Genomic DNA, 127,321 nt, shown 5'->3' with positions numbered 1-127,321 from the left:
TGCCCTATTTTCACAGGCAAACAATTTCTGCCACCAAAAAACACTTGAAAGTTTAGAAATCACAAGAGTCCCTGTGGTGCTGTGAGTTGTTTTTACTTTTATTGTTTTTGGTGCTTTAGTTTCTCTAAACTGATGCAGGCATAAATCCCTTTTTTTCCTAAACAGAGATTCCATTCTGTGAGAGGAATTTGTTTGAATTTCAGCATGATCACAGTGACGAAGTTGTTACCTGCTCCCAGTTTCAGTTTTTCAAAGGTACAGCCCATCTAAGGGGGTTAAGGAGATTCTTCATCCTTTGCTGATGCAGAGAGAAGCATAGTGGCAGAGGACGAGGGAAAGGCTGAGATACTTAGATTTCTATGTGTAAATGTAGCTTTGTAGCTTTAATATAAGAATTGATAAATCTCACAAAGAAGTAGTATAATGTAAGGCCAGGTATAAAATACATAAATTTCATACCTTCTTATTACAAGGTTTCTCGCTTCTGGAAAATACCACAAGGATTAGCAGGGTAAATAAAATTGAAGTTTCAGCCACTGATACTGTGGGGTTTTTTCTCCTAGTCACTACAATAAATCTAGTTGCCAAAAGCTCATCACATGTGGCACTGAACACATTCCAAGGCTCATGTGCCAAAGACCAGAGTGCAATCTCGCTCGTGGATCTGCAGAGATCTGTGTACACAGTACAACTAAGTTTATGGGAAAATTTATAGCAGCTTTAAAGTAAGTGCCTCCTTAACAAGTGCTCTGGAGTCCCATTACTTGTTTTGAATATGCAGTCAGTAATCTGTCAGGTGTCCAAGGCCTGGGGTGTGGGTCTGGTATAGTCAGTAGCACAGCAGTTTTTCTAAGGTTTTTTCCTTTTTTTCCAAGGTTTTCCCAAGTGCTGGACAACCGCATGATAAGTCTTCAATAATTGAAAATCCCTCTCTTCTACAGCTTCACCCCTTGAAGTAGAACCATAAGAAAATTTTGGGAATGGAAGTGAGCTCAGTAACATCTGTTGTCATCCACAGAAATGTCTTTACAACTAAGCAGTCACTCCTTCATTGCTGACAAACTCATTTGCTATTTTATCTTTGACTTAAAAGCAAATTATGATTTCTTAATTTTAATTTTAGTGGTTGTTGTGGGCTCTGTACTCCTAGTGCTAATAGATGTTGGCTTGTGACTGGGGCAATTTAATCCCTACATGTGTCCCTTTAGTTCTTGTCTTTGCCTGAAGGCAAAGATTTCATTATGGTCTATGTCCATGCTGAACTGGATGTTAACCCAGCTTCTCATGTACAGTGTATTCCATAAATAAGGTAAGACTTAAATTCTCCCAAATCCTTTATCAGCTGGTAGCACAATTCTTTGAAAAATCCTTTTCTAGCTTGTGGTTATGTGTAATGTTTTATGATGAACCCAGTCAGGACTTTGCCAATAGCTTTGAGGGGAAGGACGAGGTATGAATATAGAAAGACTGGAAATTTTGTGGGGGCACAGATTAGATGGGCCTTTGGAGGGAGTCAGTGAAAGGCTGAGAGCTATGGTCATTATGTGCAGGGTGAACTACGTGGCAGAACTTCTTTCTGGGATAAAACGTATCCCACCTCTCCTGTCAGGGCAAAACAGCCCAGAGACTGTAAATCAGCTGAAGTCAATACAGTTGTGTCAAGTACCACACCTGAAGGTTTTTGTCTATACTAAAATAAAGTCTGCTTTTAAGGTCTGCATCATTAGTCTTCCCAAATCTATTAATAAGTTACTAATGGGGAAAAGTATTTGTTTAGAAAGGAACCTTCCCCATAGAAGTTCAAAACATTTGTAAGAAGGTCGCGTTATCAAAATCAGGTTTTCATGTTCTAACCAAGACTTGGCTCAGCTTCACCTAGCTGGGTGGGGTTTTTTGTTGTTGTTGTTGTTGCCTGGTGACTGACAACCCCTTAAAAATGTAGTAAATAAATTACATAGTAAGGAGTCCAGAAGGAGCGAGGTTCACACTACCTTTCCCTAGTAATGAAAATCTTGCTACTAAAATATGATGCACTGATATTCTGCTGCATTTTTATCTGGTTTTTCTTTGGCAGGCCTTTATTAGTTAGCAGCTAAGTACTCACTGCACAGTAATAGGGCTTGAGACAGATATATAGAAATAGAAGAAAACTGTGTGTGTTTGTATATGCCTTAAATGAGCCTAAAAATCCCTCTATCACCCTGCTATCCTTTATATCATCCTGCTAGTGCACAGCTATGCAGATGGGCCTCAGCACTCAAATTCCTGTGTCACAGAAGAATTTGACTTTAGAATGAGAAAAACCCTACACATGTATGCAAATCATCTGCTGTTACAGTGGAGAGACCTAGCCAGATTATCTTCATACATCATCCCAAAGCTTCACCTTTAAACAGTTTTCTTGAGTCAGAGATGGAAGGGAGAAAAGGAGATTAGCAACCATCCATGAGGATGATTGGTTATCCTTCCTGATGTTTAGACAGTTCTGTTCTTCATGCCTGACTAAGTGGCACCATTCCCTGCCTGGGTGGCCAACTGTACCTTGTTAACCAGCTTGTATGACTAGCTGATGATGAACTCCTTGGTAATTTGCTGTAAGGTCAGCTTTCTCCTGTGCCCTGTTGGTGGGAATGTGTAGTTTCCTTAGTACACTCTCCCAGCTACCTCTGAAATGAATGTAAAAATTATCCATTTCCTTCCCACCTTACTACAAGCACATAAATAAAAACAGTATTAGGCAGTTCATTAATAAGTTTTACTCTTTGCTGTGTACAGTGATACCCAACTGCTCTAGTGGTACAGAAGGAGCAACTTTTGGGACATTCTTTCCGGGGATATGTGGCGGGGAGATTGTGGGGTGTAGAACTTTTTGTAACTATTTTCAGCAGAAAAGCAATACTTTTTCCATAAATATTGCATTGCACTGAAAATATTCTACAAATAGCCTTGCCTGATTAATTTTTTTTTTTTTTTTTTTTAAGCTTAGAAAGGGGTTTAGGGCATAGGATGGGAGGAACTTTAAATTTTTTAGAGGTATGTCCCAAAGAGATTTTGATATGTTATTTGATCTGTGGACATTTTTCTTTCTTTATTGGTCACTACCACTGACATAGTTGATCAATAAAACTGGAACTGCAGAAATAGTAAGAACTGATACCAATAGTGCTGTGCACCCAAGTCCATTGCAAACATAAAGTTTATCTTTTACCCATGAAATGGTTCCTTTTCTCAGATAAGCACAACTAATCTAATGACTTGCTAGATCACACAGTGAATCAGAGGTAGAGCTGTGGAAACAAGTTTAAGGGCATGAAGCTACAAATACCTATGACTATGAGTAACTTTACTCTTGGGAGTATTTCAATTAACTTCAGGAGGGATTATGTAGGGTAATAAGCTCTGAACTTCATGGAGAGTCTTCGCAGGACTGGTCCCCAAGCATATTCAATTGCAGTCTTCACATAAAATCACATAAATCTGTAGTCAGGGACTTTTAATAAACATATTTTATGCCATAAATTACTTTCTGAGGAGGATTTTTAGAGGTATAATTTTACAGCATTGACCTCCAATAGACTCATAAAATTCTATCATGTTAAATGTATATTTAATAGCTTCAAACCTTTTATATTAGTGGTCCAATGGGCCTGAAGGGCTTAAGACTGCAACAACCTATTGCGTCAATGGATATTTAGAGAGGTTTAAAAAATGCAGATTATTGACTTTATTATTGATGCAGAGGAGCCATTATATCTTATCAGGCAATTAAATGCCCTTTCATAAAGAGCTCATTGCATGGAGACTGAATTTATGGAAATGATGAAACTTAATGGCTCCATAGGAATCATTACATCCGGTCTAAAACACTTTTTGGGATATTAATATTTATTTTCACATTCATACTTGTAGTAATGAGAAATTAAGGAATTTTGTAGTAAATTAAAAATATAAATATGTAGAATATAGAGGTTGCTATATTAATTTAAGCAAATCCTTTAGAGAAATGTACTTGCATCATTTCTTCCTGTCTTTAAAGGCACAAAATTAAACCAGCCCAATGAAAAGAGATGGCTGTATTTTGATAGTTTTTGTAAATCCAGAATGTGGCAGGTTAAAATTTACAATTTTAATTTTCATTTCTGTATCTGATTTATGAACACTTACCCACACTTCATCCCTCTCTACAAGAGCCATAATTTTGCACAGGTTATTCTGACATATATTTTATAGCTAATGAAGGATTTTGAATGTATCCACATACATTATGGCATTGAACCTGGAAATTGCTCTGCTGTCTTCACTCAAGTCCCTTTGTAAATTTAGTTCTAAATTCAGCTTTCCATTGAGGTCCCTCTAGTTGGCAGCTTTTTCCAGTTCCAAGTGTATGTACTACCCAGAGAGGCTCTGAGAGACTTCTTTTTAAAAAAAAAAAACCAACAACAACAACAAAAAACTAGATATTCAAAGTCATTTGATGTTAGACATAAAGGAGTAGAAAACATGAGAAGTGCACCTTAAGAATGCTAAATTTTTGCAGGGTTTTGTTTCCTGCTTAGGATAACCCATCACACTTCTGGAAGTGAAGCTGCACCTGTGTCAGAAATAGCCACATTGTTAAGGACCCTTAGTTGGCCCTTTCAGGTGCTGAACCCATCCAAGGAGCTGTCTCTCAGTCATGTATGTGAGTGTGGCCTGTCAGCTCATCCTTTTGAAGGGTCTAGGCAATTGGGATCTCACACTGCACGTGGCAGGTGTGTGCATTTGTGTTTTGGGACTGTAAAGCTGCAGCAGAACCCGTCACGTATCTGCCCATACGCTCCGTTCTCTTTGTGGGCACCTGTAACAAAGGGGCTGCACTGAAGCTCATGGATAAGGCACACAATCTTTGTGGACACTCACATTATATTCAGTCCATAAAACCAACAGCAGAAGTGACTGCAGGGCCAAGGAGTCTGATTCTCTGTTCACAGAGCCCACAGTACAAAACTCTTTCTGTATTGTGAGGCAATTGTCTGCTGCTTTACCAGAATTTTTTTTTACTGTAACTTCATTCAGTCTTTGCTCTCTCATCTCTTCTCATTTGGCAAAAGAGGAAAATTCAAGGAAGGTCACATTGCTACAGCCTGTGCTGCATATCCACTGAATAGAGAAAATGTTCAAATTGACTACATAGATTTAGAATTAAAATAAAACCATTTGCTGATTTTCTTGGATTTATCATCTCAAATGCTGGCTTTTGCTTTTGTCTGAGATTGGCAAAATTCAAGCCCACGATTTCATTGTGCTGCCAATATCACAATTTTGCCTCTATTTGGCTAAAGTTTTCTTAAAAATCCTCACATTATAAAGCCAACTTTACCTACATTTGAGGTTTGCCTGTGTTATCCAATTGCCCTGATTTTTTGGTAAGCTTTTAGAATGTTCCCATCTGTGTTCTGGCTAATATATATGCTGAATCATTTGGTATTATAATATACATTATACAAAATGTATAATACACATTTTGGTAGATTTGGAGAAAAAATATCACTGAACAGAGACAGTGCTTCATAAACCACTAATTTAAGGGAGAGCTTAAGATCACAGTACCTTTCAGGAATCTTTTTAGTTTCCACTCAAGTCAATGTTGAGACTTATTCTTAACCTGAAGAATCTTTTCTACTTAAAGGTTGGTCTGAATAAGGTCTTTTGTAGAATATTACTAAACCAGAAATTTTAAAAAAGGCCTTTTTCATCTTTGACTCACTTTCTTACTGCAGGGCTATATGTAAGATAGCAATAATGTTATAGTTTAATAGAGGTGATTTCTCTGTTGTTACTGTGAAGAAGCTTTATAGACTAGTACAAAATGATTTAAGGTCCTTGAAATGTTTGTTTTCAACTCTTCCATTTTCATGTTTTTTCTTTTTAATAAAAAATTTGCCACTGCTGTAAAATAACTTCTTTTGTAAAAGGAGGCTGTAGAAAAGTCCCTGAAGTGCTTCACTTTGAGGAGCTTTGTTCATCAAGGTAGAGTGCTTTGTAAGCCACAAGCATTATAATTACCTGATTTTGCTCTTGCTGAAATCAGTGGCAAAACTCTTATAGGTTGCAGTGGCAGCAAGAGTGAAAGGAGCTGCTGTGCTTGGGTTTATTGTTCCATTTTCTGATTAACATCTTAAAACTGCATTTTGATAATGTAGCTTCTCCCTTCAGAGAATGCCTGATGGTCTTTTGTTGATCTTCTGAGAGAAGAACAGCTCATCTTCATGCCCAGCCAAGGCATCTATCATTTAACTGTCCCTTGCTGTTCCCGTGTTGAGAATGCAGCACAGCCCTGGCTCGGGGTGTCTCCACTCCAGCTGGTGACCTGTCACAAGAGCTCTTAGACCTCTTTCCTTCCAGCAATGAATTTTTTTTTTTTCCTGCACAAAATGTGGTTTTAACGTTTGGTATTGAATAGATTTAACAGGTCAGGCTCCAGGTAAGGTTACTATGATTCAAAAAGTTACTCTGCACCACTTTAGCCACAGTAATTGTCCAGAAGATGCTTTCTTAGCCTGCAGAAAGTATCATGTCATTCAACTGTCCCAGAGGTCAATGTTAGAAAATAAAAAAATGCATCCTGTTACCTAATGTTTGCTGCAATGAGGAGTATGGACAAGTGCTGAAATCTAACTAACATATATCATTTTGACTATGGAATTGAGCCATTTTGGCATTTATTTCTTTTCATTTTCCTAAACAGATGGTTTTATACCCACCATGCATTTTTTTTCTCACCACTGTTTTTTTTTGAGCAGTCTCATCTAGCTTTCATTAGCTTTTGTTCTCCACACAGTATTCAGGCAAGTGTGCTGCACATAATCTAGGGTTGCAATTAAACAGAAATGGGAGCAGGGTAAACGAATGGCAGATTTGTACTAAAGCTTCTGCCAGAGATAATGGTAGAGAGGTGCAGGGGTCCACCCTTTCCGTTACATCGTATGACTCTATTGTGTGTAGGTATTAAACATCTTTCTCCCTGAGTTTCCTTTCCCTTTCACCTCTGCCTCGTGTCATACGACATCCATCAGTTGTACAAAGGCAGTGTCACATGCTTAGTTATTGCTGCCAGTAGTAATACAAAATCAGACCTGTCTGACATGTAAAAAGCAGAGCCTTCTTTATTGCAGGCCAGTAAAAGTCACCAACAAAAAAGGCTGTGGATTTTTAATGGAAAGAAAGCACTAATGAATAGGCATTAATTGAAAATTAGAGCATGAAAGACAGAGAAGAGCTAAGACAAATCAATTGCTATACCTATAAACCTGAGCTGACAATAAATCAACAGCAATAGCAGCAAAATGCACTGGACCAAAAGAATCACAGATGCAAACAGTTGGATGTTAGGTGGGAATAAATTAGTTTAACAAAGGTTTAACATGCTAAATAATTCCACAACTGAACATAAGTGGAGTAACTATACAAAGAGACTGGATCAACTATACAAAAATAATTTAAGATACGTGTCCTGCCTCTGGTCAGGAGGTATGGTGATTTACTGTGGGATCATAAAGAAGTAAAAAACATGATGGCTCTTTCCTTGGTCATAGTAGGGTCTGTCCCCATGTTAAGTTGATAAGCCTCTGGAATACGTTTGAGTCTTAATTCCCTCTTGTGCTAAGCTCAGATGGTGCACATGCCAGCACCAGGTTTAACAGATGGGCACATGGGCATGAAAGGGGATGCAGAGGAGAAAGCTGGGTCTCAGTACTCTGGCTGTCAGGTGATTTCACTTGTGATGTAAGTGGGGAGTCACCAAGCAACTCTGTGCTTCAGTTCTCCTTGTAAACAATGATAAATTATTTTCCTTTGTTTTGAAAACCAAATTCAGTAAGTGAGCTTCAGTGTTCTCTTGCATGAATTTCATGAGCGGCCCTAAAAAATTTGTTGGCTATTCCCAAGCTTTGAGGCAGATGTTGGGCAGCTCAGGCTGAACATGAAAGAGGATATTTAGGAATAGGTTACAAGGTCATTTACAAAATCTTTTTTTTCTGTTATTCTGTTTTCTGACATGTAAAAACTGGCTTGTATTTTCCAAATGAGTCACTTGTACTGTTCTTGCTTTAAAAACTACTCCTTATTTAACCTACGTTGTTTTGTGCCCAAGCGTGCATGCACTAGGACACCTTGGAGTGAGGGATGTTATGCCTTTGTGATTGCTTCAAAGCAGCCAGCATTCATTTCAGTCCTGAATTCTTCAACATTAAATTACAATAATATTCCTGCTCTCCTCTGGCATTGCTGACATCAACAAAAAAGATTAACTCTAATAACAGGACTAATTTTGTTCCTATTAGGCATTTATTAAGAGCTAAATATCTTGATAAAGCAGAATATGCTGCAACTTGACAGCAGAAGTGAAGCATTCTGGAGACTGCTCCTACCATCCATCCTCCTTCCCTGGTGGTGATGAATGTGCACCATGAAGAAATTAGATAATTTGCTTCACTCAAGTAATAAAATGTTCTGTGCACTTTCTCAGTAGTCAGCTTGTGCATTCTGATCAAGTGGGGAACTTGGCTGATCTTGGGATTCAGCTGATAAGAAAATGGAAATATTTGCAACTTGGAATTGACTGTCAACCACATTGCTTCATAGATTCAGCTGTAATGGTTAAAATGTTGCATATTCCTAAATCTAGTGCTGCTCTTCCCAATAATTTAGTTCCTAAATCTGGTGCTGCTCTTTCAGCTCTACCTGAATTTAAATAGTTATATTGATTTTTTATTCTAAATTTCCTAAGGCTTAGGATCTCTTCCATTATAGTAACTAGTACTGTCTCATACTGGAGGCTGAGGCACATGTTTGGGACAAGGAAGTGCCATATGCTGAGCACATGCCTTTCTGCTGCTGTGAAACCTACAGGTTCCAGGTGATGTATCTGGACAGAATTAACTGATGGAAAAATTACAACTTCAAATTTCAGGTGCATATAAGCAAATATTTTTCTAGAATAGATAATATGGGTTTTGTCTGATCTGAAGCTATTTGAGAATTCAAGTCGAATCCTGTTTAATTAAAATCTATCCAATTAATGCTGCTTGTTTTGTAGGATGGAATTTACACTCCCATTTCCCAGAAGAACTTCCAAAGTACTAAATGACTCTGCAATGTCATATTCTAGGTGCAGTTTTTTCTCCTTCAGTTGAACCTGTCCTACTTTGTGTAATAGCGTGAGCTGGTGCATCAGAAACGAGGAGTCTAATTTTCTTCCTTTGTAGTGAGTAGTCTTTATACTTATTCAGTCTTCACTATTCTTTGTGACTGTCATGTAGTGGAATAGCTTCTACAGGAAGAATGGAGACTAATCCCAGTATTTCTGCAGTAACTGAGACACATAACAGCATAATGGTTAGGGGCATGTAGCTACAAAAGGCCTTGTGAGTTTGTCCTCTTAGGAAAAGGAATGCTCTCAATGACTTTTCTGGAATCTATTGTGTAGTTTAGCAAAAATACCCAACATATCCTTAAATGTCTCAATCAGTTTCAGGTAAAATACAGATAAAACCGTAATTTTTACTTGTTGTAATGCCCATTTACTTCAGACACAAACTAACATCTTTGGGTTTTTTCTCCTTTTGTTCTGTGTGGTTTTGGTCTTAATGTAGGAAGCATCTGGTTGCCCAAAGTAGAAAGGATTAAGCATTTGATTCTGTGCACTTTGCTCACACATGCTTCCTCATTCAGGGCTGTTACTTTAGCATTTTCCTCTACTAGGTATTTGCTGTATTCTAAAATAAGCAAAGTCCAAAAGTAAAAGGCTGTCCTTTATGCATTGCACAGAAGGACACAGAGTAATCAATGTAAAGATTAAACAACGCTGTCAATTAATCATTAAGTTTGGAATGACTTGGCAAAGATTTTCAGTATAATTTGAGAAAGAATATGGGACCCTGCCATTTTCTTAAAGGAATTCTATAAATTTCAAAAATGCCTGCAGCATTTTGTTAATCCATGTCCTTGCTCTGCTGTAAATACCTGAAAACTACATTTCTGAGTTATGCTCAGGTGACCCGGATATGATCAGATGGTGCCAAAGATGCCAGGTCAGCAATCGTTGGTGTCCAGTTAATTCAACAGGATACTTGTCTCAATACATTTTAATTAGCAGTGGGAAACAAGTACACATTAAGTATAGTGGATTGGTAAGATTGGTGTTATACAAGTTCATTGTTATAGGATGAACAGAATGTCTATGATTCTATGATTCTTCCTTGATTCTGAAATCTATTCCATAAGACAGTTGGCATGAGCACCAGTGGTTTAAAATTGCTTTAAAAGCCCCACAGGCTATATTATTCTTAAACCATTGTTTGTGCTTTTTCTGCACATTTTTGTGGATAATTCACATCTGACCAATTGTGCCACAACACTGTTGGGGCTAAAAGTAAGCACTGCTGATCAGGGTGTAGCAGCATGAGGTGTTTTCCTCTGTCTACGCTGTGTTTGTTCTCTCTGGTCAGCAGCATATCAAACCCATGGCTCAGCTGCTTGTTTAGGTTTACAGGGTGGGGTGGAGCTCTGGGGGGAAATCCAACATAATATGTCAGGAAAACAGCTGGCACCATTTGTCTCTCTTAGCAATGAGACAGGGTGGTGAGATTTACACTTAGGGATGAACAACTCCTTTCAAAACTTTTCTTTACAATACTGCAGTTTGGGAAATACATAACAATGGAAGCATGTTTACTTTGTGTGGAATTCATGTCATGATGAGGATAATAAGACCCTCCAAGGCAATAATTGCTTCACTGTAGGGTGCTTCTGCATCTCAAATTGCTCAGCATCTGGGTTTTAAATCATTTGTGTTCCTGGTGGGTAAAACTGCCAGCTAAACAGGCAGGCAGACAAGTAGCATTTTTAAACTTACACAGCATGATCATGGCATGTGTGCATTTAAGGCTGAGCTTATTATCGCCAGAAACTGTTATCTAAACCATAGAGACAGAGACCAAATAGATTCTGTATGATACAATCTTAATAAATTCTTTTCATTGAAAAGCAAACCATTCAGCTTATGTTATAGATGTGGTTTGGGTATTTGGCAGACTGTCCAGCAGGGAAGCTTCGTCTGCTGAGCTCAGAAAATGTGAAATAAATTTCACAGTTTATCTGTGCTGTGGTGAGCACGTGGCTGTCTCTAAATGCCACGCTGAAGATCATGTTATAAGCAGGAAGAGACTTTGCTGTATTCACAGTGAATTATGTTATTAACATGTAAATAGAAGGTAGACCTCAATTTGGTAAGAAGTGAGGCCATTCTGCATGCAGGAATCATTGAAACTGAATCTGTGTTTCATTTTTCTGGGGTTAGACTCTGATGATGAATATTCTGCCTTTGACTTGTCCTTCTCTATTGTATTTTCTGAGTGCTTAGTAGGTAATTGCTCACGTAGACCATGTCTTCCACTGCCTGTCCTAAAGTAAAGAATATACCATGGTGCATATGGAGAGTAGTGTTTTGGTTTTGATGTTTGAAAATTCTCCTTCTGAAGAGCTCCCTGGGTTGGCTGTTTGGTGATGGCTGGAAGTCCAGCTTGAAACAGCAGCTCTGCACCTTAACTCTGAATTACTGAAATGTGGCCAGCAATGAGAAGACTCGTTCTGTCCACCTCAGGTTATGGTTTAACACCTTGTGTTCATATGGTTATATCCCCAAGCCTCAAAATTTGTATTTTGGGCAGGTTTTCAAACCTGCTCTTGCCTATGTCCATCATGTCCCTGTGACAGGAGAGAGGCTTGTGTGGCACTGTCTCTCTAGGCTGTAGCTCTCGAACACCACGCCAATCTAACCACCCTGAAACTGTTGGCTCTGGAGAGACCCTGGTGAGGCTGTGACGTGCATGACATTTCTTTTTGGCACTAGTGGCAGCTGCTTTGAGTTTTTCTTTCTCTTTTCTTTTCTCCCACTCCTCCCCCCACCCACTCCTCCCCCAGGGGTTATTTTTAACTTGGATCAATTCCCTGATCTGATTCACTTTGCAGTCACACAAATAGTTGTACTGGCACAAGAGAGGGAACAGCAACAATTAGCTGAAGGAGCAGTGACTGCACACAGCAGCCCTCGTACAAGAAGAAAAACACCTTGAAGTCCTCTGTACTGTGTCCATTTGAAGTGCCCTCATTCTCTCACCCTTACAGGCTTTTTTTCTTGTTGTGGATTTTCCTCACTTTGTTACTACACAGGTTTTTTTTCCCCTGTACAACATGTTGTTTCAACTCTGCCAGTGCTCATCTGCCATCTCGTTAGTTGTCTGCTGACTACTGAAGCACTTAAGGAAAGAAGAAGAAGAAGAAAGAAAAGAAGAAAAAAGTCTCTGTAGACTTCCCAGCTATGTTAGCTGGTCTTCAAAAGGCTAAAAGAACAATCACTTTCTTGCTAAGCAAGCAATTCTGCATAGAAATATTGCTGATAGAGTCACACATACAGAGTAATGGTACCCACTCCGTGAGGGGCTTTTCCCCTCTGCAGCCAAACAAGCCAGCTGTGCCAGTGCTTGCTGCTTTCATGTTTCTGTGTTATCTACAAGGTAATGTGAATCAGCATTACTTGATGATCTTGAAGGTGTCAATTATGATTGTGGTCTGTGGTTTGGCTCTTTGCTCACAAGTTGTTTTGTTTTCCCCTCTTTCTACGAAGGGATTTTGAATCACTTGGAAGGCTCTTCTACTCTTTAGTGTCATAGTTCCCCATGTCAGTAGTCATTCTCGATATGATCTTTTTAGTTTACCTGCAGTCATGCTTTTTTAATTTTCATCCTCAAGTTTGGGAAAGAGGAGAAGTTATTCATAGGAAATGAAAATAGATGTTTTACTTCTTTGTTTGCTAGATTTCAGAAAAGATTCTGAAAGTTAGATCTTGACTCTTCTTGAACCAACAGCACCTTGAGTCATCCTTTATACCACTGCAAAGTGAACATGATCCTGCCTTCTTCTTCTGTCATTTTAGAGATCAATATAATGAAGTAGAAGGTTTAGATGTACCAAAACTTCTCCTGACAAAATACTAAAACACAGTTTTTCTGGAAACTTCAGCATTCCTGTTGCTTTTTGTTGCCTTCTGCTTTGGCAATATTTGGTTTCAGGGCAGAATGGAGCTTGCTTGGTAGCTGTAGGGGGGAAAAAATCAGTTATGGGGTTTATAGCATAAATTGTGGACCAAACCTGGGCTCCATCTTCCATGGTTTAATCTCAGCCAGCAGCTGAGTACCATGCAGCTTCTTGGAGGAGAATTGAAGAAAAATAAGTAAACTTCATTGATAGAGTTAAGAAAAAAATAATTATAATGATAATAATAATGATAGTAATAATTTTAATGAAAAGGAGAGAGGGAAATAACAGCTGAGAGAAAAAAGTGATGCCCAGTAGAGTTGCTCACCACCCTCTGACCAATACCCAGCCCCATCCCAAAGCAACTGGTGGCTTCTGGTCAACTCCCTCCAGTTTCTACACTGAGCATGATGTTCTATAGTGTGGAATATCCCTTTGGCCAGTCTCAGTTAGTTGTCCTGGCCTTGCTCCCTAAAGGCTTCATGTCCACCTGCTCACTGGCAGAGCATGGGAAACTTTTTCTTCTCCTTTTTTTACCCTGACTTAGGGTAAGCACTACTCAGCAACAACTAAAACATCAGTGTGTTATCAACATAATTCTCATCCTGAATCCAAAACACAGCACTGTACCAGCTACTAAGAAGAAAATTAACTCTATCCCAACCGAAACTAGGGTGCATCTGAACTATGCAATTGAATAGGGAGCTTGAAAATAGTGTTAAGAGAGGGGTAAGTGCTCAGTTCCTCACTCTGTGCCAGCATAGAGTAGGGAAGCTATTGTTTGTTTCTGGGGCATGGAGAAGCCTTGCTGTTACTTAATGTCCATTAATGTGTTCACCAGGAAACCAGAACTCAGTGCTGTAGGAGCTATTTTACTTCCCCTTGGTCACAAAATGGTAATTTTCAGCGAAGGGAACTGTTATTCAGCCAGATCCAGTAGATTAGATGTGTACCTGAAGGCAGAGGAGGTTGAGTTCTGTAAGGTGTGTTTTACACAAAAGAGTGATAAAGTTTCCAGCAGTTTAAGGAAGTGTCCAGAGACTTACCTTTGGAGGAACTTGTTTCTACGTTTACTCATATAGGTCTAAGGCAATTAATCAATAAGCAAGGACAGAGGGTGAAAACATATGGTCTTTGATATTTAATAAATGGATTGACAAAGTCCACCGCTTAATATTCAGCCTCCACCTTAGGAGTATAAATTAATAAGCATTAGGTTCTTTTTAATGAGGAATTTTCCCTTTTAAAACCTGAATGAATTATCAAAAAGAGCTCTGGCAGAATTTCAAAGACATTTTCTGACCTTCTAGTATTCTGGCCTGCATGAATTTTTAACAAGATGCTATATATCTGGGAGGCCTATTAGAATTTGTCTGCATGAAATCTATCTGCCCTCTAGCCCCTCACCCTCTTTTTACTTTTTTCCCTTTTTTTTTTTTTTAACCCCCCCCTTTTTTTTTTTTTAATAATCAGACAACTGAAGCAGAAAAAGGAAAAGTATCTATAATAGCAAGGGAATGTTTAATTTATGCAAATTAAGTTTTAAAAAAGAGTCCTTATTCAAGTTAATAAAACTCCACACATGGTTTTTAAATATTAATAGTGGCTGGCAAAAATCCTTTATTTATAGTGACATTTTCATTTATATTCATTTTTGAATAGTATCAACAATGTAAAGTGTTCCAAGATCTTTTTGAAAATGCATATTTTAAAGTGCATAGCATGCATAACTTACAATTAAATGCACATGGCTATGCTTTTCTTTTTTTGTTAGTTTCTATTCCAAAAAACCTTTAAGAACTCATTCTGGTATCTAAATCTGTTTGGAAAAAAAAATGTAATAGACCAAAGCAGATGTTTTAAGTATTTGTAGACTAATTTTCAGCATAATGAAGAATACTTATTGTCATTATTACTTGCTTTATTTTTCTATTTTTTGAATAGTTGTTCTCTGACCTTTTGAAAATTCAGGGCATCACGCTTCATAAAAGGTTGTAGTTATCTATGCAAATTTTTACTGATGATGTTTTGTATTGTAAATGCCACTCCAGAAAAATACTGTATATGCTAATGAAAACTGAACTGTTTCACTTCTTGACATTACACCATCCGTTGGTGCTACAGACAGAGTAGTCTATCGGCAGGTTATTGCTCTGAATTGTTGTAGCAGTTTCCATGCTTCAGTACCTCACTTTTAACTTCTACTCAGTGCCATGAATTAGAGACCTCCTCCAGCAACTAACTGGGGGTTTTGATCTTGCCCACCTGGAATCTGCTGAATAGAAAGCACTTGGGAAAAACTCTTGCTCCTGGATGTGATTAATGTGCTGCTTGTTCATCACATGGATCAGTGCCCATGTGCACTGGGAGAGAAGCAACCGTTAGGGTATAGTAAACAGATTATTAGAAAGTGGTTGTCTTTAGCCTATTAATAATGGCAGGAACCACTAATAGGATTTCCATGTCACGATTTCTTTTATTCCACTCGTTTCGGGGGAAAGTTCCCTTCTGAGTTAATCCTTTTGCGCAAAATACTTCCTCAGGGTAAATCCACAGGAGCTGTTGCAGTCAGCAGAATGGCACATCAGTTGGAGCTGAGCCACTGAGAGTCACTGAACGTAAAATTGGGAAATTCAGAGTCTGCTTCACCCATTCAAGTGCTAGCTGGTCTCTTGAGCCTGGAGTTCACTGACATTCCCCGCCCTGACTCTTGATTAGGACCACACAAGAGTGGAAAATGATGCTAAAACACATGGTTTAATAAAAGCTGGTTAATTATTTGCTTGTGTTACTTTGTCAGGAAACACTCTCTGGAACAACTCCTCTGTGGCTTGATTTTCAATAGGTAGCATTATGCAGACAGAGCATTGTCTGTCTTTGATAGGGCAAAGTGTAATGGTTTTAAACCGAAGGAGAGTTGGTTTAGATTAGGTATAAGAAAGAAGTCTTTTACAATGAGGGTGGTGAAACATAGGTTGCCCAGAGAGGTGGTAGATGTCCCATTCCTGGAAACATTCAAGGTCAGGTTGGATGGGGCTCTGAGATGTCCCTGCTCCCCCTGTTGGACGAGATGACTTTTAAAAGATCCCTTCCAACCCTAACTATTTTATCATTCTAATTTTCCTTTGCTAGGATGAGGGAGATACAGTTTTAAGGGCATATTGATTTAGTTGTTGAGACTGAGGGCTTCAATAGCTCATACTAGTACTTGCCTACCCATGCCAGATCCTTCCAAGGACACAAAGCAAATCTGGATACATCACTGTTATCAGAGGGCAGTAGGGGACTGTATCCCTGTTGTACCTTTCACCTTGTCATCATTGGTTCTGTGTCTTTCATCTAACTCTTCTCATGCAGCAGAGCTCATTACCTCCAGGCAGGCAACCTGACAATTCCCTCCCAATACCCTGGTGGAGGGATGACAGGAAAGCGGGATGGCACTCTCTACAAAGTGTTTTCCACTAGAGCGAGAGGTGATTCCTGGTATGAGAAAGTGACTCCCATGAGGGTTGTTTATGCTATTTTTTTTAAGGGGAACTCATGGGTGCAAAAAGAAACAGAAAATTGGACTGACAGGTGAGAGCTGCACAAGAACAGTAAGCCCGAAAACCAAGGTAGGGAAACTACAGAGGATCAGAACAAAGTCTGAGGCTGGTAGGTGGCAGGAGCCCTAAGGGTTTCTAGTAGTGCAAAGGGAAGACCTGTGTCTTACACTTCTTTAGCTGAACCTGTGGGCTTTGTTTTTTAAAAAATGTATCACTTGTTCTTTCTTTGCTAAGGCTCAAGGCATACCAAGTTTGAGGCCACTTAGTAACATAGAAGTGCTTTGGCACAAGCTCCTCATTCAACACCAAAAGGTGTACCAAAAGGGTACACCAAAGTTGATTAATGCTTGTACCCCAAACACTGCCCTGAGAGACTGGCCAGCAAACCTCTGCAATCTCATGCTAGGACTGGTATATGGATTGGAGGGGAAACGAGTTTGATGACAGAGAAACAAAGGAACAGGATTTGTTTGGTACACTGGAGATCAGGCTACTCAAAACAGTACTCCTTGGAGTGCTGGTAACCACGAACAGTAAATTCTAGTAACAAGTGTTCCCATAGGTCTGTGTTTTTTACTTTTTTATTTCATATTCAAATGTCTTCATGCTCCATAATGAAAGGACCAGGGTGCACAGGGAGATGAGCATGGTAATAGCAGAACTGAAGGCAGGATCCATAACTCCTGATTTTATCCCAGTGAAGTCTGTTGGATTAAGCCATGTAGAGAAAATAATGACATGATTTTGAAAGACACACAGAGATGTTAATCACCCAAATGCCCTCAACAGTAGTTGAAAATTACTTCTACATGCTTCAATTCAAATAAAGGGACCGTCAATACCTACTCAATTAAGCTGGGTCTCTGTGACAGTGCTATTGACCACAAGGGAGGGGATTGTGCTCTGTGGGTGATAAATGGTGAAATAATCAAGGAACTGTTGTCTTCAGACAAAATACTGTATTCCCCCACAGGGAAAGAAATGTGGGACCTTTTGTTATGGAAGTACTTTCTGAGTATTGTATCAGTGGGTAAGAAACTAGAAAAAAAGGATAATTCTGTGAACCACCTTGCTTATCTTTAAGAACACTAAAATAAAAATATACTGTGCCTTACATCTGCAGGCTGCATAGGACTATGTTTTCAAATTAGATTTTTCTTCTGAATAAGGCAGTACACTTGCAAGGACTAATTTGCATTCAGCGGATTAAATGAACAGGTATCTGCTTGTTTAGGAGAGCATACACCAAAAGGAATTGAGGAGTGGAGAGCACTGACATTTGAATACTGAGCCAACACTTCTCAGAGGTAGCCAAGTCTATGGCTGAACAGAAACAAAATTAAAAGGATGTTTTCAGGTCGCCAGCACAGCTGCTACCTTTGAGTTTGCCTCTGCCTTTGTCCTGTCTGTTGATTTCATAGCATTGCTTTATAAGGCATGACTTCTGATTTGTGCCATGTGACAGAGGGCCTAATTGCTTTTTCTGAAGTTTGGCTATTGGCTTTGAAAGACCAAATAAAGCTGGGTGGCACAAAGGAAGCTGCCTGGCAGTCTGTTTTCTCGGCTGCCCTTTCTGCAGAGCAGTGGGAAGGAGCTTTTCCCAAGAGCAATTTCTCATGCCCTGCTGGGGTCTGAGGTTGGGCTGTTCAGGCAGGGCACACGGTGGGCAGCAGCACCATCAGGGACTGGACTGACCTGGGAAAGTGAGACTGCAGGAAAAGGAGTCAGTGCTGCGTGGCAGAATTTGTCAGTGGTCTCAGTCTTCTGTATTGAAAGCTCTCTTCATGAGAGAGAAAGGAGCTTCAGCTGCTTGTTTGGGGGTTCACGCAGCACTGCCTCAAATATGCCAGGAGGGAAGGGAAGGTGTGTCAGGTTTTCTGGGGAGTGCTCAGTGGTTTAACACCACCACCTTTGCCCTTCTTCGAATTATAGTTTCACCATCTGTGTTGAAAGGCTGATAGGGTCATATAATCTCCCAGTGCTCTCCAGGACGTTTCAGTAGTTTGATACTGGCAGAATGTTTCACATTCTCTGATCTTGTTCAGAATAGTGAGCTGATTGCTACTTGGGTAAATGCTACTAGCAGAAACTCTCTAGACTCTGATTTTCTAGTGTTCATTTAGGCTGTTAGATGAGTGCAGCTATCAGTTGATTTAGATTTCTGGAGTAGGAAAATGAAATATTTCTGGAGGGTATATCAATAACTATATATTAGAAGAATAAACAGTGATTAAAGGAGATGTATTAGCTTTTAAATGCAGCCATTAAATCCAAATATTTTGGTTAGCTATTCTGTTTTCCAGTTTGTTCTGAAATGCTGCAGGAAAACAGTGCAGAGAGTTCTGCCTCTAATACATAGCACAGAAGTGTTCAGTAGGTGCATTCAAAGAGCTGAACTGTCCTTTCCCAATGCAGGGAGAGAGATTCCAGTTATCCACTCCTACAGACAGCAAAGGCAGTGGATAAAAGGGGCAGGTGCAAGTGAAATTGTGTGAGAATTTGTTGTAAATCCAGCATCACCTTTGGCCTCCACACCGATGACTTAAGACCTATTGTCAAAATCACATCAAATCACAAAACTGTGCATCACCTTTGCATTGTGTGCTGGTCCCTTTGTAGAGTCTTGCACATACTTATCAAATACTAATTTATTGTGTGAAGACTTAGATGTGTGTTCATGCAAAGCACTCAATGGAATAGAAGTGGAGTTTTGTGTTGTAGTTTATCGTAGTTTATTTCTGTGGCACATTTTAGGCTGTAGCTTGGCATCTGGAGGTATTTAAGGAAAAAGTAGACTTGGTACTTAGTGCCATGGTCTAGTTGACATGGTAGGGTTTAGTTAGAACTTGATGATCTCTGAGGTCTTTTCCAACCTAATTGATTCTGTGGTTTTTTTAATCTCTGCTTATTTTTTACTGCCTGCATATTTCTCTGATGTGTTTTGGCTGATGCATCTGTCCACACAGTCCTAGACATCCATAATGGAGTTATCGTGGTGGAAAAGAGCCAATGCATATTTAAATGTTTACTGAAACATAATATTTGGGAGTTTTTTACTTTTCATCAGCTAGGCTGACTCTGAGGATGTTTGCAATGCGTTTTATAGATTTTAAATTAATGATATGTAATATGAATGCTACAGAAAAATTAGATATACCTGAAGGGAGTTGGTTGCCCTATATAAATAAGTTTTCATTAACAATGCATGAAAAACCAAAGCTAATTAGCAATAATTGGATATCTGTGTTCTTCATGCATGTAGTGGGAAGAAATAGCAATTTTGTGTTGTTAGGAGAGAGACTGAGAATGAAGAAGGTACTTCTAATTGTGACTCAATATGTGTCAACTCCCTCAGACAGTGCAAGCCACCATCCTTTCTGCCTTTTTCCTTCTCTCTGTCTGTAGGGTAGTTGAGTACTGCATTGTATTTTTTTTTTCTCTCTCCACAAGTAATGATCTGAATTTCAGAAGGTTTTGCTTTGAAACTGCTATCACCCTCTTTGTTTTCGCTTTTTGCATATGTTCCATGATTTTGCTGGCAGGGAAATTCATAAGCAGCAAGTTTTAAATAATTAGAGAATATTAATAGAGAGTGAATTTCAAATTAGTATATATGGCATTTCACATAATCTATTCTAAGTCATACACTCTTCCACTCATGAAGTAGTAATGTACTGTGTAATTTATGAGGTATGTCAAATGGGCTACTTCACAGATTTTAAATATCAGCTCATAAATTGTGAATAATCATATTCACAAATATTATTTCTAGACATTAATTAAAATTAATAATAGATCTGTATACTAATTTTTGACCTCTGGTGGCAAAGACTGTGCATATGGAAGAGGAAACAGTTTTTCTCAATGATTTGCTGCACAATTGCTCTAATAGACAATCTGACTACAGAGTGGAATATCAAGGCTTATATTAGGTATTGAGTATCAAGCACTGGGAGGGTAAGAAGCTGCATTATTTGTTATGCACTGTGGTGACAAGCATCCCACTTCTATAAATTTAGTTCCAGCAGTCAACTGCATTGAAGAAACACTAAATTTTCGATGAAAACATAACTGCTTTCTGGAATGCAGTAGTAGAATAGCTCCATGCTAATTAAACAAATGCAGAAATTCACATATAAATGACTGCACATGGTCTTTCATTTATGTGCATTGATATGTGATTATGTAAACCCTTGAGATTTTTGAAAATTCTGGTCTTGACCAAAAGAAAAAGGAGAAACAGTACATGTTTTTTCCATCTGGAAACTCAGATATCATTTAAAGATTGGTCTTATAAATCAGAAAACAAATTTCTTCAGGAAATTGGTTTGCTGCTTCACTAAAACTTAGTTGAGGCTGCCTTGCCAGGAGGAGCCCTGCTTTGCAGTTTTGTGCCAGTAGTGCCATTTGCGTCAAGAGAAACGATTCACTTGGCTAAGAATTACCTCTGAGATAGGAATCAATGGAGCAGGGTTTTTATAACTTTGTTTATATCCAGAACAGGACATGACTGAAAATCTGGACTGGGCTCTTCTTGTCTAAAGCATCTTATTGTTAAGGGGGTTAAATACGTGGGCAACATAAAGAATGTTTGTGGGTTCTTTGAGTTGGCTTCAGTCTGCCCGTGCATTGTTTCCTTATCTGTAAAATGGGAGGAAAATAGATATTGAGCTGTTTAAAGGAGTGCAAGCAAATGGTTCTGAATTGTTATTTGTGAGTTGTTTGGAGATGCTTTGGTGACTGGAGGTTGAGAAGTACAAAGCTCTGCAGAGTTGGGTTCCTTTCCCTCCATGCTCGTGAAGTGACTGTGGATGGTTTCCAGGCTCAGGTCTGTCTCTCTGTTAATTTCTCTATTTATCTTCCTCTTAGCTGTCTTTCATAGCTTTTTTTCCCCACTATCTGCATGTTTTCTGCCCCTAAGATATGTCCTGGCAGGTGTTTTTTGCGCTCTGCATGGTCTGTAAGCTTCATCTATGCTTGCACACCTTTCCTTATGAATTCCATTTCATCCGATGTAAATCCAGCCCTTAATTACCCTTGTGTCAGAGATGATTTTCTAGTGGTTTCAGGAATGTGTCTGAGTTTCCCTTACAGCCTGCAGTGCAGGTTTCAGGAGACAGCAGTAGTTGATATCTATATTACAATCTTCAAAAAGAGATCAAATGTGCAGTGTGAGGGAATAGAGGGTTCCTGCCTGTTTGCTTTCACTCAGGCTGTGCTACAGCTGTAGCCACTCTCCAAAATGGGACATGGCAAAATTAAAGCAACTAAAGCACTTCCATGAAACAGAAGCAGATCAGGAATTCAGTCCACAGTCTCTTGCAGGAGCAGCAGGATTTTTGTATGTGGAAGGTGTGATTGTAAGGAGAAAAAAAAAAAAAAGAATCAGAAGGCAAACCATAGACATTTTAAGATGGATACAGAGCACCAAAGGGAGAAAAAATGTTAACCTGCTCTCTTGGTTTAGTCTCTCTGTCTGTAAGGAGATTTTGTTGTTCCTCTGCACTCGAGAGGAGTTCTTAGCACACCTAATTGAGTTGAACTGGCCTTTAACAACATAAATTCATCAAAGATTTCCTTGATAGTGGCCATTAATATCTTCCAGCAATAGCAAAAAAATCTTTAGTATTTTTCAGACTAAACCGGAGGCTGCACCTTGGCTTGTCTATTATTATGAACATATGCATTGGCTTCCCAGCTATTTGGATTTAGGTTTCTTTAAGGATCATTTAGGTCAGCTGGTAAGTGCATTTTGTTAATTTTAGCAACTGAACATGTAGGTCAGTATTTTTTTCTTTATTTGGTTACAAAAGAAATGGGGCTTTGCTTGTTTATTTTGTCTTTTGTCTTGTTTTCTTTTTCTTTTTAAGGTCTGGGGACCCAGAGAACAAATACATCATATATTTTTTCTGGTACAGCATAGTTTTATTGTGTTTATAATTTGTTAGTCATTCTGTTTCTTACCAGAAGTAGCTTTTGTTTCACGATTACACAAAATCTACTGGGGATAGAGAAATGAGATATTTACAGAAGAAGACATCTTTCTTCTGTTTCTTTACTAGATTAAAGATGAAAAATTGTAGAATGAAAAGGAAAATTAAAAGAAATGCTTATTTGTTCTTGAGATAATATGTTAACACTATTCCATTATGTGTATTTATCTCCAATCTGTATGACTCAGAAGATTTGAATATAATAAAACTCTGCTACACCAAAACCAAGAGGTGATAAAAAAAACATTGTTCTGATTTAATGTATTTGACAAATTACCTCAAAAACAAAATATTACTTCTTTTATTGTTTTTCTTTCCAATGCAGAAAGAGCCCATAACCTTATCAGATCACAATTCCTTAGCATTGCAAACTTTGTTCATAATTAAAACAGTCTGTATATCATTTAGAGGGTTTTTTTGTTCAGAATACAATTCAACCTGATTTCTGGTACATCAGGGCTAAACATACATACATACAGACTTTATTTTTCAAGACTTTATAACTGGATTCAAATGGGGCTTTCCCTAAGAAAAGCCAGACTGGTATCCTGCCCATTTCTACTAATACACTGATATGATTTTACTCCGTTTGGTGTAGGTTCTACAGTATTTTATTTGGAAAAAAATCAGTGAAAATATTAGTCCCCTCATAGCTAGGGAGAGTTTATTCACTTCCTAACAAATGATTCCTCAAGGTTAGGTTTAAAGAAAGTAACTGCAACTAAAATGGGCGTACTAAGGAAAAAAAAGTAAACTAAAAACCCTGTAACAGTAATAAAAAAATTTTTAGTGAGATTATGTGACACCTCCATTATCTGCAGAGAATCTATATCAAACCTGTCCTTGGCCTTCATTTTTTGTTTGATTAAAAACAAACAAATAAACAAACAAAAACATCGAAAAAGATGTTAGCTTTTAAAATTATTTTTAAAATTATTCCATTAAATTTAAAAATACTTGGTACATAAAAGGACACATATTAGACATAAGAGATAACTACAGTACACACATTATATAGAATAAGACCAGTGTAGCAAATGCAATCACCACTGAAATGGCTGAAATTTGGTGAGTGCAATTTGCACAAACAGGATTAAAAAACAGCTGGCAAAATTTGAGTACCCCGAATAGCCTTGTGTATTCTGACACAGGATTGCAACACAATTTGGCCTTTATTAAATCTGATACATCAGATGCCTCAATGAATTAAGAAAACAGGTTTCTAACCCAAATAGAGATGTAAGAGCATCTAAAAATGTCCCTATTGAATGAACTGTCAAACTAAAAAATCAAGATCACATCAAGTCAATCAGCAGGTTACCTTTTTAATTAAAAAGCCTAGTTTAGTGGCTTCACGTATATCTTGCTTATTTGTCCGGTTTTGATTTTTTTCTCTTGTATGTTGGCTGTTAGGCTGCACAAATTGAAAGACTTTTCAGCCTATGCAGGTCACATGCAGGGTGGTGGTCAAAATAAATCTTTTGACTAGTCCACTGTCTTGGGATGTTCAAAGTAGCTATTCATACCAAGGTAATTGGGAGAACCACGTTTCTTCATAGTCCTTAGATTTGGGCATGGGTGGAAGTCATTTATCAGTAAAAAGTAAGTAGGGAAAGAAAAATAATTCAAAATAACCACTTTAAACCAGGTTGAATAAAGTATCAGTTGCCTAAAATAGACATGTTCCTAGTGTGATCCAGGACAAAACACAGTAATAATAAAACCCTCTGAAAATAGTTCTTATCTGAGCTATTTAGACACAGGCAGTGCTCGTGACAGAGGATCCTGTGTGACTGTGGTCACTTCACATCCTAATACAACAGTCCTTGATCCTCTGTTTCTCCTAAAGCATGTGACAAGCCTGCCTTGCAATGTGCTTACTGAAAAAGGAGGCAAGAAAAGGATAAACCACACATACAGTGGTTGCTTCCTTTCTTTCTGGTATGGTTATATCTCAACCTGTGACTCCAGAAGAAAGAAGATGAGAAGGGCAGTGCAGAAGAGCAGTACTGCAATGTACAATCTTTTGACTTTATGTTTTTGTTCTCCAGGGTTACCAAAACTCTCTTGAAGAGTTACAGTTGAAGAAAATTCAAAAAACTATAATTTCTTTGTCCTACCTTGTTGCCTGTAGGATGACTTCTTAGTTTGGTTAAGTTTCTGGAAGTTAAAAGTCACTTAGATAGACAATTTCTGTCAAGGACATGCTTAATCAGCTGCACTTGGGTAGGAGGTAACAGCAGCTCTCTCTTGGGCTTTGTAGTAAGTCTTCATGTAGATAAGCAACATGGTCCACTGGCAGCTTAAAAGTGTCTATTCTGTTTGAAGCAAACTCCATGGACTCTAAGCTATGTTCAGAGTTACTTTGATAAATGCATATCTTAAATATTCCCAGCCAGAGAAAAGTTTTTAAAACTGGTAGACCACCTTCCCCAAGCTAGTGAAAGTTTCGTGTCATTCGCCTCTCCTAGTTCCATTTTTTTTTCCCACATTCAAGGCTAAAGGAATAAAGCCCATTATACTTCAAGAAGTGTATTTTGATTCCTTTTATGTTGTCTTCTTTAAATATGATGTTATATGACAGTATTATTGTAAATCTGAGAGTGATTCTCTTCCCTTTGAAGCTCAGACCTATTCTTCATTTTAATGTGTCTACCAGCTTCACATTGCCTGCTCTGCCAGATTCCTGTGAAGATGCAGTGCATCTGCTTCTGTGAACTCTGTCATCTCCTCCTCAAATGTGGAGCTGAATTCAACTTTGATATGAGAGGGGCTTAGAGAAAAAAAAATTACTCTCTGTCACTGGAAGTCCTTATAGTTTTTGTTAGAATCCTATTTATAGTCTGTTCTTTAGTGTTACTGCATTCTGTTTGACTCCTGAGTTTTTCTCCAGATGCAGTGAAGGTCTTTGAACGGTGCTTGCACTTAAAAAGTTACTGCATCTTTATAAACATACCTGGGTAATGTAGACAGTAAAATCAATCTCCTTCCTTTCTTTGGCTTTGACTAGGAAATATCATAGTATCATTACTGTATAACTGGGTATAGATCATATTTTAGAAAGAAACTTTTGTGGGCTCTTCAATTTGGTAAACCTATATCCCTTAGACAGAATTTATTTCATGATTTGATTATTTAGGTTTCAGAGATTCGTGTCACAGGGGAGAGAATGATTCTATAGTGGAACATCCATCAACCACTTGAGAGGGTATTTGTCTATACAAGGAACTGTTCTAGAATATCTTTTCCTCTGAAATAACTGTGTTTATGAATGGTCTTTTTCCTTTAACTATTCCTTAATCTGAAGTGTGTTCTCCTGTAAGTAGGCCATAAGCAATAATATAGATGAATGATTTTCTTGAATTTCATTGAATAAGATCGGATTTGCTACAAATTCCTATGGTAAAATTATTTTTAAGGGTTATTATAATACCTGCTTTTCTCTGTGCAAAAACTTTTGCTGCATGAATTTATACCAGCCTGAAGGCTTGGCCCATGCATTGAAGCCAACATTTGACTTTCCTTTCCTTATGTATAATTCATTTGGTGTGTCTAGTCTTTGATGTTGACTAGGTGGTGGGGTTTTTTTGTTTCTAGCAGGATGTGGATTTTAACCTTCACGGATATTTTCAAGAATTTATCTTTCAGAATTCATATTCACAAAGTGAAGCTCACAGGAACTGCCTAGTATGTGAAAACAATTTATTTTTCTGCTAACATAGTATTTAAATTGATTGCATAGTGCTTATTAGCCAGTAACTTCTATATTTTGCATATTGGCAACAAGTCAGTGTCTGAAATTCAGTATGCAGACTTTTTTGTCAGGTGGGCCTTTGGCTGTGGTGCCTCTTGGGTAGTTCTCATGGGTGCTGTATTTAACTACAGTGATTTAGAGGGGTGGTGCCTGCTGCCAACATCAGGTTTATCCTGAATGATGTTGATTCTGCTCTTGTGAAGTTCCCTACCAGATACGCCAGTAACTTTCTATGCTTTTCAAGGATTTTGCACAAACGTTTTCTACCACAAAGAGATTAAACCACTGACTTCAAACCACCTAATTCTCTGAATAAAGAATTTCCAGGCAGGCTTTTGAAGGAATTGGAGACCTCTTTGATTTCCTCAAACTTTCATGAAGTCTTAATTTGTAATTAGTATCGGTTAAAGTTCCGTGCCTGAATTTCTGTCAGGCATTGCAGGATGTAAATGCAGATGCTCTGGTGTTGGCTACCACTTTGATATATTGTTTATTAATTTGTGGTGTTTTGATACCTGTCAGCATTGGCCCCAAGCAGTGGGGATGGCAGCTGAGAGTTTCTCCAGTCTGAGTTTTGTTACAGGTTATTTGAGGCTGGTTTGCAAAAAGGGGTTTGATCCTTCAGTTTTCTGTGTGCGTTACTTTAGTGTTGCTGGAGAAAGAAAAAGGTTATAGTAATATATTTTTATTAAATCTTAATTGAGTTTGGCTTCCTGAGACATACAGTAGATACAGATAGTTAGGTAGTATAAGAAGAGTAAAAATATGTATGAATTCCTTTGTCTGTCCCTTTTTAATGAGTTATTTATTACGCTTTTCATTATGTAGGCATTTCAAGCTTGATTTCATTTATGGCAAGCTTTTATGATATCAGAAACTGATAAAAACTAAGTAATACCATTAAAATGATGGTGCTTTTTTAAATCTTTGAACCTTTTAAATGCAGCTTGACATCCTATGAAAAGAATTGAAGGATACCAATTAATTCATAAAGATATTTTATATTTTATTTTCAAAATAGATTAGGACCTGAATGCTATAAAGTTGTTTCTGCTCCTTTCCATTACTCTTGGTTTATGCCTGTAGCTTTTACAGCAGTGCCCCTTGTGAGCATTTTATGTCTGGTTTCATGGGTTTGATCCCAGGATTTCAGCCTGTGTATATCCCTTGGAACATCCTACTGTCCAGATAAACCAGTTTCGAGTTCTTTTCCTACTGTCCATCACCACACCAATACAGATCAAGCATTTATAAACCACATTTGTCGCATATTGGTAAAAGAAACAGAGGGTATTCTATGTGTGTTTATTCCATGTAAGATATGGATACAATATGTGTATACATTTGATTTATTTGGGTGTTTACCTGACAAAACCATGGAGTTGCCAGCAGTCAGACTGCAAGTGGAAATCATTACCTCCCACGATTTGTCCCAGAAAGGCACTTCAGTCTGGCCAAGAGAGGACAGTGACCTGCTAGTTGGCACAATTCTAGTCCCAGAGTCCAATCAAGTTAGGAAACTTGTTTTTTTTTCCTATAAGGTCTGTGCTGGAAGTTACCAGATCAAAGGAATTAAAGATTATTAAAAAGATTGTGTAGAAGAGAGGCAGGTGTACTGAGTAGCCATTTGTGGCCTCCTTGCATTTCATTAGAGGTTGCTGTCCTTAAGGTAAGGGATGTATGAATATTGATGATTTAAAATCATCTTTTTTTTTTTTTTCCTTGTTGTTTAAAACTATTCCCTGCTTAGACTTTTAAATAAGGCATCTGGTAACCCCACTGAGTTGTCTGTAACCCTGAGATGAATGACTGGTTAAAAATTTCCAGGTTTATTTTGTGAAATTTGACTTTGAGAATTTCCATAAATCAGTTAAATTATTTCTGTTAGTGAACAGGCTTTTTGTCCTTGTTTTAAAATACTTGAGGTTACTGTAAGCATACACACGTGTAAGCATATCACTCCCTTGCTGCTTCTGAAGTTGCCATTTGGTATCATGAAGGGTAGGGTTTTGTGCAAAAGTAATAAAGGCTTCTCATTATTTTTAGGAAATTTAACTAAAAAATAATGTTTCAACTAAAATGTTTTCTAAACCATGTGGTTCATGTTCTTCTATAAACAATTGTGCCTTTAAAGCAAAATATCTCCACAAAATCTTTTGATAAAAGTCACTGTAGGTTATCTGTACAAGGAAACCATAATAAATATATAAAATAATGATAATAAATACATTAAAAAATGAAGCCACAAAGGAAAACGTCATAGCAACTTTTCAATCATTAAGTGGATGTAAACATTAATAGCTTTTTTTTTTACTTTTTTTTTCCATGCAGAGTAAAATACTCCCTATTCTTGGACTCAGAGTTCCATCCACAAATTTGTACTGTGGGATTTTTTAGGTTCATTTTAATTTATTCATTAAATTTATATTATTTATTATTTAATTTATTAATTAAATTTAATTTCGATTTTTTAATATTATTTTTCTATGCTATAGGGTCTAGAAGGCAATAGTTACAAGTGTTACAGAGTAAATTTCACGTGCAAATAATGGCCTTTCAAAGATAAGTGTTTCAATTGCCAGTACACACACAGACACTTCCTTATACCCTTATACCATGCCATTTATTGTTCTGTATTAGCATCTGTGAAGTGTTATTTAATGCTCTTCAGTGTTGCACATGTGGCTCAGCAGCACAATGAGCCAGATCAGAGCCGCAGACCTCGCTGCCCTTTCAGCTGAAAAGCCAACACTTGATGCGATATCCCTGAAAGAAGCAATCAACAGATTTACAGAACAACACAGCGCACTAACTTTTACTGCCTGTCCCCAAATCATGATATTAAATTATGTGTTAAAAGGATATTGGGAGCACAGTCTTCTGAGGAATCCAGCTTGCCTCCCGTTCGAATTAGCATATAAATGAGCTGAAGTCTCGGCTTCAGTCTCAGCTGAAGCACAGCCTAGATGAGTTCTCCTGCGTTATGGGTCTGTGTATGTTAGCTCTGTGTGTTAGCTCGGTCAAAATACAGCTTTGTGGACAGACATACACACATTTTGGAGATGCTGCATAGGCAGCAAGCAAAACAGAGCAGCAGACACAAGGGACAGCGTTCACCTCCACTCCCATGTTTCCTGTCACTTATCAAAATAGACCTGGTACACAGGTATGCAACTCTGCGTCATACAAAGTGCTTCCCAAGGAGGACAGATCTGTAAACTTAAATTGCTCTTGTTGTCCCATGGAACAGCACTTGGTTATTCCTAACACAGAAGCTGTTAGGTACAACATAATTTTGAAAGCTTCAGTAGAATTGTAAGTGTCCTTCTACATGTTCAGCTAGAACATTATTCTATATGTGAGTAATCCAGGGCCTGCACACTACCTGGAAAATATTGTATAAACCTCTTCAAATTAAATGTAAATGATACCTAAGGACTTATTAATGAAAACAATAGTGTTGTGTTTTGAGAATAAAAAAAATAGCACATTTTGGAATTAGGAAGGCTTGCATTACTGACAGAGCCTAGAAATGGGTTTGTTGGCAAAAACAAAGGGTGGATTGTCCTTTAGAGATTTTAAGCCTGAGCTGTACCTGGCAAAGCATGTAAATAATGGTGCATGACCTCTTTGCTTTATTGCTAGTTACTACCAGTCTTGATTGTGCAGTTTGAGAAGTACATGTGAAATGTGTCCATCTCTATGAATTTTTGACATAGCATTAAAACCAATGGGGCAAAGGTGGCTCTTCAGTGTAGCTGGCAACAGTGCAGAGAGTTCCTACTCTAATGAAGCATTTATGTCCCAATTTATTTTGTAGCTGCAAAGAACAGAACATTTTGGACTCCAGTGGGATCAAGTATTCAAGTACAGGAAAGGGCCTTTCTTAGAAAGGTCTTCTCCTGCTTGACTGTTGCATGATCTCTTCCAGGCCAGGCATAAGCAAAAATACATGGATTTCTCCCCAGGTGGAATACTGAAGCCAGTACTTGGGTACTATCCAGAAAGGAGATTTTATTCCAGGAAGGAGTAATTATTTTTTTGAGTACTGTTGACAGGAAGAAAGCTTTTATTACTAGCTTCACATCTTCACAGTAAGAGTTGGAAAAGAATTTTTCACGTCACTGAGGATAGTGTAATGAATTATTAATACCAAGCAGTTTATTAAAAAGAATGTTTACTTATATTTGAAGTTCTCCTCTTCAAGAATGTGGGTAAATCACAAAATATCTTTGCTGATTCAAGACTAAACCTGAGGGATCTGTAAAGGTCTTAGAGCAGACCATTAGTTTTGTTTGCAATAGCCTTACTGAAGTCAGAACACAGTATCAGTCTGTCTATTGGTAGAGGAGAACCTTTTTACTTGCATTTACTTTATTTTGTTTACACCAGGGAAGTAAATAAAACTTTGAAACCATCATTTGCATCCTTAAAACATATATGATCAGATCAGGAAAAATTATAATGTTTTCCACTTTTTGCTTTTACTTAAAAGTTAAAAATGAACAAACAAAAAATAACAACAAAACAGCTTTTTTTTGCACTTCTTAAAAAAATATTTATTTATCACACCTTTCATCAAAGAATCCAAATATATCTGTGAATGGATTAATTATCATGAAGCTGTATGCTACTGTCACATATTTCTTCACAAAGAGTCCAGGCACATACTTGAACATCTGTCAAGAGAGGTGGGATTTTCTGTGTGGGAATTGCCATTGGAGGGGAGTTACTGTTTGTTTGAGACACACATCAGGTTTTCAATCATTGTGAGTGTTGATGGAATGAGAACAATGGACATATTTTTATTCTGTGTTGTGTTTTCTAAAATAGTCAGTTTGTTTGGTCCTTGACCCTTGAAGGTATTTAAGTGGCTAACAAGTAGGTCAGAGCAATATATTTCACTTATTTGCAAACTTACTTTGACATGTTGTAGTGCAAGTGTAAGTAGAATGAAGGTGAGAAAATAAGTGTTACCCATACAAATGTGGACAAAGAGCAAACCTATCTTGTATATCTCTTTGAAAAGGTAACTCTTAAAAGAATTTAAGTTATTGTAATTTTCAGCTATTTCTTTTCCAGAAGCTCATGGCTGAATTCTGTGTCTGTAGAAAATATGTCTCTGATTAAATAGATGTTCTCAAAAATACTAGGGGCATGAAGAAGAAAATAGGAGAAATTAGCTGAAATTTGTGTAAATTGTATTGAGGTTGGGTGGATGAGATGCTCTGACCAATGCCCTGGACATCTACTGTACTGACACATTTTGTCTGAATTTTATCAGGAAGCCTTTTGTACACTTTTCCATATATAGCTTGCCCTGTAGATATGAGAAGGTGTTTGTTCCACAAGAAAAAAGAAGTGGAAATTACTGCCAGCTCATCAGATGCAATCGAATAATAATGAAAGCTAATGCAAGACAACATTCAAGGTTATTTTTAAATCTTTGTAAAGGTCAATGTATTCAATGGTATTCAATTTCAACTGCTGAAAAAGTTGCTGTGTTTAAATATGATGCCCTTGTTGTTTAGGAAATAAGAGATCTTACTAGGAAGGGTAAATGGGACAAAGCTCTATCTGTGTCTTATCATCGCATAATTTAGGAAAACAATTTCAGAAGTATTATTCTGATGATTAGTTTCAGTCTCAGAAACCTGTTTGTACTTCTTCCTCCATCTCCAAGTTGAAGTTCATTGCCAGAGAAAGAGCAAGGTGCCTCCCTTGTGGACCTTTTCTACCCCAGGTGGCGAAAGAAAGCAAAAACTGTCTCATGACCCTGACTAGCTTAACCTCTGGCAGCTCTGGAGATGTCATTAGGTAGTCATTTGGCCACTGTAAAAATGTCACCATGTAAATGTTGTAATGTTTATGGTCTTTTGTGGTCATGACTTCTGTCCTCATCACTTCTTGTTATTGTGCTGGTAGCAGGAGAAAAAAACCCTGCACATTCAGAATTGGAGAAGTGAAAAATAAAAGGAAGGGAAAACCAAAGAAACCCAAAAAAACATAATGGAGGTATTGAGTTTAGCTAACTAGAGGTGTCTGCATCATGTCCTTTGTGTTGCTAATTGTGGAAGAGTATCAAAAGTGTGCTCTACAGTATCATATCCAAAATGTTGCCAGTGTATTTTAAAGAGAAAAATGCTAATATGGAGCCTGGTGCAAATGCAGAGTCCCTTCCCTGTACACGAGATGCCACAGTGTGTCACAGCATCTTTATTGATGGCAGTAACTGTAGTACAGCACAAAAAATTAGATACTTGCTAGATGGGTGATCATACAGCCAAAAAACAGAAAAGCAGAAGGTTCAGGAGCATAGACATGGTCTCCACAGATTGTTTCTTTAGAAATACTTGTTCTCAAGTTCATGATTTTTTTTTTAATTTATTTTTTTAAAGTAAGATAATAGTGGGGTCATGATTTATATGTTTGATGAGACAGAAGAATTCTCCTGGAGGGAATCTTGAACTTCTCTATTACTCAGATGTTCATATTCTCTGTCAATACATCTTGGGCTACTCATGCAGCATTTCACGTAGTTATTTGTAACTCTATTTGTTAAAGGCTAAGAAAAGTAATTGCAAAGGTAACAACAATGTTAAACTCAGAGCAGATAATTCTCTAGTAGTATAGGTTTAACTAAGCTCCTGAATAGGAAAAATGTTTTTACATAAAGATTTAATATGTCTTTGTAATGTAACACAGACAAAGCAGTTTAACACATAATGCCTAGAGACAACTTTGCATAAATATTTTTACCACACTCTTTTTTTCCCAATGATAGGCATTGAAATGATTTTGAAGTTGTGGACTTTAAGACCATCTAAGAAGGTCTAGTCATACAAACCTGCTGCTCTCTAACATTCAAATAAACCATCTGGATAAAGGTTAAGGGCAAAGGAAGGGACCATTCAAGGACAGTGAACAGCTGGATGGCAATGGCCATATTAGGTCTGTCATTTTTTCCCAGCCCTATCAGTGGAATTGTGCAAAGGGTTCATCTTGAAAGGAAAGAGGAATTAAAGGAAGAGGGTTCAGAAAAATAGGCAGAAACAGCAGGCAGCACAGAGGAGACCATTCATGGATCAGATTTACTTCAGTGATGTCGTTAATGTGGTTAACGTGTGCATTGGACTTTGCTCTGCCTTCCTTTAACTTCTCTGGGTCTGGTGTAAAAAGACCTTTTTTTTTTTTTTAATTTAATTTATTACTGACAATTTTTAAATCTTCAAATTAATAGTTATATGGAGGCATGCAGTTTCAGCAGTAGTGCACAGATACCAGGGTGCATTTACTCCAGGAGATTTAGAGTCGTAATAATGGGTGTCTCTGGTAACTAATGCTGGAAGGGGATGCTGAGTGTGCCACCTTCTGCCCTGTAGAGCTCCACAGAAATGGAGAAAAGAATGCTAGAGACTGTTTGAAAGCTGATATGATTTCATTGGTTGCAAGAATGTAATTATCACCAATTAACTCGGTTCCAAAGAGAATTTTGTGCTGCATTTTTTATGTATTTCTCTGCAGGTTTCTTCCTGTATCGAGTACAGCAGTGTGAAAAAAAAACATCATGTCCTTAGAACTTCCCAATAAAGAGAAAGTATTTACAACTTGTCTCTGAACAGCACTGCATGGATGATGGAGCACTTCTGAAAGAATATCTGTGAAGGAAATAAATCCATTAATTGAACAGAATTATTGTACACCAAAGCTACATGTTTGAGAGGTCTCTACAGTATTCAAATAATTATTGAACTGTTTGGCACATCTCTAATAAAAACCTTTATCCATTAGCCCCATTGGTGCATGCTTAGGCAAATTAACTCTTTTATATGTAGATCTAAAGAAAATGGTGTGTTATAATTAAATGATTCTTTTGGGGGCAGTAAACCTCTCTTCAAACAGCTTGAATATTAGTGCAGCCGTTTTTCTTTCAGCCCTACTAATCACAGCAAATTTAGCTTGCACAGCCAGAGTCAGGGTGCATGTTACAGGACATTCTGGCAATGGCAAAGAACAAATCCCACAGGAACCAGTGTTTGGTTTATAAGAGGATTTTATCTGAAGTTGATGTAAATTTATCCGGTTTCTTGCTGTTCATGAAATCATGTTGCTGTTTTAAGATGTCTGGTGCTTAAGATATGTGTAGGTCAGAGCCCACCCCATAGATGCCTGTTTTACAACTGACTGGATTTGGATTTGAACGGGAAATCTAGAGGACAAATGGCAATTGTAGCCATTCCATTTAAAAAACCAAAACAAAACAAACCACCTCCCTCTTCCAAGTCACTCAAGTTTTTCTCCCTAGTTTCTAAATCATTTGAAATCTATTTGACTTAGGAGAGATTTTGAACATTCCTTGTGCTGAGTGGAAAAGGCACCAGATATTGAATCATAATGGAGCAGAGCCAGAGTTGCCTTGATGAATATTTAGGCCAGGATTTCCTGACATGACTACCAATTGCTGGGATCTGATACCTTGAACTATGCTTCATTTACTGAAAGTGCTGAATACCTATTTTCTGAGAACTGGGCTCTATGGACATGACCTGTTCTGACTTTTAGTTGTAAAGCTAAATGTGCCACGTTTAAATGCTGAAATCTCCTGAGACTTCACAAAGCTGCTTTCAAAAAAACCACACAAATGTATGTGTTAGACTTTAGATTTTTGTCTAGGATATAGAAGGTAGCCTTTATATTATTACCAAATTTAGTCTTGGATTTCCACATACCTACTGGATATCTGCTGGAATTAACAGGATGAAAGATTTATTCATATCTCTTTTTGCTTTCTTTTTTTCTTTCTGTCTATGTCTTCTGCTGTCAGGCTTGTGGGTGCACTCCTGCTGAGTGGGGCAGATGATTGCTCCCAAGCAGTTCCAGTGCAGTTAGTTGGATGACTGCATCTAGCACAAGCCTCTGTTGAAAACTACATAGTTTTATTGGCAATTAGGGTCTTTTTTAGTGTGGGGTTTTTAGTGGTTTTGTTTTTTGTTTTTGGTTGGTTTGTTTCGGTTTTGGTTTGTTGTTTTTTTGGGGGTTTTTTTTTGAGGAAAATAGCTCACAGGGACTGCAAATTCTCTGGTTTGCCTTAAGGTCTAGCTCTGCCTGCATTTTTATATTCTTCTAGAGAATGGTGGGGTCCCACATGTGCCACTGTCATCATGAAAATCTCATTTTCTCCTGCACTTTCTGAACTACCTGGTAAGTGCCTTGGAGCATTCAACTATGTAATGACTTCAGTATCTGATGTTTGAGGTCAAAAAGCTTGGCTATTATCAAAGTAAAATCATTAAAATAGGACTCCTGATAGTATGGAATTATAAGCAAGATTAGGGGAAAGATATGATTCAAATATCCAACTTGTAATGGACACTGCAGTTTTGAATTCCAATAAGAAAAGCAAATTGGGTTTGGGTTTTTTTCTTTTTTTTTTTTTTTCTTTTTTTTTCCAAATTAAATGCTGCAGGATATGAAAGAACAAGCAGTTTATCTCACAGGACCATGAGCTGCCTTCAGTTTGCACATGCAGCTTACATTGGTGGGAGTCCCAGTGTGTTCTGAGGACATGATACACAATCCAAACCTGACAAGTCTCATAAGGGGAAGTGTTCAAATATGAGCCTTCCAATTCGTTTGGCACTGCTTAAAATTGGAAATTAGCACATTTAAAATGGCTAATTTCAGCATGAATGTGGATCTCTCAGGCCACTGTTACAGATTCTGGAATAGGTTATGTATATTTTCTGTTACTGCTCTTTTCATTGTGCTTTAATAAAAATATTGCAGAATCATAGAACAGTTCGGGCTGGAAGAGACCTTAAAAGTAATCTAGTTCTAAGCCTCTACCATGGGCAGGGACACCTTCCACTATCCCAGGCTGCTCCAAGCCCTGTCCAATGTGACCTTGAACACTTCCAGGTGTGGGGCACACACAGCTTCTCTGGGTAACCTGTGCCAGGGCCTCACCACCCTCACGGGGAAGAATTTCTTTCTAATACCTAATCTAAACCTGGCCCCTGTCAGTTTGAAGCCACTCCCCCTTGTTCTATCACTACAAGTCCTTGTCAAAAGTCCCTCTCTTGTTCACTTATATCCCCTTTGGGTACTGGAAGGTGCCATAAGGTTCTCCCAGAGCCTTTTCTTCTCCTAGTGAACAACCCCAACACTGTCTCCACAGGAGAGGTGCTCCAGCCCTCTGAGCATCTGATGGTTCTGGTGTTCATTTACATTTTACCACCTTAGACTTTAGTTTTTGATTCTCACCTAAGAAGGATGATGGTCATGCACTGATTAACACTGTGCACTGATTTTAATCAGTCTGCCTAGACTTTCCAAAGGCAGCAAGGGACATAATTTCCCAGAAAACTTCATTCCATTCTTCTTCCATGAAAACAAGGTGATTCCTTGTTCACTGATTCTGTGAAATGAAAATTTATCCATTATGGATTTGGTGAAGTTTAGAAATTGTGGAAACATTATTAGTAGTCAGTAATTGATTTATTTCAGTTCTCTGTGTTTGTGAGAGTCATCAGTTCACTTCCAGGGAAGTACAGCTTATCTTCAGCTGTTATTCATAACTGTTGCCTCAGGTCTCAGCATCAGTGGGTTGTTTAACCTTGAAGCTTCTTGTGCTGTATCTGTGGTGGTGCCTCATGTGCAAATGTGCTGTTTTGTAATGCAGAGATCGTACCTCAAATGTCCTACCTTACAGACTACATTAAGTTTTCTAGAAGGTGAAGCATTATTTTCCACATCTCTCCTGGGATGTATTGAAAGCCTGCTGAATTCTGTGAAGGCTTAGTATTTAGTTTGCTTACCAGTCTCCTGCTATTATCAGATACCAGTGAAAATACATAATGTAAAGACAGAAAAAAAAAAAAAGAAAAAAGAAATGATGTTTCAGCATTATGTAAAAATCTCTGTTGTTCCACTTCTTTGAGATGTTCCTTGAATACTGAAATCAGTTCTTTGACATTTGAAGTGTGTCTTACACAGTTCCATATCCAGAAATGTTTTCTGTTAGTGGGTGCACCAGATGCTGTTGGGAATCACAGGTGCCAAAATGTAGGGCCACAGGTCTGACTTGAGAATGAGCAGTTTCAGACCCAAAGGAGGCTAGAAACATTTGGGATATTCAGGAGCAGAAATATTTTATTTTTCCTTTTTTTTTTTTCTTTTTTTTTTTCTCCCTTTGCTCATCTCCCCAAAGAAATAGTGACTGAGTTCTTATGGAAGCTCAAAGCTCAGGCTCAGACAGTGACCAGGTTTTCCCACTTCATGCTGCATCAGCTGATGACAATGAGGCACATGAGTTTTAACTGTTCTCAAAGTGACTTTGTGTTCTCTCTGAAAAGCAAGAAGCAGCTCCTGTTAATCTGGCTGGTAATTTTCTGAAGGCTTGTGTTTCTCTTGAAAATATAGGTTCACTGAAACTGAAGCAGATGGAAACCTGTTGAAGCTTTGACAAATTTTCCATTTAGGTGGGTTTCAGGGTCCTTGAAACTGCTGGATGCCCCATCATCTAGTCCCCATCTCTCTTGTTTCCTAGTCCTGTGGATGCTTGCTGAGGGGGAATTATTGTTGCAGTGGTGGGGAAAAAGAGACTTTAAAATAGCTTTTCTGCAGTTCTGCTCCTTAAAAAGTAGCACATATTCTGCCTTCGCCCTGACACCCCAAAAATTTTACACCCAATGTATTCTAAATGTGAAACTTTCCATGTGGGGGGTTATTTTGGCACAACTTTAGACTTTACCTTTCTGCATTTATTACAAAGCCACTTTGTTGGCTTCCTATAAACTTCTTACTTACAAGCATTTTTCAGGGTAATTAAACTGTTTAAGTAATTCAGCTGATACTTTACCTGGTCTTATTTACAATGCAATTAGGACCACTGCAAGAAGAGTGCAAGCAATTAGTGATTTAATCCTAGTGAAGAATCTTTTGAGTTTTAGGTTTAGCTTTTTGTGCTTTTAATCCCCCCACACCTACCTCGCTAAGAACGAAGGTAAAGGAATACACAGTGTATTTAAGATTATTTCAAGGAGAGAATCACAGTCTGAGGAGCACAATTGGCTTATACTTGTATAGGCTGCAAATGAAATGATTTTTTCTCCACACTGAGCAGTGTCACCTTGTCTTTCAACAGGTACTTGGGATTCCTGTTTCCTTCTCCTGGCTTAGACATTGATTCACTGTCTGGCCTTGGGTGATCTATTATCACACTTTCAAATTTATGTGCCTGTAGCTACATTCAGATACTTAAGTGACTTAAGGACTGTCAAAAAGGAAGTAATTTATGTAATTATGTAACAATGGAGCAAAAGCCAGGGCTATCTAATTTTACACTGAGTGCTGTTCACATAAACATTTGCATAACTCTTCGCAGGAAGAGGAACTGGGTATCTAATTTGAAGTAATAAATTTTGAATGTTCTGTCATTCTCTAAGTATATCACTTTATTTGCATACAAAATATTTCCTTTTCTCCCATGTCTCTGATTCCAGAAAGATTGGTTTTTTTCTGTATTAGCCCAGTAACCATCAATTACAATGTCTGTTGAGTGTGTGAGTAAAGTTGATTGCCCAATGAAATTATGCTATGGCAGCTGTTTATAAGAAAAAAGTAAACAAGGGTTTATGAAATAGTCTTCAATGAGAAGTGTATAAACATGTATGTAGCACCTACTTCTCTTGAATAAATAACTTCTTAGAAAAAAAGTCACTTATATTAAGTATCCAACTCCATAGATCCCTGTCTCTCACCCTAACAAAAGCAGTTAGTGAGATGTCAAAAACTCTCCTGCTAAGAGAAAAACACTGCATGTATTTATCACATTTCCGTAGCAGGGAAGAGGAATTAGAATATGTATAACTTTATATCTGTATAGATGGCTTACAAGGGATTTTGATTTTATCCTCAAGGTAAATAAGTGCTGCAGACCAAAGGTGTCGGTGCAGACAGGCAGGGTAAGTTTCAGAAGCAGGAGTTTCTGGGATGGAAATAATTACCATCCCTGTGTGAACAACTTCCAGCCATTCCATCCATTATGTACTGATTAGAGTACATGCACCTTTGACTGCAAATTACATATATGCCCTCCTGTAGTCAACATCCCCTTTGCTCCCTTGGTTCATTTTCAAGAAGAGCTCAGATTTTTTCTGCCTCAAGTAAAGAACCAATTTATACTTTGAAGTGATCAAAAATTTTCTCTTAAAAATAAATGATTTGATTTAATACCAGGTTTTGTGAAAGAAGTCAGTTGTGGGTTTGTGCATATTTAAAATTTTGACCCTTTCTTTTAAGCTGCTTATGATGTTTAATCAGCAAATCAAGACATACTTCAACTGTAATTAAAACTCAATGAAAATGCGGAAGGGTAATGGATATAGGACAGGCAATCATCTGAAAGTTGAAAAAGTAGTGCATTGCAGAAAATGTTTATGGCACATTTGCATTTTCAGAAGGCAGATACAATTGCTTCTGCTGCATCAGTTATCAAGAGTTTTAATAATTAGTTGCAGTGTAATTAGCGATTAAAACCATTCCTGTTTCCTTGTTACAGGGTTTCAATATTTCTCTATTCACTGTAAGAAACAGCTATATTTTTGTTCTGAATTACTCTAGTAGAGCTTATTTACATTCCTGAGCATGAGTAAATTTTACAACCCTCAATATTACATTCTTGCTGTTTTGTATGATCTTCATTCCAGTTCCTGTCAGTGAAATCCTCTTAGGCTGGATTCAAAGTCATGTTATGTCTTTGTGCATTTGGCCAGGCCAACCTGGCTAGAGTCCATCTGGCATCATATGGCTTATGCCATTCACAATAGCAGGGTGTCAGGCCCCCTCTATCTTTCCATAATGTGTTTTTTTTGGCAATCCTAGGTGGTTCTGAATCCCAGACTTGCTACTTCTTGTGCCCTTGGGTTGTTAGCAGTGCATCTTTCTGGTTTTTTTGGGGTTTTTAAAAATATTTTTCTTAGTCCCTCTGTTTTTAATTTTTTTCCAATGACTGTGTGATTACAGTAGCAAATGTGGTTAGGCATAGTAGAATGGATTTGTTGCTGGTGTGGTTTCAAAAGCATCTATTATTTGTGAATTTGGTGTGTGCAGAAACAAAGAAAACCAAACATTTCTGACTTACTGCTTATATGTTACATGCCAAGTCTTTTTTAATGTATTAGAATAAAAGGAAGATACAACTAAGATTTCAGAGGCATTTTGAGTTGTGAAATTCTTGTCCAGTTTGGAGTTTCCCCAGTAAAATAAGGCAAATTCTCGGTGTGCTCCTGGAGATTTTAGGTGGTGGTGGGTTTTTTTGGCTGGTTGGTTGGGTTGAGTTTTGTGTAGGGAGGTTTGTTTGGTTGGTTTTATTGTTATTGTGGGTATGGGGTTTTTTTTAATCAGAACTGCTGTTCCAAAGTTCACTCTACATTAAGTATGTATTGCAATGAATGACGGGAATATTTTTGCAAGAGTTAACATGTGACTGCATATAAACCAAGAATTTTCTAGCTCTCCCTATTCATTATTATGGTTCCAAAGATATGGTTCCATATCTTATTGGGGAGGGGGAAAAAATAGAAAACCCACCCATTTTTAAAGCAATGAAAAGCTGGATATTCTTGGGAAAAGAAACATCCATATTTTTCTCATCTCTTAAAAATTACATGGTTAACAAGAACAAAATTAATTGACTAATTAAGGAAATGAATTAATAAGTTCAAGTTGTTGCAAAATTCATTCTTGAAATAATGATGAGTTTTATTTAACCCAGTTTTAAATAACTTCATTTCTTGTCAAACCATTCAAGGAGGATCTGACAGTTATTAATAATGTGAAACTTGTGTTAAAATAAACAGGAGAAATTAATGTGAGGTGCATATAAATGCAATTCTGATTGATTTCCTTTTGCTGAAGTTAGTTCACCAGGAATTTTGGTGGAATTCAGGATTGATGCTTTCAATTTGTCTTACATTGCAGAAAAGTTGTATTCAGCAGATGGAAGGGCTCTGATGAATGCAGCACTTAGTTTTTCTGCTATCCAATAAAACTGGAATGACACTGTGTGAATCTAGGAGCTGTTGTAATCTATGAGAAGTCAGGAGAAATTGTATTACAGTAATTGACTTCAGTAGGATCGAGACTTTCTTTAACAATTCCATGGGGCTTTACGTATTTTTGCAGTCTATTTTAAGGCATGTGCACACTAGTGGAAGTAGTTCTTCTAATCAAAATTGCCTATATTTTATTCAGACCTTGGAGACCAAGTAGGTAGAGCTAATTGGCTTATAACTGACCTGCTTAAAGGATGTCAAAATTGGCTGTTGGCTGTTCCTTTATAACATTAGTTTGATTGACTAAGAGTCTGGCAGCAAGATATGAAATATTATGAACCCAATTCATTAAAATTGTCCCCATTTTAGATCATTACATATTTTCAGAACAAATGGAACATACTTGCAGTATAAAAGAAATATGGATATGTAAATTTCTAGCCCGTCAGCCACCCCCTTCTCCTTCTGTTCCCCTCTCTGGAATAAAAAACTCCAGTTGATTGTATGAAGATAAGGGGGGAAGCAGTGGGACATAAATTTTTCTCATGGTACTATGCAAAATATGTGTCTTTAAAAAAAAAGAAAGAGAGGAGTACTGTGAGCTTGATTTCCATTATTTACTTCCAAGTTATCTGGTTGCCTGTCATTCAAGGGCTCAGTGCAAGAGCAATGTGCATGCAGAGCTATCATTACATCAGAATTCTGCCTCTCTTCTCTGTGGGGGAAAGATTTTGTTTATTTGGATAAGAGTTTTATTTCCTATTTTTTAAATGACTGGCTTTTACTCTGCTAGGCATACAGCTGCCCTTCCTCAGGTTACTGATCTTATTGGCAGGACTCAGTGCTGAGCGTGGCATAATTAAGTGATAGTTGGATGAAACATACATATAGTGTTTGTAGTCTGAAGAAACTGCAACTAGTGCTCACCCCACTATGAAAGAGGATGGGAACTTGGGAAGTTTCAGTGTCTTGCATGGACATATGTTCTGTACATCTGTACTTCACACCTGAGTACTCATCGGTGTGGAGGAAGATAGTGCTCTGTGCTTTTAAGCTGAGCTGCTAGCGTGAAGTGGGGTCCTAAAGGGTTATTTTGGTTATCAAAATTGGTGCTGAAGCTTGGTACCCCGATGTTACCCCACCTGTTTACCACAGGGGGTGATATTCTTACAGAGACACGATGCAGAAGGTGGAGTTTTGCTCAGGCAGTGATTACGCTGGAAATCATCTCGTGGAAGTTTGCTTAGGGCCACATTCCAACTGCTGCATTTTCCAGTGTCCTTGGCTTTCTCCTCTCTCAGGTCCTTGGCTTTATTCTTTGCAAACGGGTTCACTCAGCACTGTTCAAAAAGAGCCACAGCCCTCCAGATGCTCTTGGTTTAGGTGAGGGTTGCTGATGCTGTTAGACTTTGTTTCATAAGGGTATTCTGGTGTGTTCACAGATAATATTAATGTAGTTTACATTCACCAGTTCCCAGGAAGGGTCATTTAAAGCATATCTAGTTCTAGCATTGTATTGCAAGTTGTGCAAAGTTGTACAGTGTTCTTTGAAAGGTGTTTTGTGCAAAGGAGGTCACTACACAGTCCTGCAACCCTTCCAACCTGTGATGGAAACACTCCAGCAGAAGGGATATTCTGCCTCCCACCAGGCACTGAGGAACCCCCAGTGGCATGGCCTGGGGTGCCTTCACAGACCCCGTGCAGGGCACTGCAGACCCTGAGATTTACAAAGCTCAAGACACCCTGTGCCCTGCCAGCATCTCTCCCACTAAGGAAAGGTGACTTTAAGGGTGAATCTGTCCTTTGGTCAAAGGTTTCTGTTTCTTTAACTGCAGAATTAGAGTACAGACAGAGCTAAAATGGCATTAGGACACATCTGTTTGCCACCTAAATCCATGTTACACACAACACGTGTGATTTACGGTGGTGCTAGTCCACGTAAATTTGAGCTATGCATCTTATCCAAGACTTTGGAGTTGCTCATTGATATAGATGGTTGTTTGTTCATTTTGGCAAAGCCCAGAAAATCCTACAGGGCCCAAACATAACTGAAATCCTCATTATCTCTAATGGCAAACGACGCATTCATCATCTTTAAGCTGAAAAACATAGTCCCTTTTTCTTTCTTTATACATTAAATGTCTTTTTCAGGTTCTGGTTTTGAGAACAGAAGGCTCAACATAATGAGTAGCAGTCTTCTGAAAGAGGCAATGTGCTGGGGAGGGTTTGCCTTTTATGATTTTGCTTTTTTGTTTTTTACTTATGTTACATTACAATTCCAAACATAGCAAGTTTCAGAGATGTTGCTGGATGATTATGTTCATCTATGTGTTCCTTAGCAAATACTTTGACAGTTGGTAAAGTGAGAATATCATCCTTTCTTTGTGATATGCTTTTTCCACATCAGTTATCCCACGCATGAAGTAAAAGTCTCAGTCATGCTCCATTCCCATTTTTCACATCTCAAATCTCTGTTGGGATGTAGGTGACTCAGGTAGAAGTCTGGCACCTTTGCAGGAGCTTTGTGAATATCATGAGGCAGAAAACATAACACAATTAAAATAATGATGTCTCTTGGTAATCTAAACTTAACCTGTGGTAATGTCCAAAAACTTGTTGCTTGTCTTTCATGTTTTGTATTGAAATGTTTTCCTATCATTCTTTTCCATGGTGATTGGGTAAATTTTAAATTCTAATGCTGGCCCAAGCAGCCAGCATTAAGTAGTGCTTATTTTATAGAAGGAATGGTCTCCTGCTCTTCTCAGCAAGCCTTCACAAGACAGCAAGATTTTTTTCCTTGACTGTGTCTTGGGGGTACACTTAGTTCTGCATTGAGCCTTGCAGCCAGGCTCTGGGGGACAGGGGAAGATCTGAGGTTTGGATAGATGCTGATTAGCAGACATTTCAGACTGCACATTCTAGTGCCTTAATTAATTGCAATTTTGACAGCAACAGTTCAAAAGAGCAATGCATGATTCAAACCATTTGCTACATGCATTGACTGGCCTTTCTGGTATATAAATAAGAATGCTGTTAAGGGGTGGAAGTACCTGTGATGAGGGTTTCTTATGAGCATATAAATGTATGTGTGTATACAGTGCATAAAAGAAATTATGGTAAAAAGCAAGGCTTACCCAAGTTTTGCGAATTGTTTCAGTCACTTTCCAAGAATTATGGATTATAAGAAACAGGAAGTTCTCAGTTCTGTCTCATACATTCTTTAACAAAAGATGAAACTGTCTTCCTGTATTTTATCCAGCCTTTCCAGTGCTTTATTTTCCTGGTGAAAATTTGGATTATTTTTTTAGTCCTGGTCCACTAAATGCTGCTTTCTTACATTGTTAAGAGTGTAACACTATTGGACAGATGATAGAAAGGACAATGATTTGCCTTCAGTCTTTCTTCTATCTGTCTGAAAGTGCTAGTGCACAACTACTTCTCTCCATGTTGGATTCAGGTTGTGTTCCACGATTCACACAGACTGAGGACCAAAACTCGGGTAAATCCATCTATTTGCATTTTATGCTCCCTTGAACCACTCTTACTCATTTGAGGCCTTGCTATTAATCATTATCTCTCAGTATTTCTCTTGTCTACTCCCGTCTATCTCCCATTTCCCCGTTCAAATTTTGCTGAAAGCTCATTTAGTTTTTTCTTACCATCTTTTCTCCAGCACTCTGCACATCCTGCTTTAACCGGACTGTCTTTTTTTTTCATTTGTCTTATGTATTTATGGGTTGGAATATGTCCTTTGCTGCACATTAAATCCTTTGGTGCTCCCTAGCCAGCCTTGACTGTGTGAATTTAATGAGGGTTGTGTAGTGGTTGGTGTCGTAAGTTATCTTAGGCTGATTTTTCAACTGTCTGCTGTTGGAGTAGTTCATCACTCTCCTGATGTGGTATGTGTGAGGGAGCCCCAAAGCTGCTGCTTAGAGCAGAGATCTCATTCCCTGAAGACTGTGGCTCATATGGATGCAGGGCTGCAGCTGCTTTCCTCTTAGGGATGGATTTAGGTTACAGGGTGGGACATATGTAGTGGGAAAAAACTGTCAGGGAAAGGCTTGTGTCTCCTGAGCATCTCTGGAGTGCAGGGAGAAACCTCCACTTGCAGAATGATACCAGAAGCATATTTTAGAGCTCTGGGTAGTCTAGCCCATTTGCAGACTAAAGAGAGGTTATGAACAGTGATGGTTGTGATCCTGAAAGACCACAGGGGTGTGAGTGGCATTGCTTTTCTACTCTTATTGAGCGATTTCTCCTCCCCAGGAAGAGCTGAGCTTCTTTTACAATCATCGAAATTGTTCCTACTTGCAAAATATGAAGAAAGATCAAAACTGAAATTTGAAATTTTATTAATCATCAGGTAGTCAAACGTAAATTGGAAAGTTCCGAAAGTGTAGTCAGGCGTAGCAAGAATCTAATTACAAATCTTGCAGTGTAGAATAAAATCCCCATGGGGTAATTGCACTTTTTTCATCACCTGTACGTGTTCTTAAATTCAACTAAGCTGACAACACATCTAAACAAATTCTTTATGGTATTCTACTTGAGTCCTTGACTGTCCCTTGTAAAACATGCCACAATGCTTTGGCACAAATAATTACCAATGTGCTCTATGACACTGTGCATATCTTGAAAGTAATTCAGGAGACTTCTGTGTGATAATGAGCTACGGTATCTCAGCTTCAGCCAGCCCATTGTTAGAATGACATCTACTTTTTAGTAACTGATAGTAAGACATGATGTGAAGCACTGTACAGCTTTTTTCTGACTGTTTCAAGACATAGTCATCAGGAAAAATATGTACAGCTCCTGGGTTTATAGGGGACCTGTAGTCAGATAATTTACAACAAAAAAGTGCTGTCCTTTCACCTGTGTTTTCCTCTAACCACTGTCTTGAGAGACTGTAGTTGGAGTAACTGTATTATTTATAAAGCCTAGTTTATGCTCAGTTGTGATAGGTGACACAGTATTGGTTTTAAGCAGTTTAGACCTGAATATGGCCCTGATGCTGCATCAAACACAAACGTTGATGCAATCTGGGTGATTCCAATGCAGCTACTGAGCTAACGTGAAAACTAGCTGTTTTCTGTGTGGTTTTTACGGGATAGAATGAGACTTCAGGTTGCTGGGAAAAAACCACATTTTTTTCCTAGACACCTTTCATAGGTATGCCATGATTGCATAAACTGATTGTGGTTCACGGGGGACTCCTAGCTGTCACCAGTGTTTTAGCAAAAAGCGTGCTCAGTGTCCCTGAAAAGTGCTGTGTTGTGGGACTCCAGGGTCTGTACCTCACCCTGCCATTGACCTGCACTTCAAACACCCACAATATGCTTCAGCTTGCTGTGAGTCAGCTGCACCACCTGCTGAATAAAGATAATAGCACACACCTTCCTAGTGATGAGCTTTGGGACCTCCCTTGGTATCATAGTTTGTCAAATGGTCACTAAAGATCTGATCATTCAGGCGATTAATAATGACTTTTTCCTTAATCTCAGTTTCATTGGTATCTCTTCTGAAGACTGTTTTCTTTGTTTCTCAAACCATACATTATACTGCAGTTCCCTGTCTGGGCATTTCCTATTCTCTTCCTATCTGATAAGGAGGAATATGTGGAAAGCAGTTTTATCTGGCACACAGTACTTTGTCCATTGAACAAAGCAATCAAGAGAGGAGATAATTAGGCTTTTAAAGTGATTCTTGGAATTTTATAGAGATAATATATTAGTCAGAGGCTGGGTTTGTGATTTCTGGGTTTGCATGATATGTGCTTGGGTCCTTCTGTGCCCATTTTCCCTTTCCTCTCAGTCTCTTGAATGCTTCTCCTAAAAACAAAGTTCTTTGAAAAGCTCTCATTATAGTTAGCACAAGCTACCCTTCCCTTTTCTTCAGTGATTTCATGGTGCTAGTTACTTAGTCCCTAAGTGTAGGAGTTGTTTTTGTGTTTGATTTTTTTTTTCCTTCTTCTCTTCTGTGCCCTCATTCATGTGAGGTTTGGATACTTTAGTCTCATCTCTTGGGATGATTTTTTGTATGGTTAGGACATTTTGTTGTTGGTTGTGTTTTGTTTTCCTTCTCTCTACTGAGAGTATTTATTCAGAAAGTTGTCTTCACATTAGTGAGCAATCCTAGCACCTGGAAATGGCGCTGCCTCTCCACCCAGTGGGGAAAAGTCAATGCTGAATATCTTCATCTTTCTCAGGCTGAAATGCTGGTTCACTTAAGTGCAAATTTCTTCCACAGCAGCTTGACCTAAGCTTACTTGGAGCTGTAATGTGAACTTTTGCAAGTAAATGTGTATAACTTTTAATAAATCAATGCACTTGTAAGTAAAAAAAGCCCCGGGGATTCACAGATCTTTTGGGATTTTTTTTTTTTTTAAGACATTTTGTTCTTTTGGCTCTCTGCTAAAGTTATCTGGAAAGTCTCAAGGTAATTACATTCAGCAGAATTTGTGGGTACATGAAGGGGACACAGTACTGCTTTTATTTTCAGGATGGTTACTTGTCTCTTTTCATACCAATAAGCCAAACCGCGTTCTAGACAAAATAAAACCCCAAGGCCAACTGAATGTGAATTTATGGTGTCAAGCACCAGATGCAGCCCTGCAAAGGGTGATTTCTAGAATCCATATGGCATTATGAGAACATTGCACTGAAGTTTTGTTCACTCTGTGTGTTGTGCACACAGAAGTTTTGATAGACTCAGATGACAGATACCCTTCTAAAATAATCTGGTGTGACAACCCCCTCAGCATGAACCTCTGGATTTTGATAAATGGTTCTTTTACCAACTACATAATTTTTAATTGGGCTAGAAAAGAAGATTTTTCAAAACAACAAATGATGAAGCATCCCTGTATGCCCAATTTAATAGTTAATTATCCACACAAAATCTGTATTCTTTACATCTAAATATAAAAGGATCATGTTTTCAAAATCTGAATTTTGTTTTGCCTTTGCTTGAAGAACTCTTTATGATCAGGAATCCACTCATTTCTCACTTGTATTTTATATATGACAGTCCAGAAGAAATTTTTCTTAATTTTTTTTTTAAATTTTCAGCAACATTTTTATAGACTGAGTTTGGTGCTACAGGAATAGTGTCTTCATCTTAGGACGTTATCTTTGTCTTCCATTACTGCATCCTGCTTACATAACCATTTTCCCCTTTCAAGGACAATCCACTTTACAGGCATTTAAGTGGCTTAAAATATTTTGAAAAAAGAGTGGATATAAATTGCCTGGTGGAAAATTCCAATGCAGTTATTGCTAATTCACTACTGAAGCCAAAATACTGTTTTCAGATGGGTTTGGAAAGAGTGTTTTCACTGCGTGTTTTCACTAGGTAGGTGTAGGATAGTGCTGTGTGTAAATCACCACTCTGGTGTTGGGTATGGCTTGGCAAGATCAAGACCTGACAGTCTTGGGCACAATAATTTTCTTGGGAGAAGCTGGTGAAAACAGAGCCCCCACAAATCTCTTATCCTGACACATGAGAGGTAAAAGCAGGCAGAGGTGGGGGACATTATATGGTTGTATTTGCACTGCTCATCCTAGTGGCAGAAAGTGTTTTTTTACAGATCTGTCTTCAGGGTCAGATCAAGATTAACATGTTAAATTGCTACAGTGAAGCATCTGTCATAATTACATTCAGCTTTCCTAAAAAACCCTAAATGTTTAAGCTGCTTTTTTCTTTCTGTTAACCATTTATTGAGAATTCATTTTGTCTGATAATTACTGTGTGTTGAATATACCAATAGGGATATTTTATTCCATTTCAGGTGTTATCTCTGCTTCCTTTTGCCTCACCTTTAAATATCTGTAATTAGATTTGGAAAGAGAGTCTTTCATTCTTGAACTTATTTTAAAAAATGGCATTTTGCTGTACTGCATAGAATAGTTAGACCAATTAAATTCTTCAAGATAATGGTGTTCTGAACTTGCATCTATTTTTGGAACATTAATTATATTCTGTGATGCTTCCTGTGAAAAATCAGAGACAGATACAAGCATTAGTATGTGTTAATTAAATCTGAGTTAATATTTTTGGTCAGAGCTCGGTAGTGTATACATGGATGTGTTTGCTGGTTAATATTTTCTTTAACTTTTTAGCTTAGTTGTATTTTGCTATTAATGAAATGGAATGTATTAATTTTTGTGCATTCTAGATAAAGCTTGATTCAGTCAGGTCAAAGTTCACTTCTGTCCATGCTATCCAAGATCAATATCTGCTTTATACAGAGCAGAAAAAACATGTGGGGGCATTACTTAAGGCAGGCTGTTTATCAGAAATGTTAAACTGAGGGTCCTGTTGGTTGTTTTTGTACAATTTTTCATGAAGCTGTGGTTGGTTTTTTTTTAAAGTCAAATCTCTAAAAATCTCAGTTTTCATCCAAAACTAAATGTGCTGTTAACTTGGGGAGGGTGTTTTGTAAATGTTGCTGATGTTCTTCATCGTAATTTCCTTTTGTAAACTTCATTCACAAGTAGGTTTTCTTTTGCAGCACTTAGACCAAGTTAGTCCACAAGGCCTTATATTTGTGCTCTGCATTTCCGTTTTGATAAGGACATCATGGAAACTTTGGTGTCAGCTAGGAAGCTGAGCATATAGATGAGGCTGTGAGCATGAAATATTCATGCTACATCTCCCTGAAAGCCTTGCATTGAAGTAGAAGGGCTTGTTTTCTTTTCCTTTCCCTCGTCTTCTGTTATTTTACACTGAAAAATTGGCATTATCTCAAAAAAAAAAAAAGAAAAGTGGGTCAGGAAGACACAGGACATGTGAATCTTCCTGTTCTTAAGCAGGGCATCACTTCCAGCAGATACGGGAAGAGAAACTTGGGAAAATATCTCTTGGACCAGTCTCCTGCCCCTGCCCTGCACATCAGGAGACAGCAGCTGAATGGTGCTTGTTGCCCTTCACTTTTCATCTGCTCAGTTTGTCTTCTGTATATCTTCAGGCTGAAATCTATTTTTAATTTGTCTTGAAATGATTTGTTGCGAAAAATTATAATTCCCTGTGCTTGTTCTGTTCAACCATTTCATTCTGAAAGTCTCGTGAAGATTTTAACTCTTCTTGCAAACTGCTGCATAACAATTTTGTGGGGTGCTGGATAATATGAAAAATTTTAATTTAATTTTATTTTTTTACTTTTAAGGGTACATTTATTTTCATTTCAAAAAGTAAACCAGTTTTGAAGGCAAAGATATTCCATTTAGAAAATGTAATAATGAAAATATGCTGATTTCATCACTCTCTTGATATTTGGGGTTTTTTTAAATTGCAATTTTCTTGGTGACTAAACTGCAAATGTATGCTGAAACTTTTTTTTTCATTGGAAAGAATTTTTCTTACTAGGTTTCTTTATTTATTTATGGATTCTTGTGCATGTGTTCTGGAACTGTAACCTTAATTTACTTGTAATATATTCCAAATAATGTCAGGAAATGTTTTGATTTATGACTTACAAATTCATTCAGATTTCCATTATTTGCTAAAAAATTTCACTGCTTGAGAGGGCAAGAAATATGCTGTCTGAAAGAGCTTCAGATCTAACTGCTGCAGGGAATTAAACTTTTTAAGCTATTCTTCTAAATAAGCAAACAAGGTTTTCTTTAAGTGCTGAACAAAAAGAGTGAAAAAAATAATTATGACGTTTAGAGTAGTTAAGTCATCACTGGATAAACAGAGGTGCCATTATAGAAATATTTGGTGGGATTTGAAAATGGATCCGTGACTTATCTGTCATTTTCCTCTTGGGTTAGTTATAGGCTGTCAATCATCACTTAAGAGTATGTGGAAGTCTGGCACTGAGTTACACAAGCTCTTGGCAGAATTAGCCCAGAATTTTCCATTGTCTGTTCTTCACTGGAAAACTTGGAAATTAAAATTGGCTATGCCACACAGTCTGTTTTCTAAGGAGCAAACTCACTTTAAGAGGAACAACTTTTTCATGCCTAAAAGCTGCTACATGGGCACTGCAGACTGATTGCTGCTGCTTTCATTGCCTTCCTTAGCTGGGGAACATGTTCCTTCTTGTATTACTGGATTTATTAAGAGACAAGGTGGTCCCACCTGCCCAAACATTCAGTGATAAAGCCTGGAGGCCCGTGGAGTCCTGTGAAGATGAGCAGTGGCATTTGTGCATCAGTGTGTGGGATGTCCTAAAAACACTTGGTTTTCTGGTACTTGCTGATGAGTCAAAAATTTATAAAGGAGAAAGAAATAGGTTTTCTAAATTTCTGCCATAATGTTCCTGCTCTATGTATGCCTTTTTGGTAGTTGTTTCTTTGGAAGAAGAGAATATTACTTAAACTGTTGGTAATTACTACTGAATATTCCTATTTTGAAAGTCTGCTTTACTCTTGTAATGAAAGACCTATGTTAGTTTGCTCACACTGTGGTCCTAAAGCTAATTTTATAGATCTTATTCACTGTTTCAAGCATAATGAGTCTTACATAGGTTTTGGACAGACACATTTGAAAAGATCTGACAGTGACCAATCAACCATTCCTCACATTAGACCTTAGCAGAGCAGAGGAGCATAATCTGTACAAACTGCAGTTACTGATTGCCATCCCCTCCTTCCAAATGATAAATAATTTACAGCTATCACATGTTCCTCCTACAGTTGAGTATACAGGCAAAAAAAGAAACTATCTACATTTCATCATTAGCTTAATCAAGCCAGTGTATCAGTAACCTGCCGTGAAACTCATTGCTGAGGAGCAGGAAGAGTCGATGTCTGTGTAACAAATTACTTTGAACCTTAAAGATTTCGAATTTTAGTCAGTTTTATCTAAAGTTTCTCAAAGCTCCTTCTTTTCTATGAGAAGGGGTAGTATTTTGAGTAGACTTTGGAACAAAATTTCAAACATACTCAAATGCCAAAATTTCCCTGTTCTTTTTTCTTGTTTGTTTGTTTGTTTCAATATGAAATAAGAGTCCTTGACTCTTGCAGGAAAGAATAACCTTCAAATCCAGCAACCTTGACTGAAGTGAGGGGCTGCAGACCCTCAAGGCGTGCCCAGCATGGACACTGCAATTCTGGAGTGCTGCTTTCTGTAACAAAGTTCTCTGAATCTGCAGCTTCTTACCATGGAGTTGAGAGCAAAAATCCAGCATCTGGGTAAAACTAGGACTTCTGGATTTCCAACTAAAACAGAGGAGTGAGTCAGGGACCCGGACTTGGAATCCCAGAGAGACAGATCCCAAAACCACAGGGTTGTGGATCCCGGTTCAGATGAGTCCCCTGACTAGCCAGGTGGTTATGGCTGTTCTTGCAAAATTGTCCACCTCTATGAAAATTCTCTCTGTCCTGCTCTGGACTAGGTAGTGCTGATGGAGTGGAAACATGGGGTGGAAGTAGAAAAACTGAAAACTGCCAGAGGCCAAGTTTGAAAATGTGAATGACAGTAAAGGATTAGATTTTTTCTTTGAGAGTTGTATGGATTCTTGTGGTTTAAAGACACAGAAGACTGAATACCAGAGCGACTTCAGAGGTCCATAAAACGGTATTGACTATCCAGGCAACTTCAGAGAAATGATTTTGTCTGAATTTTGCCCTTAAATACTTTGAGGTGTGGATGGTGAAGATGGCAGGTAATTGCACACATCTCTTGGAAATAACATCTTTTTTCTTCTTCTGTAATCATCTATTTTTCCACCTTCTTCAAGACACCCAGTGGCCTTTTTTGTTCCAGATTAATTTTTTTATTATTATTTTTTTACTTTCTAGAGTTTTAAAGCCCTCTGGTTAAAAAGGATGAAGAAGGCAGATCTGAAATGCTCAAGAGAGTTCACATCCTGTAAAAATAGCAGTGAAAGTCAAAATGGGGGAAAAAAATACAGAAAAGCACAATGCACAGGACCTAGAGGCTTAAAGAAGGCTTAAAAAGAGACTTTCAAAAACAAATTTTCCCTTTGAGAAATATTCCATCAAAATGTTTCAGCTTCTTTTATCTCCTGAGTCTTCAGTGAATTATGTTTTAACACTGAAATAGTCCCTTGAGCATATATAAGCTCAGAAATTAACTGGGAACTAGCTGGAGATGCAGAATTCTAGTTTGTACCTTAGATACTCTATTTTTTTCCCCCCACTGTGTTAGGTATGCCATATTTTTCTAGTTCAAGAATACAGGTAGTTCTGGAGTACTGGCTAATAGCTTTTATTTTCCATGGCAGAGTGGATTCCTTGCACATGTTTTGATGGTTTTAGGCTTTTCTCAGTATCAAGTCATAACAATTTGCCTCATGTTTTATAAAACCTTTACCACAAGATGCAGGAGTTCATCAAGATAGTAACAGTATAATAGAGTCAAAGCAGCTAAAGCATTCCTGGGGGACAAACCTGGAGAAATTACTATGGCAAGTTCTAAAATTATTAATAAAAGTTACAGGAATATGAAATATATTGAGTAAAGATAAGAATGTTTTCAGTGGCATGAGGGAGATAAACTAGTCAGGTGCAAATTCTGAGCTACTTTATGTTTCATAAGATCCCACTAGGCCAGATTCTGACCTGGATCAGATAAATATCAAATCAGAGTAAAGCAATTTATAGCTGTTGAAAGAGAGGTAAGAATCAAAGATGTTGATGTCACTGTAGCTGCAGCTGATACAACTCATTTCAGACTAAATAAAACATTAATACCTTCATGCCCCTCTCTATAATAGGGAACATTCAGTTATGAGTTTGAGCATCCCCAGGTATGTTTCATTGCAGAGATATGTTTGGAAAAGGGTCCACTGAGGATTCTGTGCTAAGTTATCTAACAAAGAATAATTTAAAATGAGTCAGTGTCTCATATGCATTGCTGCCTTGCTGAACCTGCTGCTGTATCTGGTGAGGCTTGAACAAAGACTGCACTGGTACAGATAATCTTGTTTAACAACAGTATTAAAACATTGGAAAAGAACTCCTGCTGGTGCAAAAACTGATGGTGGTGAGAGAAGACAAGCAGGCATTTGGTATCTTTTAATTATAGGAGTAGGGATGTTCTACCTGTGTTGGAAGGGCTGAATATGAGAATTGGATCTGTGAGTTTCTGGACCTTTACAAATGCTCTCAGTACTTTTATGTTCACAGAAGTGATTTATGATTATTTTTATTGCTGGTTAGATTGCAGCTTATATAAAGGCCCTGCAAATACATAGAAGTCTAGAATGGGGAATTTATTGTCAGCTATCCAAATAATGGCTGGGTAGACCTTGAATTCAGAGATTTGTATTTATATTTATATTGATTTGTATTTATATACAAATAAAAAAATGTACCATTCTAAAACCACAGGAAAATTTCTCTTATATTCTCCTTTACTTAAGGAGACAGTAAAATCAAAAGGCAGTGGTAAAATGCCATAATTGAAGAAATGCCAAGGAGATGAATGAATGACCCTGATAAATCCCCCTTCCTAGATGTTGGATAGATGTTCCCTAAACACAGCCTCAGTTAATGGGGTAGGAGATGGGAAATCACATTTATTGGGTCCAATGCTCGATTTGCATTCAAATAGGGGTGAAAAAACCCCATTGGTTTGTCTGCCTGACTTACTGAAGTCTGAAGTTTTTATTTATGAAAGTGTTTCTAAGGCTCTCAGCATTGCCCTCATCAGTCTGAAGAGCTGGTGTGTGTTGGTGACAGCGGTACCAGCTCTCTGCTGTCTCAGGGCAGGTACCTCTGTGATTGTCTGTGCCACACTGGACACCACAGACCCCTCTGGCAGCACATCTCACAACATCAGTGGTCTTACCGTTACCCTCAAGGTGTTCTGTCAGCTGCATGTGCAAGTAGAAATTCTGGGTAGAAAACAGAACAGAATGGGATCTCTTTCACAGATTTGTTTTTTCTTGGAAGTAGCTCACACACTCTGATGTTGCATTTGAATTCCTGCTAGCAGTTTTCTCAGAATTTCTTGGCCAAAATAATGCGTATGTACTTGATTTTAGTATTTCCAATAGGAGACATTAGTGCACAAGGCAGGCAGAGGAGATGGCCAGGCAAATTTCCCTAAAGTGTAAATGAAACCCTCGAGCCAGGAGACGCCTTTTGTGAGAGTGAGAGTTGTTATTTTCCCACCCCTTTAAGCACAACAACCCTGGAGCTGACATAGTCTTAGTTCTCACAGTGCAGATCAGCTCTGTAAATTAAACACAGAATCCCTGAAAGTCACGTACCCAGACAATTCTCCCAACGTTACCTTAGAGTGTTACAGTTTAAAGCCACGTTGTTCAGGAAGGTAAAATCAAAATGCTTTTCTGCAAAATTACCTTGATTCTCCACACTAAATCCTGATGAACTCCATTTTTCCCCCCTCAAGTGATCACTGATTAATCTAAAAACTGTGAAATTAGGTTGTTTGAACCAGGAATTAAAAATTTCCAGCAATTAAAAAGAAAGAAACAAACCAAAACAGCCACCAGCATTAGAAAGTGATTAAACATGACAACAACTGAGATGCTGAAATTAGTTGTCCTCGTTCCAAAGGGCTTGTAACTAGTATGATGTTTTTGAAGCTATTAAATGATAGTTAAGCTGTGTTATTATTTGTAAAGCAGCTACTTTTGTATCCCGAGCCCACTGAGTGAATGTTTTGCACAGCAGGAGACTGGAAGATAGCAAGCCTAATCATTGTCATTTTACTGTACAAGAGGTAATTTTAGAAAATGATTCCTTAAATTATAAGATCCAAACAAAGACAAGGCTCTCCAGCTGGGAACTTCATTCTTTTCTGTCATTGAAAAGTGATTTTCTCCTAAATGCTGTGAACTCTGGGCAATTTCACTACTACTAGTCTAAATAATAGCAAAGGAAATTTCAAATTTTACATATTTAATAATCTTGCTATTAATTAAGTATATATATATATAAATATAGTTTATATATATATATATATAAATAACTTGCTAATAATTAAGTATAATGAGTAGACAAGGTACTGGGCACACAATGAGTCTGATTCTCTCCTGAATTACTCTGTCTTGGCTCCAGTATGACTGTGTTGCAGTCAATAGCACAACAGTGCTGTATATTTAAAATGATGCAGAAGAGAATCAGATGGGATGAATCTCCCATTTTGGATAAGAGTTTGCTAAGAGCTTATATACTTCTAGCAGTCTGGACTTTAATCATTGCCCCAGGTTATGCAGATGAAATCTGCTTTACTTCTGCAACATAGCTTTTAGAAGGTTGTAGTGCACTACATATATTTCAGAAGTTTTAGTGTGCTACCCACCATAACCTCCTCATCTTCCTATTCAGTGTTTTGCAGCCCGTGCTCTTATAAAGAATATATTCTATTTTTGTGCATTTTTATTCATTCCTGTTACCTTCCCTTTTGTTTTTCTATATGAAATGCATAAACTGTTGACTTAGCTCCTAGTTAATTCAGATAATTTAAAATATTTTCTCACCCTTCTCTGTACTGACTTAACTTTCACCCTCTAGCAAAATGTCCCCTGTGGCTGAATGTATTGCTGTTTCCAGCTTACAAAAAATATGTTCAAAATTCGTGCTAGTTCCGAGGTCCCAGTGTTTCCCATTCTGCTGGCATTTTTCCCTCTCTGCAGTCAATGTAAATACATTACTCATTTTTATGTGATAGCCTTTCACACCCACATTTCCTATGGCTAAGGCAAAGTGCAAGGCAGCAAGACTTAGGCCTACAATACACCTGGAGTCTCATGATAGGCAGAAGTTGATGAAATTTGGATTCCCCCACATCTTCTTAATTCACTTTGAGCCGGGCATTCCTTTCCAATGCTGTTGGTGCGAGAGAGATCTGTCTTATTCTCAAAGGCAGCATCTCCCACTGTCAGCTTGTTAAACTGAAACACAGAGAAATAATTTTGCTGCTATTAAACCGCAAGATTTTAACTTTTTTTTTTCTATCCTGATTTCCACTTGGTCATCCAAGTTCTCTGAAAGTGATCACTGCTGCTCTTAATGAGTGTGTGTGAAACTGCTTGTTGTCATCAGCTCCCCCTTAATGTTATCACTGAGGGTTTAACAGGTTTGGGAAAAGGCTGCATGCAGAAGACATTGCAGCTGGGTGCAGGGAAGAGTGTGACAGAGAAGCAGGAAGGATCAAACGACTCCTAGAGTTGCTAGAGGGGAAAGTTTAATGACAAGTTACTGTGACATTTATGACCAGATCGATTATGAAGACTGAAAAAATCTATGGTGTATTTCCAGAGTGTTACTCTACAGCCATCTGATATAGGGGTTGCCATGGCAAGTACAGATTTTCTATTAACCAAGAAGGTGAATAGTCTCATAAAACCCATGAAACCCGTTAGTGAATAAATTGCATACGAGAAGAACCTCTATTGACCCCTATGGAAATTTAATATTTTCAAACAATGCTGTGAAGTCTTTTCCTTGGTTGTTTTTGAAAAACAGTCTGTGGAACTGCAAAATCCAAATGCACCATTTCTGGTATTCCCCATGTCTTGAATGACAGCTTAGACAGATTGGAAAATCAGCACTGAGCTAAAAATACTGGTGTGGAGGCAGCAGGGTAAGAAAGTAAGTTCCTGAGTATTGTTAAATAGGATTTGGTCTACAGATTTGATGCTTGATAAGGTTATGATCTTCAGCATTACAAACTGAGAATTAAAACAAATATATATGTGGACTGTTTATTGCTTGACTGCATAATTTGTAAGAAATATTTCAGGAGACCAGTAAAACAGGAGAAAGCATTATTGTCAATGCAACTTGGAGACACTCAGCAAAGCAAATCTCGTCAAGCATCGTCCATTCCCTCCCCCTGGTGCTGTATGTACAGAAAAGAGTCCTCTTGCTTATGTGTTGTAAACCCACAGAAGCAATGCAAGAGTAGAAAGAACAGGTTGCCCAGAGAAGCTGTGGCTGCCCCTGGATCCCTGGAAGTGTTCAAGGCCAGGTTGGATGGGGCTAGAAGCAACTCAGTCTAGGGGAAGGTGTCCCTGCCCATGTCAGCAGGGTTGGAATGAGGTGGCCTTTGAGGTCCTTTCCAACACAAACCATTCTGCGATTCTGAGGGAGAGTGAGCTATGAGGTGTCTTGCTTAGGCCCAGACTTGCAGTCACGTAACTGGGTGTGAGTTCTGGTAGTAGCAGCATGGTGGGAACATGGCTGTGCTGTTCCTGTCTTCTGCATAATGCAGCACTGTTTGCTCCTACTGCAATTTTGTTTGCAGTAGAACAATGAATTTGTTACTAAAAACTTTGATTGTACTGTTTCTCATGCACTATAAATTGGCAGTAATTGATGATCTCTGGAAAGCCTAGATGAATACAGAAAATTCAATGATGTTTCACTGGGAAACCATCTTGGTTGGCGGCAAGAATTTCTGCAGAGGGTCAGGTCAGATGCTGACAGTCAAGCAGGGAATGTGTTGCAGCTGTGGATGCATTAACTGATTTGTGCTCTTTACAGTGAAGGAAGGCAAAATCATCAGCTGTGTCCCTCGTTTCTCACTCATACCAGAGGATGTCTGCTTTGACTTCTCTTTGTCTGTCTCTGATCCTGGCAGCTCTCACTGGCTACTCGACATGTTGCAAGTGCAGTTGCTCAGGCAGAATAATAACTACACAGACAGCCCTGTGTAGGAGCAACCACATAGCCTTCAGTGAGATCTGCCTGTCCAGCAGCATGAACCCAAACAATTGGAGTCACAGCAGGTAATTTCTTATTCACTACATCAGCTGTGTTTCTCTTAGCAATCATCCCCACTCTTATACATGTTTATTAACTATTTATTTTATCTATATGCCAAGTACCTGCTCAAATAATTATCAGTACTGTGTATTCAGTTCATACCGTATCTTTTAAATGCTGTAAGTTCCTATTTCCTTGTCCACATATCTTCCCCTTAGCAATACCACAGATATTTAGTTTAGACCTCCGTTAGTCCTTTGAACTACAGTGGTTCAGGTTGTTAGCCTGTCTCACTTCTTATCAGTCACACTGGCTTCTCATTACTCTGGTTGCACAGCTACCATAATTAGATTTTATATTTTTAGGCATTCATAACGCTGCTTTAGTGTACACTGTGCTATCAGAAGCAGTTTAGACAAGCCATAAGACCAAACTAATTAAAATGTTCCACAGAGACTTTTTAAAGGAGAGTTATTGTTGCTTCTAAATTGGTAAATTCATGCACAATCGGATGTACAGGTTAGCCAGATCTCCTGTGTGCTGGAGGTTGCAAGATTTCACCCTGTAGTTTTTGCTTTCAGGCCATTATAGCTGATGTCTTTTAGGAGAAGACAAATCATATTTGGCTGAAAATCAAATTTGGCTGAAAGAGTTGTTATTTTCCCCTTCCTGGTTTAAGCTTACCTTTTCACTCCCAGAGTTTCTTCCCTCTTGCCAAAGACCATACAGAGATCTTGAGCATCTGTCTTTGTTCAGGTAATCCAGATACTTCTCAGAAACTGCAAATAGGGTATACCCACCATATTCACAGATTTTATTCATTGCATTCTCTATTGCTAGCAGTCTCTTGCTAGGGTTTTTCTTAGCAGAGTTGTAATCTCTGCCTTTATTTCCTTACCTGAGCAGTTGCATTTTCCTCCTCCTGTGAGTGGCTGTCGTCTTGTTCCTCTTCTCCAAGGAGAGGAATGGCTTAGTAAACGATGGGCTGAGACTGTCATTTGTCTGTAAAGAGATATCTATAGATAGATGGTCCTTGGTGACAGTAAGGGAAATGGCTCTGGAAGGCACCTGCGAGGCTGTGCATACCTGTAAGATTTTAATCGAATTATTACTGCTTCTATTTTGAAATGGGGCTTTGTGCAGGAGCACTTGCCACATACTCAGCAGTACCTCCTGAGATGTAACTCATCTTGTTGTATATTCTCTGTGTGGAATTGGTGATTTTTAGATGAAGGCAATTTTGTACACACGAAGCTTTAAGTTTACTTCCTTTACTGAAATATTTTCTGTCTCTATGTTGAATAGAATCTGAGGTATTAAATTTCATTGGCTCCTAAAATAATATGAACAGATGTATTTATATTTATTTTGTAATTTAATTTGTATTTATAACTATGTATTTTGTAAACATTCCATCTGAAACAAGATAAATGACCTGGTGCTGTAGTAGGTTCCTCATTTCCCTGGAAACCCAGCCTCTAACAGGAAACTTACTTGGAAATTAGTTACAACAGGTGTAAGCACTCTCCTTCCTTCTATCACATTTATTTAGTCTCTGCTAGCAGAATAAATTATTGCTTTGGGGAAACAGAAAACAGTGTATTCTACCAATATAAGCATATTCCTCTGTCATTCAGCCACTTATTTTAGAATTAGCCAAAGGTCTATTTTACAATAATAACTCAATTGCTCGAATCACTAAAGGGAGTAAGTAGCAGTAGATATGGGAAAAGTATATGATATTATTTAAAAATAATTACTGCAGTACAAATTTACATAAATAACTATTGTTGTGTTTTTTGAATCCCAAACCAGTAAATATACCAGTAAATAAATATTTTCCTCTTAAATAGACTGCTTGCAGTTGGATTTCTATAGTTATCAACTGTGGTTCAGGTAGCCTAAGTACTGACTTTTGAAAACCTTTTTGAAACCTTTTTCATTTGTATTATATCCTATTTTCACACTAGAATTTTCAAGACCATCTGTGAAAAGGAGTTGAAGGCCATAGATTCAGTAAGAGGCATTAGTTTTGTTCCTTTTAATGGGACAGGAACTCCAGACTCAAGGACTTTGGTATATCACACCTTGATAAATGCAAATATATCCACAAACTGCAGGATTGTTTTCACATGGTGAAGTACTCTGTATCCTTGAGCATGCACAAAGAAAGTGTCCACAAAGTGTATTTTTTGTAATGCGATTTTGTAGGCCAGATTTTGTCTGCAGGAGTCTTTCTGGAAAGAGAGATTTCTTTGTCAACTGATACTCCTGGTGCTGAATCCATCATTTATGCCTCATGCATCTCTGGGAAGAGAGAGAGGTGGACTGTAGCCAAGTTTGTAGATAATCTAGAGGACTCTCTTCTTCTACACCCCATAAAGAGATTGATGTTGTGCTTACTGTAGAAACACACAGATTGTTAGTAGATAAATAGGTGAGTCGCACAGCAGCGTGTGAGGAGCACCTCCAAGGGTATCACTGACTGTACTCTTCCTGTATTTTCATGGGGTAGCATTTAGAGAAACCCTGAGCCTATCTCTGAAGATTTTATATGCTTGAAGCAGTAAATAAATAGATGCAGCTTTTTGTTGGGCTGAAGCACTCCGTGCACACGCCGTCCTCCCAGGAACTGTCGACAGCAGATGGATGAGAGAGCACTGTCTGCCAGCTTGGAGAGTATCCCTCACAAGATCAGAGCAGGTAAATGCCCCGCTCCTGCTGCAGATTGAACACTTTCAAGAGGATTTAAAAATGGCAAAACAACTCTTATTTGACTCAACACCTCAAATGCAAAGCACAGGCAGGTGCAGAGAAGTTGACTGGAGGAACTGAGGCAGTGTGCCTGGACAAAGACGAGCTCTACCCCCATCAGCAGTGGGGAACAAGTACATGTCATTTGAGAATTGTTGCACCTTTCAATTAGGTGGAGAAACACAAGGGAACAAGCACATTCACCTTTCTCATAGATAATGGTGACGTGAAAGCCTTCGGCATTAGTGTTTTCCTTGGGGATGAAAATGTGCTGGGGAACATTTACAGGACTCTGGCTCATTAAGTTGATCTACAGTTAGGATAGGTTTGTTCAAACCTAAACATGAAATATTTACAAAAGGAGGAATGTTTAGAAACCAGGAGAAATTAAAGCTACTGACATCCTGTTTTCAGAATTTGAATATAAAACTTCTTCTTTTCCTGAGGATAGAAAGTTTGTGGGAATGGATGCTGTAGGTAACAAGCTGTGCAACTCAGTCAGATATAACTTGAAGATTAATTTAGGAAAAATTATCTTTTCAAACTGCCTTTTACTTCTGGTTAGGAATTGGAATACTTATTTCATGCTTCTTTGTTCTGTATTGCAGATCAAGCATATTGTCACTGTGGACTCTGACAATTCAGCCTGTTTGCCCTATAGTTTTAAATTGAGAAAAAACCCCAGTGTACTGCAGTGTTAAGTAGTCTCCTCTGGTCAGATGGGGCTAACCACATCCTGTGCACATGTTCTGGGCTCCCAGACAAGTTGCATTTGCTCCTTTCTCTCATAGTCCTCTCTTCATATAAAGTGAAGGTGCCTTTTCATGCAATCGGTTGGTTTGCTTTGTCTAGCAGAAGTAAGAGCTTACATTGTTATTTCTGCCTTAATAGCTCAGCAGAGGTTTCAGTCTATTTAAAGATTCCTGTAATGATTTCAGTGATTTTTATGTGTATACAGGGGGGATTTATTGATGTATGAAAGCCAATATTAAGTGTCAAAGACATGAAATAAGAAATGTGCCCATGTATGCAGGCTTGCTGCATAAACCCTAAAACCCCTAATCAGTTGTTAATGATGTTGATTTTTCTGTTTCTTTCTTTCATGGCAGAAAAAGTGTTTCTAAGAGGCTGTAGAGCCTTACTGAATCCAGCTGTGTATTGTGCACTAGCTGTTCATAGCTTGGTGATGACAGAAGGTATCAGTGGCAATGCCACGAGAGTTTGGGTGAGGGTCTGTGTGCTGGTTCTAGTTTTTCATCTGAATTCATCTTGAGTGTTTTCTGTTTTTTACAGTCTTTCTCCCTGTATAAGCTGTCAGCTCTTCATTTATAGTAAACCCATTGCCTTTTTGAAAGCATTTTTCTCTAAAAATAGGCTGCTTCCTGAAGCTCCATAGTTCCAAGTCCTCACTGGGGACTGGTGTCTGTCCTTCTGAGACATTGGGGAGCAGGCTCAGCCTGGAAGAAATGTGATCTTGTACAAGCAGGAAAAATATAATAAAAAAGACAAATTAGGATAGTATAAAGAAGCAATACAGTAATTATGGCCAAGCTGATAGTTATCATTATCAGCATGACCTAATAGGGTGAAGTGTCTTTTGTTAGCCTTTTTTGTTATCTCTGAAGCACTGGCCCAGCAGTTTGCTGGTATATGATGTGTCTTGCTTAGCCCACAGGAGAGGAGGAGGTGTTAAAACAACACAGCTTCTACAAGGCTGTAATTTGGATATCAGAGTAGAGAAAGGAACTGCAGCTGGCATGTTCAGGACAATTAAGAAACGTGGCTCTACATTGACATCCTTACTGCACTGTTAGACAACCCTCAGGAAAAGGAATTCTGCATTTCCACCTCTGAATTTTGAAGGAGAAGATGGGAATGAAGGCTGTTATCTATCTGAGAATGATTCTCATTCAGTAAAGTGCAGCCATCCTTTCTGATGTAAGGAAAAATTATTTTGCCAATAACTACAAACAAGCCTTAACAAGAAATATCCTTTGAAGGATAAGAGGAAGTAGAGAGCTTAAAGATTCTGGGATGAACACATGCTTTTCAAGCAGATTAAAAATACTGAAGGAACAATTCCCTCTTCTACTGGCATATGAGTCAATGAGGTGTCATATTCACTTTTTCTTTCTTATGCAGGGAAAAACAGGGGGGAAATCTTGCGACCAGCTCTGCCCTCTGACTTAATAAATCCTGGTTGAGATTCAGTGGACTCAATAGACTATTCTGTACCCAGTGCTCAGCATAAATCCAGGCAGTCTGTCATGTTGCATCTGTTAAATAGGTGCAGCAGACTTTACAGTCTTTGTTTTCAGGTTGTTCACAATTGGGACCTGCTCATTTCAATACACTTTTGATTCACATACAGAATTTTTCCCCCCAAAAAATAAGGCACAGGAAAGACTTATGCAGTATGGGATCTGAGCCAGTGATGGCTGTGCTGATGTTGACTCTTCAGCACAGAGGCACTTGCTCCCAGGGCCAGGAGTTCACACCTAACCTTAGAGGCTATTCCTTTTAATAAAGCAAACTATTCTTACTGAAATGTGGTGTGAAGGAGAGAAGAAATGAGAATAATTCAGCATTACCCTTCTGCATCAACCCATGGTTAATAAACAATATTGTCAAAGTAACAATTCTCTTTCCCTCTCCCAAGGCAGTTAATTGAACTCTCAGTCAGCAGTTAAGGACATGTCTGTTTGTCTTACTAATAGGCCTGTCACAGTTATCATTCAGCAGCTGGAAAATAGTACCTATGTAACAGGCATATAAATTTAACCATTTACTAAGACTCCTTTTCCAGTGTTTTGGATTTTGTTTTGCCTCATTTCTTGCAGACATTTTTTTTTTGAGTGTGACATTGTGCAGAAAATCTTTTCATGGGCTCATTCTGTCCTAGGCCAACAGTGCTACAGAACCACTTTGTAGGTCTAAACTATTTATAATATATCAAATATGTGTAAATTCTATAGACATAAAATACCTCATTTCCTTAGTATTTTCTGAGACCATACTGCAGATTCACTTAGAGCATTAATAAAGCCAGAACTCTTAAATATAAGGAGATGTGCTTCCTCCTCAGCATTACGAGAAAGCAGTTAGTGAACACTGGAGGCAACAGACTTTGCTAATCAAAAGAACTGAGTTTAACTTGTGTCTGCTTAAACAATTCTGTTATGGAATAAAGGGGGAAACCAGACATACTACTGGACTATCAATTAAAATGAAAACATGCAATGCAACACAATTAATTCTTTTAAAACCCAGAATTTCCCATTCCTAGTGCAAATGTGTTTGGAAAATGACATGGCTAATACTCAGTCTTTGAATCTTAAAAGCCATGACTTTTAAGATTCAACTTTGAATGACTTTTAAGAATTACTTTTAAGATTCAACCTTTCAAGTTTATGTCTGTTGGTATTCAAATAATTTTTATCTAAATGCTTTTATAGAACATTGATATTACATTTTCACCACCCTTTTCCATTTTGATCTTACTAATGATGGTGTCTTCCATCTCAGCTTCATCATCTCATATTCTTCATCCTCTGTAAGAAAACTCTGATGAACTTTAAATGGAGTCCTTAGGGAGAATAGGTCTTTTCCAGTTATCACTGAATTTGACTAAATTAATATTTTCCTTTTTTTTTTCCTTTCCCCACCACATATTTTTCTAGTACTGTAGTGAGTTTATAAGACATTATGGAAGTTCAAATTAGGTTGATATTCTGAATATTTTAAAACATAGTATTTTTCATGTTGCAGACAGCAGGCATTGTGGCTTGCTTTGATAGCTGAACTTCCATCCATAATAGCTCAGACTTAATCTTTAAATGAAACATCCCTATATAGGACTTTTATAATTCATTTATACACTACTAGGAAGTGACTGTCCTGGAATTTGGTGGAATCTGAATTGAATTCTTGACTTGGCCACAGATTTCTTATTTGTTCATGAGACTTTGCTAAATGTATGTACCTCAGATGAGCCCTTTGGTGACATAAATAATACATAATTTTAGTATTTATTACTGTATTGTTATTTCTATCAGAACAATTAAAACCCCAAATGAGAGATTATATTTTTAGTTTCCCTAGAGTCTTCTGACAGAGCATTTGTCTCCTGTTGAAATCTGATTAGTCTGACATACACACTTTAAAGGCAGTTGAGAATTATTCATGGTCAGTTCAATAGGAACCAACCATTATATAGACAGACCAATAAAAAAATGTCATTTAATGATCATTTTAGTCTTGGGGCAAAGGGATGAACTCAAAGAATTCTTGTGGTCCTTTCCTATCCTGTGCCTATCCATGACTTAAGTAACCTATCATAGACTTTGCTAATGTTCAATAAAAGAGGAAGTTGTAACAGCCAAAAACTTTCAACTTATTTTCTTATAGTCTCCACACAGATAGTGTTGATTAGAGAGAAAATATATATGATCTAATGTTTTGCCTAAGATGTGATGTCTGCTTTCCAGATTATCAAAATGTCAATGGTATTTTTTCCAGTTTGTTTTCTCTTTCTAATCAAGTTTCCTGCCTCCCTGTCACCCTCCCCCCCCACACTACCTTTTTTGTTCATCTCCTTCTCCAAGATACAAAAGGAACAGGCCAGCTTTCCTCCTGCTGTGAAGCACAAAAACTCAAGATAGTGTTAAACTGTCGTGGACTGTGCTGCTCTGCCAGTCTCTGAAATGTCATTGCCTGGGCAGCCTGCTGGGCTCAGCTCAGCACCCCGGTGCCAAGACTGCTAATAAAAAAAGGAATAAAGGTTAATGAAGGAACGGAGGCATGCTATTATCCAAAATAAAGTTGTCTGCTTTCTACCTGTAAGGTTTGTTCAAGGCCCAGGGTTTTGATTTTTTAATTCTCTATTTTTCCCCCAGCAGTGTTTTTATTTAGTCTGTAGGGTAAATCACAGTGGATGCACAGGACCCACTCCAGTGTCTTGCTTTCAGCCTGGTCTGCTTGGTTTTTTGGAGCGGTTCTTGAAGTAGGAGAGTACTAATGGATGTGAATGAGTTATCCTCATCTGGCCCTGCATGATTGCAAGGTAGAAAGGGATCTTTTTTATGCTGTAGAGGTCCTTGTTTCAAGAAGCAAAAAGCTGAGCGTGCCCAGGGACCCACTCTGCTAGTGGGGCTGTTTCTTCTGCCTCCCAGTGTAAAGTGGTTCCAGTGCACTGGCTCTGTGTTGCTGTGTGTTTATTGGCATGAGAGTCTTGTCATAACAGTGTTACTTCTCTGTTGATTATTTTACATAGGGTGGTTGTTTAGTTTTTTACCTGTTGAGCTACAGCATGAGAGTGTGCTGCCACAAACAGTATGTGTGAAGTGTAGGCACTGACTGGAAGATCAAGAAAAGGCAAAGAACATTAGACATACTTTTATTTTTTCTTGTATTTATCAATGCACAGTAGCTCTATTTCAGCTCTAACACACTGGGATGCTGCTCCCACCATCAGCTCATCAGTGCAAAGACCATCCTCTCCCTCCTGCCATGCCCTTGCGAGTTGTTTGGTGTTTGTGTATTTATCCCCACACCCCTCCTAACTCATAAACAATTCTCCCATACAAAATCATACCTTCTGTCTGTACAACACGGGGCTCTGAGGTTAGACTGCAGCTAGTTATTTCTCCTGGTTTATGTGTCTGATAGTGACCTGATTGTTCTGCTCACAGGGAGCAGATCTACCCTTACTCTCCACCTTCTGTGTTTGTTTTTGTGACTGTAGTCACAGCTGACTTGTCACTATGAAAAAAATGCATATATTAGGATTTTTGTGAGTCTCTGCATCTGAAGTCCATGAATTTTGTTTTTATGGTGACTCTGCAATACTAGGATATTGCCAGCAGACAACTGCATAACTTTCAACTGCAGTTGAGATGGAGACCATTAAGGGTCTATCCTGGGGTCGGTTTTTATTTTTAGAATTATTAAAAATAACTTACTTTACAAACGTAAGGATCCATCTTACCTCCCATTCCACTTTCCTTTGGTAGCCCCCTGAAAAGCACACAGGGAGGCTGACAGAAAAATTCTCCACAGTAGCAAATAACAGGTTGAAATCTGACAGCTAGAAAATGTTCTTAGCTGCAAGTCATACTTGTAGTAGTGGAGAAGTCTGAAAAAGTCCCCTTTTTTTGTTAAAAAGCTGGTCCCAACTTAGGCGATTACTGTAGTTATTGCATCTCCTCCTTTTACTGTGAACTGGTTTGGCAACTATTTTTTTACTGCTTTTTTGAACAAACAAAAAAAAGTTGTAGCACAGTGTAAACAAGTTAAATTTGTGTGAGACCAAGATACAAATGTATAATGGATGTGCATACAAATACACCAGTGCAGGGACTCACTCATCAGTGCATCCATACAGACACACAGGTTTATCTACAGGTATGTGTTATATAGTGATCAAAGAGACCTGTTTGTCAAGATTTATTAAAGTGAAGGTCTGCAAAATTAAAAACAACTGCTGCCACAACTGGAACAAACTAAACGGTTCCCAGAATTTGCTGCTCTGGGATGTTATCCTTTGTTACTTGAAAAATGACAGAAATTTACAGTTGTTTCTACCTGTTCATAAAATGAGTGGGAGGTTGGTGGGAGGAAAGGAGGTTATTTTTTTAATCCTCCCTTGCCATCAGTAAATCAACAACAGAGAAAGTAAATCTGTTTAAAAAAAAAAAAAAAAGAAAAAAATTACACCTTACTTAAAGAGTAGAAGGAGCTCATTTGTTGTTTGGTTGTGTTTGTTTCTTTTTTTTTAATTAAATTCTGTAGAGTTGGGTAAAATACCAAAGCAAAGCTCATACTCAGCAGTGACAGGCGTTTTCCAGCACTCAGTTAAGTCTCTGGAAATCCTCTCTTTGACAATCACTGTGCATTGCACGGTGCTGGGGGCAGAATACACAATGAGAAGGAAAACCTAATCTTAAGTATTATATGTAGATACACCCAAGTGTTGCATAAAGTGATTTTGTAGAGTGTTATACGACATAGTAAAAATGTATGACAGTAAAATATAACTAGGATTACTATGTAGCAACGCTATAGAAATAAAATAGTTTAAAGCAGGGTAAAAGAAATAAAACCAGGTACCATTAATAAGAAAGTAGAATATGATCATGAGGAGGAAAAAGCTGTGCTAAGCTGGCTTTTTTGTTGAAAATAATTTAATATAAAGCTTTATATTTTCACTTTAAAAAGGACAGTGTTTTAGAGCCTTCTTCAAAGAACTACATTATTGAGACTAATATAAAGGAACTTTGAAACAGAAGAGCCAAACTCCCTAGAAGGCAGGGAGCAAGAGCTCTAATTTGCTTTGGAGAAGCTGAAGGAGCACAGTTCTTGCAGAGATCCCTCACATTTCCTTAAATTTTACAGATATTTTTCACAGTCTACTCAGAAGGTGACTCTCCAGAGGCATATTTTTCCAGCCCCCATTATCAGCTTGGCTGGGTCAGAAGTTGGCACTGCTTAGTGACGGGTAATTTGTCAAAGATGGGAGTGTGGGTGCTCAGGCGTGTGGTGATAAGTGTGTATGGATACCACATCCTGCGTGCCAGATCAGGCATTTAATTGTTCTGATTGTGCTTTTATAAACTCTTTGCAGCCCGTTCAATAGTTGTTCCCCTCATTATTACATAAACTTTACTTGTGCTGATGATGTATCCTGATTGCTGCTTCTCAGCTGAAAAATTAAAGGCAGGAGAAAATATTCCCTTCTCCCTCTCAGAGACCCATCCATTGAGGACATTGGTTTCTACAGAGCCCTTATGTTTTGTCAGACCTGAAAAAGGGGAATATACATCACCCTTTGTCACCCAAGGTAGGGTGTAAGAGAATGCTCAGAGCAGAGTTTCATCTGATTTCATCTTTAGAGGGATGGGCTCAAATGGTGGTGAAAGAGGGGATCAAGTGTCCCTGTATTTCGATGAGGCCTGAGGGGCAAACTCAGTTTTTAGGCATATTTGTAAAAAGCAGGTTCTGCTTCCTCAATTATATCTGTTTAGAAAAACAAAGAGAAATTATGTTCCACTGATGTTCAGTGTCTCTAATTGTAATTAAATTTCTGGCAGTGAAGCACTGACTTTGTACTTACCATTAAAGAGAAAGTTTTCTAGTTCAGCTGCCTGTTGTTCATGAACTTGACTTAATTGGCACTTAGAGTAAGGGACATCACAGAGGAAAAGGCATCTCTAGTACTTACAGGAAATAAATCTTGTTTTCTTTTAAATATTATTTAAATTAGGCCCTTCTAGCCATATCCATCCCTGGTCTTGTCCTAACCAGGTTTCAGAAGATGAGTGAATTAATATAGTCCTTCCTTTTTATGAACTGTAGTTAAAACCCCATGAGTTTCCTTTATAAAAATGGTGCCTTTTGAGGCTATTCATGAATTCCATTTTTCTCCCCCCCCAGGTTATAGAAAACTCTGAATTAATCCAGAAAATCAGAGTCCACATCATTGCTGAGTTTGCTCCAACTTAACACCTTTTTTGTCAACTGTTTTTGTCTATTTTAATATGAGTTTTGTTTACTCTATAGCAGCAAATACACGGAACACCTATATTAGATTGAAACTATACCATCTGTGATCTTCATATGTGTGGGACATGTGTCTGGTAAATTGAAGCATAACACTTTCCTGTTTTGCTGTGGCTGCAGATGGGAATTCCTGTTTGATGAGCTGTTGATTCTCTCAAGGTGCTGTAGCATCACAGCACTGCAAGATAGACTTGTGAGGCCTAATATATAACCCTGACTTAAGGAAGCTTTTTTTGAGATTTCTTCCCCCCCCACACACACACTTTAAAGAGAACTGAACAGAATTTATGAAAATGTTTGGGAAGAATTTCCTAACATTTATCCCAGTTGCAGTCCAATAGCTAATACATCAATGGCAAGAAAATTAGATTCCCAGAAGACCTGGTGTATCTTTATGTGAGGCTAAAGGTCAAGAGCAAAATGGCTTTTGTTGCATATGACTTGTGTGAGGTGGGTGGATCTGAGCTGCCTCCGAGTGTGCAGAGGCTGGAACCAGAACTGTGGGAAAATCCAGTGCACAGACACTGGAACTGACTGCATGTGGGCCAGGATGGGTGTGGATGCTCACACTTCACCCAGCATTTATCCCACGCTGTTTTGGCTCTTTTACAGATCACTGAGCACAAATTACTACTCTTAGGAATGTTGTTACTACATGAACTAAAAGCAGGCCAGATCCTCGTGCCTTGTGGTAGAACCCTGTTTTTGAGATTGCCAATCCAAAGCTGGAGCTGGGAATTACAGTTTTTTAGGCAGAAGTGACAATGATTTTGGAGATCTTAGGTAAATCTTCACTTTCTACTGCTTGTCAGGGGTGTGATTCACCTCATGAGTTAATGGAGGTATATGCACCCTAAATTCTCTAGAGTTTTGCTTTATTGTTCTTGGTTGTAATATTAAAACTGGATAATAATTTTGATGAGCCTTTTACTACATGGGTATCACTGAGATCTATTACTGAGACAAAAGAAATGAAAACAAGGAATTTTGAAAGACTGAAAGAAGAGATTCCAAATGTTCCTATGATCTATAAAATAAATGAAATAATTATTAGGAAAGGGAGGATGCAATGGTCTTCCTCCTGGAAAATATATGGTACTGAAGGAGGTTCGTGGTGTTTATCAGATTCAAAAGCATAAGACGAGGCCTTTCAGGTACCAGTGCATATCTGTAGAAAAAGGAATCTCCTTACCATCCACCCAGAAGAAGGTGAAGGGACCAGGACTCTGAAATCACAGCTTGTATAATCAGCACCTTTAAAATAAGAATCATCATGGATACTTTAATAATACTGTAGAATGATCATCTCATATTGAATGTATGCATTCTTGGGCAGGGAAGGTAGCAAGTACAAGTTTTGATACAAAAATCCCAGTTTTGCATTTTAAAAGAACCAGTAGATTTTCAAGGTTTCTGTGGAATTTGACAAATGGTTTTATTAGGTTAGCACAATTATCCTGAAACCACTTATGGACATCACTGACAAATACGGCTCTTGGGAGTGTGATTAGGAGAAGACACTCAATGTTTCTGAAGAGTCTTTAGTAGCACTTGATCAATTGACATTGTGAGTAATAAGACATCATCTCCAGACTATCAAGAATTAGCCAAGTAATTATCTCTTGAGCTCTAGCTCTGTACAAATATTTAGGAGCTTTTGTAGTGCAGTCACATTTTAGATTGTAACACATATTCTGTGATTGTAACTCAGCAATGGGTGTACTTATGTGGGATTTCTGAGGCAGATGTTGGAGCACTTTGCCAGGCAGATGTGATGTTTATTTGGTTCAAGTGCCAAGCTGGCCAGGAGCCTTATGGCTGCAGCAGTGCAGTTCTGAGCTCAAGATAATATACTCTGCCTTTCCACAGGCCTTATTAGCTCGGGCTCTGTGCCATCCGAACTGGGGCTCTGCTCTGGAGCTGACTTATGCCCAGCTGGCTGGGAGTGTGAGGAGAGTTTACATCAAACATATGTAGACTTATCCAGTATCTCTTTCTCTTCCCCATGGCCCAAGCCAAATCCTACTGAGGACAAAAGAATCATGGCTTTTTACTTCATTAGTCTTTCAGTCAGTCCGTGATAGAAGAAGGAATTTCATAAGACCATGCTGCTGCAAGGCATTCACACAACAAATTTTAGGATGAGTTTATTCTTACTGTGTCACACTTCTCTGGTATATTCTTCCTCTCCATAATACTTTCTTTTTCCCATAATTACAGCAACTGCAATTATTGCAATGCTATAAGTATTTCACCCATGACTAGTTTTAATCTGTTTTAACCTGCTTGCCTACCTATGGCTGATAAATTCTGAATGTGCAGCCAGCTTTTACCAAATCTAAAATGGCAGAGGTGACATCAGAGTTATTGAGTTTCTAAAACTTTTAAGAATAATAGTAAACAGCCAAGGTAGAAGTGGGGAAGAGAATATGTAAACTTAGCACTAAAATGTGAAGGAATAGTAGCAATTGGAGCTTAGTTTCCTGTGATTAGAGAATCAACATGAAGATTCACATAAAATAACAGAGAGCTGATGAGGATTTATTCAACTCAGAGTAAGCCAAAAACACACGGTTAGAAAAGGCAAACTTCGTAGTTTTTGCTTTTCCCAAGCCCACTTAATATGTAAATTCTCAAGAGCAGAGACTGACTTTTACAGAGCATTAATGTGGAATAGGGTGCAATTTGGGCTTTTTGCCTTATTTAATACATTTTCTGAAACATCTACATATTTCATTATAGAGATTCTTCTGGAAACTTTAGTAGCTATGAGGATAATGCAAAGTGTGTTAGGACAGTGAACAGTCATAAACAATTATGTTCAAACTTCTAGAAGGTTCACCTAGTATTATTCTGTTCATTTTATTGTATTTCCTATTATATTTCTATTTGAGGCTGATGAGGGTTTTAAAAACATGACCACTTTCCTTGAAGTGTTTAATTTTGAAAATTTTATTGATAAGTAGAGTGTGTCCTGTGTTGTCTTGCTAGTCACAAGACACAATTGAAAGCATAATAATCTAGATCAAGGTGCTCTGAACCTACCATTCATGCAAAACTGGCATTTTTGAAATTCCCAACAGGACATCCTTGGTCCAGCAGCTCCTTGAGGACAAGGCTGCAGTTCATCACAACAACCCATTGTGATTTCCAGTTATTTCAGCCTAACTCAAAAAAAAACCCCAAACAAACAAAAAACAAACAAACAAACAAACAAAAACCAAAAAACCCTGGAAGGGATATCACAGTACTAACCATAGGAGTCAACCAGTACTCTGAATCAAGAGCAGTATGACAAACTCTTGCCTGGAGTTAATGTTTATGGCTAGTTTTATAAGCTGCTGAAAAGCAGGACATATTGCTACATCCTGAAATATAATGGTGCCTGTGACTGCTGGTATAATAAACTGCAAAGCCTCCTCCCAACCTTTTGGATTAAGTAATAAAAGAAAATGATTAAGAGGGCAATTCCATCATTTATCTTTTGTTGAATAAAACAGTTTTTTTCCATCCCGACTCGCTAACAGAGACAGCCATGAAAATGAATGATTTGGCTTCGCCCACAATGATGGATAATCCTGCTAGAAGAGCATGACAATGATAGACAGACATCTTCTGAAGGAAAAAGTAATAGAAAAGACTGACACTTTGATAGGCACCGTGATGAACAAGCCCTCGGGGGCTGTGAGTTAATAGGTTAATAGAAGTGTTCTAGCTCTCCCAGCCTCTTCTATCTCTGTGCTCCTTTTAGAGCTCCTTCAGCATCAAAAGAAATACCATTATGAACAGAGGACAGATATATTTTGTAATGCAGAAATGTGGGGTTTTTTTGTGTATTTCTTAAAATAAACATTGTAGTGAAAAAGAGAATGAAACTACTTCCTTAAGTGATATGTAGTGAATGCCCACCCTGCTCAGCTCTTATTAGAACCTTTGCTTTTACCTCTTCCATCTCTTAGACGTTGCTTGCAGGCAATATAATGTTCTAGGGATATTGCACGTGCTGAATATAATCACCTGGGGAATATGTTGTTGGAGCCCTGCTGAAACTGATGGTGGGCCACATTTTGAGGTTGAATAAACCACAACATAGCAAAACAGTTTCATTGATATCAACAAAATACCTGCCTGGTTTCTTGGTGGGCTGCTAACACAAATATTTCAATATTATGAAAATAAAGAACTAAGATTTATTCAAATTATTTTAATTGCTCATAACTTTCCTATTTATTCCCAGTTTTTTCCTTATTAGTGTATAACATTTCATTCTGATAACACAAAGTAACTGATGTATCAATGTGTACTTTATTACTTATTGTATGTATTGTTGGCTTTCCTTATTAATATCTGTTTAAAGAGGTTAGGACTTTGCAAGCCTCTCCATCTGGGCCTAGCAATTAAGATAACATGTACCCTACTAATTTTTATTTTTTTTTGGTCTTTTGTAATATGGAGAGTTTCTTACTCAGTTTTTGAACCCAGCTGCAAGAGCAGGTTTTTACATTAATGGTTTGGTACAGTAGGCTTGAAAAATTTTATAGTAAAATTATTAATATTAGTCAAGCTGAAATGAGAGTAGTAACATATGTAAATGAATCATGAGGTAAAAAACCAGGAGATCTATGATACCAGTAAGCATGCTTTATGACTAAAGGAATGTAAGGTGATATATTTCAGAGCAAAAGAATGTGATGCACAGTTGGCAAAGTCTCTCTGAGACTGTAATGAGAAGCCATAATGATATATTTGTCTGTGTTGTTATTACTAAGGAACAATGTATAGTTCACTCCATAGGACAGTGGAGGACAGACCAGCTCCCTGACATGCTGCATTAACTGGGATGTACAAAATCCTTCTCTGAACTTATCTTTTCCCTTGCTTATTTATTTTTAATGCTCCCAGACATGCTTTGTCAATATGTCTGCCTACACATGCCACATTTCTGTATAACCCTAAAAGGATTCATGTAATCCAAATAAGCTTAGGGTGTGTATTCTGTAAAGTCATGACAAATGCCTTTATTGATAGATTTCTAGTCTTGCTTCAGGGATACAGTCAAGATGATAAAAAATATCAAGTTCATATAGAAAATAATTATACTTTAATTAGTATATTTACACCTTTTATTTGAATGGGAAAAAAGTTTACCTCAACTATTTGTTTTTATGTTGACTTTCTTATTTAAGATTTTTCATTAAGGTGTATCTATTACTTTCTCTTCATGTACAAGGGTATTTCTGATCTTCAGTAGAATGTAATAGGGGTGTTATGCTGTTATTTGAAAGAATACATAGTTATTACATTAATAAAGGTAAGCCCAGATTTAGTGCAGATCAAGCTGGTTTACATCACTCTCAGATATGGTTTACATCACTCTCAGATATCACTAGACTTTTCAGTGCATGACTGCTAAGCAGGAGCATTGTAAAGCAGTTTCAGACAATGGAACAAGATCCTTTAAGGATTACAAATCCCATTACCATCCTGGCCTTCAACCTGGCCCCTCTACACTAAGCAACAGGTTATAGGTATGTCAAAACTAAATGAAAACCCTGTCAGAACAGAACACTTCACAACACAGAATGTGTCCTTGCATAGAGAATATGAGGATAGACTAGAAAGGGTGGCTAAATTGCTTCCTGTGCTTTTGGAAGTTATTCAGGTCCTAGACAATGAGGATGAAGCACACAACAGATTATGAAGTTCAGTCAGTTTTATTTCTTCTCACAGGATATTGCATGTACTTTTATTCTGTGATTCTTATGAGTTAATCACGAGTTACTCTGGATGGTACCAGTCTTTACAGCCTCTGCTCCAGGGAGCTTGCACAAATAGCACCCCCTAAACAGAGCACAGGCAGATAGAGCCATTGGAAGATGATCCAGAACTGAACCTCGTGGGTATCATACCTGCCTCATTTTCTATCTGGCAACCATCTGGTTAATTCTTTCCCTTGTAGAACCTAAATATGCTCACTTCAAGGGGCTATGCAAGATTGTGTTACATTATATTAACTAATAGTCTATGGAAAAGACTTGATATCTATCCTTCTGGAGCAAGTCACTACATGTTTTTGTACCTTAGTTTTCCCATCTGTAAAACAAAAAGAATAATTCTGAGTTTCCTTTGTAAAATGCCTAAAAGGTGCAGAGCAAGAGGGAGATGCTGTCCTTCCTGGAGTGTGGGTGTGGATGCACTGGTACACGGGTCACTGCTGTTTGATTTCAGCTCACTGCCTTTTCAGCATGCACTGGCTGTATGGCAGTGGCAGTCCTGGCAAGTCCATCACAGTCCCTGTTCCACTGGCAAAGAAAAGGAAATGGAGAGTTGAACCAGCTCTGTGATTTACTGCTGCCAGGAAATGTAGAACTTAGAGGTGGATTTGGCTTTATGTGGATAGTCAGGGCTGTGGTAAATTACCCATGTACACTTCAACTGCAGACTGATTTAGAGCTTATGCTTTTTGTGCTATTTTTAGCCTAATAGGTTCATGACTGGGACTTGTAGCTATAAAGACAATTCAAGTAATAATAGTAATGAGCTGTAGATATCTGTTTTCACAGCACACTGGCATACGCACAACCCACTGATACTTGAAAACAAAAATGCTTTTGATATAAAACCCTCTACACCTTTAGCCCAGCACACTTCCCAGATCACAGATTGTCCATTTCTTTCATTTTTAGTAAGCTCTCAATGTCAATTGTCTTTGTAGTTTACTGTTCTTTCCCACAGAAAAAGGCAGTTGACATTAAGATGTGTTCTAAAAGAAGAGGCTGATCTGAATGCTAAATTAATACATATGTATGCATGCACATATATCTCTATTTTAACTGTGAGGCAGATATTTCAAATGTATCAGAGGATTTTGTCATTTACGTATGAAAATTAATTCATAAATCTTTTTTGTATTTACAGCAGCCCTGACAGAGTTTATCAAAAATGAGTTGCCTTACAGAACTATCAATGGATTAATAAAAAGAATCTGATCTAATATTCATGACACAGGAGACAAATGTAAACGGTCAGGCAACTTCATCTTTTTATTCTTAGAGAAATGTTGTTTTTTTCATAACTTTTCCTTGTAGATTTTGTTTTCTCATTTCATAACTGCTTTAACAAAAGAACTGCGCCATCAATTTTGCTATATTGCATTATTCATGTAGAGGTATACACACCAAATTCAATGCACAAAGGAAAGAAATACAAAAGAATGCACTATATTATTATTCATATAAACCCAAGAAAACTTCCAAAATCATGCTGTCCTGTAATATTTATGACCCAATAATATTCTTCAACTGTGCAGTTCTTATTGTCCAAACACATCTTGCTGCCCTGTTGCTCATAGGAAATCTTGGTATCTGATTGTTTATCCTGATTACCATTTGATTTTCCACTGAGATCCAAGCAACCAGTAACTAATCTGGGGAAAAATGACCATTCTTACACTCAGGTCTGTGACCTGAACTGCTGATTTGGTAATGGAAGTAATTTATTATAGAGGAATGTGCAAATAAAATACTTTTTTTAGGTGAGTGACTGTATTCATGATGGACTTTCAAGATTCTTTTTGAAAGCCATTTTTGTGGTAATGGTGTTGACTTTAGGGTGAACTTGGAAGGAGGCTTTCCTAGCTCATCTCCAGAAACAGGCCTGTTTGAACCAAAGATTCTGCTCAGCTTCCTGCCCTTATTTACCTGTCAGCTTGCTCCTGTCCTGCTGGGGACATGGTTTAGTGTTTGACCTGGCAGTGTCTGGTTAATGGTTGGACTTGATGATCTTAAACGCCTTTTTCAACCTTAAACATTCTCTGGTTATATTTTTGAGAAACCTCACAATCTCACCTAGCTGGGTGCTTGGAAATTTGTTGAAATCTTTGTTTCTCCACTGCATTATTTACATGATGGTACTCCATCAACATTTCTGGGCCAGATTCTCATTTGATGTAAAATAACATAGATGCAAGGTAGGTAGCTCTACTGCACATGGAGTTCCTGACCCTGAATAGATTCCCCAGAGTCAGTATTGCTGTTAGACTATAGGAGATCCAACACTGGCTTTTCCAGTCATGACTAGCATAAAGTGATCTGCTCAGGTAGTGTTATCTTCCATTCAAAAGTAATTAGTGTCCTCAATACTGCACATATACAATTTACTTACTTTCTAATTTAGTACTATACTAAGGACAAATTGCTTTCCAACAGAAAATGTCAATGGTTTCATAGCAACCAGAGGTACCTGAGAGCTTTCCTTTCATGTTAAATCTCATTATAAGAGCATGAAGCCTGGTGCTTTATACCTCACATTGCTACTAGGGACTGACTGCTGCATCCAAGCAGCAGAGCAGGTCTCTGGAATCTACTTGTGCATGCTAGAACCAAAATCTGAGAGGCCACAAACTTGTTCTGGTCAAAAGTTGGGTACTATATTTTAATTAATTTCAACAGTTGCTTGTATAAGACAGAAAGCTGTTTTAAATGGGTTTTATCATCAGACCTTTTATTTTGTGGAATGGCTTGATTTCATGCTCAGGGACTGTGAAATGAGAAGTTACTGAAAAAAAAATCAGTCAATATTAAGTCCCTTTTAAATGCTTTCTTATCGAAACCAAAAGGTGACGAATGCTGCTGTCTGATCCAATACATACAATTTGGAAGGCAAATTTAAACCATCTAATTTTTGCTTTTCATAGTTGCTGAGCCTATTGCACCCCACAGACTTCTCTTTTTGCCACGAACCGAGCAAAGACTATCTGCATCAGTCTTAAACTAGGGGTCTCCTGGGGGAAAGGCAGCTCCTGCATGATCAGCCTTAGCTCGGGGCTGTGCAGTGGTGCAGAAGGCAGGGAAAGCAGAAGGAGATGGGAAACCATTGTACTGTGAGACAGTAGTAGGTGATTCCTTTTGCTCCTGCAACACTTGGGATGTACAGTGTTACAAGGTTATATTTGCCTCAGCTCTTGCCTGAAGACAAGCATTCATTTTCAGTGGTTTCTCAAGTCATGGCCCTCCAGCTGCTGTGCAGGTTACTCAGCCTCATTAGGTCCACCACTGTGTGAGTGTGTGTTTTGTTCCCTAGAAACATGAGTGCATACAGGAGAGCTCTTCCCCAAGCAAGTGCAGAAGCTCATCTCAGCACTCAAGTACTCTCTGCAAATGTGCAAACAACAAAAACATGGGAGCTGGCAGATGCTTTATATTGGTGACTTTGACATACATAATTTTTTCTCGGTACTTAATACAAATTAACTGTTTATTTCAGGCTTTACTGACTGTCTGTTACAGTGCTTAGGAATTTTTAGGGTCAATTTAATAAAGAAAAAAAAATACTTGCTGATATACCCTACTTCTCTTTTCACTTCTCTTGTCAAAAAAAGAGTGATGGTCTCAGTACACAAATCAGAACACAAAATAAGAAATTTTTCTTTGTTAGGCTTTGTATGTGAACAGAAATAAGCTTCAACTGATGTGGGATTTGGTAAAATTAAATATGCCTGCTGGGGAAAGCTGTTATTGGATTTCATAAGAAAAGATTGATTTCAAAAAGCTCAGACTGTTGTATGAACAATCCCTGGAATCAGTATTTTTATAAAACAAAGGCATAAAAATTCCAGCAAAAAAGTGAGTCAGAGTTTCTTCATGGAAACAGGTTTCCAAAGCACCCTGGGAAGAATGAGGCATTTGCCCCAGGGTTGGCATGGTGATGAGTGTTTTCTCTTACTGTACACCTCAACAAGCTAAATTTGCACATTGCTTGTCATGGCTACAGCTTCTGTTGCCTTCTTAGCCATCTTTTTTTTCAGTATGTCTTTTTTTGTGAACATGATTTCGTTATCTTAAATGAAAGTTATATTTCACGCCATATCTATGCTATTCCTAAAACTTTCATCTCCACACCTTCAGGTTTACCCAGCTTATAAAAGATGCTTGGGCTGCCCTCATGTAGACCACCACATAAAGCACTACACAGCAGACAGGATGTGTCCTGATATTGTTTGAACTTTGATTGTGTTCTGAATACAGCCTGAAGTGATCTCTAATTCTTTTTTTGTTTAATCTGAGTCAGATTTGAGGAGATTCTAATTCAACTTTCACTTAAACAATTATGTTGTTGGCCCTGTGAGGAGTAAAACCAAGCACTTAAGTCTTTGACAGGCAGCTGTGCTTAGCTACAAGTGTAGTTATAGGTTATAAAAGTAGACTAAGAATCTTTTGAAAATATTTTATAAGTGTCATGTTCGCATGCACTGCTTCGTTTCTTATAAGCTCAGAATTTAAATTGTGAACTGTGACTCATAATCCATAAGAAATATATAGAGGGATATTTAAGATTTCTAACTGAATTGAAGCATGACAGTTGCAGAACTAAAGCTGGTTCTTGTAAGAATAATAAATCCATGGAAATCATAGAAACACAGATCATTGCACAGATAGAGAGTGATGTAACAAACCAATAAGCATAAGGAGGCTCAAGGAGAAAAGTGATTATGAAGAATAACAGAGAACTTATGCTAGTATAAATTCATAAGACAGAGAACAAAAGAATGTAAGTATGAAAATTAACTTGAGTATTGGTACTTTGGCAGAAAAAACTAATTCCCTCAGGCTGCTGTCCATCTGGTGCCCAGTTTGTGTCATACAAACCAAGGTCATCTGAACAAATGTGTCCCCATATTCATAGTTAACAAGATTTGTAACCTGCATTGTTTGTTGTGTTTTTATGATGTTTATTTAATTGACTGTATTCCATTAAAATTAAGCTGTGATTTCATAAGCTTCAGAATTTGTTCCACTTCTGTGAATTCCCTGCCTTCCCTCCCAGGAGTTTTGTATTTTAACCATTTACAGTGACTGGCAGGAGGAAAAGCCAAATTGTTCATGTTTCTAAACAGTTTTAGTAAATTATAATTAATTTTCAGTACTGTGACCACCTTCAAACTCTATATGAGGCTATTGGGGAATGGTGTATTTGTTTGGTCATCCCTTCAGCTCTCGGCATGTTAGAAAGATACCATCATTACCAAAACAGCAAACGCAAACCCAAAGCTCCATCGTTGCTGTAATAAGTTAAACTGAGTTGTTTTTCTCCTTCTCCCTTTCTAGATCTTTCCAAAATACGATTTGTTGGAAATCTATGTATGTTTTTTATGTAAGAAGGCAATGCTTTTTTCCAGTACTATGGAAAGAAACTGTAATGTGTGGGTTGGTTATATAGCTTGCTCTTCACGTTGGCCTACTGGGCTCTAAATCTGACCTATTATTTTTGCTTCCTTCAGTACATTTGCTTGCATTTAATGCTTCATCTCTTTTCCCTCATGGTTTCAATGGCAAAATTTGCTCAGTTTTCATTATGGTAAAAAATCCTTTAAGGTTATGGATAAAAACAGAACTTAAAGTAGTATGGTAATATTAAAGTCTGTAACTGTTACAGATGAATAGTAGAATATTGGGAATGTTCCTGCTATCTGTGCCACCAAAAAAAAAAAAAAGTAGAAAGTAGAGGTACAAGAAGGTTTTGGAGGGCAGAAAAAATGCATTCCAGTGGGAGATTTCTGTTGAGCTTACAAAAAAAGAAAAAGTTAAGCCTATATAAACACCTCTGTGAAGAAAACATGAAATAGTACAGGGTTCTTTAATCTACTAAGGAAACATATAGCAAGAACCAGTAGCTGGGAGCTAGAGCAAGGCAATTTCAAATTAGAAATAAAGCACATGCTGTTGCTTTTTTTTCTCTGTTTCACAGAGATGGTAATTAAACTTTGGAGCAGGCTACATTGCAATAGAAAATGGTAGACGTCATCTCTGGAGACTTTCAGATACACTCTATATACTTTCTGAAAGTTATTTTTTTTGGCTGAAAACAAGTAATGGGGTGCTCAATATGAGAGGTAATTGGATGGAATATAAGTATCTGAAACAAAAACTCATGTAGACGAACTAATCTCTTCTTCTGGCCTTAAATGTATGAAAATACAGATTACATTACTGGAATGTATTTTTTTCCTATACCTAATTGGTTTTCTTTCAGGGCTCAAAAAGCTTTAGTCACTGCAGCTTGCACCACTAACCTTTAAGAATTCAAAACAATGCTCTTTACTGCTTGCTGAATTGTCACTTACTATATGTCTCTAAATCCATTCTGAATGTGCAATTTCCAACTCCTGATTAGCACCAGGAGCCCAGTCAAGGATGACAGAACAGCAGCCAATTTTGTTGATCTCTACTACAATTACAACAGTCAAAGGCTGCATAAGGGCCATCCTACAGCTTAAATCTTTTGAGAAAGGACTACTTGAAAACATGTTATATCATAGGCATTATTGATGGGAATAGACTGATTGACAGAACATTTTAAAAAGCAAACCCTTCTAGGATGTGTTGCAGCACAGATGTAATCCACAAAGAGCTGACTGTCTTCAGTCAGTCTCTGTGCTTGGATTCCCCACAAAGCACTGGATAGGAAGTGCCACCAAACATTTGCAATCCGAGAGCAAGGCGCTTTCTCAATTCCAAGGGCACAGTGCATACATTGATTTAAATTTTCAATACTCTCTCTGAGCAAGTCAGAAATTGCACCGAGTTTGTACTGGATGTGGGATGGTGAGAGTGTTCAGACAAATTGTTGGGATGGGGTTAATCCATACAGTAGCCATGTCCAAAATGCCCTATCAAGGAATTTGGAGGATTATTTTCTGAGGAGTGTTAGCTACTGTTGCACTGCTGATTTAATACAAAAATGTGTGCACCTACTCTGCCCTAATCCCCACTGTTCCTTGTTAAGCCTTGCTGTATTTACCTTCATCAGCTCTTACTACCACAATGTAAGTAATTCCACTCTTTCAAGCACTTTTTATTTTGATTCACTTTGTCTCACTGGGTATTTATCTTCTTCCCTTTTCTGATTGCCACTGAAGTCCTTTCTCCCAGAAGATATATTTATCTATTCATATATTCAGTATTTTTTCAGCTTTTATTAATATCAGGTCAGGGGAAAAATATAATAAATTACTATGACTGTAGACTGCTCACAGGAATAAATTGTCAAAGAGTTTTAAGAAAATTATGCTATCTTCTAAGCTATGGTCTTTGTAAACAAATGGATTATACCAGTATAAAACTTTCCTGTCTAAGCTGTTATGACAGATCTTGAGAATGCCATACTTTGGTTACTCCAAACTTGAACATGGATAGGTCAGTGACAATCAGTTTTTCCCAATCTCTTTCTGTCTGTAAAGACATTTTCATGGTAGGGCTCCCAGCCCTACCTCCATGTGCTCATTGTTTCTGATCTACATTTTGTTACAGTCAGGAAAATGTGAAGAAGAGGAATGTCAACTGTGTTTTTACTTCCCCTAAAACACTTTCCCTTGAAAAGTAGAGCTGTAAAAAAAACCCCACAAAACCCCACAAAAACCCCCCACACTAATCTATCAATTCTGACTGATTTAAACCTTCAAGCCCAACCTGAAACATTTTTTGGGTTTGACCTGGCAGCTGATGGGACATCTGAAGTTCAAAGCAAGTATCCTCAGGTCCCAGTTGTCTTGAATTTGGGGATAGATAGTTCACCTGACCGTGCAGTTAATTTTTTTAACTCTTCATTTATTTGAGTCCTGCCTCATGTATCCTTTTGTAAATTGAATGCATTATGTCCTCTTTCCACCACATGCTATTATGTAGGTCCTTCTTGGGTAAGAAATTGTCTCTATTAGCGTTTCTGTCATGCAGAACAAGCATTCTGTCAGTGTTGGCAGCTGTTTTTTACTACGGATCTCAAATGTGAATTGAATTTTATATAAATTTCATGCTGCAACTTAAATTATCTCCCTTGAAGAATGACTACATGTAACACTCCTTTTAGTGGAGAGTCCTCAAAGAATCCCAACTGTGGGACTCAGTGGTGGAGTTAAAAATCAAGAAGCAGGTTTTAGGTGAAAGAACATTTTATCCAAAGCACTTGTCACAGTAATTTCAGCTGTTTCCATCATAAGGAGGAAGGCTACTTATGATTTTTCTAGAAAATGCTGGGTATTTCTGATGTTCTACATTCCTAAATATCGGTTCCCAGGTGTGAAACTTGGCTCTGAGTTGTTAAATCCTCCTGCTTTTGAAATCTTCTTCAAAATATCGTTCACGCGTAAGGAAGGATAATTTTGAAAATCCAGTCAGCCACACATACGGTGTGCCAGTTGTATTTCTTATACCTCATATCCTTGCAGAAGACATGAGAGATGCTCAGGCAAATTTTTCATGGATTTTTAGTATTGTCCGGGACTTTATTAATAGAGAATTAGCAGTATCTCACAACAGATATGCTTTAATAGTTTTGTTCCCAGAAATTTCTCTTTTGAAAACAAACAAGCAAGCAAACAAAAAAAGTCGTCATGCAAAGACCAGTAACTTCTATCTCCTCCTTCTTGTAGAGGAAGGAACCTTAAAAATCTGTTGCAGGTGTATGCATTAGAAAATGTTATGATAGGAGCATTTTGCAAAACACTTTAAAAAATAGCTTTTATCATGTTTACTCATGCAATATCCAGGGCAGAGTCGCAATCATGCTCCCTGTTAAAGACAATTAAATTAATTCATTTTCATGTTGTGACCTGCAACAGTTTAATTTATCTGATAACATTCTGCCTGTTAATACAGGCTGGACAGAAACATGATAACTTCAGGTTATGTTAAGTGTCTGATTTGTGCTGCAGTTTACCTCTGCAATGACTGCAGTGTTCAAATTAATTATTACCAGATCATTATCTTTAGATGGCAGGCAGATGTTGAGGTTATGGTGTTTGTGAACCCTAAGTGTGTTTTTATTTTCAGTGCAGATCACCAGCAGTTGCTATAAAAATTGGAGAGCCAAGGTCTAGGCCTTCTGGCAGTCAATTGGTTTTGTAATTATCTTAGTAATAGTTCTCAATTATTATTCAGTAAAGGTCGTCTTTCCTCTGCTAATGGGTCATGGCACTCTCTAGGGATCCAGAGATGGGCCAGTTCTCATTTTTATCAAGTAAATGACTTGCCATCTGTGTGCCATGCAGGTTCATCTAAGGTAGTTCTGAAATCACTGATTATTAATATCAAAGCTGCAGATTCTGACAGGACTGTAGAATTGTTTTTAAGTATTTTTAAAGATGGGCTTTTTTTCATAGAATTTTCAAGACTCTATTAAATGCTGTGGACAGCTTAGTGGCAATTCTCTTCAAGTAATACAATGATTAGAAATCCAAACCTTTTTTTTTTTTTTTTTTAACTAGATCACATGTATTCTATCTGCTTATCTCTAACATATGTCTTCAATTTAATTCACAAATTTTTATGTTTGGAACACATGTAGGAAATGCTTTTCCTTTGAAATTAGCCATGGTCTTATACATCAACATTCAGACAGATTACTAATATACATGGAAAATTTATCAACCTCTGGAACATTTAAATATTTTCAAGTCCTTTTAGTATGTTTTTAATTTACCAGTCAATATAACTCCTGTATATGTCCATTCAATAATATTTTGGGTATTCGTAGGTATGGTTGAAATGCAAGATCTTCACTGTTACAGAGAAAACTAATTTTTTTCCCCAAAGGGGTGGTGATCGTATATTCTAGAGTATTTCTCCAGAAAAAAAATCCAGACTTGGACTTTAATAGGAACTATACTCCAAAACAGGGTGGTTATGCTGAATTTTCCTGCTGAAAAAGTCATGGTGTGTGTCCTCCTGGTTAGCTTTCCCCCCAGTTTGATAATCTTGTATTTCTGTTGATAGGACAAGCTCGGTTGGGCTCTGAATCAACAAGCTAAGATAACACACTGTCACTGCCAGTGCTGGCTGGATGAGGTGCTGTAGAAGGTGTGAGGCTGTGTACATGAGTATCTCCAGCCATGCTGCTGTGAAATCCAGCCCTGGCACTGCCTAAATGATTGGATCATACAGAAAGATCCTGCCCTGCTCTGTCCCTTTATTGCAATGGCTGCTGTTACACTCTCTGGTGTGTTACTCTGCCTCTTCTTCCTTTCAGTGGCACTTCCAGCAGGCATTTATAGCCAACAAACCCATCCTAATGCTGACCTGCCTGCCTTTATTTCTGTCCTGCTGTATTTATTCCTCTCATGTGATTGCCTGGGGTAAGTGAGATTACTAGCCAAAGTTATTAGACTTGCACAAAATTCCTTTATTCCTTTCACTACATCATGTTTACATTGCAGGCTGTGCTGACAACGAATAAAATGAAAAAGTTAACAAAACTGATAAAGTCATCATTTGCTTCTACTCTATTGTAATAGCCAGGCTGTAATTGGTGCTGTTTCATATAAAATTACCATATAAATTGCGCCATCCAAAGCTGCAACAGAAACAGCAACAGTATTTACAATAAATGGCAAATCCCTGTTAATTATTGATAGACTAATAACACACTATTATAACTCATTCTTATTATTCATTATTAATAATAGCTCTTATTTACTATTCATTGTGTAAGGATCAATTATGATTAACCGTTCTAAAAATGAATGGTCCACATGAATATTTCTATTTTCAGGGCCTTTTCCACTGAGGGAAAGGCTTTCCATGTTGTGCTAGTTTAAAAGTAAACTGGGGGAAATGTGAGGAGAGATTCAAGTCAGAGTTATAATTTACTGGACTGTCTGTTTCAGTGCTTGACCAACCTTTCTGTGAAGAATTCTTTCTTAACACCGCTTCTAAACTTCATCTGGTGCAACCTGCGTTGGTTTTCTCTTGTATCACTTGTTACTTGAGAGATTGAGAGAGATTGACCCCCACCTCGCTATGGCCTCCATTCAGGTGGATCTCTCCTCAGCCTTCTTTTCTCCAGGCTGAGCACCCACAGCTCCCTCAGGTGTTCCTCTTAAGACTTGTGCTCCAGACCCTTCCCCAGCTCTGTTGCCCTGATCTGGAAACACTCCAGCACCTCAATGTCTTCCTTGTAGTGAGAGGCCCAAAACTGAACACAAGATTCGAGGTGTGGCCTCACCAGTGCCAAGTACAGTCACTGCCCTGGTGCTGTTGGCCAGGACCAAGGGCGTTTATTGCTGACAAAATTTTTTCATGTAATAATTGCTGACCAATTTATTGCTGATAAATCCATCAGGCACTTGGTCTCCTTGGCCAACTGGGCACACAGCAGTTTAGTAGTAATGAAGTTTTGCTTTACTGCTTGGTAATGTCAGAGAGTTCTTTTTAAAATACACTCAGCTAAAAATACATTGAGGCATCATCATAAATCCTGGGTGGCTTAAAACCTTAAGTTTTCTGGGGAACGAGGCTGAATTCCAGGCACTACAGTGACAGTGTGTCCTTGTGTGGGTTTGCAGAGTGACTATCAGTTGTAGTGTGAATGAAGATTTCTTCTCTAGAAACAATCAATTTATTGAGCCCTTTGTCTTATAATACTTCTTATATAGATGCAACCAGCCCAGTCTTTCTAGACTGCATTGCTACTGTCATGACTTTTACCATCTGGTGTTGGGAGTGTCACTACTGGCTGTTAGAAGGACAGGACTAGAAGTACTGACAGCCAACACTACTACAATTTTCTACCACCTTTTGTGTTTTCAGACCTCTGTTACAAACGTGGCTCATTGGAGGACAGGAATATGATCACTAGGTGCCAAGGTGGACCTTGTTTCAGAACTCACTATATTTCAGACTACTTTTGTAGTGGGTGTTTAAAATATACTGTCTGCAGGCAGCATTCTTGAGTTTCTTGGCACAGAGTAATTTCTGCATATGCACTTTTTGTTTGACAAGGGTTCTGCACTGTCTTTCCCCAGCTGCCCATTTCAGAACTTAAAATATCTGTAGAATGCTCTGTATTTTTCCATGATGTGCCAGTTCTCACCAGCTGTGATTTTCCAATACAGTGATGCACTATAAGGCAGCCAACTGACTTGTAAAAGAATATGAGCTCGTGTGCCAAGTAGAATTTTGCATGATTCAACCACAAATATAAAACATAATTTCAAAGAACAAGAAGAAATTCAGAATGTATATAAATATGATTATATACTTTTTTAAAATTTATTTTAGAAGCCCAAGCTTCATTTTTTCAAATAATGTCTTCATGTATGGCATCCAAGACATACTAAATGTCTTTAGCACATTTAGTTTGTGGACAAAGGTCATATATAAGCCATGCAGATCAACAAATGCTTTGTTTTCCAATTCTTACATTCATTACCCTGTGATATATCTGGAATAATTCCAAAAAGTCATTTAAAGGTAAGTCCTGCCAGCAGAATGAAGTTACAAGAGTAGCGTTGGGTAGCTCGTGGCACCTCTCTGAGTGTCGATGCTGCAGGGCAGGCTGGAGTGTGGGTTAACACCATGTACGTGCCTCATGCTTTACACCTTTCCTGAAGCTGCACAAGGCCACATCGAAGTGTCACTGCTTAACCACTGTTTCCATTGCCCAGGGGAGGTGTCTAGCAGGCTTGGCTGCACAAGTCACACCTTCATACTGAGGTGTTGTCACATCTTAAATAAGAGCAGAATTTGCTCTCTCTTCAACTGTTCAGTAGCCCTTTACATGGACTCATGAGGTAATTAACTATTGATCTTCCCCCTTTACTCATGCTGTGCTTTAAGAAATGATCACTTTTACATGGTGTTGTGGTTTAACCCCAGCCAGGAACTCACGCCCATGCAGCCACTTGCTCACCTTTGCCCAGCAGGATGGGGGACAGAATAGGAAGAGTAAAAGCGAGAAAACCTGTGGGTAGAGATACAGTTTAATAGGAAAGGCAAAAGTCACAAACACAAGCAAAGCAAAACAAGGAATTCATTCCCCACTTCCCGTGGGCAGGCAGGTGTTCAGCCATCCCCAGGGAAATCAGGCTCCGTTGGGCATAAGAATGGCTTGGGGAGACAAACACCATCACTCTGAACATCCCCTCCTTCCTTCTTCCCCCACATTTGGGCATGACACTGTATGGTATGGAATACCCCTTGGATCAGTTGGGGTTAGCTGTCCCAGCTGTGTCCCCTCCCAAATCCTTATGGCCCCCAGCTGGTGGAGTGGGGTGACAAGCAGAAAAGGCCTGAGCACTACTCAGCAACAGCTAAAACATCCCCAAATTACCAACACTTTGCAGCACAAATCCAAAACCCAGCCCCTTTATAGCTCTATGAAGAAAATTAGCTCAATCCCAGACAAAACCAGCATATGCAGTCGGTTGTTCCAATTGATGTAGTCTTCTAATTAAAGTATAATTAATGTAAAATGCACTGGAAATACTAGCTTGAAGTGAAATTCTGACCATCTACTGTTATTAAAAACAGTCTTTGAAGCCATTATGCTATTTTAAAATAATTCTCTAAATGACAGTGATGTAAAGAACAAAAACAAGAAGTTGCTGTTATTAAACATTGGTTTATTATGCAGCCTGAGAGCAACATTGTGCTTAAAAACAAACAGGCAAGTAAAAAATGGAGGATTTTGATCACAGAGAAGTCAGTTTTACCATGTGCTGTAAATATAACTAAGGAAGCAACATGTCCACTTTTCAGAAGCCAGAAAATGAACAAAACGAAGGGAGGAATATCATGAATTGTAATTTGCTGTGAATGCAAGATATTCAAGGTATTTAGACTTTTCTTTTTCTCTTTTTTCCTTTTTTTTTCCCCCTTTGTTTTGTTTTGTTTTGAAGTAAGGTAATATACATATTTTGATCACTTTGCTGGAACCTCAAAACATGGAAATACAGCAACAATGAGACATGAAAGCTCCATCAAACGCCTGTTGGAAAGTGTGTTTGTTGCTGGCACAACTGCAAGAGCTTTCACTATTTTTTCAACTAACATTTGCAGTATTTTCCACCTAGTGCAGGAAATGGTGGCTGCTTGCATAAACATATTTAAGGCTTAAAAGAGCCAACTTTGAAGTTAGTCCAACTGTTAGCGTTTATAGAGGAACTAGTGTGTCAGGAAAGAAGCTGCCTGTTCATCAACTTGCTGTGGCAAATCTGCCTTTGAATTTAGCAAGACAAGAGTTAACCTTTTCCTCCCACTGCAGAAAATATACAGCTCTGGGGCAGTGTACTCCTCCACCATCCTCCACATTTCCTTTTGCATATGATGTAATTATCAGCTTCATTACAATAACTCTCACATTCAAGTATTATAGTCACCCAAAGGCAACCTGGGAGATTTTATATTTGCAAGCCCCATTTCATCCTTCTGTAATGAAACTATATACTGAACATAGGGTGGCACCAGGCAAACATCAAAATGTCTGGTATTTAGAAGACAAAGGATGAAGATTATGGTATACTCTTGTAGGGAAATGAATACTGGTAGATAAATGAAGGCAACTAAACTAGTTAAGCCCTATATATATTAATCTAGCTATTAATCTAGCCAATTTAATAACTAGCTATTCAATAAATATTTTTTTACCTATGAGATGGAACAAGTTAAATTATTCTTCATAATGTAGAAATGATAAAAAGATTTTTCTTTAATTTCACTTTTCCACTTAAGGCTTTTGTGTAAGCAGACTTTGATAACCTAGGGATGCAGAACTGTGCAGCTTGTGAATGCCTCGGGAAAATAGCAGCACCAAAGAAGTTATATTTTAGTATTTTACCACAGAGAAAAGTTCAATAACCAGGTCAGCTTTCCTAGGAGAAAAGAAAGTGAACAAATCCAGCCTCTCACCTGAACTTAATTTGATGCAGATGAATGAAAAATCAGCAGGCTTTTGGACATAAGTCAGAAAGGAAACAAATAAAAGGCAGTTCTTTTTGGTCTGAGATAATTTTTTGTTTGTTTTGCATTCCTAAGATTTGAAGCCTTCCTGAAAAAGTGGAATAAAATACAGGTCTTTGTTTTAAAATTATGGTTTTCTTTTATATGAACACAGGAAACTTGGGAATATCTCATTTTATTGCATTTGTGATTATAGAAAAAGTCTGTAACTTTATGTGCTGTATTCTTGTGCCAAATACCAGATTAATAGTAGAAGGAGGACATTATCCAGGACTCAAGTATAGTTATTATGCCTTTTATGTTGGGGTTTTTGGCTTTTGTTTTGTTTTAATCACTGAATGCATTTCAGTAAGGTTTTATTAGGGATCCTTTTAACCTTTTTTTCTAGACTCCTTTCATTGATGCTGTATTATGGCATCCACAATTACATTTGCTACCATAGTTCTATAGCTCTGCAAGGTTTCATAGGAGAGCTTGTATCAAGTCTAACTTGGAGATATAATTTCAATTTTCCCAATTTCAATTTTTAAGAAATTAATTTTAGGAAGAACTGACACAACTGATTAACACTGCTAAACAAATGCTTTCCAGACACATCCATGCAATTCTAGATACATTTGTCTGACTTTCTCCAATCATACTGTTGCAGAAAACAGAAACTTCCCAATTTGCTGAAAAACTTTATTTCCAGAATAATGGAAAACTAAGATCCATAATAATACCATTGCAAAGGATTGGCTCATTTTAATAATTGAAGTTTGATAGTAGAGACATTTTTTTCTTAGTTGGTGATTTTGCATGTGCTTCATGTGAAGGAAGATTTTGTAACAGGGAACTATTCAGATTGCTGGTTTTGATGTCTCTTTGCAGAGCTTGTTATATATAAACCATAGGATGCCTTGTTTGCCCTGAATAATTAATATTTATCATAATATTTCATGCATATACAGATCTGTGATATCAGTTTTATATTTTTCAAAAATATTAATAAACACATGTGCAGAAAACAAAATTAAATAATTATGTCTGGCCTTGATTCACACTACCAGCCCAGTGAGATCTTTTAACCCACTGAGTGACATTCATAAACCAGAGGTAGTTTCTTTATCAATAAAAACATTGAATTAATAAATTATTCTTTCCATTTCGTAGAAATCAACTAAATAATACATTTCAAAGAGTTTATTTACTCCTTTTTGGATATTTTCATTCTTCAGTTTCAGTATTAAAAGCCAAATATTGTTACTGTGTCACTTCAGCCCAAATATTTGTTAGTACCTTTCTCAAAGACTGAGAAGATAAATATACAGGGAGAAGGAGTTCATGTATCAGGATATCAATGAAGTCCTAACCATTATTATTCCTGTTAAATTTTAACTCATTGTCAGTGCAGTCCTTGCACCTTTCTCACTGGGAACACTTCCAAAATGTACAGCAGCCGAGCCTAAACCTCTTATTTTAATGACGTCTTCTTAAATGTCTTCTTAAAACATCTTCTTAAACCATGGGTTGCAGAGCTGGTGAATATATAACATTGTTCAGTGCACCCTGATTTAAAAAATTTCTCTGTCTGGTGGCTGTGCCACATAATAAATGTTCAAAAAAATGTATAGATGTAGATGTGGTGTTTGGAGTTTAGTGGTGCACCTGGTAGCGTTGGTTAATAGTTGGACTCGATGATTTTAGAGGTCCTTTCCAAACGTAATGATTCTAATCTTGAACCTGCAGATGCACCTTCCGGGGCAACTGAGTATGAACCTCGTCCTCTTCCAGCCCTCCTGTGCCTACATCTCTACTTCTCCCTCCCCTTGAAGCTAAAGCAGCTCTCCCAGGGTGAACTGTCGAGGAGAGCATGGTCCACAGTGCTGCTCCCCTCTGGATGGCTCCTCTGCACACACCTCAGTGGAGAACAGCCAGCCCTGTGTGTTCCACATTTTGGAGAGAATGAGGTAGGTAACATGCTGCTAAAGGCAGGTGAGGTTCAAGGTGTAGAACTTCAAGGGCAGGAGCTCTGCTAGTGGAAGGAGCAAGAGCTGTAGTTAGTGGAAAAGCACTGAGGGGTCATTTTATTCTGAAAACCCAGTTACTCAATGTACAAAAGGTGTAGCTACTATCAAAATACTTGGATATGCTTTGGTATATTCTCTAATATTCATAAATGGGAAAGAATCAGATTAATCCCTGCTCGCTCCTGGCAGTATGGAAGTGCCTCCAGCAGCCAGTGCAAAGAACTGACTATGAAAACAGCAAAAAGCCTTAAAATGCTTATCTAACCCTATAATGAGCTCATCCATTGCCCCAGGCCTTTCTAGGAAGGCAGGTATACCCAGTGCTCTGCACGTTGAATGGCATGGCTGGCTGCACTCACTGTGGGAGCTTCATAACACTGACAAATGACCCCAGGGATTTTGTTAACCAAGAACATGAATGATAGCAGAGCTAATGCCTGCCCTTGAACACTGTGAGCTGTATTTTGTTTGCTTTTAATAGTGTAGCCCAAGTAAAAATGGATGCAGGACTTTCAAAACTTCCCAGTAAAGAGCAAACATTGTTTGAATCCATGGAAGCTGCATATCCACTGGCACAGCAAGCAATGCAGTTTGCTTCTCCAGTACTGCCCTGAAGTATCTTTAGAGATTCATATATAAAAATGCGAGTATGTAACCTGCTGTAAAAAGCTACAGCAGTGCCTTTGGCAAGCTTCCCTGGCCCGTGGAGGGTAATTACATGTGGAACACAAATACAGCTCCAAAACTGACCTGATTAGAAGCCCAGCTTTTTCTCATACAAATGCCATGAGATCTATCCATCCTAATAAGAGTATTTGTGATACCTTGATGGAGAATTTTGGCTTTAAGAATCTAATCAGATCTCACTTAAGGGAGGGGGAAAAAAAAAAAAAAAAGGAGAAAATACTTCCTTTGTCTGTTCCAAGAAGGATTGAGATATTTACACAGCACTATCAGGCCCCAGTTCCAGACTGCTGTTATCCTCCAAGTCAGTAGTGCAGCTGGAGAGGTGAATGAGCCAGAAGGACCAGCTAGTTCTGGATGGAAAAGTGTCTACAGCAAAGGCCAGCTTGGAAATACAGCTTTGTGTTTTAGCCAAAAATCAGACAGAAACATTCACAGCTTAAATGTTACATTTAGCAATACATACTTGGGTCTTCGTAGTTCATCACAGCCGACCACGATCAGCTGCTGAGGAAGGTGTGACTTTTAAAATTTATTTTTATAGGTAAAATTGTGAATGTTCCTGTGTGGTTCCCGTGAATGCCATGGTTCCCACAAGTAAAATGCATTAAAAAAAAATCCAAAACATCTGCATTTTTAAGAAACTTCCATAATGTTTTGAGGTAATCTTGTGATTTGGCATTTTTAGGCATTTACCTATGCTTTTAATGGAATGATGGGATTTATGCTATTATATCACCCTCTTTGTCTGTCCACTCCAAATGATCTTCAGTCATGGCTAATAATGAGCTAGTCAGAAATGTTTAGCAGTAATGGCTTGTGTTAGAATTACGAGTTCCCAAAGCTTTTCCTGGAAATACAGAAGTTCTGATAAAAATCTTAAACCAGCTGGATTGCTGCTGTCCAGGAGGCCTTTACTGAGGAGTTAAAAAGGGAAGATTATGCAGGAGAGAGAAAATAGATCCAACAAATAGTGAAGTCAGATGAGGAGGAATGAGATTCAAGTATCATTTCTGCAGACAGAGTTTTGACACATATGCAAGGAAACAAAATACAATTATACATTACAAAATTACTGAATAAGAAAATGAGCAATTTGATGCAGATTCGCTGTATAAAAATTGAGGTGCAATATTTGCAATTAAACATTTATACAAGTGAAAGCTGTGTGTATATTTCTGTACAAATGATGAAGGTGACCCTGATTTAAGTAATTAAAAAAAAAAAGGAATATTTAAATATGTAAATCAGAATTGAGCTAAGTTTAGGAAGGGTTATCAAAAATGTCTGTTATCTTTGAACATGAACATATGCTCACTGTGGTAATTCTGTAGGCTCCTTAGATCAAATGCTGGCATATTTCTGTGTTTCACATTGCTTCACATTTTTACTTCAGATTTTATCCACAGTTTTTCTTTTTTTTGTATGTGGGTTTTTGGGGTTTTTTTCTATCACCAAACGCCAAGTTAAGAAGGACCATCTGAAGGGAAAAAATTTGCTGCATTAGACTTGAGAAGTTGTTGCCCTGAGAACAGTCAAGAAGAATATAAGACCAGAACTTGACCACTCCATAATTCATAAGTAAATTTAATGTATCACAGATGATAAATTTTATTTTAATTTTCCTTAAAAATGCACACCTTTTAAATGGTTAAGATCAGAGAGCCCCAACTTTTTTCCTGGATTGGTGTCTCAAGGTTGCTGGTGGCTGTATATATTTCAAGAATAGTCAGTCATTGTTTTAAGAGATGATATTTGTCAGAAAAGAAAACTGTGATTTCACGTGTTGAAACAAATTCTTCATTTTCTGGCTGTCCAAGAAACTGTACTGCAGGTTTCTTCCAGAAAACTTACAGAAATAAGGTGTATGATGCAATGATAGGATAAAGTTTGACTGTTTTTTTTTTTTTCTCTTTAAGATGAAGATGATAGCATGGTGAGAAGTTTATATTTTCATATCTTGCATAATCCACAAAACATTTTCCTATTAGTTTAAGCGCTTGTATCTCTGTCTTTCGCGCCCCCCAAGAGCTCTTTCATTAAGGTGCAAATATGTTCCTAAAATAATGAAAGTGCATTATCACCCTTTTATTCATTTATATACCCAGGAAGGGAACTGAAAAGGTATTTAGCTAAAAGCATACTTCTAGTATAAAGAGACAACATTAACACAAGAATCTCTGCAGATCATTAGTCTGATTGTTCCCTAATGTATTATCCTTCGAGTTTTGTTTACCACAATACAGTGTGAGATAAATGGCAGGCTCCCCTTTGAAGAGACCCTGGAAGTTTTCATTCATTGCTCTCCTCTATCTCTCAGCACTGGGCTGATCTAGGCACTGAGTGCTCACATCCTTATCTCCAAATTGAGGAATAACCCTGTCTGCATCCTGTAGGGCTCAATCCCTGCAGAAAAAAAATAGGTCAGAAGTACTACGTGATATTGTAAAACTTCTGGCTTGTGTTTGAAGAATAATAATCACAGGAGGGCTAAACATTGTAGCACGAATCCCCAAATTCTTCATTTTTAGCAAAGTAGACAGCTGCTTTTTTTTTTCCTTTTTGCATCCTCCACACTGTGTTCCCACATGGCTCCTCCTGGAATGTCCCAAAATACCTCCTATGGCACATTGAGGGACCCGGTAAAAAGCCCGAAGTCATGTTGTAAAGAGATGTCAAAATATTTCACTTACGAAGAAATGTTCAAGTTTTTCATAGTTTTTGAGATGATGATATTCTGACTTTCTGGAAGAAAAGATTTAAAATATTTGCTCTTCCCCTATAGGGATTTTAGGTGTGTAAGTATCCATTGCTTCCCTAGGTAAATTGTCCTGGTACCTACCTATCTGTAATATACTCCTTTGAATTTGAATTCATTACCATTAGCTTCTAGCCATTGCATGAAATTAGTCTATTTCCTACCCTTTATTCTAATCATAAAAATGTGCATTAGTGTCTGAAAATTTTGCAAGAGGAGTTTGCAAAATCAGCCAGGCTACTTGTTATTATGCTAGTGTTTCAAATCTTAAAGCATTTGCAAGTGACCTTCGATAAGAGACAAAGGCAATGGCTATTAGGAGCTGAGATGAAGTTTGCCTTCATGACATGGTCTCAAAGAACAGCCTTGTTACCAACCCATGGGCAGATGAAATGAAACAAATAAACCTCAACATCTCCCATTAAAAACCTTATACTCTGATATGCTACTTTCCCTTGTCCTTTAAAATGACTTGGTGACGTCTCTCTAACACAGGATTAAAGGTTTTTTGGTCGCCAAACAGCCAGTCAATGGTCTTTGACTTGTGTTGTACTCTAATCTTGGATGCTATATGAATTTAAAGAGAGATGCTGAAATTTGTGGAAAATGACTTGGCATTTTTCCATTACTGCCAATAGAATTAGAAAGGTGATGAATTGCCACTGGAGGTTTTGATATCTCCTAATAAAGAGGACAACTTGAAAGCAATACTTGCAAGCAGCCATTGCTATCAGTGGTGCAACACTGGCTGGAAGTGCTGTCTCTTTTTCAGCACTCACTACCATTTTTACAGACTGATCCATACAGGTTAGTCATCCTTCCTGTATCCAACAGGATATCCATCCTGTATCCCACTTTGCAGGAGTAAGAAGCTGCAGGAGACATGGAGACGGGATCAACATTCACTTTTCATAGAGAGAGAAAAAAATAAAGCAAGTAGAGGCGTCACAGGCTTCTTAGCCTAGAAAGGCTTGTTGAACTGATCAACTTAGTTTCTCAAGTGAGCCCTGACACTTGTCCAGGTGAGTACCCTCAGGCTGAGGATGGCGTAAGCTGATGTGTTAGCCCAGTATGTGATGAGAAGGTTAAGTTGCATTATTTTATTATCTTTGTTTACAGCATGTACTAGCCTGCCCCTGGCTTATCCATCACGTAACACTTCAGTAATTTGCTAAACAATGTGGCTGCATGTCCAAAGTTTTTAAAGTTTCCTGTGAAAGCAGCGTTTAATGAGATCTGAATAATTTTCGGTATTATATTTTGTTCACTGACAATAGATGTGATGAGAAGGTGGAGATTTATACTTTTTGCCTGTCTATGAGAAAGACATAAATTAATGTAAGTGTAGTTGGTCAAGACCTTTTGAATTACACCTTCTTGGTTAAAATAACAACATTTTGCATATTAACGCCCTGACATTTATCCAAAAGCAGCGTAATAAATTTTTTTTTTTGCTTAAAATCACTCTGGAAAATATTTCAAAATTATCAAGACATTTCATTAGAAAACTTTTTAAGAGATTCCAAAGTATGAATTTTATTTCAGTTTTAACCTAACTCTGTGTTTACAGAGAGAAATATTCATATCAAATGAACAATTTTGAAGTTTTAATAAACATAGATTATTTCATAAATTACATGACATTGGGCAATTTCATTCCATTTATTCCTTATTTTCAAAAAGTGATGTGAATATGGTGATGTTAAAATAAGTCAGAGCATTACTTCTAATAACAAAGAGTATTATTTTTCAATGGAAGTGCCAAGCAAATGGGTTTTCTCAGGGAAAACAAAGCTAAACAGAAAACAAAGGACTTTTCAAAACATTGGCCTGAAGACCATCAGGTGTTTTGGTATCTAAATTGCAGACAAGAACGTATCAAAGACAGTTCTTGTCCAGCTAAAAACCTAACCTATAGAAATAAATATCTGGTTCACGATTTGGAAGTACTCTGTGAAGACACACAGAAGAGTTAACACTTTGCCTTACTAACACTAGCTTAAGACCAGGTAGTGTGTCATGATGTAAGTGGATACTTTGGTAAAGATAGAACCCAAAAGTGGAAACAGCAACTCAGATTACCAGAATAATTTAAAGATATTTATAGCCCATTTTCACTATCACATCATACCAGAAGAGCAAAGCATCAGAAGTGATGTATAGATCATTGATTTTTATCCTTTTCAGAGCAGCCTTTCTTAGCATTTTTAATGAAACATTAAATGATTGTAATGTAAACTGTAACTGAATGGCATAGTTTTATGCCTTCTTAATTGGATGCTAATATCCATGTCAGTATTTGCATGAAAAATGGTGTACTAAGCCAAAATATCAAGGTTTTTAAAGCTCATAATCATTCTTCTGCTGATACCATCTGTCAGCTTAATCTTTACCTTCCAAGGAAGAGGGTGCCTTCAGGGGAAGGAAAAGAAAAAAAAAATTACAGTTATGAAAGTACAGTAAATAGACTTTAAATCATGGACTTGAAATCCCATTTGATTAGATAGGATTTATTAGTTAATTGTCAAAGCTGGAAAATAATTAAGAGTTACTGTTGGGGCACTGTCACTCATCCTCCCTGAAGGATCTGTGGGACTCCCTGGAGGAGGGTTGGAAAGCGGCTCAGACTCACGGCCGGCACCGCAAACCGCCTGATGAGGAGCTGCCTCTGGGAGCACCTGAACCAGCTGAAATTCACTCACCAGCAGTGAAAGTCGGTGTCTTCTCTGTGCTGCAGTGGAGGGGCCACAAAGGAGTCCAAATTGTGTATGCAGCGTGCTTGATTCTTCATGGAACCACAGAATCAGTTGGGGTGGAAGAGACCTTAAAGATCCTCTCGTTCCAAGCCCCCTGCCATGGGCAGGGATGCCACACACCAGATCAGGTTGCTCAGAGCTCCACCCAGCCTGGCCTTGATTCTTCTTGAGCCATAATTTTTACAGCCACCCTGCCCCTCTCCTATGAGCAAAGGCTGAGAGAGGGGTGATTGTTCAGCCTAGAAAAGAGAGGCTTTGGAGTGATCCAGTTGCGGCCTTCCAATACCTGAAGGGAACCTACAAGAAAAATGGAAAGGTACTTTTGGCAAGGGCATGTCATGATAGGACAAGAAGGAATGGCTTCACACTGAAAGAGTGGGGATATCAGGAAGAAATCCTCTACTGTGAGGGTGGTGAGGGCCTGGTTGCCCAGAGAAGCTGCTGATGCCCCATCCCTACAAGTGTTCAAGGCAAGGCTGGACAGAGCTTGGAGCAACTTGTTTTAGTAAAAGATGTCCCTGGCCACAGCTGGATGATCTTTAAGATCCCTTCCAATCCAAGCCACTCTATGATTCTATGATATGCATAACCAGAATATAGCTGTTGTTTGGGACAAGCCACCTGGTACTTGTCATTCCTAGGATACACATTCTACTTCAGTGTACCATCAGATACCCACTAAGAAAGCCAAATCCTAAGAAAAAAAAAAAAGGAGGAGTGGATCTGGAGAGCACATCACCTGCTGCAGCCTATTCTGAAATTGGAACATATGTGCAAAGCAAGCACATGTCTTCTCTAAGATTATCTCAAATCTTGCAATACTATGGGAGATACAGGCCAGCACTTTCCTGCCAAAAGTAAGAGGGTGCAGGTTCAAACCTCTCCAGCTGTTAGCAAATCCTTGAATACACAGCTACTTTACTAGATTGCCCTAAAGAAATTCCAAAGCCACTGTTGTCTCAAAATGCTGCTGCTGTTGAAATTTCGGAGACAAACAAAGGCATCAGCTCTGGAATGTGTCTGTACAGCAGTTGTACCTCTGTGAAGGGCTCTGGGGGTAACCCCTGCCCATGGCACAGCACAGGTTAGACCTGGCTGTCTCCATTGCCAGGGATTGGGTTGCAGGCAGTGAATCCACAGAGCAGAGGGGCTGGTGCTGAGGTCTGTACCCCGGAGACCCCTTAGTGACTGGAGTGTGGTGTGTGGTCACAGCGTGTGCCCTTCCAGCCTCATGAAAAAGGAATCTGCTTGACACACTCAGGGACAAGTTTGCAAGCAAGCCCATGCACAGTAAGTGGGAAAACAAGTAAGAATTGCTTCAAAAGTGACAACCTAAAAAAACCCAAACCAAACAAACAAAAAACCCTAATAAATATATTTTATTTAATTTCTTTGCTTTAAACCAGTATGAGCTCTGAAAAAAATATACAGGGCATCATCAAATGATTTTTCTTAACAAAGAAATCAAAGGTTTTTAATGTTGAAATGCTTCCATTTCTTCTTCTTTTTTTTTTCTTTTTCTTTCTTCTCCCCAGGGAATACTTGCAGCTTTTCATGCTGCTTTGAACAGCTGGTCAGAGGAAAAGCAAGGAGTAAAAACTTGATCTACTAATAGCTACTCAGCTGCCCTGCTAACTGTCTGATGCCTGTGCCTTGCTCACTTGTAAATATGTGCCCCAAACTATTGGGAAAAAAAAACCCAACCCTAAAGCAGGTTGTACAAAGTGTGTACCCTTGGCATGTGCATGGGAAGTGGTGTTTGCAGGAGTCTCCAAGCCAGCAGCTGAGGAATCTTGGCTTCAGGTTTTCCAGCTGGTGCATGAGGTAGAGTGGGAGGAGTGTAATCCAAAGAAGACAAAGGGAAGAAGAAATGTAATTCTCATACGGAAAATTCTTCTTTTGGCATAAAAAAAAATCAAAATTTTTCCAACAAAATGTTCTTCCAGTATCTGGAATCAATGAGCAGCTACCAACACCATGAACCTCTCCAGCTTCTAACAGGGCAGACAGGATCAGACTGGATCAGAGCTCCAGCACCAGACAACTGAGCTTTTTTTCATTAATTCTATTTTCATAATGTCCAAACCTAGAATTAAGCATGTGGTTAACTACAGGGTGGAGTAGCTGGCATAAGGAGAAATACTGTTAGGTTCTAACTTGCAAAGTGGTCTTTTTTTGTCCCAAGAACTAGATCATAGAGACATTAAATCTTTTACATCACAGCCTGCAAATCTGAGGTTCATAGGGGTTTTGTATATATATATATATATACACACACATACATGTTTATATAAATGGCATGGTACTTTCAATGTACTTTTTACATTGCACTTCACATTTTACTGTACATTCAAGCGGCCTCTCCACAACTCAGATAAATTTTCTGAATTATTTGTCCTATGCTTGCTTATCTATAATTCCAGAATGACTTAAAGAATTAGAGTCCTCAGATTGGTGTCTTGGTAAGGTAATAGCAGAAGACTGTTTCAGAATATTTAAACAGGATCCCTATTTTTCTCTTCTATTCTCTTTCTTCCTCCCCACCCTTCATTCAGTAAGCAACTGCAGATTGCCAGAGGGAGGAAAGTGTTTCATGTATTTCCTTCTAGGTAGTTTAAAAGCTCAAGTACTTTATCCTACTTTCATTTATTAATATGAGAAAGAGTTTCAAGTACAGACAGACACAACACATATTCATTTAGCAGTGACAGGTTAACCAGACTGCCTATAGAATATTAAATACTGTTCAATCAGTGTCATTGTCCAGTTCTTTCTCTGGTCCTTTATCTGGAATCTGAACAAGGAATTAAACTCCCACATGAGATAACAGTCAGTCATTCTGATGTGAAAGAACTTCCATAATTTATCCTCCAAGGTGAAATCCCACCCAGTGCAGAGGACCAGCCAGGGGCAGACAAACCACTTCAGCCTGATGTGAGTCTACTGAAGCCTCAAACAACACAACAAACCCTGGGCTGCTCCTTCCAAAGAGACTTTTTTACTGCAAGGCATCGAATCACCTCCCTTCTGGAGAAGTTAATTGTGGTTACACCAAAGGCCAAATTAATTTCATCATCAGCTTACAAATCAAAGTTGGGTCAATAAGTACCAACATACTACTTCAAATAATAAAGTCGCTTATAAGGTAAGGAATTATTTGCCCTCCCTAGGAAGTATTTCTCTTGGGAAATGAAATGGAGAAGGGAAGAAAATGACAACAACATCTCTTTCATACATTCTCAGTGTCCTTTCACATTCATAAACCTTTAAGGCAGAGCTTCTTGGCTTTTCATGCTGTTAAAAAGGTAATTTGAAATTTTTTTGTGAATGTGCTGGTCTTAGTTTTGTGTGTCACTGACATATTTCTCTAGAAGTCATCCACTTTAACTCAGAACCCAGCAAGTAATTTAGCACTTATTTATTGAAACATGTGCATAAGCCTTAAAACCACCAGACAGTTCCAGCACAAACATCTGTCTTTTCAAAAGATAACACCCTGTCAAAATGCCCTGGAGCAGAATCTCTTCCTTTGGTTTGAAGCAGAAGTAGTAGCAGCTACAGTAGTTAGAGAGCAAGTATTTTTGGAAAGATGACAGCTGGGTTGTCAGACATTAATGCTGAATTACACAATGCTTGTATGTTACAGCAGAAATGTAATAAGCAATTATTCTTACATTATCATGTATAGGGCTGCCAAGGTACTGTCTGAGAGGTAAGATAAAGGACTTGGGGTCTGTACTGGTTCTGTTGATGTTAGGGGGTTTCTATCAAATGATGTTCAGTCTATTTTCACTCTTGTCATCTAAGCAAGTATCAGCTTAAACATCTGTCATGGCAAAAAGATATCAACGAGTAACATCTTCAAGGCAGAATTATCCCCAGGATGAGAAAAGCAGGCAAGCTAGTTGCTGTAACTGCTGATGATGAGAATTTAGCTTCTTCATCAGCAGATTTAGTACAGAGAGTAAAATCATATTTACTTAATCTTCAGTGTTGGAAGTCTCAACAAATTTCATTGTGTTTCACATATGTCATTTTTACACAGCACTATTAAAAAGATCACTGCAGTCTTCAAAGAAAGTCAGGGGTCTCTGGGTAGTATTTATTTAGATCTGTTCTCATCTGGAAACAGGAAATAAAAGAACTCCAGTCAGGGAGAAGAATGAGCAAACATTTTGAACAGCTTCTTTGTCAAAGAAAACAACCAAGCCTAGAGCTGGAAAAAAGGGAACTCAGGGTGATATGACACAGGTCTGTGCAATCATAAATGAAAAAATTAATGGAAAAAAATTGTTCTCAAACTGTTTCTCAAAATGGAAGAACTAGGGACAGCAAATGGACTGATTGTATAACAGGTTCAAAACAATCAGGAGGTAATTTTCCAACATCTAGTTAAAAAGTTAGTTTGGTTAAACCAGTTACTTAGGCACCTAGTCAAATTCATAGCTATGAGTCAGAAATATATTTGAGGTTAAAAGGCCAGCAGCAAAACTGGTGGAAGAAAAAAACTCCATCGAGGACTTGGTAGATGTAATTTCTGCCTCAGTTGCAAAGCCTTATAACTTTTCCCTAAGTAATCACTGCTACAGAGTGGCTAATGGCCTAGACCAGACCTGATGTGGATCTTCTCATGCTCTAAATCACAAGGCTAGAAATCCAACTCACTTCAATTGTCAGGAACCCACTGAAGTCAGCAGATTTATTCTAAGGACCTCTCTATATTTTTGACCATCATAGAAAAAGAAGGACTGCAGGAAAATTAAAAAAAAATTTAAAAAAAAAAAAAGGAAAAAAAAAGTATCCAAGAGTCTTTTGATTACCTTAACATACCAACTATAAGAAATTCTATTTGAAATAATTATGTGGTTTCACAAGAAGCACTGTTCAGCAAGTGCTCCATCTTACCTCTTGGCAAAGCTTAGATAAGGAGGACAAGAGTTCTTGGAGGAGGAGATAAGAGTTATCCAGACATGACTCTGCTAAACCAAGGCAGAGGGTTAGTTTCAGTCATATTCCTCAAAAAATGCTTTTCTAATCCTCATCTGATACCTCTGTTTTCTTAGATTTCAGCTCAGGCTAAGCAGTAACTCATCTGGATAGGATGTGAAAATAGTGGAATCCAACACAATGAAATAAATTCAGGGTCAAGTCACATTAGGAAAGATCAATGTGTTTCCCCTTCCATTTGGGGACAATGGAACACTGAACAGCCCAATTGTTTTGTGGAAGAATGAAGGGCTTCAAGCACAATAACAACAAAGCAGAAGCATTACTTAGACTATTTACTGAACCAAATGTGGTTTATGCCCTCTGAAATCAGTCTTTTGTGTCAGTAATACATAAATACTCAGCATGTCATTGAAGTCACTAAAAATTGTTTCTCTCGTTAAACATAATCTGCTTCTCATGTTTCGTTTTGGAAAGACCAAGACCTGTGAGATTCCGCTCCACATTCATTTTTCAAAGCTGAGGGAGAACTCTGTGACATAGGTGTCTGTCCAGCTGTGGGATTCAGGTCACACATTCCTAATACCTCTGTGCCAGCACACCTGTTTTCCAGCTGGGCTTTGGCTTCATCCTTCCTCTGGCTGACCCACAGTTAAACCACTGATGCTGGTCCCCAGGGAGAGTCAGAAATGCCAAATACAAATACCAGTGAGCCTGTAATGAATCCCTATTGTAATTCCATCTACTGTGCAAAGTACATGGATTAAATGCTACTTTGCCACACAGGTGAGTGTCTTCTGGGGTGTGTATTTATCGGTAAGAAAAATTGACTAGCAGGGTAGCTGAATTTTATTCACAGCATCAATTCATAGCACATAGACCCATTCTACAATCGTAGCCACTATTAAAAAAATCAACAAAAGGTTGCAGCATTATCTGAGCTTCTCTGGCAATTTCCTCTCTCACATTAGACATGCCTTACTTGCCTTTTGTTGTCTGAGGAAGTATTATTTGTATAATGTTCCACTGTGCTTTAAATAGTTCTCCAGTTCCTTTCTCAGATGAATTAAAATTATCTGTTATTGAATAAATGTTATTCCTTTGTTGCCTCAGATTCTCAGTTTCAGATGTGTTGGGGTTAAAAAAAGTCCTCCCTAACTCCTGCAAAGCCCTCCAGGGAGTCCCTGTCACATTTAATCTTTCTCTGTCTCCCTGTTTCTGAGGGTGTCTTCTGAATAACAGCAGTTTTGTCTATTTTTTATTTGCTCTCTCTCTTACACACACCCAATTGAAGAAAAGTAATTGAAACTATGGCATCTCACCTTGCAGTATCTGTGTAGTTTGAACCGACAAGTATCTAGAGATCAAATTTCTGCTTATCAGCCACATAAATGTGCTCCAAAGCCTGGAGACATCAGTGAACTCTGCAGGAGTTCACTTGCTGAGCAGGTGTTTGTGGCCCATCACAGGAAGAGAGATTTGGGCTGAAATAGCTTTTCACCTCTACAGACTGAGTATCTCTGCTGCAATTTGCACCTCTGGACCTACCAGTCATTATAGGAACACCCAGTTTACTCTGAATTCATCTGGCAGTCTAGGCCAAACACAACGGTGAGGCATCAAACAGCTGTGTGTCTCCTGTCCAGGTTTTACTGTAAAACCTAAAGCAGTGTGGCTGCAGGAGCTCTGTCTTGCTACACTGGAGCCACAGCAGCTGCAGCAAGAGCCTCTTTCCATGCATGCCATGAAACACAGACTTCTGACTTACCACCAGAATCTTCCCTGTCATGGTTTACACAACTGACCATTGTTTTTAGCTATGCAAATTCTTTTTTTCTTTTTTTTTCTTTTTTTTTAATTAGAAGGTTGGGTGGTCGGGTTTTTTTGTACGTTAACTTCTAAACATAAAAATTAAAATAATCACCACTCTTAGGCTCTCTCCTATAGAAATGAGGCAGCAGATAGGCTGGTTAGACCTCATCAGACAAGACAGTCTTCTGTTGAGATAAACCACCCTGCTATTTCCCAGAAATTGAAGCATCTTATGAAAAACAATTCTGCATCTGAGCCAGGATTCATTATCTAGACTGCCTTCTACAAAAGGGGAATCTGTTAGCCCAGGGAAAGACTTTGAAGCACTTCTGACTTAGAGGCAACTTATTCCTTGGGGCACTTCAGCAAAGAGTTTCCTGAAGCCTGTGGGCAGCCCTGCCTGCAGGTCACCCCTGCACAGGGTGGTTGTCAGACGCCCACCCTCTGAACCCTGTGTGTTCCTGTGGCGGGGGAGAGGGAATTCTCCCCAGTTCTCCTGGTGCCAGCTGTGGTGTCCCAGGTCTGCAGAGCTGTGGCATAACTGAAAAGTTGTTTGGACATTTGTCTGAGCTGCTCAGGATTCTGGAGAGCACTTTAAAAACATGTTTTATTCCTTCCATACTGTCACGGAGCAAAATTTGGCTGCACTGGCAGTTGATAATTTGAGGCCTTTTTATAAAACTGCTCGTCTGGATGGAACAATTTTGGACCTTGAACATTATCAGAGAATTCTATTCCCTAGACATCTCCAGTGCTGAGCTGCTCTTGTTTCTAATAGCATGTGCTTACATTCTCTCCTTGCATTTTTATTGACAGAGACATATTTAGAACCTTAAAGCTGATTTTTTTTTTTAACCTAATAGTTGCATCTCAGGCTCCTGAAAGTCTCTTCTAGGGATTTATGCTTTAATTTCATTCTCAAAGCTTCAGTCTTATTAAGCGACAGTGATCTTGGGATATTAAAAAGTCAATTCCATGATGATTTTTACTAGTCCCATCTTCTTTCAGAATGTCACAAATTATCATTTTGTTATTATGGTCTGGTGGAAACCTATTCTTGGTGTGAATGATAAGACAGGTGTTTGTCATTTTGAAGACTCCAGTAAACGTATTATAAGGTAGTAGCATAAATTAGGTGTTCTCTACTAATCTATGTGAAATGTTAAAGAAGATTTTCCATTCAATTATAAAACTAGACTAGGGAAATTATCACACACTTTCAAGATTGGATTATGCTTTTATGTCTTTTTATAGAGCAGTTAATTCCTGGCTATTTCTTGCAGGATGTAATGCCAGTTACTGGCTCTTTCCAGAGGCAGGACTCAACCCAAATGGCACAGACAGGTAAGTTATGGTGGCACCAGTTTCCCAAGCCGGTCTTAAAAGTCTGCACCATTGCTTTGGATCACTGGATGATGGGAGGTTAGTGGTTCCAGAGCGGAGAAACAGAATCATATTGAAACACCAGCCAGAAAACAGGTCATTAAAGGATGGAAATGCTCTCTTGCCCCACCTCTCACTGCTGCACTTCATCTGCAGTACATTTTCTTCTGCATTTGCCCAACTTGCTTTGTGTTTTACTGTTTCCAGTGAAACAGCTTTGACTGTTTCCTTCAGGAAACCATAACGAAGCAACCACACAGCCTTGCTGTCAATTTTTTTAATTGTCCCTTGATTTGATCTCTCCTATTTGTACAATACTTCATAGTTCTTTGTATTTCTGTTCGAAGTATTTCCTATGCAAACGCGCCCTTAAAATATCTGCTGGCTGCTTTCCCTGCCCTGTGGTTTAGCCAAGCTATGCCTAAATTAACTTGAATTTTTTTTTTTTAATGTGAATGCTTCCAATTCTTTGGTTGGGGTTTTTGTGGGGTCTGTTAATGCTGTGGTTTGCCACTCCTCCCTCCACCACCGCCCTCTCTCCCATCATCAGTGGACTTACAGCACTGGGGTGTCCAAAGGCAGCTGCTGGATCACACCTGGGGACTCCTGCTGAGCTCCTGTTGTGGAAGAGCTGGCATAGACAGGAAGAAAAGCTGCTTTTAAGGCACGGTAAGATAAAAGAGAGCAGCCACAGCAGCGCATTGTGGGAAGCTACAGGGTTGCTCTCACTCCCCTGTGAGAGTTGACTGCACATACACATTTTGTCTGGATGCGCATTTCTGTTTTAGGCATTCCTTAGAATGGGGCTTCTTCTTTATAAGAGATTATTTCTTATTAAATTGGTCTTTGATCTCCAAGTGGAGGTCCAGACACAAGTACAATTTGCAATTATTTCTTAACAGCAGAAATTACAGCAGTAGTACTGCCCTCTTAAAAGCAAGTTTTGTCTCTGCTAGTGAGTATCTGCAATTTGAGCTATTGTTCCCCAAATGCAGGGCTTTTTATCCAGTGAAGAATTCTACTATCAAGGAATTGGAGAGTTCTTTGAATAAATAAACCTCCTTTAGCCTCTTTATCCTTTCACTTGGATCATTTATTCACTATAGATCTAATAATTGAGTTGAAACCCATACAATATTTTATTATTTTAATTGAAAATGAGGTCGGCAGGTAGCCTTTTTCCTTCTTTCTCATTCATTTTGAGGTATGGTTGATGAGTGGGTGTGGTGGCAAAATGATGATGCCACAGGCCATTGAACTAATATCTCTAATGGCAGTGAGGCAATGACCTCACTTTCTTTGTCTAGCTGTACATTTGTAAAAGGTTTGGTAAGATTTATCTTCTCATAGAGGCTATAAATTTCCATTTCCATTAAATTTTATTCAAACAAAATGAACACGTCACTTTTAAATACAAAGTTGTTTTGTTGGTTTTTTTTCCTAAAAAAAAACCCTCTTCACTCTCTCCTTTAAAAAATATAAAGAAATCAAGTTTGCCAGTAAACATGAGTTCCAAATGGGAGGTTTAGAAAATATGTAACTATTAAAAAAAGAGGCTGAAGTCAGAGCTTAAAATATACAATATATAAATATTTTAGTATTTAATATATATAAATATATTTTATATAATATATTATTTTATATAATATTATAAATATTTGCTTATTTTAAAACCAACTCTACTAAATAATGGAGTATTGTGATAACATCCCTCATAAATAGCTTTACATGACTGCAGCTGACTAGATCCATTTCCTGTCAGAGAATCTGGATTAGTATGTGGTGTGAAATATTGCTATATTGCTTCAGAAAGCAGAAAGCCCAAATATTGTTGCTGTGCAGAAGAAATGAAAGGGTAGTTGAGAATATGACTGGTGAGCAGTTACTTAGATTAATAAGCAGGAAGTCTTCAGTCCACTAAAGAGCGCCGGTGATCACTCAGACACCTGAGCTACTGCACAGCGAGGATATTCAGACCAGAAAAAGTTCAAATATAATGCTGAAAATACATTCTGTGAATAAATGAAGCTTGGAGTCCTGCTCAGTGTATTCAGAATCTAATTAACAAAGGAGATTAAAAGTGAGTGGGAGACGCATGACTCCAGATCTAATCAGTGGGAACACACACAGCAAAGTGAAAGAGAAACTGATTAAATGTGTAAAAAGAGGGATTATGAACTGGATTTTGGCCTCATGGGATGTTGCTTGGGTCTCTCTGTGCAGTGCTTGGAGGTACCTGGGTGAACCAGCCTGTGTTTGGTCCTTTTTAATGAGGCTTTTTTCCATGGACTGCAGAGAGGAGGAAAGGTCCAAGCCCACGTTCTTCAATCAGACCAGGCTCAATTAAACAGCCTTTATGCTTTTGCAATTCCCTATATCTTGATAGATAGTAGTTAATAATTTTAATTATCTGAAACTGAAACATCTTGATATGAACAACTTGTCAGGGCAGGTAAATGCAAAGGGCTTCATAAAGTTGAGGGTGGCTCTCTAGGTAGCTCTCTTCATGGAAGGTCCCTGAACTGCTGCTCAAGGTGTGTTTGAAATATTAAAATAGAAATGGCTGCTTTGTTTTCTGGGGAGCTCCAGCCTGAGCATTCAAGGTGACATCAAAGTGGAAGTGTATTTTTTGATGATCAGTGTTGTGACTCTGAGCCTTGAGGGGTGATATGGGAAAGGGGGATTAGGACTAAATTGTCTTCTCTTCAGGATGCTGGGAAGAAAAAGACAAGCAGAAACTCCCAGGAAGGGGCAGCAATAGTGTTCCACAGTCACTTGTCAGTGTATCTCGCCCAAAAACAGAAACAAAATTATTTCATTGATACTAAACAGATAATCCTTCCATCCTCCATGCCTAAGTTGTTATAAACTATAAATTATTGTGAAGTGTATCCAAGTTTGAGGTTATGCTCCTTAACTGACCACTGATTTCTTTCATCCAATAGCTTGACAAATGGCACAATGGCAAGTTTTGGATAATTAAATAAATATATGTAAATTAATTCCCAATATTTCTCCATTCCACTTTTCCAAAAAACAGAGGAAAAATACCTTCAACAAACACATTTTCAAGGAAATTATAATTTTCTTTGTGTTATGAGTAATGCAATATTAAGCACATACCTCAGCTCTTGAATTATGGCTTCATCTTTGATGTTAGTGATCAAATATTCATTGCCTTGATTATTCAAACAATTAGACATTTTATCAGTTTCTTTGAAAAGCTCAGAAGTAAAAAGGCAAATCCCTTGAAGGGATGTTCAATATTTAGTTTACTGTCAGCAGAAGAGTCGTCAGACAGGAGGATACTGCAACAGGGAAAAAAAAATAGTATTTGTTACAGAAAGTCTCAAATTTTCAAAGTGAATGCTTTACAACTCTTGCTGTGTTGTAGTTACTTCTTACTAAAAAACTGAAGGCCAGATCCACATGTGAGGATACTTATCATAATTGCAGTCGTTTTAATGGAAGCAGAGCCAGGCCAGCACAGGGAGTGAAATCCCTTACACAGCTGAAGGGTCTACTCAAACACCCATTCTACTTTGACTTAAATGGTTTTTAAAGACATCACCATGAGAAAACTAAGTATTTCACCCTTGCAGAGGAGATGATGAATATACATAAAAATAGAATTAAAGATCATGTATAATTAAAACTAGAGATGTTAATTCCTCAGTTTCTTCAAGAAACAGTGGCACCAATGAAATTTCAATGTCTTTAAGGTTATAATTTAACAGTGGCACAGAAACAGTTCTTTATTATGGTTAATTGTTTCAAGCTTTCTGACTGCTGTGTGGATGTCATGGAACATTAGAATGAAATCAGCTTGATGCTCATGCATAATGTGCGAGAAGTTTTTTGTTTATTATAATTTCTATTCTTTCATATTAATTGTAATCAGCAGAGGATGTAGTTGTCTTGCTAAGAATAAATATGGATATAGCTACAGTATTTTTTCACTCTATTTGTTCATTTATTTCACCCTGGATATACTCCATGCCAAGCATATCTCTAAACAATGGCAGTGTGTCAGTGTGCATGCAGTGTAGAAACAGGAGGTGTAGAATGTATGTGGGTTTTTCCCATTACTACGTATGTAAGTACTTAACAAGTTTAGACATGAAACTGGGGAACATATCAGAAAAAAAAATTCTATTGAGTTGTTTCCAGAGCAAATAGGACAAAAACATGACTTTAAGTGTATTTTCGTAGTACTTCTGACCCTATCAAAGGCCACAAAGCTTTGGAAAATCATTTTGCCTTCTTCTGTAATTCTATTCCTAATGACCCACAGGTTGCAGTGGCGCAGATGGAATGTAATCAACAACAGGCATGTGAACACCTCGGGGTTGTGTGAGCACAGGGTGACTGATCTTGCAGTGGAGGAGCTTCTTCCGAGTCCCAGGGCAGGTGTCCATGTCGGAGGACACGATTCCTGCTCACACACTCTCCAGCTGAAGGTGCCAGAAACATCAAACCAGCAATATGCCAACAGACCCAGAGCACTTGGACTGTTTCACTTCACTCTCCTAAACTACCCCATTGCAATGAATAATACAAAGTGTTAAAAACACAGTATTTTTTTTCCTAACTTCAGTGTTGGAGGTACTTTTACGAACATGTGAATAGTTAAGTAATTTCTGAAGAAAAATACGTGCTTATCCATATTCAAGCACTATATTTTCAAGAGGCATTTCTTTTTCCTTCATGCTGGATCAGAAATAAAAAGATTGCAGTTGTTGCAAAGTAGTCAAGGGGAAAGAGGACAACTGGGAGCATTAAAAGCAGGCAAGTGTTTTTATTTTTATCTTGGTTTTGTTACTCTTCAAACTAAGACATGACCTCACTGAGTTCTTTTCCTTCAACAATGATTTTCCATTCACAGTGAGAGAATCCAGGGTTTTGGTGAAACTCAAGCAAAATACTAAAATAATTCTTTAAGCAATATATAAAGAATTCATTGTCTTGTGAAGGCCAAACAAGTTTGAGTGCCAGCAAAATAATGCACTACCTCTCCCTGATGGACATTATTGATGCTGAGTAGCATGGGGCTTGCACAGATGGTATTTATTGCCAGCAAAATACAAGAAATGACTGGCTGGTGTCAAACTGAGCCATGCATTGGAAGCACTGCATGAGAAACAGAGAAGATAAGAAGTCAAGGGAACACGTTACAGAAGGGCCCTCTTGGCACAAGGCACTGCCATCGACTCTTATAACAAATCCTCAGCCACACAGTAGCAGTTGCTGTCAGTGCATATCACTGTCCATAGGGAACAACAGTCATGACACCAGCTAAGTGTCTCTTCATTTATTTTCAGAACTTTGTAAACAGTCCATCAGTGGTAAAGGAGACAGGCTATTGAACAGGTTTGGTGTACATTCTTTGAACAGGACCTGCTTAGGAGGTAGAAGCAGAGGTTTCCCTGATTGCTTCCACAGCAAACTACTCAAAGGGTTTTCTTAAGACACCCCAATAACCAAAGAAGACCAAAGGAGAAGGAGGGGACCCCCTTTGTCTCTGACAGCTCAAAGAAATGGAGCAAAGAGCATTTGCTCTGTAGAATAACCCACAGAGGAGAAGGAATTCTGCACAGAGGACGCTAAACTGCCAGGCAATCAAGTCAACATATCTAACACCTAAAGAACCTTTTTTAATTCTTTCTCCTTTTTTTTTTCCTATGGGGGTGCTGAGTGATCTCTGAATAGAGTGATTTTGAAACTGAGCTAATAGCTATGCTTTCCTATTCCTTGTGTAGTCCTTAGTCACTGCAAGATTTTATACAGAAGCTGCAATACTGAATATGAACAAGAAAGAGAGACACATAAATATTCTGCTTGAAAGCAGCCAATTAAACATATAACTTTTTAAATGGGTAGAAGTGAATAAACAGAATCTTAAACAGAAATTCAGCATAATTTTTTTATTATTTCGTACAACAAGATGTAACCTTCATAGTTCTCCAAGTGTTTGGAAAGCTGGATGCATAGTTCTAGAACAGACCTTGTCCTAGAGAAACTGCTGAGCACAGCTTTTACATTGTTGTATTAATGCAATTTATTTACTGTGAAATGTTCACATTATTGAATCCTATTTTTCTACCAGTTGGTCATACTGTGAAAAGCAAACCATTCAGCTTAAATAAATAAAACAATACCATTGTGCTGGTAAGTCAGAAGGTAGCTATTCTGTGTAATGGAAATGCAAATATGAATGCAATTGTTATTTCATGGATAAATGGAACTTACAGAAAGGTAGTGTGATGTTTTTCCCTCTTTTGTTCATCTAGTCATTAGGTCGCACACTAATCCATCCTCCATTTGCCATATACCACACATTTCAGTGCACTTCTGTTATGGAAAACTGGTATTTCAAAAGGGCTTATGAACATTTCTGATCTAGTAGCTTGGTGAGCAGAGGTTGAGGTGTAAAATTACCCAAGGTCTCCAAACGTTATTTCATAGACACATCCGCTTTGCTGAAGATTACTTGAAATAATAGCTGTTTTCCTATGGGTCTCTTTTTCATGTTTCATGTATTCTCAGTACAACATCCTTTTAGGCAGCTCTCAGCACTCCAAACAATAAGCTACTTATTCACTCTGTCCTCTGGTTTTGCACTCATTAAGTTTAAGAACAAATGTATTACCAGGAAAACTGAAGAGGACTTAAATTTCCAATGAACATTTTTATTGCCATAATTTGTTTAGTGCTCTAAAAGACTGCTAACATTGGGAGATGTTTTGTTTTGGGGTGGTTTTTTTGGGTTTTCTGTGCCATTTTTTTGGGGGGTGTTGTTTTTTGTGGTTTTATTTTGGGGGGGGCTGTTTGGTTTTTGTTTTTGTTTTTTTCTTTTTATGAACACAATGAAGTTTAGAAGGATCTGGGGTTACGCGAAAGCATTTCAAAGTCTAAGGTAGGTGGAGGGAACACATAACTAGTGAGGGGCAGGAGCTGAAGGCTCTGAGCTGGGCAGAATTCTGGACCACAGCACAATGCCAAATGAGATACTGAACATGTGGGTTTGATGGTTTTCATATTAGTCCTACTTTAGTACTTCTAATATGTACACTGGCCTTGCAGAAGGAACACTCCCCCACTTGGGCTGTGACTGTGCAGCTCTCAGACGTATGAGAGACCCACTTGGATGAGCAGCTGCCTTTCTTGGTGCTTATCCAAGGCAATTGGAGCTGTGAAACTTTTGAGGATCACCTTTCACATTAAATCTGTTTTCTTCAGGAAATAAATTCTCACTTCAGCTTGGCCTGTGCTATGTAAGTATACAAATCAAGACTTTTTTCTGATTGAAAGGGCACAAAGAGATGGCTCCAGGCTATTAATACCGTCCTTGTGTGGAATGAAGAGAGATAACCAAGAGAGGGCTTGAAAGTGATAATATACACACAAAAAGGGCCATTTTTTTCCAACATAGCACACCTTCATCACCAGTTGCTCAGAGAAATAATGCTTTCTTTATACTTCAGTGACACTTACAAGGATTCCTGCTAACAACATAAAAGCAGGATTCAGTACGTGTATTAAGACCAATAAGCTGATGAAGATCTCAAAGATCTGGATGAAAATGGCAAAACATTTTTATTTCTGTACACAATTAATGCTGAAATGGGAAAAGAAATTCCAAACTATCTCCTAAACTAGGATTTTTACAGTCCTGTCCCCAGTAGCCGTGAAGTTGAATTTCATTTTATCCTCTACTTGAGTCTGATTCAGTCCCCCCGAAAAGGACAGGAAACTTTTCCTTAGTTTCAGTGGGTGCTGAGTGAGGTGTCATTGACAAGGTAAAACAGGGGAGTAGGCATTTACAGAATCAGGTATGAGCACTCACAAGTCACAAATGGGTAATATATAGTACCCTATAGGAATACTGGGCACCTGGAGAATGATTTTCATCAGGATATATCCTTCTTTATAGCTGGGACTGTCTCCTTTGAGGTCTTTATAGGGTATTGTATATGTACAGTCCCATCAGCCTTGCACAAAGTACCTCATATCAAGGCAGTGCAATGACACTACAAAAGCACAACACCCAAGAAGTGGGGTACATGAGTCTGTGCTGGGTTCTGCATGGCAGAACGAAGCCTGAACCATTTCAACATTCTCTTGGCCCAGCAGAAAGTCTACGTGTCTGAAAGGCTATTTTAAAATTCTATTTCTCCTCCATATTCTGTAAAGGTATTCCTTTAATTCGATAGGGCAGAACCAACTGTGTTATAAGGCACTTCTCCCTTCATACTTGTTAAATAATACTTTCCCAAGTCATAGGTAAAAAAAGTCCTGTCTCCAGGAGATAAGGGTAGGAGATTGTCCAGTAATATGGATCATTTTTCTTGCCTGTCTGGAATTTTTATTACAATGCCAGATCTTCCAAAGAGCAAAGAAAATGACAAGGAAAGCCTCGACAGCAGTCTCCAGTGCCTGCTGAGGTCCTTAGCCTTTAAATATTTCAGGCAGCATCTCTGATTCAGAATGAAAATGGACAAAGGAAAATATGAACTGAGTTTTTCAGGACGGGAGTTGCGGGAAGAGCTAGAGATGAGATTTATCAGGGTATGGAATAGGTTTCTAGTGGAAAGTTATGGCAAATTAGCCTGAATATAGTACTCAAATATATGGCAGGAAGCAATTCCAGAGAGTTATGGCAATAAGCAAAGTAGCCTACAGGTCTTTTTCATCTGGACAGTTTGGGAATGAGCCTGTGATTGGTTTCTCTTACAGCACAGCCTGCAGTTGGTAAGCAAGGAGGGGAAGAAAGTCAATATTATTTTTTTTTTAAAGTATCCCCATTATTTTGTTCTCTGGCCAGTACTCATTACTATATAAGTCAAGTTGCCCACTTTGGTCCTCTGGAAACAATTTTGACTGTAGAAACAACCAATAGCATCTTGGAGCTGGTGACAGGAAAGTAGGGGGGCAGAAACAGTGGGGAAAGACCAAAACTGCTCATCTCATCATTCCCCTCACTGCTATAAGAGCATTCAGCTCAAGAGAACATTTTTTACAGGCTGTGTTCAATCTGCTGCAGTTTTAAATGTCTAAATGATAGGGAATATTTTCTCACCACTTACTGGGAAGTTGGAGTGTGTCAGTTCAAACTAATAAATATCTGTTTTGACGGTGACATTTACAAGTCTCCTGCTCCACTGAGCTCAGTGCACAAGTTAACAGCTCACATTCCAAAGTCAGTTCCCTAATTATCTTGCCTTTCCCCCAAAGACTTGTCAGGAAGCCTTCTGATGGCGCCCCAGATAGATGTGTTGTACCAGTGAAGCACAGTTTTGACTCCAACAGGCTTTCTGGGGTCCTGAGGACACCTTCCATGGCAGGAGGAAGTGACTCAGCAGTTGTTTCACTGCTTGTTCCTCCCACACCCACAAGATTGTTCTTAAAATGCGTTTGCTTGAGGGTTATTCAACTTTCTCATCATACATTCAACAGAAAGAAAGAAGAAAGATCTTCCCTTGCACAATGTTCTGTATTATTGAAGGCAGTTTGGGGAACAGATCTTGTATCTAGGACAGGGTAGAATATAAATTAACATGGAAAGGGCAAGAGGAAGTTTAAAACGGTGTATGGAACCCAGAATTTGTTCATAATTTAATTCTTGCTTCTTAAAGAGACATGGGCTCTTTCCCCTTAACAGGTCTTCCACTGAAAAATTTTTATGGGCAGTCACAAGGCAAGGAGAGAAGAGACCAGAAGATCCTATTGCTCTGTGATTGCACATATTTTTCTCTCTCCTTCATGAAACATTATAGAGAACAAATAAATACAAATTTCACGCTTGTGGAATGATACCTTCTGTATATGCAGAAATTAATTATAAATCCTTCCAAGGTAAATCCTTATGATCTCATCAAATTACTGTATTAAAAATCATGATAAAAATATCTTTTCATGTGAGACTTTCAAATACATGAAATGTAAATTAATTCTCAGAAAACCAGCCTGAATGAATGCATTAAACCTATTCCGTGGGTGGTTATACAGACACTTTGAAAAGTTTTTGTTCGTATCTACAATCACCTACAGTGGCACAATAATAACATTCTCAAGCCCTCCATCTTATTTGCTGCAACCATGCCACAGAAATTAGACAGGAAACTCTGGAAGAAAAAGATACTCTGTGATTTGTTTAAAATATTCTTTTCCTGAGCACCTGAAAAAAAAAAATCCAAAAAAGACTCAATATCTTGAGCAGAAAAGAGAGGCAGAAGGAAGCACTTACCCTGGTAAAGCTATATAGCATCTATATAAGCAAGGTGAGAAGATATCTCCTAGCAATAATCAACAATACTACCAAAGCAGCTGAAAATACACTTTCCTAAAGATTTAATACCTTGCTCTAAAGGTAGGAAGGTATTTCAGACAGAGGTCTGTCAGTGCTTTCATTAAGTTAAATGATGGAAGACTGTTCTCATGTAAAATTTGCAGGGCACATTAAACCATCAAGGGTAACAACATTCTTGGAGCCAGAATTGAGATTCAAAATTACCTTGATATATTGGAAAGACAGTCAAGATTCAGGGAGATGGCATTCAAAGTGGACAAGTGGCAGTGCACTATTCAGTATCAGAAGAGAAGAACAGAGCTAAAGTGCCTGTCAACAGTGCTGTGCTGTGACAGAAATGCAAATCTCATCTGGTTATATGGTAACAGCAATGTCATATATAAGACATGGGAGGAAATTATTCTTTTGTACTTGACACTGATAAAGTCTCATGCAGAGAACATCATTCAGGACTGAAGTGTTTTGACCAAAAAAAAAAAAAAAAAAAAGTATAGGTAAATTGGCTGGAGTTGAAATGTATTAAGAACAACAAGAGTGTTAACAAACATCCCTACATAAAGATAGAATAAATTGAATAAATGAGTGTTTGTTTTGTTTGGTTTTTCCCAAAAAGGAGAGAGAGACAGAGAGAAGAAGATGAGAGAGGGAGACAGAAGCCAGGCAGACAGGCAAGGTCTTGTAGTGGGGACAGGCATGAGAAGTTGTTAAAATAAGTCACTGTTTTCTATTTTCCACCATCTGCACTGGAGGAGAGAAAAGGCAGTATTGCTGTGCTTTTTGAAAAGCTTATGGTTGGAAATTAGCAACCATTTTATGATTCCTGAAATACAAAGTGTGAATGATGGGTTAGAGGGCTCCTCTCTCCAGGGAAGGCATATGGCAGAGTTGGGGTGACTCCCTGCTGTCTGTATCAGACCAGAACATAGGAAGAGACAAGGGAGCTTAGATGCAAAAACCTATTTTTAATTTTGAATTTTTTTAATACAATAGTTTGATGAGATCACAGTGATTTATTCTGGAAGAAATTTTAAATAATTCCTACACAGAGAAGAACAAGTGAAGAAGGAGAAGAGGCTTTGTCCCTTCCAGCTCCCAGTCACCTTGACATTGGTACCACCAGCATTTCCCAGATGAGACTGTGCTGGAAGATGAAAGATGTCTGTGCTGCCACAGCAGCAGATGAGGGTACCCAGTGGAGCTATGGGTGCCTTGAGAGCCCCTCTCCTCACTGCTCAGCAGGAATGCTGGGGGAAGCTTCTTTAATTTGAGGTAAGCACAGGGTTAAACAAACAGCTGTTGAGGTTAATCAAAGTATTCTGACCCCTTTCTCAATAAAAGATGGTTGGACTAACTCTGCTATTGAGGCTCTTCCAATTATTCTGGGATCACACATACAAAGCATACCTTGCAACACATAACCTAAAGTGAAACCATAATGTAATCATCCTGAGGCAAAGCCAACAGACATTTCTAGGGAACAATAAACATCTTTGATAGTGAGAGTATATCACTGGGTATGTTTTTAATCTATACTCTATTAAGCGTCTAAAGATGCAACGGAGGACAGACCAACCCCAGAAGACTGAAGATTGTGATATGTTTATTTTGCTTAGAAGGTACATAAAATGAGTATAAAATCAAACAGCAACAAATGCATGATAAAAACTGTAACTCAGTCCTTGCTCAAGACACAGTTCTGTACCATTTTTTACTTCTGAGAAACACCATGGCACTTGTACAGAGCAACAAGGAAGTTAAACAGTGGAACTGACATTAATCATAAATTAGTCTCCACTTCAAATGTCCCAAAAATTGTCTACATCATTCACCATGTTTGACATTTGCCATAATAGTCGAACAAAGACTATTCTTTCTTTCTCATGACTCAGCCTACAAAACCTTTCTCATTACTGCTGAGGACAAGACACCAGACTTATGATTTCCACCCTCCAACACAACAAGACCCACACAATACTTTCTAGCCATTCTAGGCTAAGAGATTTAGATGCTGAATCCCTTGTAATGCCATTAACCACAATAACTAAGAATCTCTGCTGACATATTTTAAGGCATTTTCAGTCCCAGTTAATAAAGCCAAGCAGTCAGCATTAGGCTTAAAAAAATACTTGAGCTAACATGTCAAGGTGGTGGGTTTGCTTTTTTTTTCATTTTTCAAAAATGTCTGATTTGTATATTTAATAGTGGCATTGATGAAAGACCGGAAAGCCTGTACCCTCAGTGGTGGAAATGTAAATGGTATCCATCTTTAGATCTAAGCAAATTAAAGACCGTAATTCCTTTGGACTGTCATAATTGCATACTTAAGGTGGATTTTGGAGCAAAACATTAAGCACAGATCTGCTTTAGTAGTTGTCATAACCAATGAGTGTTAAGGCAGAAGGCATTTAAAGGATGCAGATAGCATGTAGGTATTTTAGTCTTAATGAAAAATTATGAGGTTTACAACCCAACTGCCATGCATCGGGAAATGCCCCCAGCTTTTGGTAGAATTTTTGAAAAACCTCTCCTGGGTGTTTCAGTGCTTTATACAGTGGCTGTTTGGGCTGAGCAACTTCAGGGTCCTTGTTAATTAATCTTTTCAAACACATCATTTAAACGTGAAATGAGTATTTGGGACCTTGGTTTTGCCGAACTCAAACTCCAAGCAAGCAGCATGTTGTTGATATAAAAGAAAAAGTAAGATTAGGAAGCAGTTGTCCAGAAAAAAACCCAAGAATTCTGAAGAGGAAAAAGAATGCCAGGAAGTGACTCTGGCTAGGATCACAGATTTTTGCCTGGGGAAGTAAAGTAATGGGATGTTATGGGGAAAGGTCAAAGAATGAATGACTACATGGCAAAAGAGAATAAAGGCACAGGATACATTCACAGTTGCCATCTGAAATAAACTTCCTTTCTTCTTCTGCCCAGGAAAAGGCTATAGTTTAACCAGAAATTAAACTGTTGCCATTTATATGCCTCTTACATCAAGAGAGGGAGGTCCAAGCAGTATTTATGCTGCAGATGCTGATATTTTATCCTGTGTGTGCTATACACTGTTCATTACCAGGGCACTGCAGGATGCACTAAAATACAAGGGATTCAGCCTTTTACCTGTGAAACTTTTGTGGCCCTTCCTCAGAGTAAGGGCTTCTGTGTTGCTCAGTGTATGATCCCAACCCCTGGTGCAGCCTGGACAGTCCTGCTGATTTTGGCTGCTGTGGATTAGTGATGGCAGTTCCTGAAAGGAGCTTCTGCCCAGCTTGGATATGGATGAAAATTTTCTACAGACTGAGTGCTGGAAAACCCTTAAAGGGCTAGAAATCCCTTAAAGAACCAGAAATGCATCTCCTGAGCATTTCTTGCCTACATTTATCCTCTTTCCTCCTCTTATTTCTATTCCTTTTGCTTTTCTGTTGTCTCTCAACAGTCACCGAGCTGAGTGGTCTCCCACAGCAGGCACAAGCTCTGAGCAAAGCACGCTGCATATTGCACTGTCTCTATTGAAATGACTCCTAGTAACCAAAAAATACACCTAAAGAATTTCATTGAAATAACTGTCTTTCCTATTTGGATCACCATAATGTAAACCTGACCATAATACAAGGGTTTCTTAACAGCAGTATTTGTGGGCAAAGCAAATATTGAAAAGAAAAGCAGATATTTTTTTTTTTATAAAAACACAGTAAATATTAAAACAGACAAACAAACCGCAAAACCACAAACAAAACCCTAACCCAACCAACCAAAAAAACAAAAACAAAAACAAAAACAAAAACAAACCTTTATCTCTGAAAACAGCTTGGGAAAAATCCTGTTTCTTGGAAGCCTCTTTGTGTTGATCAAGTTTCTCCTGGAAGAAGGTTTTCAACAAGGTATAACAATCTTGTCTTATTTGAAAGCTTTTCCTCTAGCTTTTCCTCATCACTTGGTCTTGTTAATGGGTCTAATTCACCATCTGCAGAAAGAAAGTAAGGCTGAGAAGAATTGTAGACAATTCCTTTCACACCATATATTGAATAAGAGAGCTGATGTTGAGGTAGAGAAAGCAAAAGTGCAGCTCTGGTGTCAGAGGTGCCCACAGCTGGCAAACACCCCACAGGGCATGTGCAGTGACAGCCCCTGAACAGGACACAAGACAGAAAACAAGGCTATTTTGTGAACACAATTCACCCTCAGCACTGGCTGAGGCTGCCCATGCCTCACCTGAAGCAAACAGGGCTGGCTTTGCTTTAATGTATGCTCACTCACCATGAATTGTTTTCGAAGTCTCCTTGTTGAACCTGGTATGTTCTGCTCACCATTCCCACCTCTGTCCTGTGAAAAGGTGGGGAAAAACATAGTGGTTAAAGCAAATTCTGTTCTCAGCTCTGCCCAACATCATATGTAGGCTTCACTTAAATCTGTGGCATGGTGGTATTTGGTCCAGTGTTTGTATGGTGTTGATTTTCTTCCCCTTGGTCAGCTGGAGCTTCAGTGTTTTATGTTCAGGACTCTCCCCATATGTTCATTTGCTTCTACTCCAACCATTTGGGACATCAGCTTTTCAAACAAAGTACTGTGCTTTTATTAGGTCTGTGCTTTGCTGGTGAAGTGAGATAGTGGCTGATAAATTAAAAGCTCAGTTGACTGCTTTTTTCCCCTTTATTTTGTATCTTCTAAATTTTTGTGGTTTAAAAAATAGGTAAACAATCAACCAGAACTTGGATGTCATCCCAATGAGGAGGGAAGAGTAGCAAATAATGTGCATTTAGATATTTAAGCAGAGCATCTAAAATAACATTGTAATACCTTCTTCAATTCTTATAATTATTGCAGATAATTAAGATGTTATTTTAAATAGACTGAAATACTAATTATTGCTTTGGCTGAGCTTCCATTTATAGCAAGTTACATTTAAAATTTCATCAAGAAACCAAGTGCAAGAAGGATCATTCATATCTACCTCGTTTGTGGGGGCAGCAGTAAATTTGATTTATCAGTAAGGTATTCAAATTAACACAAAATGAACCACAACGTTTAGCATAAGAAAATGTCTTGTCTTTTCTGAAGCTCAAAGAAACCAGAAAGCAAAAGGGGGGGGAGAGGGGAGGAACAACAACAACAACAAAAACAACAACAAAAAAACCACCACACACAAAGAAGCAAACACACACACAGAAAAAAACCCTAAACTAAACCAAACCTAATCAAACCAAACCAAACACCAGTTAAAAAGAAAAAAATATAAAACCAAAATGGTAAAGGGTCTATCATAGCTCAAATTTGAGACAGTAAATTATAAGATTTTTCTCTCTACCCAAGGTAGAACCTCAACACTGATAAATAAATATCAACAAGAAAATCTGACACAGGCTGCCACTTCTTTCCACATTCACTCAACTAAACCATCCCTTGTGCTTTGATCTATTTAAGGAGCAAACTAGTTCTCTTTGTAACCTAAAGATCTAAAGAAGATCTCCTGCAGAGTAGGGAACGTTCGAGCGGTTTGGCAATTCCGCCCATGAGTTGGTACCCAAATATTTTTGCCTTGAACAACAAAGTACTGGAAAGAGAGAGAGTTCATGGAAGTAATTACAGAACATTGCAGCTACTCGCTCCTCCAGTGCCAGTTTAACCTGTACCCTGCAGGATTCCCATTTACTTAAGACCTCTGAGGAGTCAGATTACTCTTGTCAGCAGGAGTTAAAGACACTTAAGAACAGGAGGAACAGAAAATCACAACCTATGTGAGCCAACCTCATCTGCTTGTCAACCATGACTTGCCCAGACCTTACGGCCAAAAGACTCAGTGCAGGACTTCCCAGCATGAAAACTAATGCCAGGGAGACAGAAATCCTTCCTGGCAGTATCCGAGGGCCACGCTCCCAAGAAATCTTTATCCTTATTGAACCAGAATTTCTTAGGGGAGTTTTGCTCCCCAGCTCACCTGCTCCATCTCAGATGAGAGCTCAGGACATTTGAGAAGTGCAGTAGGCTTTGGAAGGCTGAACCCCCAAAACTTTTTTTCTTGGATCATGTCTGCAAAGCCCCTGTCACTGTTCAAGAATCTTGCTGTGCAGCAGCTCACGCTCAATTCCTCCCCAAACTTCTACCTTTTTCCTCCTCTTGCTCTTATTCTTTTGCTGTTACTTTCTGCCTGTCTTATTTCTGGCTTTGTGGGAAACATGCACCAGTTTTCCTGGAGATTTCCTGGGGGCATATCTTATTGTCATTTAATTTTGTCTTTTGAAGTACCTACCTTAATTCTGATAAAAATTCGGACCATCCAGTGTTTTGGCAGCTATCTCAACCCAGGCAAGCAAGAGGCAGCAGAGCTCACTGGATAGGACATTGCTTGAGTCTTCAAAGACCTGGCTTATGTTCCAGACCAGGCACACTCAGCCGCTGTGGAAAAGTTCTTTCACCTCTCTGTTTGTGGATTCTTTGCATATTTGACATTAATTTCAAATTAAGATAATTCATTCCCATGTGCTTGTATAGATCCTGCTATAATGTGACCCTGATTTCACTTGAGTCTACTGAAGTGTGAAGAAATAACTAGAGGGTTCCTATTTCAGAGGGGAGATAAAGGCTGAAATCAGTAGAACAACTGCCAGTTCTTATTACTGCCAATACACTTATTTTTTAGCTAGTTCTTTCTTTAAGACATAGTCAAAATTATCTGCTATTATAGCGTATAGAGGAAATCTTGCAAATAATCCCAGCCTTTTCAAACCAGAGGAAGTGTGAGGTGTAAAAAAAAAAAAAAAAAAAAAAAAAGGTGACATATTGAGACAAGGAACCAAGTTCATTTGCTCATTCTTGGAAGAGTGAGTGCAATGATGTGCTTCCAGGTTTAGAGATTATTTATGTTCTGAAATATTTTTTAGAGAGTGTATTTATGGTCATATTCACAATTGGCCTCAGAGAAGGACTTGGACTTGGAGATTGTTCAGGGTAATTTAATCAATCTTATACAAAAAAGCAACAGCCAACCATTATGGCCCAAGTCAATACTAAAATGATTTCCCAAAACTCATTTCAAAGTCACTTCCAGGAAACAACTGGTAGCTTCAAAACACTGAGGCTCAACAATAAATTTCATTTTCTTTAAAGTCTGTAATTGAGCTTTTTGTAACAAAATAATATGGTGTACTGCCATTTCCTTTAATAAAATACATTGAGCATCATGTCATTGTGTCTCTGGTAACTCCTAATTTTTTAACGTAAATCAATGTATTTTGTAAGGTTTGTACCACCTCATAGTGACTAGAAATACTAACACAGCTCATTTTGTACAGGAAAACCAAACACATGGCATACATTTAATCTGCCTGCCTACTACCAGATGGAGAAAAGAAGGGCCAAAACACTGATGGACTAACTATTTAATTCCATCAGCTTGTTGTTGAATTACTTACAAACACAAGTCCACTTGCACCTTTGGGAACTCACCATGTTTTTTCCCAACTTCTGAAAGTGCATGTTGGTTAATACTCTATTTACAAACAAGACAAATACCTGATCTGGTCATCATATAACAAGGAAATAACATCTTTATGAGACTATTGGATCACCTGGATACCTGTACCATAACTGTACTGGAGAGCTGAGTTATTCCATTTCATGCACTGAGTCTACCACTAATTAATTTTAGAAGTCTCATGTTTCAATGTATTTTCTTATAAGTACTAAAAATATACCATCAGTAACTCATAGCAATTTCACAGACAGCATCACTTACTTTAACAAGATTTTAATTCAGATACAATCAGTGAATGTTTTGACACTGCCTTCACAGGATGAGGATTTGGTCAATGCCAAAAGGGGTGCCAGATTTTGTCTCATTTTTATGTACGTCAGTTCACGTTTAAACCAATGCAATTACTCTGTGGGATAAAAGGATACCCAGAGGAGCAAGGAATGGCAAGTGTTTGAATACTTGATGTTGGTTATGGTGTGGGGAGGGGCTGCAGCTCCACTGCTGACTGCTCCACTGTTGATATTTGCCTGTAAAGAAAGGCAAATTCCACTCTTCCAACACAGCAGTGTCACACCCTGTCTAGTTTGTGTCACTGTGCTGTCATTGATGTGAGCTACCTTAGCAAATCTCACATGTTCTACAAATCGGATAAATTGGACTCAGGGGGAGTATCAGGGAACAAGAGAAGGAGAGAGATCTGTTGGAGGGAACAGGTGGGATCATAAACAACAACAACAAAAAATCTATTTTTCCAGGACTATAAGAATGTCATTTTCTGCCTGTCATTAGCTGTGTCCAGGAACATCCTGCACATTTTAAAATTCCTCAGTTTAATTATGAATTTTTTCTGACACCTCTCCCTCTTTTTATTTTCTGTCCTTTTTGTTTTGTTTTCTGTGGGTTTTTATTGGGGGAAGAAATGAGTGAAAAGTGAGAGGGGGAGGATAGAAAGAGGGAAAAGGCTTTAATGCTCAATTCCTATATTACTAATAGAGTAGGAAGATTATCATAAACTCTACAAAAGCTCCAAGTCCAGGAAAAGAGAAGAAAAGAAAAAAATCCTTTTGCCTGAGAGTTTTCATAAGGTTTCTGGGGTTCATTTAGGGGATTAAAAAAAAAAAAAAAAAAAAGTCTAGCAGAAAAGTCAATGTAAATATACCAAAAATAATCTGCAAATTTTAAAGAAAAAGCTACCTTTGGAACTACTCACCCAAGTACCTGGTAGATTTTTCTTTGCATAGTCTATTAATAAGCATTGGATGGTTTTCAATAAAAACTTGGTAATTCAGTCAGAAATTAGAGGACTGGTGCAGCAACCATGGGGTGAGGTTCTGTGCTCTTTGCTATGCAGACAGTAGGACCAGACGATCATAGTTGTTGCTTCTGGCCTAAAACCTCTGCGCCAAAGAATCACAGCAATGGAGCTGCTGCCAAGTCAATTAGCAGCAAATATTCCAGGAGAAAGAATTAATTATCATATATTCACCTACTGCCTTGACATCTGTGGAACTTTCTGTTGGGTCATTTGCCTGTGCTGAATTCTTTGAGTATTTCACCCAAACCACTTCAGCTCCAGCCCCTGGATTCAGAAAGCTACAGAAATAAAGCCTTTGTTTCTCTTAATTTTCTTAACTTGGTTAATTTTGCTGACAACAGGGTATCTAGGGATTTGACACCAACTATTTCCTTCCATAGCTATGGATATGTGGGACAGGAGGTCACTAGGACCAAGTGAACAGCTCCACAGAGCTGGACCTCTGAGAGACCTCTCAGTTTCCTACTCCAACTTCCAAAAAGATTATTCAGTGCTCCTAAGCCCATGCTCTTGATGAAGAAAAGACAAATTACTATGACTTTTGCTATTCATAGGACAATCAACATTTTTGTTCTTTCAAAGAAGCGTTTTTTGCTTCTTTGTTGGTTTTGAGCAAAGCTTCTTATGGTGAACTCAAGCAAAGTTAGGAGCAAGGACATGCAAGGATTCTGGCTCCTCTTAGATTCAATAGATGGATCTGTAACAGATGATAATTACAAAGATAACTATTAACCAATCCTAGTAATGCTTAGCTCTTCCAAAAATGCCATGACTGGG

The 127,321-nt window shown here is 38.2% G+C and overlaps 1 long non-coding RNA gene across 2 annotated transcripts; it reads left to right on the top strand.

Annotated features, from left to right (window-relative positions):
• Positions 1-22,277: 22,277 nt before the first annotated feature.
• Positions 22,278-113,632, top strand: LOC126636430 (uncharacterized). Of its 2 annotated transcripts, none has more exons than XR_007627986.1 (5): positions 22,278-22,360; positions 92,838-93,030; positions 107,359-107,419; positions 108,009-108,127; positions 111,753-113,632. It is a non-coding gene; the product is annotated as an uncharacterized LOC126636430 (long non-coding RNA). The 2 variants fall into 2 exon arrangements; XR_007627985.1 differs by having other exon boundaries at positions 92,838-93,058.
• The last annotated feature ends 13,689 nt before the right edge of the window (positions 113,633-127,321 follow it).

Source organism: Myiozetetes cayanensis, unplaced genomic scaffold, assembly GCF_022539395.1.
Source record: "Myiozetetes cayanensis isolate MyiCay16 unplaced genomic scaffold, myiCay2020 scf13, whole genome shotgun sequence".
In the NCBI taxonomy this organism is placed as follows: domain Eukaryota; kingdom Metazoa; phylum Chordata; class Aves; order Passeriformes; family Tyrannidae; genus Myiozetetes; species Myiozetetes cayanensis.
The sequence above is the reverse complement of the archived record's forward strand: the minus strand, read 5'-3'. Positions and strand labels throughout refer to the sequence as shown.